A 118,256-nucleotide genomic window follows, 5' to 3' on the forward strand; every position below is an offset into this window, starting at 1 on the left:
TGGCAAAGTCCAGTCAGACATCTGTCTCTGCTTTCCACGGGCCTGATGGTCATGTGGATGGGCAACTCCCAAGGGTATTGCAAGCTCTAAGTTAGAAAGTGATAAGTAGGGATCCCTGGGTGGCGCAGCGGTTTGGCGCCTGCCTTTGGCCCAGGGCGTGATCCTGGAGACCCGGGATCGAATCCCACATCGGGCTCCCGGTGCATGGAGCCTGCTTCTCCCTCTGCCTGTGTCTCTGCCTCTCTCTCTCTCTCTCTCTGTGTGACTATCATAAATAAAAAAAAAAAAAAAAAAAAAGAAAGTGATAAGTACTCGGATTAGGAGTGGGTGAAAGGCTTGTCTCCACTGTGTTGTGATCTCTGGCTGGCTGCCGGCAATGCATCATGGCACTGCCATGGGTGATAGTGGAGGGCAGGAGGTCCTCCACCATCCTAAGCCCCAAAGTGCAGTGGGGTGTGGGTGCCTGCCCCATTCCTACCCATACCTGTACCCAGGTCCCTGCCAAGGGCTGGAGGTTGGAAACAAACAGTTGGGCTCCAAGCCCAATCTCCATTGTCTCAAAGATTTCACCTATAAAACAAAAATTCAAAGAAAACATTATTAAGAATTTGACGATGGTGACTGGAGAGCAGTAGACCCCAATTGTGATGCCCTCCTGTCCTGGACTTTGTGCAACTCCCATTGATCATATGTCTATGAGACCAGTGCTGCCCAGGAATACTATGAGCGAGTTAGTTGACCTGCAAGGGGGTAGGTGTTTTTATATAAAACATAGTTGTAAAATAAAATACTGAGAAAATAACCTTTTATTGTTTCTTCCCATGATTCATACATGAGAAATTTAAAATACTTACTTTAAGATAATTTCAGAAATATCTCACTCATGCAAATAAAAAAATCCCACAGGAATCTTGCCCACTCAAACCACATTCAGTCCTCTTGGTTAATAACAATAGTAATGGCTAAACATACCTATGAGCCAGACAGACATGGTGATAATTTTTTTTGACATTGTGCTAATTAAACACTGCATATAAATTTACTTTATATAAATTATTTCATCTAATCCCTATAATATGGGACAGATACCATTTTTAGCCCCACTTTGGAGATGAGGAACTTGATGTAGGGAAGTCAGTTTGTCTAAGACCAGGATATGAAAAGAATGGTCTGCCACAATCAGACTTTATTACATTAATGTAGAATAATTTAATATTTGGAAGCCTACAAAGCAGATATAGCGCATCTGGAGGTAAATTGGAAAAATGTCTAATCGTCAGTGGAAGCTGAAAAGGCATTTGAGATGATTCAGTTCTCATTCCTTTTTCCAGACTCTTTTAAATCCAGGAAATAAAGGATACAAGATAAAGTATTTATTTCAAATCAACAGGAAAATATTATCCTTCATTGAAAACATTAGAGATAACCTTATTACACAGGAAATCAAGATTTCTGCTATTGCTATTAGTATTTTCATTGCTCTGGGAACTATAATCAGTGAAATAATACTGGAAATAGAAATAAAAGCAATAATATAGAAATGAGAAAAGACACACTTGCATATAATAAAATACACCATTTGCATATAATGTGATTTGCCACCAGAAAACTCAAGAGAATCAATAGAGAAAAATGTTAAAACTGCTAAGAGTTTAGTTAAGTAGCTGAATAAATAGACTATTTTCTATATTCCAACAGTAATCAGATAGAAAAATCAATGGGAAAAATTCCATTAGAAGCAACAAGTATGTAGGATCTAGAAAAGACCTTATCAGAAGTAGTATGACCTAGATAATGAAAGCTGTACATTTTGAGGATAAATTACTGGGATAATTGTTCCTGGATGGGCTAAAAATATTATAAAGGTGTTGTGATGGTTAATTTTTTTAGGTCAACTTGACTGGGCCATGGAGTACTCAGATATTTGGTCAAATGTTACTCTGGGTGTTTCTGTGAGGGTGTTTTGGATCAGAGTAGCATTTAAACTGGGAGACTAAGTACCGCAGATTGTCCTCCCTAATGTGGTGGGTCTCATCCAGTCAGTCGAAGGCCTGACTAGAATAAAAGGATGTCTTCCTCAAGTAAGAGAATTCCTCCTGCCATATTGCCTTTGAACCGAAACACTGGCTCTCCAGCCTGCCAGCCTTAGGACTGGACCCAAATCATCAGCTCTCCTGAATTCTCAGGACTTCAGACTCAGATTGGAACTAGACCATCAGCTCTCCTGGGTCTCCAGCTTGCTGACTCACCCTGCAGATTTGAGACTTGTCAGTGTCCGTAATCTTGTGAGCCAATTCCTTCTCATAAATCTCTGTATACACGTACATCCTATTGGTTCTGTGTCTGTGGAGAACCTAATATGGTGTCATTTCTTCTGAAATTAATTTGTCATTTTACAGTGATTCCAATAATCACTTGGGAGGAGATATGGTAAGACAATTGTAAAGTTCGTCTGAAAGGATAAACAGGAATAGTTAAAATTTTTGAAAAGAAGAGAAATTTCACTGTGGCTATTGTAGGGGGAGGCAAGTTAGTCTTATGGAATATGAAAACATTATGAAGCTACAATAATTAAAACAATGTGCTTGCAAGGATAGTCAGGCCAGGAAAGAGAACAATATCTTAAAAGCAGATTCAGATATATAAAAATATTTAAAATACAATCTGCTTTACATTATATGGCAAAAGGGAAGAATTACTCTGTAAATAGTGTGGGATAAAAATTGGCTCAATATTTGTAGGGAAATCTAGTGTTAGTTCCTTATTTTATTTTACCATTTAACAAAATTAGTCCTAGGTGAATTTTTTTTTTAGTTAAATGCAAAGATAATGCAAACCATAAAATATATGACAGAGTGGTTATCATATTGGGAGAGGAATTTCTAAGCTTAAAGGCAATGGAGGCAGGGCTCCTGGGTGGCTCAGTCAATTAAGTGTCTGACTCTTGATTTTGGCTCAGGTCATGATATCAGGGTCCTGGGACTGAGCCCTGAATTGGACTCCATGCTGAGTAGGAGAGTACTTGACGATTCTCTCTCCCTCTGCCCATTGCCTCCCCCCAATTCTGGCTCTCTCTGTCATTCTAAAATAAAATTAATAAATCTTAAAAAAAAAAAGGCAAAAAGATGGGTGGTTGCTCTTCTAGGTGGAGTGATTGGTCCCAACTACTAAAGAAGAAACTGGGTTCTGCTACTCATTAGAGGCAAGAGGACTGCTTCTGTGACCCAGGATATTTTGTGGGTTTCTTTTTTTTTTTTTTTTTAGATTTTTTTAAAAAATTGATTTATTCATGAGGGATATAGACACAGGCAGAGGGAGAAGCAGGTTCCCTACAGGGAGCCTGATGTGGGACTCGATCCCAGGATCCTAAAATCATGCCCTAAGCCAAAGGCAGATGCTCAACTACTGAGCCACCCAGGTGCCCTTGTGGGTTTCTTAGGTCTCTATACCCCATAGGAAAGGTTCAGGGGAAACTGCTACAGCAGCAGCAGCAGCAGCAGCAGCAGCACAACAACAACAAAGGCAGGATGACTGGGACTTTTCAGGAATGAGGGTTTAGATTAGTCTACCAGGTAAAAAATGCTGATCGGCTGATTCTTCTGGCTCAAGTTTGGATAAAGAAAGAATAGTGGAAGAAGGAAGCCTCGGGTAACAATTAGGACCTTGTGACCAGTTACAGAAATGACTATAGTTGCTTTTCATATTTTCCTTTTGCTTCTTACAGATCTGTGCTTATGGGTGTGTATATGTCGACAATATCCATCTCTTCTCTTCCCTTTCCTTAAAAATATTTCTATACAGATTGTTAGAGGTTAATTCTACAGTTTTTTCATCATTAGGCAACAGAACATTTAGGAGATTTTGGAGAGGTGATTAATATAGCCACAGTGGTGTCTACAGTGATTTTTGGGTTCCGGTAGGCTTATTGCATTGTTGTAGGGCATTCTGGGGTGTGTACAGGTTATGCCGAAAGCTGAGTGGTCAAAGGGGTGGACCATGCTCTTTATCAACTTATTTCTTTTTGCCCCCAAATTCACCCTTTTTGCTCACTCTGTAATAATGAAGGTGGATTTTGTAAAGGTTTCTCCTTTGCCAGCCAGCCTGGTGTTAAACATCATCAGAGGAGGGTTCTGGGAGGACAGTGGAGGAGGAAGAGATCCTCAGTTCTAGAATCTGAGTCATCCTGTTGGTTTGCTGGACCCTTGTGGAAGGCTGCGTCTCCAGGTCCTGGTTCCAATGGCTCCCAGCCACCAGCAGCGGTCCCTGGTACCTAACAAGCTCCAAGGCTCACTGAGGACTCCGGGATGATTGAGGGCTCGAGGTCTATGTAGATGGTCTTCCCTGGTACCTTACAGACTTCCAGCAAGTCCCACATAGTAGGCACCACGGCATCTTACCACCTGGTGAGTCAAAGTGGCGCCCTCTCCATAGAGTCTTTTCCTTTAAACTCTTTATCATATTTATAAATGCTCTTATTAAAGTTTGTGTCTGCTAATTCAGACATCTGGGTCACCACTGGGTCTGTTTCCATGGTCCATTTTACCCCGGTTAAGGGTCATATTTTCCTGCTTGGTGTCTATAATACTTGTCTATAGTAGATATTGTAGATACTACATAATTAAAGATATAGATTTTGCCATCTTCCTTTGAAGAGTACTGAATTTTGTTACTACACTGGCGGATCAGCTTGTGCCTATTGTAGATTAATTTTAGGTTTTATTAGGATGGGTCTAGAATCACTCTTACTCTAGAGTAGCCTACTCTTAAGGCATTCCTTTAATTCTCAGGTTGTTCAATGAGACCTTTGCACCTTGGCTGATTTGACCTCTGATGTCTCCCAGGGCTGTGTGACCTCCAGTAGCTGCTTTCTGCCAGGCTTCATGGAGTCTTGCCCTGCTTATGTGCCCTTGGTATTCAAAGACTTAAGAGTTTCCCTCTGCAGATTTCTGGTGCACGTCCCCTGCACAGCTCCTCCTTCTCTGGTCCTCTGTCCCACACATTCCCACTACCTGAACTGGCCTGAACTCTGGTTTCATTTCTTCCATCCCATGAAAACTTATATATATATATTTAAGATTTATTAGAGAGAGAGAGAGAGAGAGAGAGAGAGCACAAAGTGGGGAGTAGCAGAGGGAGAGGGAGAAGCAGACTCCCCACTTAACAGGGGGCCTGATGTGGGACTCGATCCCGGGACCCTAGGATTAGGACCTGAGCCAAAGGCTTAACTGACTGAGCCACCCAGGAGCCCAAAACTTCTATATCCTATTGGGGCTTCACTTCCCTTTGCTGCAGTTTGGGAAGTGTTCCCAGGGAGAGAAACGGTGAATATAGAGGTCAGCACACTGGTGTCTTCCTCTCAAGGAACAAAGCCCTAACGTGTTTATTGTCCAGTGTTGTAGTTTATGATAGAAGAATATGTCTACTACTGATTTCAATCATGGTGGGACCCAAAACTCTTAATTGAGGTTTTGATTTCAGCAATTAAATATTTTATTTCTAGAAATTCTATCTGGTAAGTGTATCTGTTTAATCCCAGGGTTTTTTTTTTTTTTTTTTTTTTTTAAGTTTTTGTGATTTCATAGTTTGTTTCATACATGGCTCTTGTGCATTCTGTATTCAGTTCCAACATCTGATTCTTCGGGCTCTCATGCGCGGTCTCTGTTGATTCTCACTCACAGTGGCTGGCCTTATCCAGATTTGGTAGTCTTTAAGAGATTATGCTTGATTGTAGTCTATGAGAGTCTTGGTGGATGCTTTCTTCTGCTGCAGCCAGTGTGTTTCTCACCGTTTGTGTGTCTACTTGCCTCAGGACCTCCCTCAAGATTTTAGATCAGAGAGGGGGGCGGGTCTTGTATTCAGCTTCTCCTCCTGACCCTGCTTCAGGGTTCAATATGCTCACAGATTGTCAATAGAGAACTCTAGCCTCAGGGCTGTCCTGCCTCTTCACAATGCCTGCAGGCTCCGCATTATTCTAGTTTCAAGCCCTTGTGAACTCTGTTGCTCCAGCCTGGGATCTTTACCTATGTTGCTGGTTATTTCTAGCAAGTCCAATTCAGGCTGCCAGCTACCTAACCTAGTCTTCTCCCTGGCTACTTGAGGCTCAGCTCTTGGATTTTTAAAAATTTATTTTTCCCCCTTCCCTTACCTTTTTTTGAAGGGAGAAACTCCTGGAGACTGGAAATGCTTGTGTGTGTTGTATTTGGTGGTCTCGCTATTGTGGAAAGAAGTTTACCTTTGACCTTCTAAAATCTCAAGTATTGGGGAGCAAAAACACATGTATTCATTATATAATTAGGAAAATAACAAAGAAGTCAGCAAATATCTGTATCTGAATTACTAATGTGCATTATTTGTGTGGTAAATTATCACTGAGAAATTGAGTTATTGGTATATTCTATTTAGTATTTTCGTGATGTCTAATTTTTTCTCAAGTCCAAATACTAAAGGATACTTTCTGTAGACTGAATCTTTGTAAGTTTTAGAAAAACATATTTAAGTTGACAAATGAAGACTGACATTTGGCTATGCTTTAATAGGCTGAACACCAAGCAAATCTTTTTCCTTTATTTGTTCATTTTGCAATAAGTCTTGACATCACCTTCTCCTCTTTCTTAAATTTGCTTACTTAGCAGGGCACAATGCAGTTTTGATGTGCAATCTGATTTCAAAAGAATCTTTGAGACAGCTAATCTTCTGTACACTCACTGTAATAAAATATTACAGCACAAATGGTACATAAGATACTCACTTTCTTGAGAACCTCTTAGCACCAAAGAGCAATGACATAAAAAAGTATAGATTTTCAGAGTTTTTTTTTTTTTTTTGGTAGATTTTCCAGCTTGAATCTTTAACTCTTATAACACCTAGAGCTTGCAAAGAGTAAAGCATTATACGCCATAGACTGCAAATATGTTTATTCATTGTCTTTCATTACTAAACTCATTTTATTTCAGTTTAAAATCCACTGGCTTTACCCTTGAAAATATGTGAGAATGCCCTACTGAATTAGACTAATAATCAACTTCAGTTCTTTGTCTCTTATGGTAAAACATCACCAAAATATGTTTTGTGAGAGTATGGCTGCTATCTTCAACTTTTTTAATCTACTGATTTCCACCATCTTCCATTATCAATTAACCCCTTTCTTATCCCTGCCATCCAAACTGAAATCATGTGATATTCCATAAATTCATAATCATCACTATGCTTTAATTTTTCTTAAAACTGTCTCTTTGAGAAGTAACCTAACTCTGGATTTGGTGAATAAATCCACCCAACATGTGACCTTCATGATTTATTCTTTTTCTGAACTGAGATTCTAAGTTTTAAAAACATGCTTTTCTTGAAAAAATAAACACATGGTAAAAACGCAAAGTAGTCCAGTAACAGCTCATTAAGTCTATGAGCTTATGGTCCCCTTCCTTAAATAGATCTATGGCCCTGTCTCCACAGGTGACCAGTTCAGTTCTATATGGGTACTTCTAGATATATTCTAAGGTTGGAGGTTAAATACATTGTTTTAGACACAATTTTTTCCCACTCCCTCTTAAAGCCATACAAAATGACAGAAAAGTATAGCTTTCTTTCTCAGGGACAAGCGAAGATGGGCTCCAAATTTTCAAACTTCAGAAACAGATGGTAATTAACTTCTAGACCAAAGTGAACTAAAATGCCTGCAACAGAGAGACACTCTGAAAGAGGCAGATTGACCCTGCAGAGGTCCTGAAAGACTTAAGAGTGGAAGGACCCAAATACCTCTGAAGCTGGCACTGTAAACAGGATGGACTGAAATTCTGTTTGTAAAGCATTGAGACCTCAAGCTCCTTCCTGCACCAACACCACCCCACTCCCCCCCCCCCCACCAGCAGAAGACTCTTCAGAGGTCCAAGCACAGGGATTCCGTTTACAGATACTAGCACATTTGACTAGCACAGCTCTGAGTAAAATAGTGGCTAGGCTTTGAACCAACAGGCAGAAGAGATCTGACCAAAGAGAAAGGTTTATCAATACTGAAAAAAGTCCAGCTCTCTCGTACAAAATGACTAAGCCAGAACAGCAAAGAGACTCACCTGTCAAAAGCTAATTCCATGTGCTTGCAATTTAAGAGTACAAATGTATAGCGAAAGGTTACCAGATATTTGAGAAAAATCTGAGACACCCCAAAAACAAACAAAAAAGAAAAAGGAGGCAATGAAGAGGACAGAAGAAAATCTATAAGAAACTAAAATAACCAGAGGATAAAAGCTATTGAATAAACAAGAACAGGAGGTAAATTCAAAGAATGACTTTAAAAAGTGACAGAATAAACAAAAAGCTCAAGAGAATGGATAGACTGTAAGAAGGTTTTCAAAAAATCTCAAGTAATCTTTAAAAAATGACAATAAAAAGTGGCACCTGGGTGGCTCAGCTGGTTAAGCGCTGGACTCGGTTTTGGCGCAAGTCATGATCTCAGGGTCCTGGGCTTGAGTTCCACATTGGGCTCTGTGCTCAGCAGGGAGGCTGCTTGAGGTTTTTCCTCTCCCTCTGCCCCTCCTCCCATTCACATGAGTGTGCGCTCGCGCTCTCGGAAATAATCTTTTAAAAAATGACAATAAAAAGAGATTAACAGGGATCCCTGGGTGGCGCAGCGGTTTGGCGCCTGCCTTTGGCCCAGGGAGCGATCCTGGAGACCCGGGATCGAATCCCACGTCGGGCTCCCGGTGCATGGAGCCTGCTTCTCCCTCTGCCTGTGTCTCTGCCTCTCTCTCTCTGTGACTATCATAAATAAATAAATAAATAAATAAATAAATAAATAAATAAATAAATAAATAAATAAAAGAGATTAACAGTAAGAAAGAAAGAAAAATTACAGGTGATGTAGAAGCAATATCTGAATAGAAACTCCCAGTGGATGGGACAGAGAAAAGAAGGGAGGGAGCACTCAAAGAAATTTTTATTATGGTTTTGTTATATTTGCAGAAATAAATGACATTAAGTTTTTAGACTGAAGACTATGGAGTGCCCAGCACATCAATGAGAAACAGTCTTTACCAAGTTATATCAATGTGAAATTTTAGAACAGTAGTGACAAAAAGAAGATTCTATTGACTTTTAGAGAAAGAAAAGAAAACCAAACAGGTCAGGAATCAGAATGAAATGTATCTTGAGAACAATATTGTAAGCTGGAAGACAACAGGGCAATCCTTTCAAAGTTCTTAGTGAAGAGGTGTGCCATTTTCGATGCCTATCCCTGGACAACTTGTTACCTGAGCATGTGTTAGAATAAAAGCATTTTTAGGCCTATAGATCTCAAACATTTATTTCTAATGCAGCCTTTCCCAGGACACAATGGAGGATGGTGCTCCACTTCAAAATATGAAAAGATAAGAGGAAGACCAGGAATATGGAGAGGGTGAAATAGAATGATAGAGAAGGGAGATCCTGGAATGTCAGTTCAGCGTCAGGACTAGAAAACAACCATTGTAGATGGAACGAAAGCCCTAGGAGATATCTCTAAAATCATGAGTAAAAATTTACATATTTACCTGATGGGTTGGAATGCATTAACAATGTATGTTTAGTTCTGGAGATGAGTCTGGGGATGAATTAGTGATGGTAGGTAAATGAGAAGTATACAAAAAATTAAAGATAAAAAGTACCTCTAGGGAAAGTAAGATGTGTAAAAAAGGAAATAATTGATGATGCTGTAATAATTGATTTCACTAAAATTATGCTCTAACTATGCTGAAAGGATGGGGAAGGGGAAATGTCTGTCTTGGAGGGGGATTGTGTAAGACAGTCAAATTCCTATCTTCCTTTGGAGGAAGTCAACGATTAGTAATCTAAAAAAATTAAATCAATCAATCAATATCTGTATAATATATTATCCTGAAATAGGAAGGCAGATTCCAAGAGAAACTGCTACAAGATTGGAAAGTGGCATAGCCTCAGAGGAGCAGAAATGAGGGCTGATGGGAAGAGAGATGCTGGTTTTTATTTTAACCCTCTAGAGCTTTTTGACTTTTAGAAATATATACATAGAACTTTGATGAAGATACCTTAAAATATAAGTCTATGCAATGAAAGTGTGTTTTGAACAGACACAGCATATTGTAGATTCTTCTGTACTTTGCTGTGCTCCTATAAAAATGCCTTGCAGATCATCTCATATCATAAATGGACTTCATTCTTTTTCATAGTCACATGCAATGTCATTGTATAGTTATATTTGTTGGCACACAAATTTATCAATATATGTATTGGGATATTACAACCCAGAAGTAAAATTCTAGGTGAAAACTTTGGGCTATTTCTATATATTGCTCTCCAAAGATGTTGCACCCAAACATATGGCCTCACTGTTAATTGCCACACATACTTAACCAACACTGTACATTCCAAACTATTCCATCTCTTCAGTTTGACAAGAGAAGGGATATATTGTCATTAATAATTTAACTTGTATTTCTTTAAATTTGTTTTTTTAAGAACTGTCTATGCATTTCTTTAAATTTATTTTTCTAAAAACTGTCTGTTCAATCTCAATTTAAAAAATCTTTCCTCATTCAGATCCCTTCTCCAATTCTCTATTTACTTTCTCCATCCTGCTTCCCATAATTGTTTGTCCTTCTCTTCCTTTATAATACTGGACAAAATTTATCTTTTCCAGAAAACGTTAATAACAATGTTTTTATTTCCTCTAAGCATTGTATATTTATGTGCCTGTAGTCACAATTATAGGTACATTCTTCAGTTTTTAGTGTGCCAAAAATACTGATTGTGATCTACTGATTATAAAGATATAGAGAATTGTATCTTTGCATTGATTTTCCTCATACAGTATTTCACAGAATATAAGATGTGATTGATTGCAGGACAAAGTTATTTCATGAGCTACGAAAAAAATAAAAGTGCTGCCAATTAAAAGAAAAAAAACACACAATGTTTTCTTATCACTTAGAATTTTTATTTAATACTTAGTGAATATTACACAATTCATATTTTTACAGCCAATGGAAGTAAAAGCACTATGTTAAATGTTAATTTATGGCTATAAAAGAATAGGAGTTGTCTTAGTAAAATGAGGTCTACCACGTACCAACATTAGTAGTGTTGGTTTAATCACTTTAAGACATTTAAACACTCAGTTCTGTAAAGCAAAATTGATACTTCATTAAGTCACATGAAGCTTCCTGAGAAGCTTTCCAGTACCTATGACTATAATTCTACAATATATGAATTCCTATTATACACTTTGAGAAGCTTTATGGCTCTGTGATTTATTTATTTACACCTACTAAAATACTGGTGAGATTAATCTCATTGGCATGTATTGCCATACCAGAAGGTCTAAAATCAATGTCGGTTTGGTTATCAACAAAAATTTTCAAAGTTCAAAGCTGACATTTTTCAGAAAGACAGTAGTCCACAGATATACATAAAACAAAGTACTAATAAGTTTCTTAGTTCAAGGGCAGGTATATTTATTTTAAGATAATATAAGAATGTACAACACTTTGTTATTTTACAATTATATATTATAATAAAAACAATAAATTGGGACTTAAGTTAAATGAATTTCTAAATATGAAATGATCCTGAGAAATAGCAAAAACCTTTTGGGATGTAGATTTTCTGTAAAGTATGATACTAAAATTTATCTATAGCTTCATGTTTCCAAAGAATAATTTGTAGAAGGAAATACTGAGGATAACAGCATACATTTAGTCTGTTACTATTTTCAGAGCATTAACAGTTTTTTAATTGATGTAAACAAAAATCCAGGGAGATGTTTTTACCTCCCATTTTATAGATGATAGAGTTCAACAGTGATAATACAGAGGGACTGTAATTTACTACTTTTTTCATTTAATCAGAATATTTTATTTATTCCCATTTTAGTATTATGCTGCAGCCTTATAAGTAAAGGAAAATTCATTTACACTGAAAAGCAATAAAGACTGCATATGTAGGATACCTTGGGAGACTGACAGAATTATGAAGAATTTTAGTGAAATAATTCATTTTTAAATCTATATTTATAGAGCTGTTCTCAATAGCAATTTCTCCACGTAGGCAAGATAATATAGCTTATAGTCAAAGATAAAAGTAAATTGCATTTTAAAAATTATTCTGGATATCAAATAATTACTATCGAGAACATTCAGTGCAAGATAAAACAGGCCGTGGTCATGTTAAATGAGTGGATTGGCATTTTCATGTAGTTAGTCAATTGAATCAACCTTCAAAGCAGGTGAAATTAAACTATTATACTATATGGAATCTTCAAATCTATGAATCATATAATTGTATATCAATGTAATAAATAATACCAGATAAAGAATGTAAAAAGTTTAACAAATACATTAATGCTAATAGTAACTTTTTCTTGGAAATAATATTTTTATAAATAGGCTGATGTGGAACTATCAACTTCACATTAATAACTTATAAAAACAAAGTATTTCCTATTTTTATATGCAAAAGCAAGGTAATAGTTGGAGTGTGTGCAATTTACATTAAATACATCTTAAAAAAGAAGATAAATGAACTTATCTTCTACATATAATATATAAACATATTAACTTAAATTCAGTCTTATTTTTGCACCGTATCCTTTTATAAATTACACTTTTTAATTGAACAGACTTCCATTAAGTACTATCAAATTATTTTCTCCATGTGAAAGTCTGATTTTGTTTCTCACTAGAAAGTTTCTCTTTAAGTCATATTGTTTTGAAATAATGAATTATTCTTAAATTATTCATTATTACTGGCTGTCTGGCATCCCTTCTGCATGTGGTCCTTTTACAAGAAACAAAATATTCTATTAAATATATACATCACTCTTCTAAACCATTTTATTTTTGCATTTTATAGTACTCACAGACTAACAATATGCAGGAAGTTGCAAAGCTGCAAGAGACTATTTTGACTGGTGTCATGAACATATGCCATCTGCAGTGAGGAGCAGCAGCATGTTCAAGACCATAATTGCAAGGACAGGGATGCTGCCACAAATGCTACTGCTTCTACCATCAAGATGTGACTTTTTTTGAGAAAAAAAGAATCTACATTTTAAATTTCTTTACTGCATACATAAAAGAATACCAAACATTCTGATGATTTTGGTAAATGAACAAAAACTTTTTAAAAACTTTATATGATTCACACAATGTATAATGAGTACTTTTATAAGTAAAAGTATAATGTAAACCATCACAGTGTATTATATAGTGGCTTAATTTCTATTTGTTTTTCAAAACTATCTTAATGTAATTAAAAACTTGGAAATAATGGGGATTTATAAACAATTCTAAAGGCCCTAAAATAAATCTCAAGGAATATTCATTTTCTGAAAATAAGTTCACAGTTCAAAACCAAAGATAATATGTTGTTGCTGTTAATTTTTAAATGATCTAGATTCCAGGAGTCACATTGTATTTTAAAATGAGGCAATTTCTAATAAATAAAAAAATATTTAAAATACATTCTTATATAGTCATTGGAAGTATCTACATACTTCTGAAGGGAATGAAAAAGTACAAAGAATTCAGTAAATCAAGGTAAAAGCTCAACTTGATAACATGTAACATGTAAAGTTAATGAGAAGATGCATTTTATCTGTCTTTTGTTTAAGAGTTCAGTCAAGAAAAATTATAATTAGCATTTCATCTTTTCCTTCATTTCCACATGTTCTGATCTCAGACCTGCTTCCACTCTCTGAAATTTGTGCTTCTTCCATTGTCGTGTAGATAAGAATCGTTAAAACTCTGCTTTATAAGTACCTAATTAAAAAAAATACATATATGTATATATATGTAATATTATATGTATTACCTATAAGCAATATTTAGGACGAAATCAAGAGGTGATGACATTAACTAACTAGTATTATGATATTAATGTGAAACAGTAAGGCACATCATAAAAACACTCAACAGAAAATACAGGATTCAAAAACAACAAAACATTTCCTTTAGACTTAAATTTTAGTATTTTGTTTAGTAACTTGTCTAACCTTCGGAATTACAAAGGTTTAAAAGAAATGTTGTTTTTGTCTATGGTTCTATGTACTACTACATGGTTGAGAATACTACTTAAGTGAACAAATAGTATGGTCCTACTTTTTTCTAATGTTAGCGTAAGTTCTTATATGCAGATGAAGTTCTTTCAAATAGACGAAGAAGATCTGACTTCTTTTGTTCACTCAACAGTTACCACCTTAGATAGATAAATAAGCTTACTTGCTGCTAAACATTTTAGCCCCAAAATGAGTTTCCCAAATGTGTTCCATAAAACATTAGATCTGAAAGCTTTGCAAAATAGTGGATACTTGGGTTTTCTCTTAGAGAGACAAATAAATAGTGGCATATTAACATTTGATAAGTTCTAAGGTAGAAGAAACTTACCGAACCATGCTTATTATGGTATTTCTCAAACTTACTTGACTAAGCAGCTTTTTTGTGTTTTTTGAATGATACATATTGATAGCCTATGGAACTACTCTGGGAAACACTGCTATAGACAAATACAAATGTTTCAAGCTCGGAAGAAACAGCAGGGAATACACATATTTGCAAGCATGTATAAATGAACGAAACCTTCACTGTTTAGATCTACCTTAAGGAGAACCTACAATCCAACCAAAATTTTGTAACTACGATAGACTTCTACAAGAAAAAAGGAAAAGCAAACCTCTCATTCTGGAGATGAGCAGCAAATTTGAATTATTTCTTTGGACTGACACAAACTGAATGAATTTCCTGCATCTTCCTCAACTACTGCATTCTGTGGTGATAGTTTAGTGAACAATAAATAAGATAGCTTTGCCATCAGACAGAATGGGGCTCAAATCCTAGTGAGCCATTTACTAGCAAGTTATCTTGGGTAAATTACACAGTACATCTTTATTTTCCCTGCTTTTAAATGGGATATCCATCTGTGAGGATTAAATGAGACACTACATGTAGAACACCTCATATAGGGCCAGGAACCTAAATAACTAAAAAGTTACCTACTATTATTACAGCAGATGTTTGGACATGATCCTATAAAACAGTAACTAATATTCCTTAGATGCTAATGGTCCTAGATTATAAAAATCCTATTTGGATTCATTGTATTGTATCTTCTCAGATACAAAATTGTAGGTTTAACAGAAAATTTTTTATTCAAGACCCTCCAAGAGAATTCCAGTCAAATGATTATTCATTCTAGTTCATTTTTGGATCACAGCCTAATAGCAAACTAATGCTTTGGAGTGACTAATTCTTAAATTACTGGTCTAAAATGAAATCATTAGAAGATTAATTTGTAAACTGAATTAGTGACCTACAAGTAAAAAATAGTTATAATTCTGTTTCTTTCCTAAATGTCATAATAAAAATAAATAAATTATGATCCTTCGTTACTGAATGAACTTAGAGAGACTAACATACTTATCTGCTATGAAGTTCCTTCTTTAGACAGGATTTGAAAGTGGGATACTTCTGCACTGTTTTATAACCCTGTAGAACAAAGGATTAAAAGTATGCAAATGTAACTAAAACGTTACAGGGCATGCAATAAAAATATGGGGTATGCAATAAAAAGTAAAGCAAAAATAAAAACATTAAACATTTGAGAGATACATACAGTGTCACAGGTTTTATAGCATAGTTTGTATTTTACTTCCATCTTGCTGCTCTAAAGTTTTTGAGGAAAAGTAAGTTATTTTCAATGTATATTTATCCTTTCAGGTATTTGTGCTATCAGACTCAAATGTTAACAACTGACCAGTAGGTGGCAGTTAAGTACACAATATCTTGACCAACAGGGCTTGGATTTACAAAAATCATGAAAAATCTTTAAAAATATTAAGATGAATCTTGATTTTTTTCTTTTTTTTGGTATATATAACTTTTTATCTTTTTAGATGTATAGTACTTTGGGGTATTCTTACCAAAGAGAACATTCTAGCTGTTAATAGAATTTTTTTTCTTGTGGCACATCTACAAATATGATAAATGTATGAACTTTTGTTGACCTATACTACATTTCATTACTTAAAACACATTTCTGAGAAAAAAATCATTAATAATTTTCAATATAAGATGTAAACAGGAAAAAAAACAGTTCAACAAAGTTTTTTTAACCTTGTTTTCTATTTAAAGTTACTGAAGATGTAGTGACTTAATAGCCTCAAATTGCTGGTCGAACTCTGCATCATGCAAAATGGAAATCATGCTATTTGATTATCTAGTACCAAGTCTGAACTGCCTGTGTGCTGAATGAATTAATCAAAAAATATTTGGCAACATTTCTCCCCACAAACTGAGATGGAGACATTAAATTAATTGCATATGAAAAAAAGTTACTAAAATTCAAATTGATTTATATTTTTAAAAAGCATTAACTTTTAACACCTCAAAGTTTCTGAAAATAAGTACAATCATATGTTTTCTCTTGTCAAATATAACATTTCATGTTTATATCCTTAAAAATTAATAGAAATTGTTTTTGAAACAGATGGAGCTTTTTCCTTTTTTTGTTTTTAAAAAGAATATCAATAGGCTTCAAATTTATAGGTTTACCCGGAATCCTCTATGGAGTCTGTCTTTCATAATTCCAATAAATTCTTTATAACTTAATTGATCATCTTTGTCAACGTCAAAAATCTTGAAGACTGTATTCACTAAATGTGGTGAAAGTTTGAGGCCAGTAGCTACATAGACAGCGCGCTTAAATTCATCTAGACAAATGTTACAGAAAAGAAGTAAATAGTTAATAATGTTTTTATAATGTGTTAATTACTAGAAAGGTTATAAAAGAAGTTTTTCCAAATGGGGTCATGACCTTATGTAACACATGACTCTTCTGTTAATCATGCTATCTTTTAGGGAACAGAAAATTTCTGTGGTTTGAATTAAAAGGGCCAATAAGTAGCTGTATCCTAGGTTAATGATGTATTTATAGTCAGTGGATGTTTAATGAGCACCTACTATCTGCGATAGACACTTTAAAGATTAAGATGAGTAAGTTATCAAGACACTTAAGCCAGTTGGCTCTCCTGTAGGTAGATATACATCCCTCAAGGTTACCAGCGGTTATGAGGTTTCTTCCTCTTTGGATCTTTATAAGCATCATTAGTTCTTCCCCATAAGATGAAATGAAGGCCAGTAATAGACTCAATGGAAAAACTTAGCAAATTTCCCAAAAACTCTGCTTAGGGAAAATAGATTTCCCATCAAAGTATACACCATACTTTCAGGCAACTTGATGGCTAATATGAAATACTGCATTAAATTATTGTCAAAGTCCCTAGAAACAACATAGGATTATTTTTTGCTTTTAAGTTTTGAAAGATAATTACTTACCTTGTCCTATAGAACGACTTGCAAAATTATACATATTCAAGGCTATTGCAAAGTCTTCCAAGTTGTTCAAAAACTGGAAAAATGATCTGAATTCATCAAATGTGATACCCTATAGTGGGAGAATATATGTAAATATATTTAGTTTTGCCAAATTTATTATAATAAGTATACTTACTAGAAATAAATAGATTAAGCATCTGCGATGTATCTTGTAAATAAACATTTCCAGGGTAGATTCTGAAACCTCCTTTCTCCAAGCAGAATGTAAAATTCACTCAGATATATTTCCACTGCATAGGGTTGTGACCATTAGCAATAATAGGTGAAAATATTTTTAAAACACTGTCATATCGGGATGCCTGGGTGGCTCAGCAGTTAGGCATCTGCCTTCGGCTCGGGGCATGATCCTGGAGTCTCAGGATCGAGTCCTGCATTGGGCTCCCTGCATGGAGCCTGCTTCTCCCTCCCTGTGTCTCTCATAAATAAATAAATAAAATCTTTGAAAACTAAAACAAAAAAACCCCACTGTCATATCAGCACAAGTTTCAAAAAATGATACAACAAAAATGAATAAAAAAGTTTCAGTTGTGATAATTCTGTATTTCAGGCCTAAATTTTTTAAACCCTGTAAGTAAATATGATTAAGAAAAAAAAAGTAAGAGGAAAACAATCCCTAAAACACCTGTTTCTCCTATACATGTATTCCTTTAATACAGCTTAGTATTAGGTAATCAACATCTGTAATCATGACAGTGCAAAAATCAACATGTTGAATAAGCCAAAAACAGTGTACTTATTTCTGCCATGATAGCACTGTCAGGACAGCAGGAGGAAGTGCAATGAGTGTACACTCACAGGTCTGGGCACTACACACAGGGCTCAGTGAGGAACTGTGGAAAGGATTCTAGAATGTCACATAAATTGCAATTATTGCTACTGCTAGTAGTTCAAAGAAACAGGAACATTATTTGAAGCAAGCACAATGTATTTCAGATAATACAAATTTGGACATAAAGACCTACATTTAATTATTGTGTTCTCAGCAAAATTAATTGAGAAAGAAAACAGAAAAAGAGCAGAGGGCCAAGAGCTGAGGCTTAACAATTGAACACTTTAATATAGTCGAAAAAGGGAAAGGAAAACTAGCAAGGTAGCACTGGAGAGCCAGCAAAAGAACCAGAAGAGTCTAATATAAGCCAACTACTGATTAAATGATTATCAAAATAATATTCATTACCAATTTATAATCAAAATAATACTAATTTTTGGTATACATTATTTCCACTTCACTTGCAACCCTAATTTTTACTTGTGAGGAGAATTCTCACTGTCATTTCTTTTCACAATTTTCTCTTTGTCTTTCCTTATATCCATTTATGGCCACCCCAGCCCTGGATCCTGCTTTGTGACCTGATCCCACCTGCCGTATTTTCCAGGGAGAGTGTATGAATCAATTAGGGGGACTGAGCCAGAAGGGGTCTGTCTTGATGCGGAGCGCTCGTTGCTAGGGAAACTGGTCACTGTTTGGGTTCCGTGTCAGTTTATGCTGCGACCAGCTGCCACGGCAATTTTTAAGTGAGGTATAAACAAAAATGCCAATACTTGTAAGGAACATAAGACTAAGAAGCAAATCACAGAATGATGGAATAACAATGTTCACCATCTGAATCTTCAGATTTTTTCAAAATCGTGTTCTCATGTTGAGAAGCAAACTCAAATTCAAAACTATAGTAATTCTTCTATATAGGTTTAAACTCTTTGTGTTTGGAAATATGGAATCGTAAACTGAAAAACAGGGCATTCATCTTGAGGGAGATAATTTAAAGCAATCCATTCTAACAGCAGTGAGGGAAAGTGGGTCAGAGAGAGGGAGGATGGCCATTTCTTCTTCTTCTCCACCTTCACTACCAGAATCACTTTTGTAATGCATCATCTGGATTTGAATGAAATGTGTCCTAATTGTTAGAAGTGAAGTGAAAAGAAGTAACTTACATTTTAACAAAAACAAAGTGATGATAACTGAAAAATTTAAAGCATCAAGAAAGACATGAACTGAGAGTTCAGAAATAAACCCAAATACCTATGATAGACTGATTTTCAGTAAAAATGGCAAGGCCATTTACTGGAGAAACAATGTCTTTCTTTTTAACACCTTTTTAAACAAATAGTGCTAGGAACACTGTATATCCACATGTAAATGAAAGGAGTTGAATTCTTAATTCATTCTATATACAAAACTTAACTGAAAATGGATCAAAGACCTAAATTTAATAGCTAGAGTTGTAAAAATCCTACAAAACCAGAAACAAAAATTTCATGATCTTGGAATTGGACAACAGTTTCTTCCCTCTTTTTTTTTTCTTTTCTTTCTATGTTATTTATTTTCAAAGTGGAAGGGATGTTGTATCTCCTACTTGGTAGTGGTTTGTTAAATATGACATCCAAAGTATGAGCAACAAAACTAAAAATAGACAAATGAGACTTTGTCAAAAGAAAACACTTTTGTATATTAAAGGGAACTATCAAGGAAAGTAAAAAGACAATCCACAGGAGAAAATATTTGCAAACTATGAAGACATGGGCAAAAGACTTGAATAGATATTTCCCTAAAGAAAATATACAAATGGCCAAAAAGCATAGGAATAGATGCCCAGCATCATTATTCACTGGAGAAATGCAAATCAAAACCACAATGTCCCACTTCACATCCACTAAGATGACTAAAAATAAAAAGACAGACAATAATAAGTGTTATTGTGGAGAAAAGGTGAAGAAATTTGAAATTTCATACATTATTATTGGGATTAATATTGCTATTTTGAAAAGCAGCTTGGTAGTTCTTTAAAATGTTAAAAATTAAGGATGCAATGTGACCCAGCTATTTCCTCTGAAGTATATATCTAATTCTCTGACAATTCAAAACATATGTCCACATGAAAAAATTGTATATAAATGTTCATAACAGCATAATTTGAATAGTCAAACTGGAAACAACTCAAAAATAATTCACCAACTGACAAACAGAAGAAATGTGGTATATTTATATAATAAAGTATTATTTGGCAATAAAAAGGAATGAAGTGCTGATATTTGAACTTTGAAAAAGTTATGCTAAGCAAAAAATTACAATGAATACAAGAATTAGGAAAATATGGCCATTGACAGGGGAAAAGGTCAACAAACCATCCCTAAGAAGTTTAATCATTGGACTAAATAGACAGAGATTTTGAATCAACTGTCTTAGATACACTCAAAGAACTAAAGGAAACCATGGATAAAGAAATAAAGGAAATCAGGAAAACCATCTGTGAAAAAAAAAAAAAGAGAATATCAATAGATGGAGACTGTACAAAGAACCAAATAAAAATTATGGAGCTGAAAGGTACCATAACCGAAATGCAAACTTGAGTAGATGTTCAGCAGCAAGTTTGAGCAAGCTGAATAAAGAATCCATGAACTTGAAGATGTGACAATTAAAAGCATTCAGTTTGAGGAGTAGAAAGAAAAAAAACTTGAAGAAAAGTAACAGAACCTAAGGAACCTGCAGATACCATCGAGCATACCAAAATACATATTATGGGAAAAGAGAGAAAAAGAGAGAAAAGAGCAGAGAGAATATTTTTAAAAATAATAATTGAAAACATTTCTCTGAAATTTGATAAAAGATAAAGTCTACACATTCAAGAAGCTTTATGAACCTTAAGCAGAATAAATTGAAAAAGACTCATAACAAGACATATACTTAAACTGTCATAAGACAATAACATTCATAAAAAAAAAGACAATAACATTCATGAAGGCAGCAGGAGACAAGTTCTTCTTCATAAATAAGAGATCCTCAGTAAGACTAACAGCCGATTTTTCATCAGAAACCATGAGGCCAAAAGTGAGTAGAACAGTTCAGGTGCTAAAAGAAAAAAATCTGAAAACCAAGAATTCTATAAGTGGCAAAGTATTTCTTCAAAAATGATTAAAGTATTCTCAGATAAACAATATGTGGTAAAATTATCCTTCAAAAATGAAGTAAGACATTCTCAAATAAACAGCAGCCAAGGGAGTTCATTACTAGCAGATCTGTCCTATAAGAAATCCTAAAGGGAGTCATTAAGGCTAAAAAGAAAGGAAACCATATTCTAACTCAAAGCTATATGAAGAAATTAAGAATTCCATTTAAGATAAAGCTAATGGTAATTACACAGATTCCACTTCACATCCTAAAAAATCTATATATTCATCCATGGACAGGTGAATGGATAAACAAAAGTATACATACAGTAGAATATTACTCGGCCTTAACAAGGAATGAAACACTGATACAAGTTACAACATACATGAACCTCAAGAATATAATGAAAGAAGCCAAACATGTAAGGTTACATACTATATGATTCTATTTATATAAAATAGAATAAGTAAATCCACTGAATCAGAAAGCAGACAATAGATCCTAGAGGCTGGAGGAAAATGCTTAATAAGAATAGGGTTTACTTTAGATGTAATGAAAATGTTTTGGAAATAAAGATGGTATTCACACTGTGTCCACTGAATTGCTCAGTTTAAGATGGTTTACGTTACATGATGTTTACCACAACAAAATAAACAAAAGACTAGAATGAGAAAAAGATTAACTCGAAAAATCCAAATAAATCATTAGAACATTATCAGCCAAATAAAATAACCATTCAGAAAATATGGACTTACAAGGGCCTCAAGAGTAAATTACATTTGTTCTCAACACAAAATGCATGTTATGAATAATTTGAATAGGTAACTGATCTAACTGACAACTAGATAATAACTTTTAATATATAAACAACTTTAAACGGTTAAGGGAAATGGACCATTTTGGAATAAACAGAAAATTCAAACTTGAAAATTTACTGGTTGAATGACCTGAGACAGGTCACTTAAATCTTTCTGAACAAGTTTCCTCAAACTTAATAGTGAATTTTACTACTTTCTTATTAGTATTTACATTACATAGTTATTATGAGCAGCCCTCTCTCTTCTATAGTCTCTACCTACATTCTCTTCTAGATAAGTTAACCTGGTCTGAGGGCATTTACAATTTTTAAGTTATTTTATATGGCACTATACTCATCTTTTCAAAATTCAAAAGGGACAAAAGCATGTACAATGCAAAATTTCCCTCCCTCCCACCCTTCCTTAGCCATGCAGTTCCTTTCCTTGGAGGAACCACTGTCTCTAGTTATGTGGGTCCTTCCAGAATTAGCATAGGCTATCTTTTTAAACAAATGGTAGTATATTATACACATTGTTTGAGACTGTGCTCTTTTTCACTTGCTGTGTGTTGGAGATCATTCTATAGTAATATATAAAGAATCTTCTTCATCTTTTTTTCGGGAATACCTTTTCTATTCTATAGATACAACATAATTCATTTAACTACTGATTTACTAAAAGACATCTAGATAGTTTCCAATCTTTTGCTATTACAAACAACACTCTAATAAATAACCCTGTATATCTGCCATTTCACATGAATGAATATATCTGCTGGTAAAATTCACAAAAACAGAAAAGCTTTAAGTTCTACTTCTTTAAATACTGTCAATTCATTCAATAGGCATTCTAGGTACTGAGGATATATGAGTGAATAAAAAAGATGAAATACCAGTGCTACATTCTAGTCGGGGAGACAGACAACAAATAATAATAATAATAAAAAACAAGTTTTGTTGTTTACCTAGATAAATAATGAAAAATAAACAAAAACTAAGCCTATATTATATCACATACTATAATATAGTATGTTAGATGATGATAATGCTATGGAATAAAAAGATAAGGGAAGAAAGAATAGGGAATACGAAGGGAGGGGGCTATAGCTTATACAATAGATTATTACTTATATAATAATTATATATTATTTATATGATAGGTGATTATTTATACATTAGATTGGAAAGAGTAGGCCTCATTGAGAAATAACATAGGAAGCCATGTGGATATCTAAGAGAAGAGCATTCTGGGCAGATAAAGGACATATACAAAAGCCCTGAGATAGAAGACTGCCTGGTGTTGAAAAGCAATCAAGCTGTCAGTGTAACTGAAGCAGAGGAAGCAAGGCGGGGAATGGGAGGAAATGAGGTAGGAGGAAATGAGGGAACAGCTGGTGTGGGCTTTGTAGGCCACTGTAAGGATTTTAACTTTTACTTTGAGTAAAATGGGAAGTTAAAAATATCTGAATCATGTTATATGTCATTTCCTTAATTGCTAAATGGAGAACAAATTGTAGGGAGGCAAAGCTAGGAAGAAAATAGATGATTTAGGAGGCAACTGCAATAATTCAGGCAAGAGAGAATGCTGGCAAGGGTAGTTTAGCAGTGGAGATGACAAGAATGGTCAAATTCTGATGGAGGCAGTGTCGAGAGGATCTGTTGATGGATTGTATGTGGAATGTGAAAGTAAGGAGTCCAAAATTTTGGCTAGAACAACTGGGGGAAATGGAGATTTCATTAATGAAACAGGAAAGATGGTTTATGAAATTTTGGGGATGATCAGGAGTTTTGAGGTGTCTACTAGATACCCAAGTGGAGATATGAGTAGACAGTACAATGTAAAAGTCTGAAATCCAGGGAACATGTTTAAGCTGTTTGCAAGTCTATACACTAATGATTACCAAAAATAGTCCTGATTGCACCTTAAAATTTCAGAGTCACCATAACATATCCAACTGCCTAAGTTGTTTCTTCATTTAGATACCTTATAGCAATCTCAACTTAAGTTGTCCGAAATGAAATGATTTCCTAACCCCAAACTTGCAGTCTTACTTATTAGCTCAATGAATGGCACCACTTTTTGACAACGTGGTTCAGGCCCAAACCCTAGGAATTCTTGATTCCTTTTTCTTTTACACTGAAATCTAATCCAGCAGCAAGTGAGATTTTTGCAACTAAAAAATAGTATAAAGAGTTCCCATATACTTTTCACCCTGGAATTGAACTTTTTGAGTTACAGATTTCTATGTTGCCATTTGATAAAAGAAAAAGAAAGCCGACTCATTAAGGCCCTAAATAATATCCTAGCAGTAGTAGAACTTGTAATATTTATTTTTAGGGAAGTGTCTATGAATTGAAAAATTCAGTTTATCATGTAAAACAGATAAAAGTCCCCTAAGAGATTATGTAAACTAACAGCCCAATGCATCAAGTCTTTTCTTCTCATTCCTTAGGTAACTGAAGAATTGTTAGCACTGTCACAGTGTATCCATTTTAAACAAAGTCAAACTATTTGCAAGTTTCTCTTGGATAGATTAACTTGACCCTTCTATAAACACAAATAGAAGGCAATATATCCAAAACATCTCATGCTTGAAGGGGTACTTGTAACACCAGTTCTATTTAGTTGCAGTGATGCATTCAAATACCACTAGGTAATGCAACTGCTCAGAATTGCTGACAACACATTTGCTGCTAAACAAATAGACAATCAGTTGTCCCACGTTCTTAACCATTCATGCCATCCAAACTCTTTGAAAAACTTCACTTCACTTGCTGATAAGATCACTCACTCATCAATGGCTATCTTCAAATGACCTTTTATTAAGAATATTACAAAATAAAGTGTGACTGAAATGATGTCAATATAAACTTTTATATGAGGAGATGTTTATGTAGTAGTCAAAGCATATATCTCAGCAGAATTCTCTTCAAAAACGATATTCAAAATTTGAATAAAACAACTGCTAATAACCTTAAAGATTTTAAGCATATCTAAGATCTAATGAATCTCTACCCAGAATTTTACATTAATCAATTTTTAAAATTTAGCCAGACAACTTAGGACACTGAGGAAAAGAGAATGAAATATATCCAAAATATCTAATAATCCACAGAGGAGAAAAAGAACTAAGAAAGGATGATATATTCTATAGACGTATACAATTATAAGATAATATATGTAATAAAATAGATATGGGGAATTAGATACCTTTTCTTCAGGTATACTGTAACGCACATTTTCCAAAAATACTGATGTATTTTCCACATTTGTATATCGTAAAAGAATATGAGCAAAATCTTCTTCACTGATAGTGTTCATCCCATTAGAGTAGGAAAGGAATTCTATTTCTAGAACTTCTGTCTGAAGGTTATCCATAAATCTATGACAAGAACATAAAGAATGAATAAGATAAATGAAAGATGATGGCAACAGATGATTTATCAACAGATAAATGAAGAGTGATAGCCTCTCAGGGCTTTGGCTTCCTCATCTGTAAAATGAGGATAACAAAAAGACTTTGCAGGGTAGCAATGAGACTTAAGAGTTATTGTGTAGTGCCTGGGATTTACTACAGTAGACACTATATCCATGCTTATTACTATGGCTTGCTGAGACAAAGGAGTTGGTAATATACTTTCTTAGGAATATCAGGAAATGACCAATCCAGATATCCAGGCATTTCTTATCATTCAGTAACCTCCCATTATACTTATCAGTATAGTGACTGGTATACAGGTACTGATGGAAATGCTTATTTGTTAGAAAATCTTCAGTTAAGAAGATGAAATCAGCAAACAGGTGAGTGTTTCTGCATCAGATTATTCCTAAAGACCACTGACTTTAGCATTTTAACATTTTTCAAAACAAATACAAAATTAAGCTCACCTATAAAAATCTTCAAAGTTGAGCTCAGCTTTTCCTTTCTTTCCAAAAAAGTGTACAAGCAGTGTAGTATCTGTTACTAAACTTGTAATGTCATCAGCACGCTTAAAAAAAAAATCACAATTTAAAGGTTAGCTGCAATAAACAAACAGAATAGGGATACCCAATATCTCTCAAAGAATTTTATCAACATTTAAATGCCAAGAACATGAATGTATTAACATTAGAATGAAAAGCATAAGGCTGCACTAATAAATGCCATTGCAGTTAAAATGAAATGCAATATTTGAAAATAGAAATATGACTGATATTATCTTTATCCTCAAAAAAATTTAAAGATAGGACTATATTATTAGTTTTCTTTCTTTCTTTATTTTTATTTTTTTATATTTTCAGTTTTCAACCTCAAAGTGTGTATATAGGATATCTGTGTTTGGGATCCCTGGGTGGCTCAGCGGTTTAGTGCTGCCTTCAGCCCAGGGTGTGATTCTGGAGACCCGGGATCGAGGCCCATGTCGGGCTCCCTGCAGGGAGCCTGCTTCTCCCTCTGCCTGTGTCTCTGCCTCTCTCTCTCTGTGTCTCTCATGTATTAAAAAAAAAAAAAAAAAAAAGGATATCTGTGTTTTAAATTATCTAAAATAATTAAAATCTTTTAGTAATCATCTAAATGTTTTATCTTCATTTAAGTCATTTAGTTCAGATTTTCCTAATCAACCTAAAAAATCAATTTTTTTAAAGGATGTTCAAAAGAGGGAATTCTTCAGATGTATGGAATATACAGGGCTGACAAAAGAATGGTCTTAAGCTGCACAAAATAGTTTCCTTTGAGCATGATGCTTTTCTATTGTATTCCATATTTATGATACTTTAAACAGAAGATACTGTATTTTGAGAAACTCCTTAAAAGTCTTACATTATTTTTTGAATGGATAAGAGATTAATTCCAGAGGTTCCAACAAGTGTATTCTTAAAATCATTTAATTCTAGTCCTTATAAAGTTTAATGGCCTATGAAAGTAGTCCTTCTTTCCTTTAATGTGGCTTTATAGATTTTCCTTTCTTTTTCCTCCCTCCTCTTCCATTCCTTACTCTTTTTTCCTTCCTTCCTCACTTGGTCATTAACTCATATCTATCTTATAAACTCAGGTACAAAAATCATAAAATTCAAATGATTATAACTCTCCCCCATACATTATCCTGGGAAATATAAGAAAAATAAGAGGCTTAATAATAACTAGCATTTTCTGTATTAAAAAATTAGCTGTAAATGTCCATTCAAAGGTACATACCTGAAATGTTACTTCTTGGACAGTATTCTGTTTCACAGAAAACAGAAGTAAAAAGTATTTATTTCTCTACAAAGGGTAAGTTGTGTTCTATGATCTCTGACAAAAAGTCATCTTACCCATTTCACACTAACTCTTGGTAATCTTTTGATTTCTTATAGCTCTCTTCCCAATCTTTCATAAAGATAGCTATTCTGTCCTTCATTACATTTGTTGGATCTGTATTTCCTTCTCCCTAGACCAAATATTATTAACTTCTAATGACTAATTTGGCATCATAAAGACATCTTGTGATTGGGCTTTTTCCCTCCTACATGCCTTCTTTTAATCCTTGTTTTTCTTAAGTGGTCCCTTTGCTACTTTGATTACTTAGGCCTCTCTTAAAACCTCCAACATGTAGGGTATCTTCTACTTTAAATTATCTAAAATTGTTGAAGCTCTTTAGTAAATTGTGTAGTCTTATTTATGTTTGTTTAGCTTGGATTTTCCTAAGTAATCTCTAGCATATAACCTTCTTATAATTGGGTTGGAAGATTTCTATTTAGTTTAGTTTGCTGACAGGTCCCAAGTATTTTTCATATATATAAATGTGTTTGTATGTGTATACACTTCCTCCCCTGTAATATATCTAACTTCTTCAAAGATCTGATTGCCAGGGAGAAAGTAACACAACCTGGAAGCCAGGTGTCACATACTATCTTTTAAATATGCCTCCTAAACAAGCTTATAATGGATATTGAGGAATATTAGTGGTGCCAACCTTTCAGTATTCTATATATGACAACAGACTAGGATAATTTTGAGTAGTGCTCAAAAGACACTATTACTTTCACAATAGCTTTAGGTTGAGGAGACAGACTGCTATAAGAAGAGGATTTAAAATCAGAATGCCTGAGTTCATAATCCTTAGTTTCCTTATCAGTAAAATAGGCATAAAACTATCTATGATCATGGTTTTGAGGATAAAATTAGACTATGAGTTTAAATGAAGCATATAAATGTTAATATTGGCAGCATAAGATGCTTTGGAATAAAGCATTAAGACCTTTGGGAAAAAAGAGAGATCTATAAACAGTCTTTTGTGATTGTATATAATCAAGCCTAGTCCATTATTATCCATGGAACAAACTTAAGTAAGTTTGGGAAAAAAATATTTGAGAAGGCATGCCTAATGGAGCACAAGAGCTCTGGAGGTTCCATTGAATCAGAAATCAACATTAGGAACTGGGGTATCTATCTAGAAGCTGGAGGGGTGGAATGTGGGTGAGAGATAAGGTAAATCAGAAGAGAGGCCATGGTGTTTTAGAAAAGTTGCTTACTTCACAAATAAACACTGGTGTGGTGAGCATATTAAGATGATGAGCTCAAAGCCAGTCAAGGATTCTGCCTTTGAATCCTGACTTTTTTCCTTATTAATGAAGTGACCTCGGGGAAGTTAATCTCTCTGAGGATATTACTACCCTCAAGAATAACAACAGTACCTACCTTAAAGTGTTGTTGTGAGGATCTGGTAACACATCTAAATCATTTACCACTAACTGGCATATTGTACATGCTCATCAAATATTATTATTATTTTTGCCAAATCAATATATTTCAGTTGAAAAAGGACTTGACAAGACAGAAAAGATAATAATGTTGAAGCTTAGTGGAAAAAAGTTTTACATGGCACACTCTTACTTCTTTTTTGTTAACTGAAACTACACATGTGTTATATAGATCTGACAAAAAAATGCCTTCAAATAAGAGGTCACAGGAACACCCAAAATTAGTGAACTCAGGTAACAATTATGAAATATTTTCCTTTAGTGCAGTGATGTCCTTTACCTCAAAATCTAACACAGTGAAATGAGATGGCTTTGTTTTATACAGGTTTTCCATAATGACCTCATTCTTTCAGCTTTTCTCATGCCCACTGAGCAGAGCAGATCTTCGTTTACAGTCTTTCATCATCAAAATCTTATTAGACTTAGGTTGCACTTATCCAGATAATCCAGACCCACAGAGGCATAAGTAACAGTTTGACATTAGGAAAAAAAAAATTAGAAAATGGAAATGGTGAAAACTTTTCTCTCCCATTCAATGAAACAGAGCACTATTGGGAGTCATTGAAAACCATACCAGTGTCCTTAGTATCCTAACAGTGTTATATAACTTAAATCACAGGGGAGTTGGGACAAAAATAGAGACTTTATCCCTTTGATTCTTGTGTCCATTGTTAAAATAAAATGAATTCAGGTGTTTTCATAACAAAGCAAGAAAAATCCACAAAAAAATCCCATGGGCCATTTACATAAAACGCCCTTATCTTTGTTGTCAAATGATTTCATCAAAAATAAAATAGACAAATACATTTACATGGAATTAAAAAGTATGTAAAAATATTATAGATTTTTAAGATAATCTTTCAACCTATTTTTACTGATTACAATGGGATAATAATTTTATTGAACTCTATCTAAGGGCAAAGGGGAGGGAAATCAAATAGATTTCTAAGCTTTCCTTCTGAACAACCAATTTGAATCCTGAAATACTTCTACTATAAGCAATTCAATGTTATGGTGGCATTAGTAGTAACCTATAAGGAGTTTCAATGAGTTGTAACTCAACTACGGTTAATTTTCAATTATCCTTTCTAAAGTGGGAGGGTAGTAAGAGATAATCTCCAAATAATTATTTTACTTTAGAATACAACGTAAGTTTTGTTTTCTTCTTTCTTCTATCAGATTTACTTTCATGATGTTTGAATCAATTCATTAATTAATTTTGTAATTTATGATTATAGTGTGGATTGATTATAGCCCATGATATGCTAGTAAACTAGCTCTTTAGGAAACAAAACAAAACAAAAGCCTGATTTGTAGTGTTTGCCAATTTCTATGGTATTAATACTTCTATCATAGCCACTTTCAAGTACCAATAGGATATTACGGATGTTGAGTTGGAAGACATGTACAGAATTAACTCTAGGAGCCATAAAAGCCAGCTCCAGCATACCTCTGACAGAGTGATAAACATCTTTGAAAGGTCTTATGCCTACCTTATAATCTTTGAGTGTATGTAAGAACTGACTAGGCTTCTGATATTAAACCTCCCAAGACTTGAATTAAATTCAACATTGAATTAGTGGATTGTGTCTAATTGTGAGAATTTCAAGCAGAGTTAAATTAGATTACAGATAGGCTGGAGGCCAAGGTGAACAATCTAGGAGGGAGAGAGAGCAGTGATAGGCCTGTTAGTTTGAAGCTAGGACCCAGTTTGTTTCTAGGACTCTAGGGCCAATGTCCCTATTTGCTCTTATTTGTAGGCACTGACTAGTATGTGCCTGCATAAATGATTATAGAATTAAGTACTTCTGAAATATCTTACATGAAACATCTATTACCACTTTATGCCTAAAGAAACTGGTTCAAACCCAAAAGGTGATTTTAAAAGGTTAATTACTGATCATAATTACATCATATTGACATATCAGGGGTAAATTAGAGAAAGGGCAAAATGCTTTATTTATTTGTTTTGGGATTTTAAAAATTGAGCACAACTGACAACTTTAACATTTCCAAGTACCTGTGCCAGTCTAAAGATGCCAATTGGAGAAACACTACATACAGATAAGAGAAGTCACACCTGGTTCCAGTTTACTTCTCTAGATATTTTTAGGCATAATTTTTAAAAGTTAAACTTCAGAAAATGAAAGGAGAAGCCAGCTTTAAAGATGCAAAGAATGAAAAATATATCTTAGTATTTACTGAAAAGTTCTTTGTGGTAAGACTGATAGTCATTTCTAATAAATTCTTAATAGGATATATGAAATCATGTTTAATGTAGAAGACATATAGTCCATCTTTTAAAATGACAAATCCCTAAAAAAACAAATAAACCCAAAACAAAATGACAAATCCCTAGTAACAGTGGCATGATGAGTGAGTGGTGGAAGTAGTCCACCTGAGTGCAGCAATAAGGTGCATGCCTATGGAATTCCAAAATAATAATGAATAACAGTCAGTCTGTTTTTAATTTTCTATGCACTGGCAACCCAAAACAATGTCAAGTTAAAATAATCCTCCCTTCCTTGATTGACTGCTCCTACCATACCTCCCTTACTCACTCTTGGTAAGCTACACACAACTAATATTAGGAAATTAAATGTTTGAATCTACCATAACTCTAAAGCATTAGTTGTCTTTTACTAAGTTAAAAGTTTCAACACTTCATGAAACAATGCAAAATTATAAGGTTAAAAGATTCAGTGAAACTATAAAACAGTATTCTCAAATTTCCTAAAGTGATCCTTAAGTTAAAAATAACAATATTTATTTTTAATTAAGTTGGAAAGTCACATTTTCTACAACAAGCAAGTTGACTTAGCATAGACTATTATAGGTGATCTTGCAGCCCCTGCCCACACAGGTGACATATTCAAATACACCATTTACATATAGAAATGATTGCTTTACTGTAGAAAAAGGAAAATAGAAAATTATTTTTGGTTTCATCATTGTAACTCTAAAATGAAATGAAGACTAGTTTAACAAAATGGCAAATAGTACAGGGTCCTGGTTGAGGTTTAATTATACCTCTGCGAGGTCTGAAAAGAGTGCTTGGCTTGTATTACGTCTCAGTGTATCCCAATAGCTTCTGGAGACAAGTTCCTCAGCATCTGTTTTAAGTACCTGTAGAAGTTTTAAGAAGTACATCTGAAATCTAAAGAATAGTCACAAAGAATGATAATTTATACACTTTAAGTCTCTTCTAGCCAACCTTGAAAAGAAAACACATTAGCTTACCTGTTTTGTTTTTTGCTGCGCACAACAGTATTATATTACATTGCTGGTAAACCCAGGGTATTTTCAAAGGTGTAATGGTATATAAGCACTAGTTGGACATACAATGTGGCTTTGTCAAAAAGAATCACATTCCTCAGCCCTCCCCATGCTGTCTACTGAAACATGGGTAACTTCTAAGAAAGTGTGAAACAAAAACTTTATTCACACCTTATGTGAAGTAAATTCATTCTGAGAGTATTGTGGTAATCTTGTAGCAACCTATAAAAATTATGCTTAATTTAAAAATCAATTATTATTGCCTAGTATATATCATGTTGATGCATCAAAGAATAAAAATGACCACATTCACATGTAGAGAAACAAAATTCAAATCAATCTAAAACTTGTCAAAAAGAAATATGCCAGTTTAGGTTAAACTAGTCAAAGCTACTCAGGAATTTGGTAGGTTTGTCTACTGTGAGTAGATACGGTACTTTCTACTCTATCACAAGGACAGAACACTAGCTTCTGTCTCAGAACTGGCTAATCTGAAGAAGGTGAAATCATGATTAAGATGTGCAGTCTAATCTTCATATGAAAATGTAGAAGTACAAGCATAACTTGGGTCTCTGTAAAGATAATTAAATGCAGTTTCTGTCAGGATTTATCAGGGAAGATTTCACAGGGTCTCAGGCTTAGTATTCTGGTTCTTGTGAGAAGAAAATGCTGCATGATGTACATAGGAGTGAGTGTCTGACGATGAAGAGAACTTTTATTTTTGTGTGTTTATTTTAAGTCTGGTGCCACTAACAAAACTATAATGTGTTCAGGAGTTATTTCAAAAAACTATAAGCTTTAATTCATTATTATTAATTAGAAAAACACTGCCTACTGCCCATATTTTAATAAAATCTTAATAATAAAGTATTATTTTGCAGGAACCACTTAGATAAATGTAGACATATTTATTACAATCAGTGTAAATGCAGCAATATGTCAGAGAATCTACTCTTCACACCCTCTAGTAACAAAACAAATTTTAACTAAGAGTTATAAGCAAAGTAAAATTAGCTGAATTCAGAACAAAGTTCATCTCTTTATATAAATATATATGGTAGAACCTCAATAAATGTTAGCTAGATTGAATATTCTGAAAATATTATCTCAATATTTTTCAATGTGGATACATTTTTTATTGTAACTGAAAAGGTTAGTATATGATAAAGGGGTTGTTAAACCTATCAGACTACAAAAACCTATCTGACCACACTATTATTTGGAGGTTAACAGGAATAACTGATTCACTTTGTAAAGTAATGCCTCCTTCCTTCTTCCAACCCTGGTCACCATCACCACTCACACACACACTTCCATATGCACACACACCAACATGGATGACATCAGAAGGATGTTTACAAAATATTAAGGGGTAAAAGTAGTTTGACAAACTATATTGATATGGATCTCTATAGAAAAAAATATACTTTCTGAGCATAGAAAAGAAGTAAATATATTTGAACATAATGATTATCTCTGAATGGTGAGATTAAGATGTTTTCTGTTTTAAAATATTTTAAGAATGTTTATTTACTTTTTTCAATTAAAAAAATCTTATTTAGAACATAACAGCTTAATAGTCCCTTGTGTCGAAAGCTTTCACACTCAATATTTAGGTCCAAAGATTAAATTATAATAGAATATATAACTGAATTGCTGTAACTGCTGATATATGGTTTTTTATCCATACTCTTTTAGATGAGAGTTTCTGAGAAAAGGAATAATATTCTCACAGCAACTATTGTCATTTCTTGTATTAAGGGGAAAAAAGCTCATGTATCAGTGATTTTCTTGGCATAGTCATAGATTCCTATAAATGTGTCTGTTCAGGAGCCAGTATTTAATTTTTTAATGATTTAGCTGATGAGAGTAAATTTTCAGAACATGCAAAACTAGTGGAAAAGCTCAATATCAGAAAAATATAGTATTTAAAATAAGCTTAAAGTAGCAATGACAATCAGAATAGATTTTATAGCAAGAAATGCAAAGCAGATACAAAACCAAAGTATCTGCCTACAGACTAAGGAGAGACTGAGAGGGGAGATGCCCAAATATAACTAACTGAGCATTGTGATGGTTATGTAATAGACATTATGATGCTCTGATATGTAAATATGGGAAAATTTGCAAAGAGTTCCTTAAGTCTTCTTCTCAGGGTCTTTGATTACTACATGAACTTTAGGCTTCCTTACTAGAATGTTAAGTCAGTTGTAGACTTTTATTAAAAGAGGTAAAAGTAAAAGAAGACATAGATAGTTCAGAAGAACTTCAAAATGAATGGCACAGGCAAAATGATGTCCCAAATGTACTGTATTCTGTAAGTGTGACACATTTTTTGCCTAGGTTTAGAGTCTGTTATTAGTAGAGTTTTGGTCAAGAATTCTCTATTTCTTTTTGGCTGAGCTAAAGTAGGAATTCTACTGAAGACATTAATGATAGAAGGAAATTAATGATGACATTAATGATAGAAGGAAAGAAGGAGGTATGATCTGAAAAGTTCCTAGGTTGAAATCCTAAGCCCCAAGGTGATAGTATTAACAGGTGGAGCCTTTGGGAGGGGATTATCAGGTCAAGGTGGGGTGGGGCAGAGCCTTCATGAATGGGATTAGTGCCTATAGAAGCCCAAGGGAGTTCCCTTATCTTCTTCCACCACATAAGGACATAGGGAAAAAGTGCCAGTTATGAGCCAGGAAGTAGATCCTTATCACACACCACACTGCATCTGCCAGTTCCACGATCTTGGACTTCCCACCTTCCAAAACAATGAGAAATGTTTGTTCTTTAAGAACTATTTATTTTTATTTTTATTTATTTATGATAGTCGCAGAGAGAGAGAGAGAGAGAGAGAGAGAGAGAGAGAGGCAGAGACACAGGCAGAGGGAGAAGCAGGCTCCATGCACCGGGAGCCCGATGTGGGATTCGATCCCGGGTCTCCGGGATCACGCCCTGGGCCAAAGGCAGGCGCTAAACCGCTGCGCCACCCAGGGATCCCGAGAAATGTTTGTTCTTTATAAACCACTCAGTTTATGGTATTTTTATTATAAAAACATGAATTGACTAAAACAGAAGGAAAGAAGGAAGAAAGGAAATAAAAGAGAGACAGGAAAGACGGAAGAGAAAACAAAGTTAGGAAAAAAGAAGACTGATTTCAAGAAGGGAATATTATCACTGTGGTAAGCAGAATAATGGCTCCCTGAAGAGGTAAATACCCAATTTACAGTTAGTATCTGGGAAAGATTATACTCAGAGATTGGGCAGGCTTGGAAAACAAAAACAAAACAGAAGCCCAGAGAACCAGAGAGTAAACTGTCTTTACTATTAGTGATGCTCAAATAACACATACACAAAAATTAAAAACAAACAATAAAAAAATTTGTATAATCTGTGCCATTATGACACCTGTGGCCTGGAAAACTATAATCTGAGACTTGTAATTTCAAGTTACATAGAACTGCAATTTTCCACAGAAACACACACACACCACACACACACACACACACCACACACCCTTCCTGGAAAAAAACACACCCTTAACCCAGTCCGTAATGAGTCTCCACAGACACATTCCAACAAATACATGCTCAAAATACAAAATTACTAAACACAGAAGAGCATAAACCACCATAAGTGAGAACCAACAGAAACAAACAAAAATAGAAGACCTGCCAACTTCAGATACTGAAATTATTAGGTATAGAATATAAAATAAGTTTAATAAGCTTAAAGAATATGAAGCTGTATTTGAAAGGATTTTTTTAGTAAAAACAAACTACCAAAAATTAGTTGGCTGATCAGAAAAAGAACTAAATAAAGCCTCTGGACATTAAAGATGGAACCACTGAAGCTTAGTATTTTATTACATGTAGCTAGAGAGAAAATTAGTGAACACGAATGTAACATGAATAAGTTATACAAAAATGCAATGTGACGATAAAAATATGGCAAATTATTAAAGAAAAGTTAAGAGACATAGAAGACAACATGAATGTCTATGAAAGTTCCAGAAAGTAGTAACAGATAAAATGGTAAAAAAAAACTATATCCAGAGAGATATTGGCAATGAATTTCCAAGACTTAATGAAAGAAAACAATACCCATACTTGAGAAGCCTGATAAATTTCATGATAAATAAAAGCCAAAAGACAGATACACTGTAATAAAATTGTAGAATACCAAAGGAAACAGAATCTTAAAAGTAGGTAGAAAGAAAAACAAGATTAAGTACAAAATAATTAGATTCAGAGCTTACCTTTCAATTTCAATAACAGAAGCCAGAAGACTGGAATGATATAATTTGCTGAAAATAAATATCAAACTACAATATCTAGTAAAATTATCTTCCCAAATAAGGGCACAGATAAATAAAGATAAAAAATGAATTCACAGAAACAGAACAGATTGGTAGTTGCTAGAAGCAGGTTGAGGGGTAGAGGAGTGGATGAAGATGGTTAAAAGATACCAACTTCTAGTTATAAGTAAGTCCTGGAGATGTAAGGTACAGCCTGGTGACTACAGTTGATATTGTACTATGTATTGGAAGTTGCTATGAGAGTAGATCTTAAAAGTGTTCATCAGAAGAAAAACAATTTGTAACTATCTGAAGTGACAGAGATCAACTAAACTTACTGTTGTACTCATTCTCTAATATATATACATATCAAATTATGTTGTACACTTTAAACTGATATAGTATTATATGTCAATTATATCTCAATACAACTGGGAAAAAATAAGGGCGAAATAAAGTATTTCCAGAAAGAACATCACTTGAGGATATATGTTCTGAGATTAATATTGTAAAAATTAGGAGAGAATGAGATTAAAAAGGAGATTAAGAAATGGCAAATATGTAATTCTAAACTAACACTGATACTATATATTTAAGAAATCTAGTTTCTGAGATTTTAAAAAAAAATATTGTATAACCTCAAGTATCCCTGCCAGGAGAATGAAAGACATCAAAGCACTGTAAGACTATTTTTAAGGAAGAGGTGAAATAGAGTCTATTTAGTGAGAGACTTCATTATTTTAAGTATACTTAGTATTAAAATTTCAAGAATAACTATACAAGAAATAGAAATATAATGAGTGTCTTCTAAACTAATAGGAAAATGAAAAGAGTAAAAATAAATCTTAGTTAATTCAAAAGAAGGTAAGAAAGAAGAGTATACACAATGGCTAAAATAAATCCAAATAAATCAATAGTCACAATAATGTAAATTGACTGGATTTGTCAAATTAAAAAGTACAAATTATCATCCCATATAAAAAAGAACCAATAAAATACACAGATTATATGCTTTAAAGAAGACATATCTGGATATAAGGAGAGAGGCTGAAAAGATAGGTCAGACTTCTATTAATGAATGACAGGATAGTAAACAGCACTGACCTTCTCACTGACAATAACTGAAAAGGTTGGGCAAAATATAAAAGATATCTTTTTAGAAGTATCATAAAGACATTATTTGCCTCTGGTACTGTGTTGATTGCTGGTGTGGTGGGTGAAACTGCTGGTGCCTTAGTACAGTGACAGCAATGGCATCAAAGACAAATCATTACATTCTATGTAAATCATTACATTCTTCAGTTCCATATACTCACATCAAAGAAATACACTTAAGAATGTACTTGCTAAAGAATAAAACTTACAATTTTTAAAATTAACCTTTGAGCACACATATTTTTCATATTTATTGTGATAAAACTAGAAACATACATAAAGCACTTCTGTCTTCTGAAGTATGATGGTTGTCTTGAGAAAAAAACATTAGTGCAAAGGTTTGTTTTGCAGGATGAACTAGTCATTTATTTCATGAACTGTCATTTTTACTTGCAAGAACAACGGCTAGAGAAACTGTAGTTATTCAGACTTTGGTAGCTGACAGGCATTTTTGTGAAAATGAACCAAGTGAGCCTGTCACTTCAGGCCAACAATTGATAGTATTTGTTGCCAAAATAACAGGTTGCAACAGGCTGAATGCAGAAACATCTATGAGAAACAGCTCTCTTCTATTAAACCAGACATTATAGAGATTTGCAAAAAATGTGAAATACCATTTTCTTCACTACATTTTTAAACTTATTTTTCATAAAAAATATCTAGCTTGTGAATTTATTATTTCTAAACAGATTAATAAATACTTTTAAATTTCTCTTTTAATTTCTAATGTGATAAATATAGATGCAACCAACATAAAAACTCTTTTGGGTCCTCTATACTTTTCAAGAATGTAAAGGGATCCAGAGAACAGAATGCTTGAGAACTGTTGTTACAGTAAAAAAATTAAGTGAACTAGGATTTGATACAACAGTGCATATGAAACTGACAATCCTGATGGTTGTGTCAAAGAAGCAAGAACAGAAAAATTCATATAATATTATTCCATTTGTATGAAGCACAAAAATGGGTAAAACTAATATTGTGGAGGATGCATTAAGTAGGTGGTAAAACCCCAAAGCAAAGCAAAAAAGTGATTTATATAAAAGTAATGATTGTGGTTATCTTTTGGAGGAGAAGGAGGGATTATGACTAGAAAGACCTATGAAGGGGCATTTGGGGACATGCCAATGTTTTATTTATTGATATATATGAGGGTTTTTTATTATTCTTTAGTTTATATTTATATTTTGTTTGCAGTAAATTTCTTAACTAAAAAGTGTATTTTAAAAATAAGAGAAAGTTTCATCATTATTAGAGAAAAAATAAAATAGAAATTACAAAATATTAATAAAAATAAAGTTGATATATTTATTTTGACAACTATATTGATTTTTAGGCAAAAAAAACATTTCTAGAGATCTGTCTTCTTATATTAGGCAATAACAACACTTCAAAATATATAAAAAATTTAAAATAACAAAATTTTAAGTAGAAATTAACAAGTCTATCACTGTAATGTATACTTTAACATACTAATTAACAGATCAAGCTGACAAAAACATTAATGATACAGGTTTAAAACCTGTATTAACATGTTTGGTCTTAACAATATAACCCTATACCCCCAGTTGGAGAATACACATTCTTTTCAAACACAGACATTGTCTTAGTCCATAAAACATGTCTCAACACATGTTGAAAACTGTATAAAAATTGGCATGTTTTCTGATTACAACAGAATTACGGTAATTAGAATAATCTTTAAAAAACTTAAAGAAATCATATAGGGCATTTCAAAGTAAAATATACTTGACTCTGCACTATTTATTCTTTTGAATTTTTTATACTTATTTTCATTGCTGTGGCAAGATAATCAAAAGTTGAATATGAGAAATATGGGAAGAATCACGGTTGTTTGCAACAGAAAAGGCTATAAGGTAACTAACTATCTTCATAGATATGAAGGAGAATGTTCAACCTTACACTCTACCAAGAAATAATTTGACATAATACAGGCAGAAGCTCCTGTAAGAGTGATTAAATTTTCTAACAGGCTATTGCAAAGGCCACAGAACCTCTCTATAGTCAAAGTCAGGAGGGTCCCTACCTTTCCTGAATGAACTTCAGGAAAGAACTAGAAACTAGGAACTTCTTCCTAACAGTAGAATCTTAGGTTATATTCAGCTCTAGGATCTGTACTCGCATTGGATACTTTGACACTACAGTTGATCTACAATTTTGGAAACCAGCACATAACTACCAGTTAATATGTAACATTGTACTAATATATTTGTGCAATATGGATATCATGGTATTTCATATAAATTTTGGGGCCAACTGAATTTTTTTCTAATTTTAAACAAGTTTCCCTTGGTGCTTCCATTTTTAATTTTTTTTTTTTAATAATCATCTCCTTCTGAACAAAAAATCATTCTATTAGAGGAAAAAACAAGTCAGTATATATAACCAAGTAAACCCTAAGGGAGTTGAAAAGTCATGTAATCCATTTAATAATAAGATGGTGTCATTTAAAATGACATCAGGTTATATCTCCTTAAAATATGTGTTTTATATTCTTAGATGGAAAAATGATGTCTTCAGTTAAAAAATAAAAATAAACAAACATTACCACAATAAAATGTAAAATCATATATTTACTTTCCTATTAAATAAGCAAACAATATAATTGAAATAGGCAATTTAAATCTGCTTAATATTATTCTCTTACTGTCTGAGTGACTGCAATTTGTATATGTAAATTAAACTAGAGCTATGTTAGTACCTGTTTCCTTTTAACAATAATACTCTGGAATGTATATGTTTAATAACTGCATAATCATCTATATGAAAATTATTTGCATTTAAAGGAAAAATATAAAATGCCAGTTGGAAAAATGGGTCATGCAATGACACACGAAATTAGAAGATTAAGTAATAAACTCACAAGTATTATTAACATTTATTAAGTGTTAGAGGGCATATGGCATTATAATCAGATTTTCATTTTATACATTCTTACAAATTTTTGTAATGATTAATAGAGGAACATTAAAATCTTTAAGAAAATGGCAGACTTTATCTAATGGAAAACAGTAATGAATTCTGCTGTATAAGTTCAAAGTAATTGTAAGGTATCAATTATGTTTCAGTCATAAGGGTCTCATGGACTTGGCTTATTCTCCAACGTGTTCTAGGTCCATTCCTTGTGACTGAAGCAAGATAACTTGGGTTTATTTTTTGCTGAATCATTCTCCAATGTATGTTCAAATCTAGGACAGAGTTAATTTTATTGTTTGGAATTTTGATTAACTCTAACATAGGAGACAGCATACCTGCTTGTAGAGTTGGATACTATAACACTTTCGGCAGGACACTGAGTCAGTAAACCTGAATTCAAGGGCTTCTCTCAGAGGGAGTTTCTATAATTTGAAAGATCCTTCTAAGTGACTTAAGGATCCTGGGGAAATTAAATGAACTGTGCACATTTACATACAAAAGGGGCTATGGCCTATTCTCAGTTGTTTAGTAGCTGGGCTAACCAACAAGCTCTGACTTTCCAGGAAGAAGGAAAGAAGAAGAAACCTTAGCATAAGTATATCTGGAAGATCATTTGCAGGAACTCTCAACTTTTTCAAGAAAAGAAGAGTCTGAAAATCATAATCCTCTTTGCGAAATAACATGATACACTGATATATTAAACATATCAGGTATCATACCAGACTTCTGTATATACCACAGGCAGTATCCAGGAATCAAAAATTTTAGAAAAATTTTGCAGAAATACTGATGACTAAGAAAAGTCTATCTATTAATATTCTCTTTATTAGAATTGAGAAAAGACTATATCTGATGGAAAGATCTAGATCTTAAAATACCTGTGTTCTGCAGGAGCATAGCCTGAGAATCTGCTCCATAATTTGTACTTAACTCTTCAAAAACTGCTGAAAAATATAAAATTTTGATTATTTTACCAGAGCTTCTAGCTGTTGTTCACTCAGCTTTTCCTTATTTTAATCTAAAGTTAAAAATACACAATTGCTCTGTAAATCTTATTCTTCTCATAAGTCTAGGAAGGAAATAAAAATTTTGGCTTGGCTGCACCTTATCATATTCAATAAATTCCTAAACATTCTCAATAGCAGATATAGCTGTATATAAAGAAATAGCATTATAAGTATAACAGGTGAGGGCTATTTACATAAAGAACATTTAAAGTATTGTACATACACTATTAGTAGGAGAATGGTATCCATAAAGTTGAAGACGCTGACATAGAGCACAAAGGGCCAAATGAAGTGTCACATTTCAGAATGAACCCAAGTATAGCAAAAGAAAAAAGAAAAAGACGACAAAATAATCAATTAGGAAGGGCAAATCATTATGCTACATTCTATATAGAGCACACACACAAGTGGGATAAATGTTAAAGATGAGTAGCAAAGTTTTCAAATCTCATATAATTAAATATTAAATGAATTTGTGCTCATTTCAACCATTTTCATTTTAACTTTCTGATAGAACTATTGCTTTGAGTAAAACATTCCTCTGAAGTACACAGTTCCATTTAGACATGCTTCAGCAATTCTATACGGGTTAGGGGAAAAATCTAGATGTAGCAGCATGGCAGTGGAAATGGTATGAGAGATCTGCAGTGGAATCTTGTTCTATTTTTAGTGCTGTGATCTTAGGCAAGTTAATGAACTTCTCTAAGATGGCTTTCTCATCTGCAAAACAGGTATGATACTTACCTGGCAGAAATGTAATGAGGACTACATGGGAGTAACATTTATAATGGATATAGCACAGAGTGTCTCAGAAATGTTATGTTGCCTTCTTTCCTTCTGAAGCATATACTGGTAAGTGGCTACATGTTTTAGCTCATTTAATCCCTGTAACGATCACATGTGGTCATTACTACTATTATCCCCATTGCACAAATGAAGAAACTGAGGCACAGGCAGGTTAGGACCTGTTCAAGGTCACCCAGATAATGAATGACAGAGCTAACATTCAGACTTTGAAAATCTGGCTCCTGAGCCTGTGCTACACTGTCTCCCTAATGGAATCTATATATTTTCACTATAAGCCAAATATCAACTGTTTAAAAACTCAAAAATCTCATCAGTTCAGATTTGCATTATTTAAAATGTGGCAATAATCAACAATAAGTTACCTCTAATTATCAATGTTGTTAAACATAATAAAAATATTTGTAGAGAGTTGTACTGTCTTAGAATGTTGTTTGTTTAGTTCAGAGGCTGTACTAAAAATTATTTCTGAATTGTTTTAAGTAATTGTTTTAATAGCTAAATTATGTAAACAAATTTCAGGTGCACTAATTAAACTGTACGATAAACACTATGAGAACCTGTGCAGATCAATGTCTCTAGGAAGCATTTCTTTACATATAAGCAAATTATACAGTATATTACTTATAAATTATTTTTGTTTTTTAAAACAAGTCTCCTGGGGATCCCTGGGTGGCGCAGCGGTTTGGCGCCTGCCTTTGGCCCAGGGCGCGATCCTGGAGACCCGGGATCGAATCCCACATCGGGCTCCAGGTGCATGGAGCCTGCTTCTCCCTCTGCCTGTGTCTCTGCCTCTCTCTCTCTGTGACTATCATAAAAAAAAAAAAAAAAAAAAAAAGTCTCCTCCGTATATTTACTAGAGAATGCTTCACTGACCTATATACATATAAAATTATACAATTTAGGGTATGCTAATATAATTTAAATTTCATAATTCAGATAGACTTTCCCTAATTAATCCAAGTTAGCGAGGTTTTATTGTATCACTATTATGAACTATTTGCATTAAATCAGCATTAACTTTACCTAAAGCTCAGAGACCAGCTTTGTGCTGACACTGTAACTTTTCCCAACATGGGTTGTCTGCTATCATTTCTCCTTTTCCTCTCTCCCTTTGTTACTTGATTTATGTATATATTAGTAAATGTTAAAGATTAGAACAGTATTGTGTTTTTCCTGAAAGATCCATAACTCCTTTTTGGAAGTAGCATAAATAAACAAATAAATATTCTGAAACTAATGTAAAAATTGTGTTTCAATTATGCTTAAATTACAAAAATTAAATTTCTATCTACCACTGAAATATAATCTATTCTATCACTGAGGTATATCAAAAGATTAATTAACATAGTTCATGTTTTATTAACAACTTGTTTATCCAGTTAAGTATATTTAATCTATCAAAATTAAAATAATTGCTTACTCGTTCAGTATGTTATCTACAGAAAACAAAATTTCTGAAGGTATTTAATTCTCCATTGTTGTTTGCTAATACTCTAAAAAATGGCATTATGGGGTTAATTCCTTTGGGATTTATTGATTATAATTTGAAAACCATGAGACCTGAATTAGAGAACTTGAAATGCTCCTTTTAATCCTTGGCTAACATTATAAGCAGCTCTTTGATTTTTTGAGTGTCTTCTATAAGCTTTGTCAATTAGAATATTGGGGGTGGCTTAACAAATATTGATAACTATATCACAGACAAAAATCCTATGAAAAATAGGTATTTCACATCCTGATCATCTGATTTTATTAATATAAATATAAATACACACTTAATCTATTAGGATTGAATATGGCACCATTTGCTACAGATAATCCATGTTTTTAAAAAACTTATTACATATCCTTACAACAATGAAAATAATAAAAAATGTTGCAACTCTCTGAAGTTAATTATTTGAATTCCAAGTAGACCAACTAAACTGTACAGAGCCACTAGTTTGCAAAGGAAACAGTTATCATTTACATCTCAACAAAACTGTATTTCTGCTATCTAAGTAAGTACCAGATGAAAAATATGTTATAATGGGTAAAAGTACAGTTTGGGAATTGCCCAGGTTAGACTCCAATCTTGGCTTTTCCATAATTACAGATAATAACAGAATTTTTGGCAAGTTAAATGCATGCAAATCATCTACTACAGTCCCTGATAGTAAGATCTCAGTACCTGTTTGTTATTTTTATTATGTGAACCTAGGATACTATCAGGCTGAACTATATGGGACAAAGAGAAAACTGGTAGGAAAATGGTGGGAAATGTTGCTTAACTCTACCTTCAGAATAAGTTGAAAACATTACTCATCCGTGAAGAGCCTGTATTTCTAAGAATTCAAAGAAACACTATTTCCTTGTTTTTGCTTCGACATTCATATGGCTATAGTGCCACTAAATTCACTCACATACATAATTAAATCTTTGCAATTCACCTTTAAATTTTTTCATGCATAATGATCTGTATTAATCTATTATATGATATACCCTTCAAATCTCATGGTTAACAACAATATGGATGAAAATGATATAATGAGTGTGATTACAGACACAGATGTTTAATATCAATATTTGATATAATATTGATACAGATGCATATAAATCTGAAGCAATTTTTCTATGTAAGAACTTTAGGAAGTTTTCCTGAAAGGGACAGCACCAAAGTTACAGACTTTAAATATTCTTTCCCAACAAGAATAAAATAATTCTCAGCTAGAAAACCCACCTTAAACTACTATAAATTATTCTTACCAGCATTGCACGTTTTTCTTCATCTCCTTTTGTTTCTCTCTTCTCATTTTTTTTCCTGAATATCTCTTGAAGCTGAAAAAGAAAGTGATCACAAATAAAATATCCAGCGAGTTTCTTGGTACCTACTTACCTCTCTGCTATGTATATATTCTAAAAGAATTAGCTTCATCTACCAAGCACATTAAAACTACTATAGATACATTTTCTGATACCAATTTTTTTTCCTGAGAAAAAGAAAACACACCCTTTGCAACTGGCAGCCTATGGTTCAGTTAAATGTACACAATTATAGCTTTATCTCTAAGACATAAAGACAGGGAATCTGTAACACAAATAAGAGATGAAGACTACTGGGGTATAAAGAACACTGGAATAGAATTCAGGGACTCTAGGTTTGAGCCCATCTTCTGTCACATGCTAATTTTATGATGGTGGACAGGTCATTCATGCCTTACGAGGCTCCAATGTACTCATATATGAAATGAGGATGCCCTCTAAAGTCCCTTTCAGGTAACTGTACATTGTGGTGGAAGCATGCGCTCTGCGTATAACCCCCTAAGTAAGTTACTCTAATTATTCAAGGGATTGTTTTCCATTTTGGGAACATGGAGATAATTCCTTACTTCAGAAGAATATCTGTTTTCTTCATTATTACTGAGGCATAATCACAAATCTTGTAAGAATGTTGTGCAGAGTAAATATTACAGATAGTTACTCAGGCACATTGCCTGTCACATAGTAACCACTCAAGACATGTCAGCTATATTATCAATGGTATTATTTCCTCTTTAAAATCCTATTTTATGGGCAGCCTGGGTGGCTCAGGGGTTTAGCGCCGCCTTCAGCCCAGGGCATGATCCTGGAGACCCGGGATAGAGTCCCATGTCAGGCTCCCTGCATGGAGACTGCTTCTCCCTCTGCCTGTGTCTTTGCCTCTCTCTCTCTCTCTGTCTCTGTCTCTCATGAATAAATAAATAAAATCTTTAAAAAAAATCCTATTTTACATATGGAAGCCTAATCCTCTATCACAGCTTTCTGGTGAGGTTGCTGTTCTTGGCTGTGTAACTTGAATAGGTTTTTCTTTTTTTAATTTATTTATTTATGATAGTCACAGAGAGAGAGAGGCAGAGACACAGGCAGAGGGAGAAGCAGGCTCCATGCACCGGGAGCCCGATGTGGGATTCGATCCCGGGTCTCCAGGATCGCGCCCTGGGCCAAAGGCAGGCGCCAAACCGCTGCGCCACCCAGGGATCCCCTGAATAGGTATTTTTAACTCGTTTCATTTTGTATGGCAATACTTGAAAGTCAAATAAAATGTAATATCTCCCAAGACAGTAATGACACAAATACAGTACAAAATAAAAATTATTAACAAATATATTTATTTTCATACTTTTTCTTCGTGAAAAGAGTTTTTATAGCAAAGGTTATTAATAAACATTTTATAAATAGGCAAGAGAATCATAGATTTTAGACCTCTATGAGGAAGTAAGCTCAACTCTACCCCCTGCTTTCAAGGAATTCTTTGCTGTTTACAAATAAAACAAACAAACAAGCAAACAAAAAAATGACTTACAAAGGCAGCAGTATAGCCACTCCAAAGAGTACACTGCAGCTTTTTATAAGAGTATAAAGGGGAAACAGAAGTTCTCTATGAATGTTTTTACCTCCTATCTCCACAAACAGACAATATTCCAAATGGCGTCTATACAGGCATCTTTCAGCAGACTGAGTTCTAAAAGTTACTCTGTTAGTCGATGGGGTAGAACTTGGCAGTGTTGCCACAGAAAATTTATTAAAAATCATTTAGATTACTAGGCCCATTTTGAAAGACCTAAAGTTTTATGCTATTATAACAAAACTATATTAAGTTAAATCTGTGTATTTTAGCATGTTAGGAACATATGTCTATTTTGCAGTGAAACTGGAAACTCTCACCTCCCCACCATCCTGAAAAGCACTCAAATGAAGGGCCCTTCATGGCTCTATGTCTAATTGTGTGGCTTAGGTACTGTCCTCAGGCAAGGGCTACATGGGTATTAGAGCAAGCCATTTGAGAGATCCCAGTAATTAATCTGCTGGCTTCCTTTTGAATGGCTACTGATTAGCTATGACAAAGATTTTGATCTTTTTCCTTTCCTACCACAGAAAACCATGATTTCATAGTTTCTCTTCCACATTCCAGCCTCTGAGGAAAATAGTAAGCTGTTTAAGAGGTTTTTTTTGAGGGATTTTTTAATGGCTTGTTACAAAGGAAAATAATAAATAAAATGGCTATTTATTTACTATCTTTCCCTTTTCTCTTTATTAGGAAATACAGGTAAAAACAGAGTTGAACATAAATGCTAAGGGTAGGACTTGTTGCTGTAAGGATCTCTTCTTCGGAGAAAAAATAGAATAGGCATTTTGTCACACAAGCAGATGCTTGTTCCATGGGTAAAAGGAATAGAAAAATTCTGGAAGGGGGAGTGGCAAGATGAGTGAGCTGTGAGCAGTGAGATGATGTTGCCAAACAAGTACCAATGCTGAATCCATCAGGTAAGAAAGACTGAAGGTAGATAGGTAGATAGCTAAGAACCATCTTATTTCTCCTCACTTTAGATCACCCCTGTTCAAAGATAAGAGAAGGGAATAGCAAAATGGTGACAAGACTGGAATGTAAGGCAGTCATGAGTGGAAGAGAAAAGCAGAAAGAAAAATCACAAATCCTATTATGAGGAAGAAAGGAAGTTCTGTGGCAGAGCTGTGGCTGGGGGCTGATACGATGGGGTTTGAGTCTAACTGAGCATATACCACCTCTCTGAATGGCCTGTATCCACCCAATGGAAAGTATCTGACTCATTTCAAATGTTCAGAAAACATGTAAACAAGTATAATCATCTTTATATAATGGGTACAATTTATATTTTTATAATATAAAATTATTTAAAGTACACAATACTATACTTCTTTAAGGTGAAAGCATAAATTTTTCACTCTTCCTTCTACAACATTATTCCAAATGATGCAAAAACATAAGAATATAAATAAGCAATATTTAACTATTGATGAAATGCAGCATTTAATATACATACCACCAAAAACTCCTTTTTATCCACCATCTCATTGCCATCAGTGTCAAACATGTTGAAAGCTATTCTAAAACCTGCATGTGGCTCTGCCAGAAAGAATAGAAAAGTACTTGTGAAATGGAAATTTTTTTTAAGATTTTATTTATTTATTCATGAGAGACACAGAGAGAGAGAGGCAGAGACATAGGCAGAGAGAGAAGCAGGCTCCATGCAGGGAGGCCGATGTGGGACTCGATCCCAGATCCTGGGATCATGCTCTGAGCCAAAGGCAGATGCTCAACCGCTGAGCCATCCAGGCGTCCCTGGAAAAATGTTTTTAAAGTACAGTTGTAGGGATCCCTGGGTGGTGCAGTGGTTTAGCGCCTGCCTTTGGCCTAGGGCGCGATCCTGGAGACCCAGGATCAAAACCCACGTCGGGCTCCCGGTGCATGGAGCCTGCTTCTCCCTCTGCCTATGTCTCTGCCTCTCTCTCTCTCTCTCTGTGTGACTATCATAAATAAATAAAAAAATTTAAAGTACAATTGTAAAGAGTTAATTGTACAAAAATACTTTCTTTAACCAAGAGATTAAAAGCAGTAGGTTACTAATAGTTAAATATAATAAAAGCACTCTCTCTCGCGCGCTGCTCTCTCTCTCTCTCTCTCTCTCTATATATATATATATATATATACACATATATATATATTTCTGCTTCATTTATTAGCATACTTAGTAACAAAATTGATAATACACTTTGAAAGCATTCGTGTGATACCTGCTGCAGAGCACAGACAGTAATATTTAACTACCTTACTTCTAAAAATAAATACTTCTTTTTGTTACCCAAGTTTGTCAGTTTAAAAGGGAAATATCAAATCATCACTTATGTTCAACACTTAGAACAAAAGAATAAAAATATGACACAATGGTCCAGTCCTGATTCTTAGGAAAATCAGAATGGAAATGACCTATGAAAATAAATGTCAAGCATAAGAGATTACATATTTGAGTTTAAACTTCTAGAAGCTTCAGAAACAGAAACATAAAAAAGGCTTGAATAATTCTCAATTCCCCCAAAATACAAGGAACAATTGCTTTTCTGAGAAAGACATACTTTTACACACTAAGGACTGCTTTAATTTTATGAACCTTATAATGAGGGTCAATCCCTTTATCCCTTCTAAAGCATAAAGAAGAAAATCTGAACAGAAGAAACTTTGAACATGTCCTTCAAAGAAGAGCTCAGTGCACATGCCTTTGAGAAACATCTGACCCTTGTTTTTCTTAAAGAATTCATCCATTCATTTATTTTAGAAAGAGGTAGATAGTGCATACACACACACACACACACACACACATACACCCATGTGCATATGCATGCATGAGGTGGGGAGGGGCACAGGAGGGGGGGGAGAGAGAATTTCAAGCAGAATCTGTGCTGAGGCAGAGCCTGATGCAGGGGTCAATCTCAAGACCCAGAGATTATGACCTGAGCCAAAAACCAAGAGTCAGTAGCTTAAGGGGGACTGATCCACCTAAGTGCCCTTCTGACCCTTTCTTTGGAGATGACTGGCAAAAAGTTTTTAAAAGGGGCGTCCCACAGATACATTTGGTATTACCTGTCATAAAATCTTGAAGCTAGCAAAAGAGAAGCATGTAATCCTACTTTCTTAACCGGTAATAACTGTCTCTGAAAATAATGGAAACAGAAGCCAGTCTTATATGCAAGCTCATTTCTTGTATATAGTTTAGTAACTGAACTTTTTTTCATTAGCATTCAGTTAAGAAAGAAAACATTTCATCACCTCTGATAACCCAGTTTTAAGCTTTAAAATGGTCTTTAAAATATACAATGAAAAGAAGTCCTTACAAGCACTGTTTGGAAGGGAAAATGAAGTTAAAACAATAAAAAGCAAAGAAGAAAGAACCATAGACAGGTAAGGTGGATTCTCTAGCCCACTCCCTACCCGCTCTGTTTTCACATTTCTGTTGGTTCTACTCTAAAAGACATTACAATTTTTTGGTTCAAATTCCCAGAAGTTTCTCAAATGGGTCCTGAACTCCAAAGGAAGATTCACTGCATTCAAAGATCCCAACCTTTACATATAAGCAAAACCGTCATGTATTTTTTCCAGCACTCTTAACCAGACCCTGTAGCATCTCAACAAATGGTTTTCCTAACCAGTTCTGTTATATTCTTGCCAGTCACTCTGCTGCTTTAGGTATTTCAAACTTAGAGTTTTATAAACCAAAGTTGTTCTATAGCTAATAACATTAATTTTTTAACAAGTCTCTGAGACACTCCCTGGCACTCTTCTAATTTTCAAGGCATATTCCTCATTGACTATCCTTGAATCATAGTGTCTTCTAGTCTGGAACAACCTCAGATAGTGCTATTACCACCTGCACCAATGCTTCTTGTTCTTCAGCACCAACATTTTAATTTCATTTTGAGTCCAGGAGAAAAAAAAATACAAGAAAAAAATAAAGGATGATAATTTTTGAAATACATATGCACAATGTACATTCCCCAAACTTCCCATAATAGAACTCCAACATAACAATTATTACTAAATTCAGAATAACACAATGGCTCTTAATTTACTAATCCTAGAAGTACAAGGAATTTTAGGACTTGTTTCTAATGACAGAGTTTCACTGATAATTTGTATTTTCATACATCTCCACAAATCCCCACAAACAGAAATCCCTCTAGTGATATTCTTCCATTTATTCTTTTTTTCACTCATTTACCAACTGGTTTTTGAGAGGCTACCATGTGCTAGACACTGTTATTGATACAGAGATGGACAAAAAGGAGACAATCTTTGCCATCATGGACTTTGCATTCAAGTATGGGGAGATAGACAAGAACATGAAAACCAAAAAAACAAATATTTTCAAATAGTTTTAAATGCTATGAGGAAAATTAAGCAGGGTAAAGGGATAAAAAAGGGAGAGGTAAGAGAGGGAGCCATTTTAGGGAGGACTGTCAAAATAGGTCCCTATTTCACATTCAAAGGAAACCTGAATAATGTTTATTATCATGAGGCTCTTGAGGAAAAAGCACTGATGGCAGGGGGAGCAGAAAGGACAAATTCCTGAGGTGAGAATTCAAGGAAAAGAAAAGCCAGGTGGCTGCCTCACAGTCAACAGTAGCAAGTAAGTTCCTGCATTAAATGCAATGAAATTTAACTGAAAACATTAGTAAGCCCTTCATATATTTCATAAAAATTGCTGCGTACAAAAGGCAGAGAATTACAAAGCTGTTTTAGGATGTAAGATGGGTATTCTGATACACTCGCTAGTTAGAAGACTCATTCTTTCACGCTAGTCTTAAGAAATATGTGATTTCAATGAGTGTACTAGGAAATTTACAAATCCCTATATGACTTTCATGTAGATTAAACCACAAGAACTGATATATGATATAAAGCTTATAATTTATGAGCATAAATACACCATAAAAACATTTATGTTTTCGACTCTTAATAGTGTTATGATTAACATTTGCTGCTAACATTTACACATGAGTTTTGCAAAATAAACATGGATAAACCCAAGGTGATTTTCAATAGTAAGAGAATCTAAGATTTATTTTGCAAGATTCTCATTTAAAAAGAAAACTATCCAAAAGTAGATTTAATGAGTACACTTACTTGTTAAAATACATAAAAGAAAAAGATATTCTGTGTAAGAAATCACACCTAGAAGAAAAACAATATTAGTAATGCTATATTTCAAATATTACTTTATATTTATCAAGTAAAATATTATTCTTATAACAATAAGCAATATTAATAAGGAACTTATTTAAAGAAATGCTAAGTATTGTTTTAAATAAGACTAAATTATTATAAAATCACAGCAAAAGAAGCAACACAATTAACTTTGATTTGTTTCACAATGCCTCCGTAGAAACCCATGCAAAATTCCCATTAATGCTGCTAGATATATTGGCAAAGAAAGGAAAATTATACTATTTACTAACTTTAAACTTATGTCAATGGATGAATCTAACATAAAAAGGTTGAAAATGGTTAAAGTGTTTAAAGTGCTTAATTACTTCTTAGTAACTCTTGAAAAAAACATTTAGATATTCTTGCTTACAAATCAGATTTCTGTATTGCATTAAAAAAATGAAACTGTATTTATCACTTTTCTGCTTTCAAGTTACCATTTATTATTCTTGACAAACTTAATGCTTCTATCAAATGTACTCTAAGATATATTTGTTTTAATTAAATGGCTTACATTTTCTGAATATTGCATCCTGAATTCCCTGTAATCCCAGAATTACAAAGCTTAAAAGGCATTTGTTTGTAGTAAATACAAATATATAATCTGTTACTCAGAATCTTGCTTTTGGATGTAACACCCAAAACTAGAATAATGCTTAGCTGAGTTTCCAGGTGGACCTTGAGAAAATTAAAATCAGGAATAAGTCAACAACACTTCTCCAGATATCAGATAATTTTAATGTTCAGTAAAAAGGTATACAAAAATCCTTAAGTAATCAGATCATAAACCTTGAAACTCCATTTTACCTGATGTTCTTTTAGGCTACCCCCTCTTTGTTACAGAACAAAGAAAGGAGTCACTGTCAGGCAGTTTGTCAGAAGACTTGAAGGGAACTGGCTAGAGGCTCTGAAAGCATTCCCTTCTTTTGTTTATACTACAATATTGTGACCTATGGACAGATAGTTCTGGTTGACTGCCATGAATGTTATGGGAGAAAGATTCTGGAATGGTCAATGTATATAAAGATACAATACCTAGGTTCCATAGGATCCCTCAAGAAGGAAGGAAGGAAGGAAAGGAAGGAAAGGAAGGAAAGGAAGGAAGTAAGGAAGGAAGGAGAGAGAGGGAGGAAGGGAGGAAGGAAGGAAACAAGAAAACAAGAAAGGAGGAAAAAAGGAGAGAAGGAAAACAGGATTAGAAAAAGGGCTCTATGTCACTACAATCCATCTCACTGACTGTTGTTCTAACTAACCTGATGGAATACAAAAGAGATGCTGGTTGGTATAAAGAAGTTTAATAACCACTATGTATCTTTTATTTGTTAATTGACTCAAGATTTCCCTCAGTGAATAATTATTTAACAGTTAGAGTACTAATCATAGTTATCATGGCAGGTACTTGTCTGTAGGACCAAATAGTCTCTGGGGTAGTATAATCCACAGACAAGGAAAACAAAGTTAAACTCAGGATATAATTTAATAAAAATGATCAAGGAAAAGAGAAAATATTACTAGACATGAACTGTCTAGATTCTTAATGCTCTCCAATTACAAAAATGGAAAACTATTAGACTGACCTTCCAATTTAAGGCCACTCAAGATCAAAATAAAATAAAAATACATATGCTAAGCATATAGTAATGTTGTGATCTTTAGAGAAAGAGGGTAAGAAAGATGTCAACTAGGTTTCTTTTAAAAATGCAATAAAAAATGTTCTAAGGGAAGTTCCTTAAAAACATATTTAGTTCCTATATCATGATACATTACAGTTGGCTGTTATAACTATGTTTATGTAATATATGTCTTCAAAAATGTTGCATATCAATTACTTTTTTGTAAAGCTGCATAACATTTTCTTGCTGGGTAATATTTTAAGCAGATAAAATTCATTTGTAAATTAATTTTCAATAGCTCATTGGTCACATGTGGCTATCTAAATTTAAAACAAGTAAAATTAAATATGATAAAAAATTCAGTTCCTAAGTTACAGTAGCCACATTTCAGATGCTTAAAAGCCCACATCTGGCTAGTGGCTACTATGGGAGACAATACAGAAATAGAACATTTTCATCACTACAGGTAATTCTGTGGGATAGCACTGAATAGATCATTTCCCCCAAAAAACTTGCAAATATGCATGTAACACAAAGATTAGGGCAAGCCTAAACCTAGGGTTGCCATATTTAACCCTTTCTTTGAATACAAAGAACCACACATTTATTTTTCTCAGATTATACTTGATCCAATTTGTATTTTCCCATGAGAGGTGTTAACTAAATATTTTTAAATTTGCTAACTTATCTTTCTGAGCTTTGAATTTTCCTGATCCTATCATCCCACTCTAAGACTTGAATGACAATCTTTAAAGACAACTTCCAGGAAAAAACTTCTAAGAGCTTTAAAGATTCCATGGCCCTGATTTCACAAAGATTTTAAAAACCTACTTATAAAAAGCCTACAGTAAAAGGTAAGGTGTTTACTCCTTTCAGACTCCATGTGAAAAAGGTAGAAGCAATCTGAATTTCTAATTCTACTCAGATAAAATACATGGATTATAACTACTCCTTTAAAATATTTGTTTTCATGCTAGAGTATATATAATTATATTTAAACCAATATCCATTAAAATCGATGAAAATGAAAAAGCTAACTATATAATTTCTTTTATACATTTTATTTCGTATACTCATAGTTGAGAATATTAAAAAGTTTATTTACAAGAAAAATTCCTTTTTAAGATTAAAGAGATTTTATTAATTAGTCTTTTCTATAAATATGTACGAAAAATAGAGTGTAAAAGAAAACTGCAATAAAGCTATATAATCTCATTGCAAGGAAATGTATGAATTAAGACTGAGCTTAGAAACATAAATATGGATCATACAGTAGGTCGAAAAAGTGGATTTTGCAGTGCATGTTATTTTGAAAAGAAACATATTCAAATTGGGTGACCAAAAGACGCATCCAACATGCAGAGGCAGACTCCCCGCTGAGTAGGAAGCCTGATGTGGGTGGGGCTCAATCCTAGGACAAGAGCCAGATGCTTAACCAACTGAGCCACTCAAGTGCCCTGAAAAATGCTTTCTGTAAGTAAATATATCCTATACTGCTCAATGATTGAAAAATAATTTTTTGTAGCTATAACAGTTCATTTAAAAAGTAAAAGTTCATTTTCTTCTAAAATATTTGAAAGACATGAATATATATATAAAAATAAGAACCACCTTTAATCCTGCTACCCAGAAACAATCATTAATATTTTGGTATTTTTCTTGTCAGTTTTTTCTCTATGCACACACACATATATACACATATGTAACTGTAAAACAATTTTAAATATAAGGAAAATATATATAAAGAGTATAAATAATATAACGTCCATTTCAAAATGTATAACTACTAAAGTTAACTTGCCTTTTTCTTTAAGATTACGAAAAAGCTTTGATGATCCTTTCCAAACTGGTGGTGTTTCTGAGAGCATTTGATTTAATTCCTATAACATAAGGTATCATAACATTGATTAACAGGTAAACTACTTACTTATAAAAGAGATAAAAAAATTTTTAATGCCTTATACAAAAAATTCTCCACTTAAAAGACCTGAGATATGGTTATATTTATTCTATTCTATATGTGTGGTTCGTTTAACCACAAAACCCAGTATTTGCCCATAGTCCAAACATAAATTATAAAGAAGCAACATTGAATTCAATTAGAGCTACCAAAAATTTCAGATAAATTTAGCAACTGGAGGAATACATATAAAATGATAAAATTAAGATAAAACAGTAAGTTTAAGTTCAGAAACCAGTTAGAAAAGGATAGTTTCATGAAAGTGTTAAGTAATGTTGGATTTCCTTATCAAGGTCAGAGATGATGACCTAGCTTCACATGCTGTCTCTTTTCTGTAGCCCTCTTGGGTTTAGGGAGTTTTGTAGAGGAAGTAAATGAACAGAAGATCAAATTGAGAAAGAATAAAGAATATTTTGGTGGTGACTCAAAGAATGCTGACATCAGATGAAGTACAAGTGCAAGGGTATTGAGTGATTGTGATAACTATTTCCTTTTTTTTTTAATTTTAACTTAAATATTCAATAAAGAATACAGACTTCAATTGCTTAGTCAGTCTTTTTTGTTTTAAATCAAAATTTACCACAGCAGTTTGGGAAACTATTTTGGAAAAATTAAACATTTGAATCATTGCTCAGATACGAAAGGAATTTTGAATTTATTGTGCACACTAAGTACAAAATAATTATCTGAAAATTATATTTTGGCTAATTGTGAAGAAAAATTCATAAGGATTTGATGAGATAAATTGAAATAAGTTGAAATAAGAAAGGTAGTTTGCTAAGTAACCACTGAAAAACACTAGAAACCATTTCTATTTCCAGAACTGATTCTTATTACTCAATGTGAGGTTCCCCAATAACCCAGGCATAACCTGAGAACTTGTTAGAAAAGCAGAATTTCAGTTCCTATCTCAGATCTACTGAACCAGAATATGTATTTTTAACAAGAACTCTGGGGGATTTTTTTTTGCACATTCCAGTTTGAGAAGCACTTTAGACAAACCCTTCCTGATGTGGTTGTATCTAAAAATGTTCTGTGACATTATAAACCATTTTTTTTCTTTCCTTTTTTTTTTTATTACAAAGTTGTCTGACAGGCAAATAAGGAAATCCTGTAATGCCAAAAGCAGGAGAGGTATTTTTAGGGAGTTTATGGATTCCCTGAAGCCCATCTGTGAACTGTGCTTTCATTTCCTTCATAATGCTATCTATCTCTGCACTCCAAGTAACAGATGCTATCAATCAGTAGTGTCTGATTAGAGTAGCAATAGTACAGAGGTAAGAATTCAGGTATGAATAATGATGAGAAACTAGATTATTTACTGCTTAAACAATAATAAACTCAAATATTTTTGTTAGAGCAGATTAAAAAGAACATTCTGCATATATTTTATATACTTTAACATATACCATATCTATTATATAAATCTTAACTTCTTTCTCCACTTTAACTATTTCTATGTATTCAACTTCATCTCTTCTATCTTGAACTCGACTACAGTTTACAACCAAAAGAATCATAGCTACCCTATGACTGAGTGCCCTCTATGTGTTTAACAATGGGCTAATACAATCTCTCATTTAGTTTTAAAAAACAATCCTCATTATGCATATTTTATTGAGATTTAAAGAGGATAAGAACTCACCCAGGGTTACACAACTACTATTCGCCAGATCCTTACTGACTAAGCAGTTTATTTTAGTAATAATTTGGCTTCTTCTGGTCTGGATTATCTAATTAACACACACTGATCTTTGTCTTCTGTTCGCTTTAAGAAGTTTTAAAATGTATTAAAATCTGTATTTCCACTCAGACTGGGAATTTCTTTCCCCATTCCCAGCCCGTCATATGTCTCTTACATGTGGTGGTGGTGTAATAATAAATAATTTGACTGGCCTTTGCCCCTGGTTCCTGGAAGACTCTATATCCCTGAATCACACTTAGGTTATGGAATGCCCCAGGACAGGTTACCGATCACCAGAAAGAACAACCATGGGATTAGAGGATTGGGGCTCTGAACTCTCCCTACCTCTGGGGAGGGGTAGGGAAAGAGACTGGAGATTGAGTTCAATTATATATATATAGTGAAACCCTCAATAACAACTCAATACCCAAGCTCAGTGGAGATTTCAAGTTGGTAAGTATACTGACATGCCAGGAAGGGTGACACACCTCTCCATGGGGAGAGGGCATGGAAGGTCTGTGTTTGGAATCTTCCTATACCTGTCCTCAGAGTCTCTTTATGTGGCTAGTCCTGTTTGTGTCCCTTAAAATAATTACAAATTGTTAATTATAAATATAAACGTGCCTGAATTTTTAATCAGTCTAGCAAAGTACTGAATTTAAAGGGGAATTATGGGAGCCTCTTGGATTTGTAGCTAGTTGGTCAGAAACATGGGTGGCCTGAGGACCCTTGAACTTGTAGCTGGCATCTGAAATAAGGGCAGTGTTGGTATGGACTGTGCCTGTACATCTGTGGAGTCTGACACTAACTCTGGGTGGTTAGCATCAAAGTTAACTTGTAGTATTGCAAGTTGGTGCTAAATAAATATTTGCTGGGTCAAACTCATTTTCCTAGAATTATAGTTGCCTTGTAAAAGATTTATAGAATTGTCTTAAATAAATACAATTTTGTCTTATATAGTTAATATATATACATTATAGGAAAATTAGCAAGTACTGAAAATAAAAGCTAATTATAATCCAGGTATGAACCATAATTGAAAGTTTTACTTAAATCCTTTTAGTCTGATTCTTCCTCTAGGCATAATTACACAGCATTTTTGTTGTTGCTGCAAATATTATTTTCTACATATTGTTTTATAACATACTCTTTACACTTAATACTTCATGGGCATATTTTCCTGCCAAATATTCATTTCATTTTAATGGCTACACAGCCATTAAAATATTAGCAGTTCTGAAATGTAACTCTTTATACTTTTGAAAATTATTATGGAACCCAAGGAGATACTGTTTATGTGGGTTATGAGTGTTTAATGCATGTGAAAGTAGATATGATAATTTTTTAAGACCTATTTATTTTAAAGAGAGAGACAGAAAGAGAAAGCGAGCAAGACTGAACATGGGGAGGGGCAGAGGGAGAGGGCGAGAATCCTTAAGCAGACACTCCATGAGCAGGATGTCCTATGCGAGGCTTGATCTCAGGACCCTAAATCAGTCCTGAGTTGAAATTAAGAGCTGGCTGCTCAAACAACTAGCCACCCAGGCACCCTGAAATGAAAAATCTTTAAAACGTAGAAGTGTATAAACATATATTCTATTAGGTGTCAGTGATGATACCATCACTCAACACGTAGTGCCTAGACAACTACACTGTACACTTGTGAGAGAATGAAAGTAATGAGACAAGTATCTTCTCAGTGTTATTATAAAAATATTTTTTACTTCATGGACTCCTGAAAAGGTGTTTGCACTTTAAGAAGAGCCAGTCTGCAACTTGCTGTGTTACTCAATCTTCAGTCTTCTAGGTTCATTCATGTTGATTCCTATAGCTCAAATGTATTTATTCACTGTGGTTTTGTATTCCTGTAATTTGCCTTTGATATGCCTATTTCACAATTCTTTTATTCATTTCTCCACTGACTGACATTTATGTTCTTTTTTTTATTCTGGCTATTATTTGATGCTGCAGAAAATGTGTACAGTACTACTGGTATATTTCTCTAGTATACTTCTCTAGAAGTAGACTTTTTGATATACACTTTCAAATTTATTAGATATTGCTAAATTTCTCTGAAAAGTGAATATGCAAATTTACACCCTCACCTGGTTCTTCTTCTTCCTTGCTAATTATTGGTAGTATTAGATTTCTGGAAGCTGATAATCTGATGGGTGTGAAATAGTATATTATTGGCTTAGTTTGCATATCCCTAATCACTAGTAAGGTTGAGATTCTTTTTTTTTTTTTTTTGAGATTCTTTATATATACTTACCAGCCATTCTACATTTACCTTTTTTTTTTCATATTGAGCTGATCATCCTTTTTTTTTTTTATCAATTTACAGGAATTTTATACGAATACAGTACATTTAATGTTTTCTGTTAATATAGTGCAAGCATATTCTCCCATTTGTCACATCTCTTTTAATATTGCTGGCACTCTTTTTATGCCAAAGTTTTTGATATTTACTTTAATAAAATTTTCCAAAACTTCCTTTGAGTTTTGCTATATGTGTCTTGTCTAATGAAACCTCTTGCATCCTTTATTTTACTTCTATTATTTCAGAATTTTTGCTTGTCAAAGTAAGAACTTAATCCATCTGAAATTTACTTTTGTATATGGTGGTCAGTTTGATATTTAATTTTATTTAGCTCCATGTTAGAAAGACTACTGTTCCAATACCTAAAGGTCAATCTTTCCTCCAGTGATTTATAGATCTTCCCATACATGCCTGGGTCTGTTTCTGGATTCTATATTCTATTATTTTCATCTAATTAAAAAATTCTTGCAATAATATAATGCTATTTTAATTATAGCTCTATTATTAATCTTAATATGAGACAGGCCCAATGGTTCCCATCCTAATGTTCATCTGTTTGCTTCCCTTCCATCCTTTTCAGAATTGTTCTGAAAATTCTGGGCCCTTACGGTTCCAAATGAATCATCAGTGAACATGATATATTTCTGTATACTTATATTATTTAAAAAATATAATAATATCTTGCACATCTTCTGTTAGGTATACTAAGATCTAAGAGTTTTTGTTGCAATTGTGGGAAGTGTCATACTTGATAGCACAGTTTCTAACTGCTGTTGTTGATGCAGAAACACCAGCAGTGACCTTACTAAGTTTAGTAAAACTAAATTTGAATAAATTTGAAATCTATGCATTTTTATATTTTTCTCTCATAGTTATTGTCCCAATCCTTAGAACCTCTTTCTTTTGTCTTATCATACTACACGTTAGAGCCTGAGTTAAGTCTACCTCAAGTTTACATTTGCATAATTCTCAGTACCCCTGAGCATGACTATATTTAGAGACAGGGCCTTTACAAAGATTAATTAAGTTTATTAAATGGGGTTATTATGGTGGGTCCCAATCTAATATGACTGATGTCCTTATAAGAAGACATCAAGACAGAGACACGCACAGAATAATGATGTGTGAAGATGACACGGGGAAGAAATGACCATCCTCAAGCTGAGAGAGGCCTCAGAAGAAACCCATCCTGCCAGTAACTTGATCTTGAACTTCCAGTCTCTATATCTGTGAGAAAATAAGTTTCTGTGATTTAAGCCACCTAAACTTTGGTATTTGTTATAGCAGCCCCAGCAATTTACTATACTACTTTAGCCTAGATTTATAGTAAAACAGTGAGTAATAGCTGTGATAGCAGACATTATTTGTATTCTATCTAATTTTAAAGAGGATTTCTAAAGTTTCACATGAAAACATCATGTTTGACACTTGATGATCAGATGAGCACTGGGTGTTACACTATATGTTGGCAAATTGAATTTAAATTTAAAAATTAAAAAAAAAAAACCCAAAACAGAAACATCAGCGGCTATAGATTATAGGCTTTTGGAAGAATTTTTTTTTTTAAGATTTTATTTATTTATTCATGAGAGAAACAGAGAAGGCAGAGACATAGGCAGAGGGAGAAGCAAGCTCGCTGCAGGAAGCCTGATGTGGGACTTCATCCTGGAACTCCACGATCAAGCCCCAAGCCAGAGGCAGAGGCTCAACCACTGAGCCACCCAGGGGTCCCAGGAAGATTCTCTTTAACTGGTTAAGGAAGTACTGTAGAATGCCATACTATTTTTTTTTTATGATATACTAATGTTTTTTATCTTTTTTATATTGAAGGTTATACATTTAAAAAGTGCAAAAGGAATACACACACACACACACACACACACACACACACACATATATATAATTTAAAGTCAGAAATTGTTAAAAAATAGAAAATACCAGTACTTTGGAAGCCTCTTTGCACTTCTGATATATCCTTCCATCTCCCCAGAGGTAAATATTGTCTTGAATTTAATATTCATTGTTCCTTAGTTTTCCCACCTATGAATCCATCCTTAAATGGTTTCTTTTTCCTAGTTTTAGACTTTATATAATGGAACTATAATTTATGTTTTTGTGAATTTGCTTGTTATTATGTTTCCCAGATTCATCTAGCTTAAGCACCAGTATAATTCATTTGTTTTTACTTGGTATAGTATTCACTGTATGAATATATAAAAACTTATTTACCTTATTGATATTATATTATAGTCTTTCTGGCCAATTATGAATAACTTAATAACATTCCCGTGAACCTTTCATGCATGTACAAGTTTCTCTAGGTATATAGACTAGTGTAAAATTACTGGATCATAGGGCATATTCAAGTTAAACTTTACTAGGTATATGTATATGCACTGTTGCAAAAGTGAGATCCAAGAGAACTGCTAGGTACAGGGTATGTCTATCTTTAATTTTAGTAGATAATGCTAAACTATTTTCCAAAATGGGTACGCATATATATAATGTGCATGCATATGTACACCAAGAGCTTTAACCTACCTGTTTGGTAAGTGACTTCCATGTTTTCACAACTGTAATAAACAAATATAAAAGAATTAGATAATAAATACTTTATGTAATGTATATCTAAATTCAGTAACCATCTAACCAAGCTTATATATCTTAAAGACAACGTATTTTTTAACTTTGAGATGTGGATCTAAGGTATGGTTTTATTTGTGTTATGTATTTGTTTCATGTACTACAAACTAGTTACAACAAATGATATCAGTGGAATAGGACACATATTTTCCATAATCATTATCTTACTTCAGGGATTTCTGGATTTATAAAGTTAACTTACTCCATGTTAATCATCCTTTGGGCTTAAAAACACAAATACTGATATTTATTAAATATTCATACTAGGATATAAAATATCAACAGAGAAAAATTATGTTTTAATTATAATGTTACCCATGACCTCTACGATGTTAGTATCTCTGGTTATAATTCAAATCCAGGTCTCTCTAGGGTGAAGGGGAAGGGTGGGGGCAATGAGAAAATGAGATGAAAGAGAGCAGGTAATGGCAATAGGGAGCTAGCTCCTCATCCTGTTTTCCATTCTTTCCCTGTATTTAAGAATAATTTCTGGAACAAGAGTGTTATCACTGGATAAATTACCTGAGATCACTTTCTTTTTGTGATTCCTCCTCACACCCTTGAAGATCTCAAACACTATAAGTCTTATAATACTGGAATAAGTGCACAATCAACACTGCTGTATCCTTTACTCAGATTTGAAAACTCTGAATATCTGATGTCTGCCCAATAAATTATCTCCAGGTTTATATGTGATTAAGTCCTATAACACAGCTGCATTAGGAACTAGTAAATATTATTTCAGCTACATTACAATAATGACAACCAATAATTTTTCTATATAGTAATGTGGCTATTTCTTTATAATTAATGATAGTTATAGTAAACAGTATATCAAAGTCAAGACTAGAACAAAGGCAGTTTTTGCCATTTAACATTCTTAGTTTTTAAGCAATATAAGTCACTTTTAAGATTGAAAGGATAGAAGTTCGTTCTAAAACTCAGCAAACTGATTTTTATGGAGATCGATTTGTTCTCTATGTAGCAACAACATCCTTTCTTTACCTAAGACAGTTTGTACAAATGTGTAATCAAGTGATTAAAATCACAGGTTTATAAAGAAGAATTCAGCAGTTAGCCTTAATTCCAATACATTTATTTAATAGAGACATCCACCTTTCCATAATGAACAGAAGATTGTAAATAATATTTATTACCCTCCTTATTTGAAATGTTGCAGTATGATCAGAAGAAAAATAAATGGCACAAAAGTACATGCACATGCTCTTAGGCAATGTTCAGAAGCAATTTATCAGAAGAGGAAGTTAGACACACTCTTGAGTTTTGTAGGGTTTATGAGATTTCCAGGGTAAATTATTCACAAAAGACATATTCATTCTGCCGGATATGTCACTATGTTCAGTATTATTAGCTTTTTTTTTATAAAGACTAAAGAGCCATTAAGATTGTTCTTCAAAGGATTTTCTGATTTTCTAAATTCCTTATTTAATATGAAGTTACTACATATATAAATATAACTCTGGTGAAGAGGGACTTCAATGCTATAGGATGTATTTTATTTTTTCAGTTATAAGTTGATATTCATTATATTTTTAATACTTTCATGTACATCTGAAAATTTTTAACAATATATTTTTAAAACTAAAAATAATACTTGTAGCTATATGCAAGTAATCAATTACTTATTTTAGTTCTAGAAGGGAAACTTGTCTTTTGGGTTCTATTTAAGTAGGTAAAATAAGAAATTTACTAGATTTCAAACACAAACCTATAATCAATCAATAAATGCATATCTCGATTAACATTTATTTGAAATATATTAAGCGAATGTTTACAGAGTATACCACTTTTTTCCTGTTAAAGACTTTTTAAAAAATGATGATTATGAATTCAAATGATGATGATGGTGACATGACAAGGACAGCTACCTACATTTATTAAGTGCTTACTGTGTGTCTGGTATGATACTAAATACAAACAATATCACTCAATCCTCAAAAGTCTAATGAAGTTGCTATTATTTTTATTTTTTATAAATGAGGCGACAAAAGATTAAATAACAAAGTTCTCAAAGCTAGTAAATGAATGCTAAGGTTTAAATATGTCTGTCTAGGGGATCCCTGGGTGGCCCAGCGGTTTGGTGCCTGCCTTTGGCCCAGGGCTCGATCCTGGGGACCCGGGATCGAATCCCATGTCGGGCTCCCGGTGCATGGGGCCTGCTTCTCCCTCTGCCTATGTCTCTGCTTCTCTTTCTCTCTCTGTGTGTGACTATCATAAATAAATAAATAAATAAAACTTTTAAATATGCCACATTGATAAACATATATGATTTAATTATTCAGTCTATGAAACACATTTTCTCTTCTGAGGTAAATACTTCTTTTTATAATCCTACACTTCAAAAAAAGTTTTTACAAATATCTTGATATTTGTGATCGTTCTTAACTATGTTTTAAAAGTTTCAGTTTGAAATTAACTAATGTTTGTGGTTGTTAAATGCCCTGTGCAGATTTTTTATAATAGAATGTTTTCCTACAAATGATGGTTCTATAATACCTTGAAAAGAATCACCATAAAATTTATTTCCAAAAAATAAAAAGCCACCAGCAGGCTTCCAGTGAGTATATTATGATGAAGAAAAAATTAAGAAAATAATGAATTGAAAAATTTTCAAACTACGAAATTCTAAATTAAGCATTACTTAATGAATGACTTCTCAAATATAAGTTTGACAAATTATAGCATTTGATGCAAAAATACCATTTGATATTCTAAAAAATACATAGTTATATCAAATCTGTGCTAACTTAATAATAAATATAAAAGGTCCACATTGTATGAAATCAATTAAACGTATGGAATGCATATCTGTTTTTGTATAAGTCTTTTCTACATAGTCTCTATACTTATGAAGCTTAAAATATTTAAAGAGGATAAAAAGTATCAAATAACCAATTCTAAGGCTAAATATGGTTATTTGGCACATGGTAAGTACTCAATAAATATTTCTAGAAGGGAAGGAGGAAAGGGAAGGTAAAGGAGCAGAGATATAATCCTTACCATAGCCCTCAAATTCTTCCAAAAGAGTCCTACTTCATTTGTAGCCTTTTCTATTACTACTATCTTACATACTCCCAAAGTGGACTACTTTGAATATACCATTTACTCTCCTGATCCCATGTGTTTGTTCACGTAGTTCCCTTTCCATCAGTTACTAACTTCAGAGTCTTCTGACAAAATATAGCATGATAAAGTTTCTCCTTCAACTACTATATTTCATTTCCTTTCTATTTTACAGCCAAACATCTTCAAAGAGTCCTTTACTCACTGTCTTCATTTTTTCATCTTCTGCTATTGCAATCTGGTCTTTGCTCTAATGACTACACTGAAACATCATTTTAAAAATCATCAATAGCCTTCAAATTACTAAATCTAGTAGACATTTTTCTGTTCTCATCTAACTTGACATCTTATTTGACCATTCTGTTCATTTTTCTTGGCTTCTATGACTCTATTCTCCTGATTTTATTCCCATGTTTCCAGATACTCCTATTTTTCCTTTTGAGGCTCATCTTTCAAGCCTTTGCACCTTCATCATTTAAAGTCTAGGAATTCCTCAAGGATTGGTTCTTGGTCAGCTATATTCTCATACTATACTGCCTTATAGGCAGTATTATCCATACTTACTGTATTAATTACCAACCACATAGATGAATCCTAAATATACACTCTACCCAACCCTCTCCCCTCATCTCCAATGGAAATAATCTAAAATGTCAAAAATTAATTGATTAAAAATTACTTTGCAAAGTAGCCAATTTGCCAAATTATTTAGATTTTTTTTTAACTTTTAGACGTTTGTTTTCATCTCACATAGTTACTTTTTTGGTTACTGCTAAGAATGCTTAAGAACTTATCATGGCACCTTGATACTTTTTCTTCTGCTGAAATGCTCTACTTTCAACTTCCTATTAGCCTACTTAACTCTTACATGCAATTCATATTTCATGTGGATATTTATTTTCCCAGGGAAGATTTCCCTGAGCTACCTAACTTACCTCTCAAAAATATGCTCTCACAGCTTCAAGTTTCTTTCATGGCACTTATCACAGATGTAATTTACTATTTATTTGTATACTTCATTGATCAGCATGGGTTTTATCCACCAGACTGTAAGCATCATGAGGGTGGAGAGTCTATTTTTGTTTGTTTGCTTCCCTCACCACTTTATTTCCAGAGCCTAGTAGGTGTCTTTGATTACATGTCACAATTTGCTATGAGAAGAAATGGGAAGTGTGCATAAAGTACTCTGTTGCATTCCAAAGTACTATGGCTGTCTTGAGGAAAAAGTACTGTGATTCTTTGAGTTGTGAACTGAACCCTTTTTCATGGAACACAATTTTTACTTGAAAGAACTGACAAATTATGATTATTTGGAGTTGGGTATTTGGCAAGCATTTTCTTAAAAATGAACAAAGCTATTGCTTCAAGAAAACAACTGACAATATTTGTTGCCAGTGATAACATTTGAGCTTTCAAGTAAAAATTAGAATTTGGGAGAACTTGTATACACCACCATGAGTTTGACAGCTTTCCAATAAGACTTTCATGGTAATATTATGACAATATCACTGAATTATTTTTTTAAATAAATCGCCTAAAAATATGTCAATATTTGGAAGATCTGCATAACTAAATCAACCAGTATCTTCCATTTGATGTTACAAGATTATATAAGGGTAAAAGATCCATTCCAAGTGCAGTGGGGACCAATGGATTTTATCATAACAGATTACAAAGTTTCAAATTCCACATTACAACTAAACTTTAAGGAACTACCACTAGCCTTTGAAGTATCAAAGAAGAATATCTACAATAATCTGAAAGGGCTATTAAAGTACTCTTCCTTTTCCTTACTTCTTTACCTGTGAGGCAGATTTGCTTAATATACTTCATGAAAAACAACACACTGCAACTACTGAATAAAAAAAGCAGATGAGAATACAGCCATCTTTTATTAATCAGATGCTGAAGAAATTGCAAGACTGTACATAATGACAAAGAGTTTGAGAACCACTGCTCTAACACATGAAAGAAGAGTAGTAGTCTATATTTGCACTGTAGGGGCCATGACAAATACAGAAAAGATACAGGTAGAATTCTTGCCCCAGGTCTAGCTTCAAAGCCAGTCCTCTGAATTACTCTGTTCATGCTGGATATAAGAATTGAATAAGCAGAATATGAACCTATTATAAAGAATATCAAGAGTGACGTGGTTTTTAAGTTTGATGAACTAAGAAAGAGTAAATAAATGCAAGTTTGTGAAAAGAGATATCAGTAAGAGTTTATGAGAAATATTAATTTAGTAAGGTTATATAGCATAACGTCTTTTGAAATACCACATTACTTGGTTAGTTGTTCTAAAAACTTACCCTGCTCCACACTTTAACTGGAAATAAGAAAAAAATCTTATAAAATCATTAAGAGAATTAAAAAATATATACTTACATTTGGGCTCATCTGTTGTAACAGCCAAAATAAAATCATATGGAGTCATGAATAACTGCCCTTCACATTCTATAGAAGCAAACAAACGAAATCTCCTTTCCCGAGATGTTGCATAGAGGTCTAAGTCTTCAATGTCTGATCTGTTGATAGCAACCTAAAGTTAAGCAAGCAAATAAATATGGACTGTGTGAAATAACATCTCCTTCAGAAGCTAAATGCTTTTAATTATGCTAAAGGTGAATTAATAAGAGTAAATGACAAAGTGTGAAAATGATGTCTTCTGGAGAATTTAATCATTTTATAAATAAGTTACCCAGATGAATAAAATGAATTCATGTTTAAAAGATCTTACAATAAATATCATTACGGGCCGGAAAATTCTAAACTGGCACTTGAAGGACCTGTGAGTTATTTCTGAAGTTTCAGTTTCAGAAAACATCAAATTTCTGAGCTAACAGTTTCTTTAGAAGGAACATTAACTCTTGCTGAATGGTTACTATGTGCTTTCTATATAGCCTTACTGATCTAATTAGAAATCTACTCATAATCTATGGATTTTCTAAAAGAGGAATTCTGATATGCTATTCAGGGCTACCACTAAGAAAACCACTTAGTGGAAGTGCTTATGTTACAACTGAAGTTGCTAACTCTAGATCCCTAGATTAGAGTTGCCACCAATGGTTATTCTGAATTCTACCTAAGGTGAAGATTAACAGAATTAGAAGAAATGTTTATATATGGGGGTGGCGGGATAGAGGAAGGAAGTGTCTTTTGTTTTCCTTAATTTCAAGACCTTTCTTTGTGGATAATTTTTCATTGCTATTTATTTTCTCTGAACTACAGCAAATTTGTTAATAGGATTTTTTTTTTTTTGCTGATTACAAAAGTGATGCATAGTAATTGGATATAATTTAGATAACAAAATTTTTAAAGTTTATAGATACAATTTTTTTTTTTGGCAAAAATGGAATTACACTGCACTGTTCAGTAATCTAATATTTTTCAGTTATTAATATATCAGGGCTATTTTCTCACTAAATACTCTAGTAGATCATTTTTTTAGTAGCCGTATATTTCATATCAAGTGTTTACGCCATAGCACAATTTATGAATTGCTCATGGCTAAATATTTACTTAGGTGATTCACAGTATTTTACTATTGTAAAACAATGTTAAAATGACCAGCATAGAATATATTTACATATATGTACAGAGTTCCTTGAGATAAATTCCAAGGAGTGGATATGATTGGTCAAACAAAACCTTTTCATATATATTTTCACTCTGCCTCTAGGGAATTAATAGCAATTTACATTGCTATCAATAATGGAAAAATTCTATTTTATACATTTCATAAAAATTATTTTATAGTAGAAAAAATTATTATTTAGGATGGCAAGCTTATTCTTTTTATTGTCTCTTCCATGTCTATGATGTCATAATGCAGATTATGTATAAACTATTAAAATTATTTAAATATCAATATCTTGAGAAGCTGTCTCAAAATAATCCATAAGAACTTTCAATAAGGAGATTACATCTTGCATTTCTAAGTTACACTTTATTAAATGAAGAGCCAGGCAAATGACTAATATTTTCCTCACTATTCTGAAGATTAAGACTTTTAAAAAGTAGTCAAATAAAATACAAGTACTCAAATAAAAACAAAAAAAAAGGGATCACTCCCTACTTTTTAATGGCATGTATAAGAGACAGAATATATATGTCGGTGCCTTTAAGAAAAAATACAATCTATATGGAGGGACAAAATACTAGTTGGAGAGACAAAAGTTGCAAACATGGAAGAAAAGAATGAGTCAAGTTAGAATAAATCAAAATAAAGCACTATAGAAGTTGAGGTTAATAGCAAGGTTTCATAGGGCACCGGGGTGGCCCACTTGGTTAAGTGTCTGCCTTCAGCTCAGGTCATGATCCCAAGGTCCTGAGACTGGGACCCTGAGTTCGGGGGGATGGTCCCTGCTCAGTTAGTAACCTGCTTCTGTCTCTCTCCTTCGGTTGCTCCCCAGCTTGTGCTCTCTTTCTCTCTCTCTCAAATAAATAAATAAAATCTTAAAAAAAAAAATAAGGTTTCAAGAAGAAAAAATAGGAGTTTTAACATTAGGAAGAGATATGAACATCCTAGGTTTACATAGCATATTTGAAAAGATGGTAATAATCTTCCCAGAGCAGAAGATTTACATTCATGGAAAAGGGTAAGTAAACTGATAACGATTTCTGAATGCCAAAGCACTGGAATTTAATCAGATAGAAAACATGGCTTTAGGAGATTCTTACGTAGAGCAATGACACAAAGGAAATGATGCTTTAGAAAGATAAAACAGCTCCATACCAGAGACAACTTAGTTCAGTAGTATGTTAATAACAATTACTCAGGTAATCCATAAGTATTGGGAAATTGTTTTGGCTCTGTCATGATGAGAAGTGAAACACTGAACAACTTAATGTCAATAATGGGCAATAATTTCCCTGAAGAGTCTAACATCTTAGGTCCCTTTCTATACATAAATCCCATGGGGTTCTTCTTCCTCCTAGGATAGGGAGATCAATCTTGTCTGTGACCACAGTTTACTTTCTTGCTTATTTCCTGCTAGGCCATTTCCTTGGACCTAATTGGCGCCAATCAACCAAGACTCATTTCCAGGGAACTTTGGGAAGGATCACTCTGTGTGGAGCTCTCATGGTTTCTACACCACTATCTGAAGCCATGCCTTAGTCTAACATCCTGAACCACCACAATTTTTGCATCTAACATCTTTATTTGTCATGATCTAATATGGACTTGATCTGTGATTTCTGCCCCTGCCTGCTGCTGCCATTACTACTCATGATGTATTTGTGTTTTCTCATCAAACTTTTCTTTCTAAGTGTCTGTCATTGGTCCCAGCAGGTCAAACCTGCTTGACCACTGCAGCTGGGAATTTGATCCACCTTCCATGAGCTAATGCTGACAACTCTTCCTTCTCCTTAACTTCTACTAACAATCAATCCACAAAACCTGTTACTCTCCCTCTCATTTCTCACATCTGCCACAGTCATCACTTTTGTGTAGGCACCCAGTACTTCCCTAAAACTTTACAGTAATGGCCTGTGATTTTTGCCTCTAATTCATCCTACACTGAGAGAAAACAGGCAGAACTACAGAACAGTGTGAAATCTTTTAACCACCTGAGTAAAGGTATCAGAAAAAAATCTGACCAAGTGGAGTTTAAGGTTTTCATTAAAACTCTACTGTATGAAAGAAATTCAAGATTTCAAGTAATATTACAAATTACAATATTATAATATTATTACAAAGCTGTAATGATCAAGACAGTATGGTACTGGCACAAAAACAGACACTAGATCAATGCAACAGAACAGAAAATCCAGGAATGGACCCACAACTATATGATCAACTAATCTTCAACAAACCAGGAAAGAATACCCAATGGCAAAAGGACAGTTTCTTCAACAAATCGTGTTGGGAAAACTGGGCAATAGATGCAACAGAAATAGATGCAATAGAAATAGAAAACATGCAAGAGAATGAAACTGGACCACTTTCTTATACCATATACAAAATTAATTCAAAAATGGATGAAAGACCTAAATGTGACACAGGAAAACATCAAAATACAAGAAGTGAACACAGGCAGTAACTTCTTTGACATCAGCCTTAGCAACTTCTACTAGGTACCTGGAGGCAAGGGAAACAAAAGCAAAAGTGAATTACTGGGGCTTCAAAACAAAAACCCTCTGTGAAGGAATCAACCAACAGAACTAAAACACAATCTTCAGAATGGAAGAACATGTTTGCAAATGACATACCTGACAAAGGATTAGTATCCAAAATCTATAAAGAACTTATCAAATTCAACAGCCAAAAACCAAATCATCCAATTGAGAAATGGGCAGAGGAAATGAATAGACATCTTTCTGAAGAATACATACAGATGCCTAACAGACACATGAAAAGATGCTCAACATCATTCATCATCAGGAAAATACAAATCAAAACTACAATGAAATATCACTTTAAATATGTCAGAAAGGCTAAAATTAACAACACAGGAAACAACAAATGTTGGCAAGGATGTGGAGAAAGGGGAACCCATGTATGCTGTTGATAGGAATGCAAACTGGTGCAGCCACTCTGGAAAACAGTATAAAGGTTCCCCAAAAAGTTAAAGATAGAACTTCCCTATGATCCGGCAATTGCACTACTGGGTATTTATTCAAAGGATATAAACATACTAATTCAAAGGGATGTAAACACTCCGATACTTAATAACAGCATTATCAAAAATAGTCAAATTATGTAAAGAGCCCAAATGTCCACTGACTGATTATTGGATAAAGGAGTTGTGGTATGTGTGCCTATGTGTATCTGTGTTTGTGTGTGCATGTCTATACACACACGTAAAATGTAAATTAATCAGCCATGAAAAAGAAATGAAATCTTGCCATCTGCAAAAATATGGATGGAACGAGAATGTATTGCTAAGTGAAATAAGTCAGACAAAGACAAATACAAATATGATCTCACTTATATGTGGAATTTAAGAAACAAAACAGGGCAGCCTGGGTGGCTCAGCGGTTTAGTGCCTGCCTTCGGCCCAGGGCGTGAGCTTGGGGTCCCAGGATCAAGTCCCACATCAGGCTCCCTGCATGGAGCCTGCTTCTCCCTCTGCCTGTGTCTCTGCCCCTCTCCCTTTCTCTGTCTCTCTCTCTCTCTCTCTCTCATGAATAAATAAAATCTTAAAAAAAAAGAAAAGAAACAAAACAGACGGGGGGGGGGGCGGAGAGAGAGAGGCAAACCGTAAAACAGATTCTTAACTATAGAGAACAGCTGGAGGAGAGGTGAGGGAGGATGGGTTAAATGAGTAATGAGGATTAAGGAGGGCACTTGTGATGAGCAGTCGGTGTTATATGCAAGTGATGAATCACTAAATACTACTCCTGAAACTAATATTGCATTTTATATTAAGTCACTGCATTTTAAATAAAAGCTTGAAACAGTAACAAAACTCCACTTAATGAATTCTACCCCTTTTTATCTTAGCAATAGTATCCATCATTTTTTATACTGGCATTAGGTGATGCCTACAGGTCTATAGATTTAGCAACACCTTAAAAAGAAGGGCTGGGAAGGAGTTTGAGAATGGTTTGTGGCCCAGACAAAAAAGTGTATTCTAAAAGGGAAGAATCTGATTTATGTATAAAATAGAAAACCAGAGCCTGGTGCTTAAAAGGGTTTCTTTCTATTGCAGACTTGTTGCTTCTTTCACTGCCTCTTCTCAATTTAGTGTGATAAATCATGTAGTGCAATAATATACATTGGCACTGCTCAAGTGCAACATAAACTGGTAAAAAGTAAAAACCAATTTTCCCACGTTAACCCAGTATCCTGTCCCGATCCTAGACTATTATCACTGAGTAGGAGGAATGGGTTCATGTGGGTGGAGAATGGGATGAAGTAAAGAGCAGAACAAGAAATCAGTACTTTGGTTGGCTTTATATTTTCTATTCTCTCCCACTGACTTATTTATCTCTTCCTACTCAGATGCCATACTGTTTTAATTACTAATAGCTTGTGGTTATGTTTTGATATTCGGTAAGGCAAAATTTCATCTTATTATCAATCTTTTAAAAATATTCATGGTGATTCATACTCAATTTTCTCTTCTAAGTGAACTTTGAAATTAATGCATCAAATTCTATTTAAACAAAACTACTACCATTTTGTTGGGGATGACATTCAATTTTGGTGTAAAAGACTTGATATTTTTTCCCCATCTGGGAACATGGATATCTATTTATTCAGTTCTTCAACTATGTCTCTCAGTAAAATTTTGCAGTTTTCTTCATATAAGTTTTAAATATTTTTGGTACATTTTATACTTTCTATGTAATTATGAATTGTGAATGGAACCTTTTATTCCTATTACATTTTCAACTGATTATTTCTGATGAATGGGAAAGCTACTGACTTTGATATATTTGCTTTGTATCTAATTACCTTTTTAATTCATTCATTTTAATAATTTTTCCTTTGATTTTCTAATAATTATAAATTCTTTCACAATAATGACATTTGTAGCTTTTCCTTTTTAGTATTTATGCTTTCATTGCCTTAATTATGAGAGGTCTATGTCTCTAAATATGTTGAATAGGTATCAATAGAAAGCTTTTTTATCTTTTTCCATGTTTTGAAAAGAATGGTTCTAATGAATTGCCATTAAATGCAATGTCTGCTGTTGGTTTTGATCATTATCTTATACCTTAAATCAGGAATGGGTATCTGTTTTCCTTTGTTCAGTGCAAATAAATGTGTTTAGAGTTAGACTGGTCCTCAGATACCTTAGAGATCATCTGGTCCTCTTGTTTCTTTACCTTTTTTACCAAAATAGAAGCATAAATATGAGTCCCCAAACAAAAATTTTAAATGCGTTGGGCAAGTACAAGCATAGTAGAAATCCTCAAACAAAAATTCAAAAGGTATTGAAAAAAACTCTATTAGTTATATTAGCTCTTTAACAATTTTTAGTTTCCAAGATGAATATTTAAAATCAATTAATCAGCTAATGTAAATTCATTCATTCATCCAACAGATACTTGTTGTGTGCCTGCTTACAAATGAATTAATTATAAAATAATCAATTGGAAGCTTACTTAATCTAAAACTGTGTTAGAAACAAATGTGAGTAAGCTTGGTTTAATCATGGTCTACCTATATATGCCCACTTACAAACCTTCCAACTGTCCACGTGCTTCTTTCTCTGTAGTTTATAAACAGACTATTTTCTTAATGAATGATCTAACAGCACAGAGGAAGAATTTAGGTTTTTTTTTTTTTTTTTTTTTTTACTGTGCTATAGTTCTAACCATGTTAAACTTTACAGTGTTTAGGAGGTCGATAAGGAGCAGTGGTCCATGAAGTTCAACTAAGGATACTGATTTGATTCACTAGAAGCTCTGAGTAAAGGGACAGCTTCAGCCTAGTAAATTCCCAAAATATTAGAAGGAACTCTCAGACCTTTAAAGGATTCAGCTTTACTTTTGAACTTTCCAAAGTTTAAAAAATCTAAACCTTCTGAAGTTCTAACATCACTATTATGAACATTGAAAAACAAGAACCAATAAATAAAGGTGAAAAATGATATTCAAACCAGTTTACTAATCCTCTTGGCAGTCTTGCTTGCTTACAAATGACAATGATCTTGTATCATGTTAATGTTCTGAGCATTTTAAAATACAGCCATTTCCCTGTAGCACACTGGTGTGAACCTATGGGTATAATCCTTATATTACAAGGAACAGGTGAAATATACCAGTATTCACTGGCTGATCTACTTTAATACCTTTCTGCTTACCTACAACCAATATATTTTTCTAAAGTTAATTTCCAAAGCTTAAAATTAACCTAAACATTTTCCATTAATATGTATTGTTTCAGTAAATAATATCTTTTGCATCACAAATTCCCAACATAGAAAAACTTATCAATAAGTACAATATACTTAAGATGAATGGAAAAACTGACCTGTAAGCCAAAAAACCTGAATTATATACTGTTAGTTGTTAAAGCATTATTAAACTGAAAACCTCCATTATCAATCCTATTAATATTACATACTTAAAAAGTAAGCCTTTCAAAAGTAGTTATACAATATAACTAGTCCATTTGTGGACAGCTGGGAAAATACTGACAGGAGTTAATAGAAGTCATGGTCATTTAAGAAAAATTCTTAATTTCCATAGGTTGACAGTCAAACTTAAGAACATCTATTTGGGAAACTGAGGAAGTGACAGCCTTTAAATTGTTATGAAATATTAAAGAGAAAACCCTCAAGTTTAGAGTGGTTACAAAGGGAAATAGCCTCTGTAAGAAGCTGGAGGAAACTAGAAGCATAGATGGAGCTGAAGACTGGTTAAGCTTCTAAGAAATAATTTCTCCAAAGTAGACACAACACAAAGTTTCCACAATCCATCTTTCCTGGAGATGCTTCTTTTAAATGACTTATTATAAGGTGAAATCTTTTCTTTCTATATACTCCTGCTTTTGGAAGTTATTTGTTGTTATCAGCAGACCCACTGAAAAGGCTCATGAAACCAAGCTAACACTGACCAACATCTAGTCCTAACTTGTTCATAGAAACAAGAATGAGTCTAGTTTCACTCTGCCTGAGATTAGCTCTGGGAACTATAATAGTCTATGAGCTATAGTCAGTTCCAGGAATATTTTAGATCAACTCAACCCTTCATTTCTCTGGAAGTGAGAAACTTTTGCAGCTATTTCCAACAAGATGAATCTTTGCTCCATATCAAATAGTCTAGTGATTCTTCCACTCAGACTCTCAGAAAGAATAACTTCTGCAGCCATGCCCTCTCTACTGTATAAGATATTGCTCCAAATCAATCCTAATTTATCACATCCTTGTAATAACATACCTGAAACTTTAACAGTGAGAGTGTTGAGAGTTCCCTGAGAGTAAACACTGTACCTTAAATAAATCCTAGTTATTTTCTTTATACATCTCTATTATGTCACTTGTACTCCTTTCCCTCATTCTTATTGGGTTGCAATTATCTGTTTACATATCTGTCTCTGCCATTTAACCAGGAATTCCTTGAAAGGAGTAGTTGTTATGTTTATAAGAACTTAACCAGTGATTAACAAAATGCCTGGCTCATCTAAGGGGCTTGGTAAATGATTATTGTGTGAACAAATAAATGCCTGTAGATGAAAACAAAATTAGCTACTAATAAAGAGCCAAAGGGCTCCTGAGTCTGGGTCAGGCAGGAGACGAGGACAAACAAAAGAGAAACTTCTGATTCCAAACTAGGAATTCAGAGTAAGATAATAAAAGATAATCTAAAGTTTTAGTGAGAAATATATGGCATATTTATGGTATCTTTTTTAAAAGTCGTTCAAACACATCTTTAAAACCAACATTAGTAAATGCTTAAGTTTAGCTATTGCAATAAGAAGGCATATGAGATTGGGACACCTGGGTGGTTCAGTGGTTGAGGGTCTGCCTTTGGCTCAGGTCATGATCCTGGGGTCCTGGGAATGAGTCACACATCTGGCTCCCACAGAGAACCTGCTTCTCCCTTTGCCTATGTCTCTGCCTCTCTCTGGGTCTCTCATGAATAAATTTTAAAAAAAGAAGGCATATGAGATGTATTTTTTATTTTATTATTTTAATATAGTAAAAATTCTAGTTAAATGAATCTCTTCTTAGGTAGGGATGCAGACAAAAGTAATTTGTGGAACACTCAATTCTCAGGCACCCCTCCCAAGTGACTGCAATATATAAAAATTACATATGTATATTTTTTTCATATTTAGATTTTAAAAGGGTTCTATGTACTTAAAATTTTAAAGTTCAATTGACCCTTGAAAAACATAGGTTTGAACTGCACATGCCCACTTACACATTTTTTTCAATAAATACAGTACAGTTCTGCAAATGTACATTCTCTTATGATTTTCTTAACATTTTCTTTCCTCTAGCTTACTTTATTGCAAGAATACAAAATACATATAACACACAAAATATGTGTTAATCCACTGCTTATGTTATTAGTAAGGCTTTCCAATCAAGTAGGCTATTAGTAGTTAAGTTTTTGGAGGAGTCAAAAGTTACACAGGGATTTTTCAATTGGAGGGGTGGTGGTGCCCCTAACCTCTGCATTATTCAAGGATCAATTATAATTATGATGTTACTAGCTACATATTACTTCACTTAGCTTCCTTCGGTTACACATTATCAATTCTTTTCTACAATAAAGAATAATTTTTACTTCTATTATAATATTGCTTCAAAAAGGGTAATGAAATTCACAAATTTTTCTAACTTTTGATTATAGGAATAAGAACAAATGGATAGTGCATTTGGTGAGAATTTTATCAGTATATAGATTAGGGAGGGCCAGAAGAAGGAGAATACACCTTTTCAAATTTGAATGAATAGTGGTAGTTACAACATATTCTTGGGGAAAGTCATTTCTAAAACAAACCACATCTGTAGGATTGGAAGCCTCAAGGGAAGTAACACTTCCAAATACCTTTATCAATTCTTCAGGAAATACCAAACTGCTATGATTCACTTAGGTTGACAAGTCGACACATTTTATCTTCCACCTTCTGTATCTGTTTCTAAAGTCTTAGACACAGCCACTATTGACCTCAAGTTTAATGTTTGCATTTGCACTCTCCCTAGCTGTTTTTCCAAATTTAGCAAAATGCTTCTGTATCTCTGACCTTTTCACAAAACATTGCCCTGAGATTAAGAAAACGCTGGATCTGGCCCACCATCCTTAAATGTTGAGAGATGTCCAGTGTAAACAGATGTTTTGTGCTCCACAGACCTACGCACATTAGCTATGGGAGGCTGAACAGTAATTACTGTCCTGAAGCTTAATTTATAAAATCTGAATTGAACCACCTACAGGGAAAAGATAACAGTCTTCAAATTTTTGTTCTACAATTCTAAAATTGAGTTATTCCTCAACTAAATTTGATGACAGATTGCTATACTCAAAATATTAAAGGAAAAAAATATAAAACCTCTAAATCTAAAATCTAAGTAACAGAAAAAAACAAAATTACCAAAAATTCATATATATATATACACTTGTTTTATTGTTTTTCAACTTAAGTTTTAAATTCTAACAACTTTGTTTCTTTCATTAATATAGTAAAATTCACTCTGAAAATAAAGTATCATCACACTTCAAAATAATGAAACTACAGCATGTGTGACTGACAAATATTAACTATTAAATGTAAACAGTTATGATTTCTTGGCTTCATATGGGCATATTCTAAATCGAGATGTTAAAAATTTTATAGGGCTATTTTTCACAGATTAGGAAAATAGGGACATTTAAGAGAAGGTATCATTGCAAAATTTTTAGAAGTGGCAAATTTTGTGAAAGAAATGGAATTTTTCATTTCAAAAAGATCTTGCACAACTGCTAATGAAAACTATCCAAGCACAGACCTCAGAGTTGGCACATAAATTATCTTTTATTTTAAGTACAAGGCTGCACAGCAGAAAAATGAAACCAAGAAATCTAGAGGTAAAAGAGAATTAAATTTGCCTTTTCATTTTATTCCTCCTAGGAAATTACATTTTATGCCTTCTAGGAAATTATTTTATGGGAATTACTTAACATTCTTTTCAAGTTTGCTAAAAATGTTTAGGGAATTTTCTTTCCAGCTCTAGAAAGCTCTACCTTTTTCTTTTTCACTGAAAAATTGTGAGCTACATTTTAACCTCAGTTTTCCTATTTATAAAAAGGAAGCATTGGGATGTCTGGGTGGCTCAGGGATTGAACTCTGCCTTTGGGCTCAGGGTGTGATCCTGGGGTCTGGGGATGAAGTCTCACATTAGGCTCCCTGCAAAGAGCCTGCTTCTCCCTCTGTCTCTGCCTCCCTCTGTGTGTATCCTATGAATAAATAAAATAAAAAATCTTTTAAAAATGGAGCATTAACATGGAAATAAAAATTTCAAACATCTGTAAAACAAAATGCATAATTTACTCATAAAAATAAGTAATGATCATTTTCAGGTAACTTCGTGGAACTTCTAAGTCATGCTGACATGAGCAAGATGAGTGCTGGGAGAAATGATAAAAGCTATATTCTTTTAATTACCTCATCTTTCCAAAAGAAATAAAAATATTGTGTCAGTGCAATTATCTTCTTTGGAATTTCCAAACTCAGACCTTTGCAACTAGTACTTAGATGTTACTTCTTAAGGTAGTGAAACAAGGGCCTTCAGGCAACAGAGTACATCATTATCCTTCCAATGAATAACAGAAAGCGAGGGTTCACTGCCAAGGCACAGTCTCATGTTACTTCAGGTCAGCAATTCGAAAATTTACTCTGTGGTAAGGTCTGATTTTCCCAGGGAGGCAAGATTAAATGCCAGATAAAGGATTCACTACTTGACAATTAGAGAAACTGATGCCTACAAGCTGATAATACCCTAAAGAGGTAACTTGAAACAATTATATCAATTATCTAAACACTGTATAATGTATTATCTTTTAGCAGCTGAGAAATAGGGCCATGAAAATGAAAAATGGAAGAGGGAAAAATGAAAACCATTTGTATTAACCAAAATTATTTTGATTACTTATCCTTATTTTTTCTTTAAAAATTCTTTGATATCAAATCACATCAATACTAATTTTTAAAAATAAAGAATGACTAAACATTTATCTGATTTCATGTAGGAAGCTGAGCATTTGTTATTAGGTCCTACCTGATACTGGCGACAGTACTAACATTTTTATGAAACACTGAAGGGCAAACATCTTTTAAACTTGGATTTTTATTTTGTATTTTCTGGATAAGAACCTTATGAAATTCTATTCATATCCATTTTTATTCTAGCTAAAAAAGATGTTCACAGAAGTATTATACTTGGCTTTCTCAAATGGCTTCAGGCTCATTTAAAAGCTTCTAAGAAGATAAAAGGGGTAACATTTTCTTTGCTTGTTGGGTGGTCGAAAGGTTAAATATCAAATTCCAGTGTGGGAAAATCCCAAGTACTCTAGGTGAAATGTTTTGATGCTACTAGGCAAATGTGTCCATGTGGAAATACACAGTCTGAAGACCAGCCAATAGTATTTCCCTGGCTAAGATCAAACAGAAAAAAAAGTCGTAAAATTAAAAAAAAAAAAAAGTAACTGACCACTTACTCTAAAATCTCCACTTGTATTGCTATAGTAGCTTACATTATAAGGTTCTTTACAAGTTTACAGAGTACTTTCACAAATATCATCTCAATATTCACAGGAGGATAAAGTAAGTAAAAGTTATCTAAAGAAGCAGTATGCATAGTGGTTTAGCATGTGCATCTCATCTCTCCCAGCCTTTGCTCCAGCAATACCTCCCTTACCCTGATTACCTACCACCCCACTATTTTTCTCTCTTATACTGAAAACTTCCCTTCAGCATACACATGCTGGCATTCCTCTGGTCCTAGAAGGCTTCCTGTCCTATATCCTGTCCCACTTCATTTAGCTACTCTTCCCTTCCTCCCCACCTTGTCTCCTGCATTCATTTCCTGTCTCTGAATTCCTCTACTTCAATTGGTTCTCCCCTCTACCACTCCACTAAAACTGCTTATGAAGGTCATCGATGACCTCTTTGTTGCTAAATTCAATGGTTAATTCTCAGTTTTCATCTTATAGCGTCTGACACAGTCTGTAACTTTTTTTTTCCTTGAAATAATTTTCTCAGTCCCCAAGACATCACTTTCCTGATTTTCTTTTTACTCCTCTGGCAGTTCCTTCTTGGTACTTTTTCAGGTACTTCTTTGCTAGTCCTTAGACCTTGTCTCTTTTTAAAATCTATAATTACTTATTTGATGATCTCATCTGGCCTTTACATATTATAAATACACTGACAAATACAAAATTTATACATCTAGCTTTCTGAAATAATATAAGAATCTGTTTAACAAAACAAATAAGATGCTTATTTGTTTTTAAGAAACAAAATATGTAAACTGACCATATGTAAGTATTTACAAAAATATCAAGATAAAAATATGGAAGTTATAAAGGTTTAATGAATACTCACAGAGTTTATACAGTAGTGAAAATAAATTTACCAGGAGTACCTTTATCAATATAGATAAATTTCTTAAATATAATATTAAATAAAAGTATGACTTATAAAAGAATACTATAAAATAAGTATATATTACTCAGAAGTATACTCATTTGTAACAGAATTATGAAAACACGCAGGGGAATTATAAAAATTAAGTTTATAACAGTGGTTATCTCTTTGGGGAAGAGAGAATTATGATAGAGGTATATGTATGTTGATGGTTTGTTTTTTTAAGCTGTCACTGCATATATAGCTATGTATTATATTATTATCTATTCATTGTATTTTTGAAAGTTAGATATATATTATTTCTAAGAAAGAAATCATTCAGGTCTTATTCCTTGCCTTATGTGGAAAAATGCTAAAATTTATCAAACAAACATAAAAAAGACCACTTTGGAAAATTTAAGATAAACTACTATACAATTACACAATTCTTGGGTTAAAGAAGAAATGAAAACTGAAATTACAAAGTTTCTTAAAATAAATTATACTTAGGGACTCACAAAAAGCAGTCTGTAATTTGGTCAAAGCCATTACTGACACGTGAAAATTAATACCCTTAAATATATTTTTAAAATAAGAATTTAAAGTAAATAAATTATACAAAGTAAATAAACTCAAGAAGTCAACAAAGGAATAAGATAAATTTGAGGAAAACAGAAGAGAATAATCAATAAGATAAAAGCAGAAGTAAACAAAACAGTAAGACAGTAAATGAATTTAATTTTAAAAAGTAGTATTTGAAAAGACCAGTGAAGCAGACAAACCCCTATCAAATCTGATTTAAAAAAGAACTGAAAATGAAATACACAACATTGAACATAAACTATAGTATATCCAGAGTTTGGAAAAGTACTCAAATATAAGAATCAGAAATCTATAATATATTGATACAGTAAGATTTTAATATAATAATCAGTTAAAAAATAATCAGTTTAAAAGGCAAAAATAATACAGATAGTATGGTCACATCTGTGTTACAAAGAAAATGATATATGTGTTGTTTAAGTTTATAGGTTTGTAAATATATTTTAAAGGCCTCACATGAAAGAAAACATTTATGACCTATAAAGTGGAACAGGATTTAATTTTTACATATCCTAGAAATCAATAAATTAAAAAAAATTGGCAGAAAATATTAAAAGGCAATTTCTAGGAAACTACAAACAAAAAAATTCCCCACCTCACCAATAATCACTAGAAATGGAATATAAATCATTTTTTCACACTCAAATTGGAAATAGTTAAATTTGGGATCCCTGGGTGGCGCAGCGGTTTGGCGCCTGCCTTTGGCCCAGGGCGCGATCCTGGAGACCCGGGATCGAATCCCACATCGGCTCCCGGTGCATGGAGTCTGCTTCTCCCTCTGCCTGTGTCTCTGCCTCTCTCTCTCTCTCTCTGTGTGTGTGTGACTATCATAAATAATAAATAAAAAAAATTAAAAAAAAGGAAATAGTTAAATTTGATAATATTTCATAAATAGGACAGGAGTCCATTACAATTGATGACAGAAGTGTATTTTGATTTAACCATTTTGAAGAACAATTCAATAGTTGCTATTAAAATCCAGTTGCTGTGAAAAAAAAAATCCAGTTGCTGTGGACCTAGTGATGTAACGTGTGCATCTCCACAGAAACCTGAATATTCACTGCAGCACTGTTTCTAATAGTGAAAAAGAGAAACAAAATTCCGATCAGTGAGATAATAGTTAAATAAATTATGGCACATTGGAGTACTACAATGGAGTAGGAGTATACAGTATAGTAAAGGATGTGGTAGATGAAGAGGTGGTACTAGCGTAAGATTCATAGGACACATAGCTGGGTGAAAAAAACAAGTTATGAAAGAATGGGTAAAAAAAAAAAGACAGAAACCAAAGTCATGCTTTAAAGAAACACACACACACACACACACACACACACACACAGACTTTAGAAATAAAGTTGTGGAATGCTGTATTCGTTTTTTGTTTTGTTTTGTTTATTTATGATAGTCACAGAGAGAGAGAGAGAGAGAGAGAGAGAGAGAGAGAGAGAGGCAGAGACATAGGCAGAGGGAGAAGCAGGCTTCATGCACCGGGAGCCCGATGTGGGATTCGATCCCGGGTCTCCAGGATCGCGTCCTGGGCCAAAGGCAGGTGCCAAACCACTGCGCCACCCAGGGATCCCCGCTGCATTCGTTTTTAAAAAGCAAACAGCACATGCATCATTATCATTAGCCTGGTTTCATAAAAAGGTTACTAGCCTAGTCTAGAGAAGCCTTCATCAGGGTCAGACAGACAGCAACTGAGTCTAGGACCAAATCCAGTGTTCTTCCACATTACATCACTCGGGATATTGGAATAAAAGTGTACTGGTTTTGTAATCCTCCTTCAGGCCTATGTTCAAATGTCAACTTTACCACTTCCTAGTTAGGTAACCTTGGGAAAAATATTCTCTCTGGACTTTAGCATTTTCAACTGTAAAAAATGGGCAAATAAATAGAATAAATAGTAACTCTACAAACTGTAAAGATGAAAACTAAATGGGAACACTTCCTTCTGCCTAGGCCAATAACATCAGCTCATCAAGAGTGTCTCCTCTATTGATTAACAGGGTCCAGAAATAGCCTTTGGCAGCTCAGCTCCATATATAAAGTTTGAGGGATCAAATGCCTCTGTGGTGCTATAAGTTGTAAGTTCTCTAAATATGTCCATGATGATAAAACTATTCCAAAGGCCTGGCATTTCTTTGAGGGTCCCATCAGCCTCATGGTCTACCACCTTTCTCTCAGCCTTCCTAACTCAGTTCCAAACATCTAGATTACACTGCATATAGTATTCTATTTATTTCTTCAGACTGATGGCTGACCCTTCTTGACAAAATCTTTATGCACTGAGCCACTGTCTTCTAGGCCTCATTCCATGACTCCCAAGACAGTTTTTCTAGACTGCAACTGAAAGAAATGAACATAACACACCATTAAGTTTGGACTATTTTACCCTAAATGAATCACCTTGAATTTAGCCAACTATATTAGTTAGGTTGGGCTCCCATAAAAAAATACCTCAGACCAGATGGCTTAAACAATAGAAATTCATTTTCTCATAGTTCTAGAAGCTACACGTCCAAGATCAAAGGGCCAGCATATTCAGTTTCTGGTGAGAGCTCTCTTTCTGGCTTGCAGATGGCACGGTCTTTCTATTTCCTCACATGGGCATATTAAGAAAGTGTGAGTGAGCTCCCCAATGTCATTTCTTATAAGGACATTAATCCTATCTGATCAGGAGCTTACTTTTGTGACCTCATTTGACCTATGACTTCCTTAGTGACCTCATTCCCAAATACTGCCACTCTAGGGGTAGAGCTTCAACATACAAATTTTAGGGGGACACATTCAGTCCATAACACCAACTATCGAGTGACTCATGTGCCCTTTCTTTCTATTCACATACAGAGGTCTCAAAAATGTTGGCAGGTCATCTCCCTCAAGCTGGCATTTTACCGTCTGGAAGAATTTGAATATTTGGAGATATTATTATGTACCCCCTCTTTTGGATCCTTTAAAAACAAACAAACAAACAAACAAAGTAAGATAGATCCTAGCATCTTTGGCCTACTTGTACCCCAATGGAGGGGTTTCCTGCCCACAACCAGCCTTGCCCTACTTGTATCACAGTTGCATCCCCTGCATGCCAGTTCTAACCCAGGTTCCTTGCCTGCCAGCACTGCCCCAATGCACACAGCTTCCAGGTTGCCAGTCCTACGTTTCCTGTTTGCCAACCTCAGCCCAGCAACTGTGGGACAAAGCTCTAGCTGTGAATCCACCTTTTCTAACAAGGCCTAAATCCCAACCTAGGGAGGCAGCTGCCCTTCCAAGTTTGTTCTCTCCTTAGGTTCTCTCCCTCAGCCCTAGAATATTCTTCTGAAATTTGATTCCTTCTCAGTAGCTAACCTCCTATAAATAGTGAAGAATTCTTCATATTGAACCTTATCTATTCAAATTACTGGGTAGTTTTCATCTTCTGACTGGCCCTTGGCACAGAATAGCTTGAGGTGAGTGTTACTGGGTGTTTCACAGTGCTGCCCTAAGTACAAGCAGAACAGAGACACACCAGAGGCAGAGAAAGAAGTCTCTGCTGCCTACAGTGTCCCGTGCTGCAAATTCTAATGGCAAAAAAAGCAATGTTTGCAAGTTCCAATACCAGCATTATAAGCAGGGTATTGAAGGGCACATTTGAAGCTGAGGCAGTAACTTGACACCTAGCATTGTAACCTTGCTGTTATCCATACACAGTCCCTATTTAACTGCATTTTTTTTTAAAAAAGGTAACATATATCAAGACCTACCTATGCGCCTGACTATTGTAAGCTCTCTGAATAATCCTGTAATATAGGGACTATTACTATTCCTACTTTACAGAGGAGGGAAATGAGACAAGTAAATTTAATTAGCATTGGCAAGGTACTTGAGTGAAAAAGCTGAGACTCAAATCTAGGTGTTCTGACTACAAAGACCACACTCTCAATCACAACACTATGTTAACTTCTGTTTCTATTGCTAAGACAAAAACAAGCTTTAAAATGTGAAGCGATTTGTTCCTTTTCTGGAGGCCACTTCCCCCACTGGTCCTGACACATCATTAGCACGGCACTGTTTCCTCTCATGCGCTTGGGTGCTGCTCTGAGCATCATCACCATTTAGACCAGAAAGCTGGTGGGCACAATGAGAAAGAAACAAAATAAGATGACAGTGGAGGAGATGCTATAAGAGGAGGAGGAAGGATATGTGGTTTAAAAATTTCCCAAACATTGAGTGGAAAAGACAAAGTGGAGTACCTCCTAAAGTGGAAGGGATCCTCAGATGAGGACAACACACAGGATCCAGAAGAGAACCCGGACTGCCCTGACATCATTGCTGAGTTTCTACAGTCATAGAAAATGGCATGTGGGACAGAAAAAATACAGGAAAATTGACTCTGATTCTGAAAATAAGGGAGAGAACAAATCAAAGAAGAAAGAAGAGTCAGACGAGCCATGAGGTTTTGCCCAGGGTTTGGAGCTGGAACAGATTATTGGAGCTATGGACTCCAATGCAGAGCTTGTGTTCTTGATGAAATGGAAAAAATCTAATGAGGATGACCTGGTCCTTGCCAAGGAAGCCAATGTCAAGTGCCCACAGGGGATCAATATTTCTATGATGAAAGGCTAACATGCCATTCCTACCTCCCAGAGGATGGTGACAAAAAAGATGGCAATAATTAACTTCTGAGTACCAGCCCCTGTCACATCTGACCATGGTTTTCAAGTGGGGAAGGAAGGAGTTTTACTTGTCTTGACACCATAGAGGTGGCCTGAGTAGATGTCCTTTGAAGAATCAGTACAGCTTTTGTGCCTTAGAGCAAGTGCTTTAAAGCCTTTCCAGCTATGTAGTTTGCACACTCATCCCAGTGCGGGGAAGGAAGAGAAAGAAATGCTGCAAGGGCAGCTCATTCTGTATGTGGCTAAGAAAAGGAGAAAGCCTTCCATAAAGGAAAAAACTTGCAGAATGAGTGTATGAGTGTAACAAACGATACTCTATATCTTCAAAGAGCATCTCCACAACACAAAGCCTGCTTTTCAAAAGTATTAGCTCTGCATTTTTATAGTGCAGTGTGTATTTAGTTTCAGCAATTTTTGGTATATTATTTGGTGGTAGGGCGGATGGAGTAGGAAGGAAGAGAAACAGGTAGGATCATTCTTGTTAAAATTTGGGGCCTGACTGGGAAAATGGTGAAACAATGGAAAGAACAACCTAATGATGATTTGGTTCTATGTCCAGAATATTTAATCTTTAAAAAAAAAATGTCACTGGTGACCTCCGTGAGGACTGTGAGAAACTGTTTAAAAGCTGTGAATACCTGAAACTTACAAGTCAAGGTATTCCCTGCCTGTGCTTAATGCTGTTCCCAACAAAGGACTATACCAGTCAATTAGTCACCAGGTGCCATTTGTGGAATGGAAACTGGTTGAGGAGGGCAAGTTTTATTGAAGCATATACCAGCCCACCATCCTGTCTTAGAGGTGCTAATTCTTGACATTGACTAGACTCTTTCTTTTTCAATTATAAAGCTATAAATATCAGCCTGTTCATCCAAGCAACTGGCTGAGGTATTTGGGGAGGGAAAGAGGGTGGTATAGAAGGTAGAACAGCAGGGGAAGAAAGGCCCATGCTCTTAGAATGGAAAACTTTTGGAGCCTGCTTTTTGAACTTGGAACTCTGAAACTACTGACAGCACAACTTCACACAATCACATTGAGAGGTGAATGATTTCAAAAGCCCTGATCTCAGAAGATTAAACTTTCATACCGGGGCAGTGGTTCACTTTAAAACACAAAACAAAGCAAAATTTTTTCTAATCCTAAGAATTACCTAATACCCAAAATGCTGTCTTGAATCATGAGATCCATCAGTTCTTGACATTGTCTAGACCTGTACCTAAAAATGTATTGTAAAATCTTTTTAGGCATGTGTTAGGTTTCTATGAAAACTTTAAATATAAACTTTGTACCACATTGTCAGTTTTTGTCTTAAAACTATAGATTTAAAAAAAAAGGTGAGGAGAAACTCTATTAGAGGCAAATGTTCTTCAATATTGCTATTAAAAAAGACAGCACACTTAGTATTTATGTCTGAAAGGAAACTAAAAACAAATATGTCAAAATGTTAACAAGTATTAATTCTGAGTGCTGGAATAACAGTTCACCCTTGAACACAGGTTTGAATCACATAGGTCCAGTGCTATAAATGTATTTTCTCTTCCTTATGACCTTCTTAACATTTTCTTTTCTGTAGCTTACATTGTTGTAAGAATAAAATAAGGTGTATGTATATGATAATAATATGCATATAATACATATCACATACAAAATATGTATTAACCAACTCTTTATATTAGAAGTAAGGCTTCTGGTAAACAGTAGGCTATTAATTGTTCAGATGGGGAGAATCAAAAGTTATAAAAATTTTTGACTTTACAGGGGGTTGATACCCATAGCCCTGCATTGTTCAAGGGCCAACTGCATATATTTATATACCTTTTAAATTTGGCAAAAACAACTTTAAAAAGAGAATGTAAGAAAAAAGCACTAATAAAAGGTATACAATCTTAAAAATAATTCAAATTTTCACTTGTAGAAATTATTATTGTAAAGGGTAAACAGGTTTTAAAAATCATATAATATTACTTAGTTTTGACAGTTTATTCCCATTATGTTGACATTTTATTTTCTGAGAGAACTTAAATGTCCCTGAATTTAACAAGAATGAAAGCCAAAATGGCATCACCTGGGACAAAGTTTATAAAACTAATGTTTTAATTTACAAAACAGATTTAAAATATATATACAATGGAATATTACTCAGCCATAACAAAGAATGAAATCTTGCTATTTACAATAACATGAATGGAACTAGAGGTATAATACTAAGTGAAATAAGTCAGAGAAAGACAGATAGCATGTGGCTTCACTCGTATATGGAATTTAAGAAACAAAACAAATAAGCAAAGGGGGGGAAAAGAGAGAGAGAGAGACAAATCAAGAAACAAAAAAAACAAATCAAGAAACAGACTCTTCACTATAGAGAAAAAACTGATGATTACCAAAGGGGAAGCGGGTGGGGAGATGGGTGAAATCAGTGATGAGGATTAAGGAGTGCACTTGTACTGATGAGCACTGGGTGATGTATGGAGTTGGTGAATCACTATACATCTGAAACTAATGTAACACTACATGTTAATTAACTGGAATTAAAATAAAAACTTAAAAAAATTTAAGTTTAGAGAGGATTAAAAGATGGGAAGATCAAAAAAAACAAGTTATAATCAAATAAATTGTTAGAAAAAATAGTGATTTTAAGATTAAAGAACTAGTATAGCTGAAATGGACCTCACAAATTCAAATATATCATCCCTAAGACATTTCATAGAATGATAACCCTGAAAGGTTAAATGACTGAGTTAGTGTTACAAAGGCAGACAGTGGTAAAGTATTAAAACTGAACCTCTTTACACACCATATCTCATTTGAGATATAAACGTTTTTAAAGGCCTAATTAATATGTACTCTCTAACTTCATTCTCAAGATTTTATACTTAAGAGAATTTTATGTGGGGATTCAGTTTCATTATCTAATAAACTGAAACATTCCCATCTAGAAAGTTCTCTAGGAAGGAAGACAAAGAAGGCTGATGCTCAAAGAAATAGATTAAGTTCTTCTCTATGTTCAAATACAGAATTATGCAGTGTTTATCTGCAGGAACCATAGCAGGTCCATAAATTTCTATCAGATTATAGAGTATACATCTGGAAAGTGGCTCTAGATCAGGTTCAAAGAGGTAGTGGTTGTACAGATTAGGCCAATGAATTTCTCCTACCACAAGGAAACATGTAAGGCTTGGGGTAGTAAAGCAGGTTCTCCTTCAGGTTTCATCAATGCAGTAAGATTATTTTTGCAGACTAAAATTTACTTAGATTGCCTGAGGACAATATAAAATCTACACCTTTATATATCATGTACATATTTTCAATTAAAATTCCTATTTAAACTTGAGGCATTATTAGTTCTTATGAGAATTAAAAAGTTATGGTTATCATGTTTGAAGTAGTTGGTGGTACAAAAATATATTAATTATATTAATGAAATCATTAACTCTTCTTTCCAGGCATACAGTTACAGTTCATTCCCCACTATCTCCAGCACTTAGATGTGGCTATATGACTCAGTTTATAAAATGTAATATGAATGGCAGTGATGTGTGTCACTTCCAGACCAGGCCCAAAAAACCTTCCCACAAGAATTCCTCTGTCCTCCACCACCCCTTTTTGGCTAGCTGGTATGTTGACATGCTAAGTAACTTTGGAAGCCACTTATTAAAGATGGCAGAGTCACTATCAGTTTAGATGCCTGAATGAAACTAGAAGGAAAGCCACATGCAGGAGTCTTCCTTTCAACCCATACACAACCCTAGGATTATTACATAATCAATAAGTCAGCTTTTATCAGGTCAACTCACTGAGACCTGAAGGTCTACTTATTAGTACAAACTAGCCTAATAAAGGCCTATTTGAATCCAATTCTGCATCTTAAATGGATCCTGAATCTTGGAGATGATGTGAATGTCTTGACAAGAAGCAGAATATGAAAACTTATAGTTAGACAATCTGGTGTTTCTTTAAAAAAAATGTATTCATTTATTTATTTGAGAAAGAGAGAGAGAGTGTGTGAGCACATGAGTAGGGGGTGGGGAAGAAAGAGAGAGGGAGAATTTCAAGCAGACTCCACTCTGAACACAGAGCCCAACATGGCATTTGATCTCATGATCCTGAGATCATGACCTGGGCTGAAATCAAGGGTCAGATGTTTAACCAACTGAACCACCCAGGCACCCCAACAATCTGATATTTCTTTCTGGAGAAGAGTAAGTACATTGTAGGACTGTGATAGATCCTAAAACTTAAGAAGCTACCCAAGGATTTTATGTGACTGAGGGTGGAATGTTTACTTTTTCAATAATCTTCCTTCATCCATAAAAACTGGTCTTAAACATACTCCCTAGTTTAACAGTTTTGTGAAACTAACTGATTCTGGTCACCTGTCTTTTATCAATCAATTTTATTTATTTTGTAATTCATTTTTATATTTTTGTCATTGAGATGATGAAGATACTCTGCTCTTCTCTGCCACAAACTTCACTTGAGTCACTGATGCTGTTAGAGGCAGATATGCCCTAGTTATATAACTTTGCCAATGGCAACTTGTAGGCATTCCTACTCACTTTTAAAGAGGACTCTGAACATAACTCATGGTTTTCCTCATCACCACAAATCATGTCAGAGAGAACGTCAACATTCAATGTTGGCCCATCTGATAACTTAGCCTCACAGTTCTCTCGCTTCCCCACTTCAAAATTCAAGGGCAAAATTCTATCACCACACTACATTATCACCTAGAACTGCTGCATTTCTTAGGCTACTGGGCACTGCTAGAAAAAAATCAAGGACTCTAAACTCTAAACTCCTTTCTCTAGTTTTGCAAGATGATATCTTCATTCCTATGGAACGAGAAGTGAGGGAGAGATAAAGGTAAATTTTGTTATGAAGAAGTAATAAACTGAGCAAATTTACTTCTGATCATTTTCTCTGTGAAAATGGAGGTCATCTGCTTGAGACAGACAGAGAGGTATGCAGCAGGTAGAGTGAAAGACAACATTTTGAAGTAGCTGTTGTAGGATTAGAAATATAAGTATTAGAGACATCTAAAAAGATTGTTAAACATAGCTCCTCATTATAGGTTTCCGTTTCTCAAAAGTTTATACCTAGATAGAATTTCTGAATTATTAGGCATGTGCATCTTCAACGTCAACTTATTTTCCAAAGATTTTGTACTCCTACTGAGTATGAGAATTTTTGTTGCAAAAGTTATTGTCAATTTTTTTTTTAATTTTACCAATCTGATTGGTAAGAAATGATACTTTGTTATGGCTATAATTATATTTCACTATGGTTATAATTATATTTTCCTATTATTAATGATGTTGATCATTTTTTCATTTGTTTAGTCTTCTGAGTAACTTTCTCTTGAATGGCCTGTTGAGACTCCCTGTCCATTTTTTTATGATGTTGTCTTTTTTAAAAAATGATTTGCAGATCATTGCTTTTTGGATACATATGCTTTGCAAATGCCATGTATTACATATGTTATAAGTATCTTCTGTCATTCCAAGACTTTTATTTTATAGATACTTTTGCTTTAATGAAGTGAAGTATAACAGTATTTTCCATTCTAGATTGTGTTTTGTTTTAAAATCCTCCCACCACCGTATGCCAAAATTTTGTCTTCACATATATATCCCTCTACGTAGCTTTAAGTTTTGTGGGTTTTTTTAATCACATTTAAGATTCCAATCCACCTGTATTATTATGGCATGAGGTAGACATCTAATTTTATTTTTGTTTCCCACATAGAACACTTTACCTTCAATCAAGCCTTACTGTCTTACATATCATTGTTCAATATTTGAGGTCCACCTTGTTTTAACTCCTTTCAACATAGTAATAATTACCATTTTAGTTGTAGTATATAGTCAATGTTTAAGAATTCATTTTTTTATCAATTTTTAAATTCACCATTGCTTCTTGAATTTCACCCTTCATTTTATGTTCCTGTTTTCCTCATATGATGATCTGAAAGTGGTAAACTGTCCCAATCTTTCAAAAATGAATTTATTTTACCCTCCTTCCTTAATGACAATTTACCTAGGTATAGAAATCTAAGATGACAGTTATTTTTCTCTCAGCATTTTGAAGACAATATTATACTGTCTTCTGGCTCCTATCCACCACACAAGTTAGTCTTCAATCAGGCCAACTAATATACCTTTGTACACATCTGTCCTTCTTCCCTTTATCTTTAATCTTACAGTTTTACTGCAATCTGACTAAATACATATTTATTATTTATCCCAACCAGGACTGTTTATGCTTCCTAAATCTGGGGATTAACATCTTTGTTCCTTTTGAGGACTGTTCAACCACTCCTCTTAGAATGTTGTCTCTCTCATTCTCTCAGTCTATATGCCCTGGTAGACAAATTTTAGACCCAGGCTATTTTTCATGTCTATTGAATTCTCGTTAATATTTACCACTTCTTTAAAAGTGTGTTACATTCTGTGTAGTTCCTTCAAAATTATCTTCTGGATTCCTAAATGCCTCTTCAGTTACGTTTTATATGCTGCCTTAACTATCGAGTCTTCATGAACTATTTTTACATGGAAATTCTTTATTGATTCTTTTTCATACCAATTTTTCATTATCTTTAATCATTTTGCATACTACTTAACTTACAGATTCAACCAAATTATCCTAATATTTAATTGTTAGGAATCCACTCAGTTTATTAACACTTTTGAAATAAAACTTCATATATTTTTGTACTTTTGGATTACGAGCTTACCCTATTCCAGACCTTCTCTGTAAGAATTACAAATGGTCAGTGTTCAAAGGTATTTTCCTCCGAAAAAGTTTTGTATTTCTTTCTGGCAATGATATCAGCTCTTTCTCTGAGTAACATAAGTTCTAACTCTGAACTTATATGAGGTGGTAAGAAGCCATGTTTATACATTCTCAGATTTTTTTTTTTTCGACTTGGAATCCAGGCAGACATCGTCAGGTTTCCCTCCATCACACTAGGAGAATGATTTTTTCTAGTCCATTTTTTAAAAGAGGGCTCTGAGTGTTTCAGTTTCAACTTCCCAAGGTCTTGTTTCTATCCCCAAACAGGCATTAAAATCCAAGTCCCTACAGTTCTATGAATAATAACTCACTGCTTACCCAAGTAAGCCACAGCTCACACTGTTCTAGTTACTAGTTTCCTCTTTATTTCTGCCCCTGGCAATTTCCCTTAATTTCTTATGAGTACAGTATGGCATTTATAAGGAAGTTTAAAATATTTTTGTGACAGTTTATATAGTATGCTATATTATTAGAACCAGAAGTCTAAATCATTTTATTAAATGGACATTCCATAATTTATTTATGAGCATTTTAATTTAATTTAAAAGCCATTTAAAAAAAAGACAATTTTCCTAATAAAGTATACTTCACACCTGAGACTGATAAGTATCTATTACTTATTCTCCAGTTTTTCCTTAGAAAGAGAACTCTGATTTTCAGCTAGGCACAATAGCACACAGAATAAAGATTACATTCATCGGGCTTTGTTGTAGTTATATAAGCTAAGTAAAAATGACAATTTAGACTAAATTCTGGCCAGTAAAATGTAAATGAAAGTGCTTGTTGAGACTTCCTGAAAGGCCAATTAAAAGGCGCTGACTTGGGCAGCTCAAGTGGCTCAGCAGTTTAGTGCCACCTTCCGCCCAGGGTGTGATCCTGAGACCCGGGATCGAGTCCCGCATTGGGCTTCCTGTATGGAGTCTGTTTCTCCCTCTGCCTGTGTCTCTGCCTCTCTCTCTCTCTCTTTCTCTCTCTCTCTCTCTGTGCCTCTCATGAATAAATAAATAAAATCTTAAAAAAAAAAAAAGGCGCTGACTTTGCTATACAGGGCCCAGATAGATTTCAAGCTATCTGCTCTTGATGGCACCTTGCTTTCACTTATTTCAACCAATGTTATTTCCATAATCTCTAATCCCTGAGTTTAAAGCTGCTGTAGAAGGCATTCATAAGTAGAAATGGGCACACTGATCATTGTAGAGGGAGGAAGTAAGGGATAGGAGAGGGAGGAATCTCTATATTTTCCCAAGCTAAACAATTACATGAAGATCACAGTCACTTTTGCATTAGGATGTAGTGCTGTGAGTGAATCAGCAGGATACCAAGATGCCTTCAGAGATTTTTCTAGGTTAGGTACCTCTGACTCCTCTGTCTGTGAATACCTTGATCCTAGTATTAGTACCAAAAGAATTAAACTAACTCCCTAGGGAACCACTCTGCTATTCTACAACTAAGAAAGCACAACTACATATAACTTGAATTTTACAATATATTTAAGAATGCCACTTTCTCAAAAAGAAAAGAAAAGAAAAGAAAAATGGCACTTTCTCTGTAGAATCTAAGAAACCCTCCTTAATAAGACACATCATCAAAATATGAAAGAGACATGTTTCTAGAACTTCCCTACCAGCCTATAATCAAATACACTCTCGGGTACCTGACTAACTTATGTTCTTGTTTATCTGACATCCAGATAATCCCTCTATGGTTCACTTCTCCATATCCTTCCAATTTCACCATTCTTTTGAAGATCAATGTGCAACCCAATCTCCAGCTTTAGCCATGTTCTGTATTCTGTTGGGCAAAAGATGTGGGTAAAACACCAAAGACACAGAGTGCTACTCTCCTATAATTTGCAAGTTTGCCTGCTCCCCTGCAGTTTTACAAAAATTTCAAAATAACTACCATAGTAATTCAAGATAAGTTCTAGATTTTAGTGATACATATGAAATATTTTTGATAATTAAATATTTAGTTCACAATAGCACCCAGTATTTGTACTTCTAACAAAATTTAGAATACTAGGTCAAAGTACCAATTACAAATTTTAATATTACTCCCCAAATAGGTTGTATTCACTTTGATTAAGTCTGTGTTAAAAACCACTTGAATCAAAATTCTTATCTTTCATGATGATCAAGTAATCACCAGGGCTGGCAGATCAGAAGAGAACATGACAGGCTTATGTGACAGTTCATGTACATAGTCCTGGACCAAAAGGTTACTAAGTCTGTATTCTTTACTAGAAGGACATAAAATCCTAATATGATCCATTTATTTGGAGAGCAATCAGTATGGAGAAAGCCAGATGACAACAAAAGTTCAAGTTACACTCATCTCCTTTCACCACAAATCCTAGTCTAAAAGCTGCCTATGATTGATTGCCCATAGGACTCTATTATTACGTTTGATGGTAGTAACAGCTTCAAACCTTTCTTAATTTTCTGGGGATGATAAATGAGTGTGCTTGTATATATATATGGAGAATTACAAGTCACATTTTATCTTCAGAATAGTAAGAATAAAATTAAAGTACATTTGACCCTTGAACAATGCGGGGGCTAGGGGCACCAAATTCTGTGTAGTTGAAAATCTATATATAATTTTTAATTACCCCTAAACTTAACTACCAATAGCCTCCTGTTAACAAAAAGTCCTACCAATAACCTGAAAGTCAATTAACAATTATTTTCTATGTTATATGTATACATACTGTATTCTTACATCAAGTAAGCTAAAGAAAAGACAATATATTAACAAAATCATAAGGAAGGAAAAATACATTTACAGTACTGTATTTATGGGGGGAAAAATCTGCCTATAAGTGGACCTGCACAGTGCAAAAAACTCCTGTTGTTCAAGGGTCAACTGCAGTTGGAAGAAGTTTAGATGATCCTATTCCACTATAACTAATTTTAACAGGTTGAAGCTACCTTAAACTGCATGTAACCAGGATGCCTGGGTGGCTCAGTGGTTGAAGGTCTGCCTTCCAGCTGGGGCATGATCCTGGAGTCCCACATCAGTCTCCCCGCAGGGAGCCTGCTTCTCTCTCTGCCTGTGTCTCTGGCTCTCCCTCTCCGTATCTCTCATGAATATATAAATTAAAAAAAAAAAAGAAAAAAAGACATTTAAACTGGATGTAACCTATGGGAGCCTTTCTGACCTCATGTGAAGCTGGTTAGAAAAAATCTATTTTGGGGATCCCTGGGTGGCGTCGCGGTTTGGCGCCTGCCTTTGGCCCAGGGCGCGATCCTGGAGACCCGGGATCGAATCCCACATCGGGCTCCCGGTGCATGGAGCCTGCTTCTCCCTCTGCCTGTGTCTCTGCCTCTCTCTCTCTCTCTCTGTGACTATCATAAATAAATAAAAAATTTAAAAAAAAAAAAAAGAAAAAATCTATTTTGAATTGTTCCCAAGCAGTCTGAATAATCTATTAGATCCTTCCAGAGAAAGGGATAATCCAAATATCTCATTTAGTCCATATATATATATATCAATATTAATATATTGATATATATATATATCAATCAGATAGATACCATTCTTATCAGAAAGCAGAAAAATTGAATTATTTAAAATTCTCTTATATATACTTTCTATATTCTACATTCTGGAGCTGGAGTGTTAAATGAGTAAAAGGTAACTTAGTGAATGGGGAAAAAGCAGAAAACTTGGATTCTACTCTCCAATTTAGAAAAATAACTTTTCAATGAACAAAAACTATGCTAATCAATTAAATGATACAGCACTAAATTTTCACATTTTACTTTGCTTATATAATCAATATGTCAAAGCATAAAGGAGTAAGGGGTTACTTAAAAAGAAAGATGAAAAACATATCTAGAGAATCCTGTTGAGTACACAAATGACTAGGCATTTTCTTTAATGCTAGATAGATGCTGTAAATAAAACTTGTTTAATTTTTTTAAACACATTTTTCTTCATCACAAGTATTTACACTATTAAACAAAATAAAGTTACTTAAATTCTTAGTGTTTGGTACAACAATCACAGGAGATCAGTGAAAACTAAGTCTCTAGTTTAAACTCGCCCATCAAGTTTAAATAATAAAATAAAATCTCTAGTGCATTATAAGTTTGGCCTATTTCCTACATAAGTTAAATATTACATCATGGGTAAAAAAGTACTAATCAGATCATATTACTAAGGCTTATACATCCTAAGAAGTGGAGTAACATAAACAAGACTTAAAATAGCAAAAGCTGTGACCATGTAGAAATATCCATTGAAAAACTTCTACATTTCCTGAGCAAGTTAAAAACTCATTTTATCATTTAAAAATTCATATTCAACCTTGCAAATACAAAACATGAGCAAATTAAAAGATTTCATGGTCTTTTACTCTGTTTAACAAACAAAATAGTTGTTTGTTTTTTTAATGGCTATTTCCATTCACCATTCTTTTCCAAAATCTCTATCTATAATGGTTAACCTACAAATTTCTATTATCTTGCTCTCAGAAGATGACATCACCTTCTATTTCACAGTGAAAATAGAAACCATCAGGCAGGAACTCTTTCAACCATTTGCCGCTAAGAATGTGTAATCTTTGTGTCCTCCCATCCCTTCTTCCTATTACACTGGAAATGGCATTGTTCCTACTATCTAAGATTAAATTCTTCCCTTGTGCTTTAATATTTATTTCCCATCTATACCTTGGTTCTTGGTAATTTATCCCCTCTCCTTCCTTTGGTTTAGTGTTCCTCTTCTTTCGTTCAACATTTAAACACATTTAAAGGTCTTTCATCTTAAAAAAAAAAAATCAATTCTATGTCCCTATGTTCTATGTTCTACGTTATTCTCCCCCTTCTCCCCTTCATGGCCAAATTTATAAAAGCATCTCAACACTTACCTCATCTTGCCCACATCACCTTTTCTTTACCTTTACTCCAGAATTTAATTTTCACCTACCAGATCTCACCAAGATCATCCCGGACCTCCTTATTGGTAAATCCAGTGAACACTTCCTATTGCTCATTTAAGATGAACTCCTCTGGTAGCACCCACTGAAACTGACTACAGTACTTCTTATCAGTACTTCTATAGTACTTTGTTGGCTTCCATGACTCTCCTGGCTATGCCAGTCTAGACATTACTTCTCAGCTTTCTGCAGGGTTCCATTTTCCTGACAGTTTTTTACATCACTGATGCTCACCAGGACTCTTTCCCTAGGTGCTTTACTCTTCATGTTCTACGTATTCTGAACAATGTCATCCATTCATAGAACTTCCAACACTTGGTGATTTCCCAATCAATTGCTATCACACAGATTTCCCTCCTGAGCTTCTGACCTGGGTATCCAACTGGAAACTTCCCTACGGCTATCCAGAAGATACCTTGATCCACTGTACAAGTTAATAACATCATTGATGTCCACTGCCCCCAACTTTTTTTTCTCCTGAGGGTCTAGTCTCAGTGAACACTCACAGCCTAGCCAGTGCCCAAGACAAAAACTTGAGTACCCATCTCAAACTCATACCTCTCTCATTCTAAAATCCAGTCAACTACCAATTCTGTTGATCTGATGAGCTCTTGAATCTCTCTCCAATGCAGCAACTTCTCATTGCTTCACTGCTGTTTCCCTAGTAAAGTCATAATCATTTCTTGTCTAAAGAAATAGTATGAGTAAAAACTGTTTGACATGCATTTTTTAAATTACAGAATATAGAGAATGATATCCTCTCACATTCTCATCTAAGAAGTAAGAGCATTTTACCTGGTCTCCTCCTTTCCAGCACTGTATCCCTCCCTCTACTTCCCTGTCCAGTCAAAGAATATTCCTAAAATGTAGATTTGATTATATCATCCTCATGCCTAAAAATTTGTCAATGCTTCCCTATTGCTCTTAAGGTAGAGTTCAAACTCCTTGATAAGCATTAGCAGATCTTGTACTGTCTACCTCCTGGTTACATTTCTGGCCTAAAGTCGGTCTGATCACTCCTGCCTCAAATTCTCTGCTATACAGACACACTGATCTTTCCATTCTGGAAACACACCATGCTCATTCCCACACACGTTATTTCCTCCTGGAACACATTTCTTCACCCGCTTTGCCTCCCTGTTTCCCCAACAATTCCTACCCATCCTTTAAATCTCAACTTAGATATATCTTCCCCTTGGAAGCCACACTTCACATTGCAAGCCTGGTTATAGTCCCTCCTGCGTGATCCCCCCTATTTTTCCCATCGCATCACTTTACCATACTGCATTACAATTATTCTATATCTTCACTAGACTGTATGCTACAAAAGGACAGGAGTTTAATTTCATCCACCACTAAATCTCCAATACTATATTTCAATAAACATTCCTTGAGTGAAGTATTTGAATGAATAAATGGATCAGTGGGAAAGATAGATAAATTGTTTCTAAATTGGACATGAGATGGAAATTTTGATTTTTATGATGTGAAATTGAAAATAACTGCTTAATACATGAATCTTAAAAAAATTAATCATTTGGATAGACTCATATACTCATATACATATACTTCCCTAATACTTTTCCAGGACCAGGAAAGGTACTACTCTTTACACATTAAGGGCCATTAACATAATATATACTATTTAAAAGAGAAAGAAGTGGAGGGGGAAGAGATTAAAGGAGCCATTTGGTGACAGAACTGCTACACTGACAACAATTAAGAAATTTAGAAAACTGGTATGGGAATCTGGTGGTCAACAGTTTATATATATAATTTCACACAAGCAACCACCTCATAAAAAAACATTAAAGTATTTAAGACTAAGGACTCTAAAGAGAATGAATCTGTTGTCTTCTCATATGCTTAGAGAAAGAAGAAAACAAAAATGTATGCGGTATGCATCTATTATCTAATGAAATTGAAATTAGTTACTAAATTTACATCTACTACTAATGCTATGACTCAGTGTCTAATCATTAATCCTCACAGATAACACAAAGAGGTAATACACCCATTATTTTATCTGGCATTAATTTTCTAATCTTTAAAGTCATGTGCATATTTGTATGGATAAGGTGATTCTGTGAAAGCAAGCTTGCTAAAGAACTGTAATAATAAAATACTGTAATTTATTTCAAGATTTAGAATTCATTCATTGAATTATTAAAATCATTTGAGCTACAAAGCTTATGTGCTTTATGGAGGATGAATGAAGCCTCCCTCAGAGAAGCTTCAAAAATTTAGGGCTTGGGAATCGCTGGGTGGCCCAGCAGTTTAGCACCTGCCTTTGGCCAGGGGCGTGATCCTGGTCCCAGGATCGAGTCCCATGTCGGGCTCCCTGCATGGAGCCTGTTTCTCCCTCTGCCTGTGTCCCTGCCTCCCTCTCTCTGTGTCTCTCATGAATAAATAAATAAAATCTTTAAAATATACACACACACACACACACACAAAAACCCTTAGGGGTAATATAATTGTTTTAATAATCTCAAATGTCCGTTTTAATCTATAGGTAGAAAATGACATCCATTTCTCAAAAATTATTAAGGATAAATTATACATTCAACCAATAAGAAGGAAGCTACATTTTACTTTACTTGGGATTCATAAACAGTCCAGCCCCAAATTATATAAACAGAATTGCATGTGAGATGTGAGAATCAACTAAGAAGTCACATTAAACCCAAATACTATTTACCTGAATTCCAATTCAAAATACAATTCAATGTTTTTATCATTTTTTAATGTGATTATATAGACCAAAGAAAAAAACCTGTATATACCTTCATTCAAACTGATTGTTGTGGATTATTTGACAATTTCCAAGTCTTAGAAAAGAACTACAGATGAGAATTTTTTAAAAAAGTTAAGTTCAAAGTCATGACATTTCATTTCCTGATTCCCAATGTGGATCTGAATAAAAAACATTCATAAAATGTTGTAACTATCTTTCACTGCAACCAAGACAAAAGGTGTATGCACTTTTATATAACTAACTCCTAGCTTGGTATAACCAGAAATAGGACTTTTTTTCCCAAAAATTCATCCAAATTTTATTCTGTGATTTACTTAGAAAAAAAAACCTACACTCAAGTCATTGTGTGTGAATCTATAACATGGTCAGGCCACTAGAAGAAATGTAGGTTAGAATCTGGTCCATTTGCCATGGAGTGATTCAGAAAGCAAAGAGAAGGGATCGCCCACCTAGTTTAGCTATTCTACACAAAAGTAACCTATCCTCAGTTTTACATCTATGTGGCTTTCCTCAGTCTATAAAAAGTTAGGAATCTTCTCCATTTACACATCTGGCAAATTCTTCAATATTCTGGGAAAAAATAAACATAACTTTGTCTCAATATGTGCTGCCTTAAAAAGAGGTTGGGAAAAATATACAGTGAAAGAAATAAAAAAAATTCATGATTATTAACAATTATAGAACTATACCAAAGAGATACAAATACTGTTCTTGAAAGCAAAACTATGTGTAAGTCATAAAATAGATGTGTTCTGTACAGTAAGTAAAATATGGATTAAAGTGTATTAAGCAACCAAACTTTTTTATTTTGGACCTAAAACTAAAACGCAGTTATAGAACAAAAATTTCCCACTACTAAAAATAATGTTTTAAGGCTAAAATTGTAAAGTTCCAAACAGAATCTTGTCACCATCTCTTTATAGTATTAATAAAGTTCAAGGCCATGTCTACTGAAAAATTTTGGCAAGCCAAACTTCACAATTAAAATAAATATAGTGTCACGTGACTGGTCTTCCAAAGCCTGGAATTTTGACCTTGACTGAAGTCTTCCGAATTCTAATGCTATAAATAACCAGCATTTAGCTGAACAAAATATTAAACTATTAATTTTCACAGAATGTGGTTGTGGCTTTTCTTTTTTTTTTTTATTTATTTATGAGAGAGAGAGAGAGAGAGAGAGAGAGAGAGAGGCAGAGACATAGGCAGAGGGAGAAGCAGTCTCCATGCCCCTGGAGCCCGACGTGGGACTCGATCCCGGGTCTCCAGGATCGTGCCCTGTGCCAAAGGCAGGCGCTAAACCGCTGCGCCACCCAGGGATCCCCCAGTTGTGGCTTTTCAATGCATATGTCCCATGCAAATGTTTAGCATGGGCTTATACACTTGACAAATATTTATTGTGTGTCTACCAGGGCTAGGCCCCTTATCAAGCAATGAAGATATAAAGGAGACCAGGACCAATACAATGTCTCTCCTTACAGGGCTAAAAAAGCAGAGAAGACAACAAATAATTGCAAAAAGTCATCACCTAGGAGGAGAGGATAAGCAGAGGCATTTCAATAACTATAAAGTAAGGGAAAGCCTCCTGGAGGACGTTGAGAGGCAATGTCTTAAAAACAAAAATCTTCTGTTGGGATATATATATATATATATATATATATATATATACACATACACACAATGGAATATTACTCAGACATCAGAAAGGACAGATACTTATTGTTTACATCAACATGGATGGAACTGAAGGTATGCTGAGCGAAATAAGTCAATCCGAGAAAGACAATGGTTTCACTCATATGTGGAATATAAAGAAACAGCAGTGAGGATCATAGGGGAAGGGACAGAAAACTGAATGGGAAGTCACCAGAGAGGGAGAAAAACCATGAAAGACTCTTAACTATAGGAAACAAACTGAGGGTTGCTGGAGGGGAGTTGGGTGGAAGGATGGGTAATTGAATGATGGGCATTAAAGAGGGCAAGATGTGATGAGCACTGGGTGTTAGATGCAACTGATAAATTATTGAACACTACATCTGAAACTATGTATCATATGTTGGCTAACTGAATTTAAATTTTAAAAAAAAATCCTCAAGGCTATATTAACAGAACTGTATATCTGTAAGTTACTGCTATTCACGCCTATCAGTTAAATTCTGTATTCTCATACATGTACAGGTTAATTTATTGCTAGGCTTATGCTCAGCATAACATGCTGCTTAAAAGAGGTTTTATAAATCAAAGGTTCTTATAGCTTTAAAGCACAAAAGGAATCATTTCTACCACTTCAGGAAAATCAAATGAGCAAAATGAGTAAAGTGGCAATTAAATACTTCTGAAAAAATGGCAGACCTCATGAGTTTCTTTCAACCTCTTCCTCTCTTAACCATATGAAAATTACAATAAAGGTAATCTTTTAAAAAAAAAGATAGAGACATAAAAGAACTAAGAAAGAGAAAAGGAGACTAAAACATTCAAGAGAATTCATCAAATTTTTATAAAATGGAAGAGATGGAGGAATGATAATTGATGTAGGGGGGGCAGAGGCAATACCTGAGTACTGTGGAGAAGGAAACCAAAGGGAAATAAGCTGACTCAAGATACAAACCCTAGGAAGGATAAGGCCTTGGGGATACAAGGAGTTGTGAAGTCAGAGTAGGTGTTGGGGCTGAAAACAGAGCATTAGATAATAATACATAAGAACATCAATAGATTATCCTCCCTTTCCCCCCACAGGCTCTCACATACAGGCACATATGCATCTGCATCTAGATTACAGCTCCTCCACCCTTTCCTATTCTTTGGAGAAACTCAATGACACCAAAGAAAAGGACTTATAAAACACTTATAAAACATTATAAAACACTTATAAAACATTTTGGGGCACCTGGGTGGCTCAGTTGGTTAAGCATCCGACTCAAGATTTTAGCTCACATCATGGTCTCAGGGTTGTGAGATAAAGCCTGGCAACCAATAGAGTTTCCAAAAAAAGATCACGCCCAGTGTAGTGTATGCTTAAGATTCTCTGTCTCACCCGTCCATCCCCTCTCCCTCTCTAAAATAAAACAAAAACCAAAGAACACTGACATTTAGATGCTACTCTATTAAAAAGGCCAGATCACCAAATGAAAAGCCATTCTCACGTATAACTAGCTTCTGAGTAGCTCTCAAATATAGAGATGCAACAACCACGGATATGTGAGGAAAACCCTAAAAATGAAAGTGAGGGCTTAGAAAATCAAACAGGAATAAAAACGAACCTGGAAGAAACAACACAATGCTTGAAGTGGAAGACAATTAAAAAACAAAACAAAACTATGATTAATATCCTTATACTAGAAAGAGAAATTTAGCAGCCATAAAATAAAATAGAAGGCTATACCACAGGAACATTAGAGAACAAAAAATAGTTTAGAATTAAATTAGGATAGCAGAAACAAAACTTTCAATAGGACAGATGAAAGACAGAATCAAAGACATCACCCATTAAAGCAAATAAGCAAGATTAAAAAATTAGAAGATCAGAATTAGTTTAGGATCTGTCAGCAAGTTTAACTTCAGACTAATAGAGGTTCCAGAAAAAGAAAAAAAGAGAAAATGAAGGGAAACTGTCAAAGAAGTAATACAAGAAAAGCATATACTTTCAAACATGAATTTCTATATTGAAAGCAGTCTCAAGTTCCTAGCACAATAAATGAAAACACGCCCACAAAAAGCTCTTTATTGTGAAAGTTTCAATACCAGGGGTAAAAAGAGATCATAAACGTTTTCAAAGGGGAGGAAAGACTGATTGCAAAATGAATAACAATCAGAATTGTATGATTAGAGACTTGGGAAGAGTCAGAGGCCTCTGGTATTATTTGTAGAGGAATTTTTATAAACCCTAAGCAATTACACCATGTAAGTATAAATAAGTAATTAAAGGAATAAAATTACAAAAACAAATTTATTGAATGCTTACATGATAGATGTACAATTCTAACTATCCTTCAATTCTATTTAAAATGTATTAATTCGGGGATCCCTGGGTGGCTCAGCGGTTTGGCGCCTGCCTTTGGCCCAGGGCGCGATCCTGGAGTCCTGGGATTGAGGCTCCACGTCCCGGCATGGAGCCTGCTTCTCCCTCCTCCTGTGCCTCTCTCTCTCTCCATGTCTATCATAAAATAAATAAATAAATCTTAAAAAAAATAAAAATAAAATGTATTAATTCATTTAATTTTCATAACTATGAGGAAAACACCAGGAAGTGTGGTCTCTTAAAAACTACGTGATACTATGTCTCAACTTTAAAAGTAAAATTAATTTTAAAAAGAATACTGGTTTTTTTAAGGTAATATTGTTTTAATGCTCTCTACCTTCTTTTTTTTTTAAGATTTTATTTATTTATTCATGAGAGACACACACCACGAGAGAGAGAGAGAGGCAGAGACCCAGGCAGAGGGAGAAGCAGGCTCCATGCAGGGAGCCCCATGTGGGACTCGATCCTGGGTCTCTAGGATCCCATCCTGGGCCAAAGGCAGGTGCTAAACCGCCGAGTCACCCAGGGACCCCCTGGTTTGGGGTTTTGATGGATAGGTGATACCTGGCAGCAACCTCTGAGGTCCCGATGCATCATGACAGCATCATCTCGGTCTTCCCAACAGCTGCGTGAACCCCCCCCCCCGCCCCGACCGCCTGGCCTACGCCTGGTGTCACTCACTGGAGGTGCCGATCGGGGGCCGCGCGCCTCACACTGCGACAACCTGCAGTGCCCGCTGTCACGGCGGCCCACAGCCCCAAGCGCACCGGCACGACCGTCGCGCCTTCCCTCCCTCCCGGCGCTCAGGTGCACCTGGCAGCCCTTCCCTCGGGCGTCACCTGCGCCCCCCCCCCCGCCCGCGCACGCGCTCACGCACCTACCGTTTCCTTGGCAGCCGCGACCGGGATGGGCAGCAGCCCCCGGGCGCGGGGCGGGTCCTCCGGGTCCGCGGCCGCGCTGTCCGAGGCGCGCCCCGGGGCGGGCGCCCACGCGGAGTCGGCCCTCGGGTCCCCGTACAGCTGGTAGCACACAAGGCCGACCAGACCCCCGCCGGCCGCCGCCGCGATGCTCAGCTCTCCCCAGCGCCTCCGCCGCCTCCACGCCGCCTCCGCCACAGCCCCCTCTTCCTCCTCCCGGCAGGAGAAGGGCCGGCCAGGCTGGCCCGGGGCCGTCCCCGCAGGCCGCCCCCACAGCCCGGGAAGGGGGTGGTGGGGGGAGGGCGGAGGCGGCAGCCGCGGCGGCGGCCACAGGAGCCTCCGCAGCGCAGCCATTGCGGGAGCTGCCCGCACCGGCGCTGGGAGGGGGCGGGAGCGGAGGGGGCGACGAAACCTCGCGAGAAGTGGGTGTGCGGAGGCGCGAGGCTGTGCGAGAGCGACCCCTGCGACCGTGCGGCCCGGGCCCCTGCCGCCCGCCTGCCGCTGGGCGCGACCCGGGGTCTCGGGCGGCGGGTCCCGGGGAGGGGGCGGGGCGGGCCCACCGTCCCCCCGGCGCCCCGGAGCCCGAGTGCGCCCGCCCCGGGGCAGCACCTGACTGCGCGAGAAGCCGACACCGCAGCGCACGGCCGGGTCAGCAGACGGAAAGAGCCGTCGGTGCGGGGTCTGCGGGGCGGGAGACCGCCCCGGCCCTCGAGGGCGTCCAGAGCGTCCTGATCTTCAAGGTCGCGAAAGTTTTCGTGATTGCACCTTCAGGTGTCAGGTGTTAGCGTGGCCCAGGTCAGAGGCTGTTGTGACTGCACAGTGACAGCAGTCCAGGGGGGAAGGCTAACATTTTTGGGTTACAGTTAATTTTTGTTTAAGATTTTATTTATTTATTCATGAGAGACAGAGAGAGAGAGAGAGAGAGAAACAGAGGGAGAAGCAGGCTCCATGCAGCGAGCCCAACGCGGGACTCGATTCCGGGTCTCCAAGGTCACGCCCTGGGCCCAAGGCAGATGCTCAACCGCTGAGCCACCCGGGGATCCCCTACACTTAATTAATGTTTTTTGAAGAAAACGTTACCATGCGTAGGGTCACCAATTCAGCAAATTAAGTGCATGGGACGCTATTGGTATCAATATGAAAAATAAGTGTGACCGTGTCAGCTTTATTGTTGCGACTCCTGTTTGCTACCCTGTCAGTGTCACTTCCATGAGAAAGTATATGTGGCATTCTTCCCGGTTTCCTACCCCTGAGCCCAGTTTTGGTTAAGTGAGTAATGCTAGCTTTGGTCTCTGCTCTGGAATGGTGCTGGGAGCTCCTAAAATATTGTGGGTCTAGGGGTGGGAACTACAGAATCCAGTTGTCTCAATTGAGCTGCAGTCACAAGGGAATATGACTAAGGGCAAACAAAATGAGGTTTTCTGACCTAGATCCTGCCAGCCCCTTGCCTATAGGTAATTCATAAGATAACACCTCAGTTACATCTCGTTTTAATATAGGTTATTGGAATTTTCACTGAAAATGGTAAACAGAAAAAACCCTATGAACAAAAATGTGCTTATTTTAGGATGCCATCTTTCTGTTTCTTTTACTTTTATCCTGTTTATATATAATCGATGCCATGAGGAAGACCCACTAGTTCCTTGTGTTCTCACTAAAGATTCCTCACATTTCTGTCTTCCCTGAATTTTGGAAAGTTTTAGTATTCCCAAAGAAACATTTATTCTCTGGATATAATATATATATATATATATATATATATATATATATATATATATATATAACACAGTCCTTCTTCTGGCATTGTTTACTTTGAACTCAACACAATTTCCAGATTTACTCATAAATTTCCAACATGGCCTAATGACAAAATTCTTGGACAGACTGATGAATTTTTATTACTTGCATATTAAAAGCTGAGTAGCTCTAAGGAGAATTGAGGAGGTAACACAAAAGCATTGTATTACAGATCAGGAAAATGACAGAAATTCTCCATCTGAGATGGCTTTCAAATAAATATGTATTTTCTTTCTAGTTTAAATAGATTGAATGCTCTCCTGCAAGTCATTTCTCTGGCTAGAAACCAAGGTCTGCTGTGAGAGTTGCTGGATAAAGGTTTGTCAAATACAGAGCTTTGGATAAAGCTCTCTCTGTATGCAAAAGTTGATCTAATTATAACTTTCCATAGTACTTTTCCTCTAAAAGCAAAATTTCCTTAAGAACATTGCTTTCTTCTCATATTTGATGCTCTGTGACTACATAAAAATAACCATATTCCTTTAGTACCTGTGTATTTTAGAAAGTTTACTTCTCGGGAAAAATTATAGGAGAACGATAGTAGGAGTTTTGGACTTTTTGCAGATTAAAGATAATATTAGATCAATGTAGGTTTAGTCCAATTTCCTTCAACTTTTATGTCAATTCCCTTGCACATTAATAACATCCAAGAAGTGTCCCTATTCCACAGTGAGAGTCAACAATTCACTTTTGTTCACTATGGTCTAAGTAAAAATAAATGCTCTGGAGCATTTTAAAATGTTACAACAGCAAGAATAAAGCCAAAGAAGTTTTTACAAGAAAGCATATTTATCAACATAGAGTGATAAACTAGGCAGCAAAAGATTTGGACTCTTGGTTTTGCTATATAATTTTGCTACATCCTTGCATAAACTTACAATGTTTTAGAAGTCACAATTTACTATGAAATAATGAAATTGAATAGGTGGTCACTTTCTGAACCCATGGTCCTTATACACCAAAATGCTCCAAGCTTACCAGTAAAGCAAATATAAATACTTTAGGATATTTTTCACATATAATTTCTCTTTTAAAAATCTATAAATGCCTTGCAATTGCTTTAATTCTTTCCTATTAAAATTCCATACTATGACCTAATTATTTTATCTTTTCACTACTTTTTTTTTTAAGATTTTATTTATTTATTCATGAGACACACGGGGTAGCGGGGAGGGGGTGGCGGCAGAGACCGAAGCAGGCTCCATGCAGGGAGCCGGATGCGGGACTCAATCCCAGGACTCCAGGATCACGCCCCGGACACCCAAGGCGGCGCTAAACCACTGAGCCACCGGGCTGCCCATCTTTTCACTACTTTTTAAATTGCAAATAAACAAGTAACTGTTATATTTTGAAAATGTGAAATCTAAATGTAATATGTGTCATGCCTAGGCAGAAATATCTTGTTTAACAAAATTCTTTTTTTTTAAAGGGTATTTTTTTTGAATTATTTATTTATTCATGAGAGACACAGAGAAAGAGGCAGACACAGGCAGAGGGAGAAGCAGGCTCCTTGCAGGGAGCCCAATGTGGGACTCGATCCCGGGACTCCAGGATCACACCCTGGGCCAAAGGCAGGCGCTAAACCGCTGAGCCACCCAGGGATCCCTAACAAAATTCCTATTAAAATATTCTGCTTATATTAACCTGAGCACTGGAACCTTGACTAGCTAAAAAACGGAGCAGAGCACTTGGGTGGCTCAGTTGGTTAAGCATTTGCCTTGGGCTCAGGTCATGACCCTGGGGGAGCACCAAATCAGGCTCCCTGCTCAGCAAGGAGTCTGCTTCTACCTCTCCCTCTGTCCCTCCCCTACTTGTGCTTGCTCTCTCACTTGCTCTCTCTCAAATAAATAAAATCTTAAAAAAAAAAAAAGGAGCAATTATATCTAAGGCCCTACATCAGAGCACATGAGTCCCCTACCAACAGGTGCACTCAATTCTGATGAGGGGAAGTTACCAGCCAAAGAGCAAGGCTGCAGCAAGCCCCCTCTCTTGGGAAAGTTGTCATAAATATTGTCCTCATCTTCAGCACTGCCTTCCTCAGGGTACAACTGGCAAATTCAAAGGAGAAAGTAGTGGGGAAGAAGTGTTATCTGGAGTCACAGCTTTTTCTAGGTCTTTTGTCTTTATAGGGCTAGCCACTAGAAGTCTGGAACTCAATTCTTTAGTATCCAGGGTTATGAAAGTTACCCAAGGCACTGAGGGTCTGGTGTTTTTTTGTTTTTGTTTGTTTTTGTTTTTACTATCTTCCATCCCTAAAGACAAATTGACAGTGGCTTGTCTCCTGCCCTTCTCTCTTAGTGAAAACTAAGCTGTATCTAAGCTCCATTAAGCCAGAACATGTATTTAGCCCTGTGCAGGCACATAGCAGGACCCCAGGAAATGTTTATTAAATGGAGAAGGGAAATTTTTACTGTTGTAAGGGGAAGAGGCCAAGATGGGAAGACAATTCAAGGACAAGGAAATAAAGTAGTATATCAAAGGCTAAAGGAGCTGATAAACCAAGTGGCACATTTGGAAATGTAATTAATGCAAACAGAAGGCCAAAAGGAGAATGCAAAGGGTTGGCAAGGAAGGATCAGAGATAGAGTATAGTTGTGGAGAAGGGTTGATTTGGAAACAAATTCTGTGATTTTTTTTTTATTTGAAGCCATCCTTGTACATATCATATTCTGGTACAATCCTGCTGGACTTAGAGCCTTAAAGCAACAGGGGTTCCATCAGGTTCTTTTGATCCTCTGAGGAATCCCAACATAATCCATGGCTGAAGGTCAGTGAGTAGAGCTTGACATTTGCCTTCTTGTTACTACATGTCTCACTGGTGACAACAACCAAGCTGCCAGTTGTATACATTTAAGTTTCTAGTTTCAAGACAAGTGATAAACCTACTTTGACCATTACATCTGTCCAGTCTGATTTATATGATTTCTGACTTTATGTGATTTTCAGAGTCTTTGCTGACACTGTATCACTGCTCAATTCTTGCCATTTGTCCCTCATTTGGTGGCCAGAACTTGTCTTTTTATGTATTTGGGAAACACGGAGAAACAAGCATACCTCCTATTAGCAAAGCCTCATTTTTTTTAAATTTATTATTGGAGTTCAATTTGCCAACATATAGCATAAGACCCAGTGCTCATCCCGTCAAGTGCCCCCCCAGTGCCATCATCCAGTCACCCCAATCCCCTGCCCACCTCCCCTTCCACTATCCCTTGTTCGTTTCCCAGAGTTAGGAGTCTCTCCTGTTCTGTCTCCCTCTCTGATATTTTCACTCATTTTCTCTCCTTTCCCCTTTATTCCCTTTCACTATTTTTTATATTCCCCAAATGAATGAGACCATATAATGTTTGTCCTTCTCCAATTGACTTACTTCACTCAGCATAATACCCTCCAGGTCCATCCACGTTGAAGCAAATGGTGGGTATTTGTCGTTTCTAATGGCTGAGGAATATTCCATTGTATACATAGACCACATCTTCTTTATCCATTCGTCTGTCGATGGACACCGAGGCTCCTTCCACAGTTTGGCTATTGTGGACATTGCTGCTATAAACATTGGGGTGCAGGTGTCCTGCCATTTCACTGCATCTGTATTTTTAGGGTAAATCCCCAGCAGTGCAATCTCTGCATTGTAGGGCAGTTCTACTTTTAACTCTTTGAGGAACCTCCACACAGTTTTCCAGAGTGGCTGCACCAGCTCACATTCCCACCAACAGTGCAAGAGGGTTCCCCTTTCTCCACATCCTCTCCAACATTTGTTGTTTCCTGTCTTGTTAATTTTTCCCCATTCTCACTGGTGTGAGGTGGTATCTCATTGTGGTTTTGATTTGTATTTCCCTGATGGCAAGTGATGCGGAGCATTTTCTCATGCGCTTGTTGGCCATGTCTATGTCTTCCTCTGTGAGATTTCTGTTCATGTCTTTTGCCTATTTCATGATTGGATTGTTTGTTTCTTTGCTGTTGAGTTTGGTAAGTTCTTTATAAATCTTGGATACTAGCCCTTTATCTGATATGTCATTTGCAAATATCTTCTCCCATTCTGTAGATTGTCTTTTAGTTTTGTTGACTGTTTCTTTTGCTGTGCAGAAACTTTTTATCTTGATTAAGTCCCAATAATTCATTTTTGCTTTTGTTTCCCTTACCTTCATAGATGTACCTTGCAAGAAGTTGCTGTGACAAAGCCTCCTTCTGTGTGAAAACAGGTGAGCTTTCTCAGTTGTCATATCCTGTTTTCATGCCTGATAGTGATTAAAACTTCTATGCCCATTATAAGCTGTCTTCTGGAAAAGAATAACCTCAGAATAATATAATGATCATCCATTATACAAGATGACAAATAATACAATCTTTCTAAAACTGTTGGCAATAATAACTAGAGTTGAACATGCATATACCCAATGACCCATCAATTTCCTTTCTAAGGTGAAATACTCAATAGCAATGAGTATTTATGTGCAGCAAAAGACACACAGAGGGATAGTAGTAAGAGGCCCAAAACTAAAAAGTATCCATATGTTCATAAACAGTGGCCTGGATTTATTTTTTATTTTTAATATTATTATCATTATTATTTATTATTTGGGTTTGTTTTTTTAAAGTGTGGTATATTCACACAATTGCATGCTATATAGCAATGAAAATTACTGAGCTGCAACTATATGCATTCACATGGTTAAATTTCACAGAAAGTTGAGTCAAAGAAGGCAAAGGCAAGAGAACAAACTATACTATTTCATTCATAATGTTCAAAGACAACAACAAATATATACATATGTATATATGTATACACACATATCTATACTTACATACACACATACACAAACACACAGTTTAGTAAATCATGATAGTGGTTTCCTTTGGTACAGGGTAGTAACTAGAAGGGGGCTGGGGGCAAAGGACGATTCTAGAATTCTGTTCATATTTTATTTCTTGATCTGCATGCTGAGTAGACAGTGTATTCACCCTGAAAATTCATAAAGCTGTCTACCTACAATTTGTAAGTGGACAACCTTTTAATGTATGTTATAGTTTACTAAAAAGTTTATATAAAATAAAAAGTAGATTTTCTTCCTAATGCTCTTATATGAATGTGTTATTTACTAGAGGACTTGATCAGTTATGAACCGTATGACTGAGAAAGAATGTACAAAGTTTGCGAAGAGTTAAGAGCAAACATTGATTGAAAAGTTGGAAATTAATGGAAAAGGTAATCTTAATATAGCCTAAACTAAGATGCTTAGTAGATATTTTTCTCATTCACTAAGAAAATACCAAAAAGAACTTGTTTTTTTAAGCAACAACTTAGTGTTTTATCTTCTTCGACCTGTAACATTTTCTCCTGTAAAATGTCCATATGGACAGACCTAGTATATCTGGTGGTACAACCAATATACACCCTTGTTGCTGGCTCTAACCCCAGACTGTCAGGTGTTAGATGGGAAATTGCTTTAAGGGCAGATAACTAGGGATGTCTGGGTGGCTCAGCGGTTGAGCATCTGCCTTTGGCTTAGGTCGTGATCCCGGGGTCCGGGGATGAAGTCCCACATTGGGCTACCTGTGAGGAGACTGCTTCTCCCTCTGCCTATGTCTCTGCCTCTGTGTGTGTGTATGTCTCTCATGAATAAATCAATAAATAATTTTTTTTAAAAAAGGGCAGATAACTAGACAGAAAGGCAGCCTTCAGAACAGATGGCAAGATTAGCACCAAGAGGGAACCATTAGAGAAATCAAACATAGCATAAGGTTAAGTTCACGTACTTCCCTGAAGAAGCTTATAAGGATGGCAAACCAGTTTCATTTCTTACCAATGCCAGTTGATTGGTACTGGCTATCCAGAACACTGTGCTGAGCAAAGTTTTCAGATCAGGTCAAGAATTCACAGGAAAGGGATCCCTGGGTGGCGCAGCGGTTTGGCGCCTGCCTTTGGCCCAGGGCGCGATCCTGGAGACCCGGGATCGAATCCCACATCGGGCTCCCGGTGCATGGAGCCTGCTTCTCCCTCTGCCTATGTCTCTGCCTCTCTCTCTTTCTCTCTCTGTGACTATCATAAATAAATAAAAATTAAAAAAAAGAATTCACAGGAAAAAGTACATTGATAGATGGGTATGTCTGCAAAAAGTAGGCTATCAGATTGGTCTGAGCTGTGTTATGGGACCACCTTGGTTTCCTTGCAACTCTCCAATCAGAGAAGACAGTGTAAATAGTAGAACAGAAAAACTGGAAAATGTTTAAATGTTTCCATAACACACATGTGAACATTTTATATTTGCCCCTGAAAAATTTAGCAGATGGAAAAGAATTTAGAGATAAATTAATCTGGAAAATTTGTAAACTTTTTAAAGTTTTTAGGGATAGTGTGGGGAGTCCTTAGTGGAACTGTCAAAAGAAATCTGATACAGAAGCCCCCAAATACATAGTAAATAACGGAAGAATGTTTCTAGCTGAACACAGGAGGGTGTTTGGATCCTTTTCCCTTAAAGCCTCCCTTTAAACTCCCAAGGCTAGTCCTGAAGCATTTCTGTAGAATCTAAGGGCCTAAAAACCACTAACATGTATGCAGTTTTATTTTTTTTTTCTGATGAGAAAATTGAGAGGCTGTCAGGTTAACAAATTCTCTCTGGGTCTCACATTCAGGACTTGTGTTTCAGTATTCTGTCCTACTGCGTAATTCCTATTTTGGAATCAGAAATAGAACTTGAAACAGTTGTGTGTGTGTGTGTGTTTTAAGGCACATTAGCTTGCAAAAAAATGGTATTAGCTCAAATAAAAGATATTTTTAGGATAAAATCATATCGAGCCAGGGAAGAGTGGTACTGATCTTAGGAAGTCTGATATGCAGGTCAGCTCTAGAGATCTACACGGTAAGAGTTCAAGGACATTTATTCTACCATACTGCTGTGAACATGACTTGACTACTAATTCCATCATTCTCTGTGAATCTTAGTTTAGGTTCTAAAGAGAAAACATTGACTTGGTGTGGCTATGGTGTGTTTTCTACCTTTGTTAGTTTCTCAGCTGTGCCTGGAAAGAAAAGGGTTGAGTCACAGAGGAGCATTTTCTAGCTTTTCTGTTCTATTATTTCTGGGAAATAGGGAGAAGAGCTTCTCTTAGAAGGTCCCATGGGCTTCAATGGTGTGCTAGTGAAAGTTTAACAATGAATTCTGGGGTAGAAGAGGAGAAGAGTTGTGATTTGCAGCATTTATAGATTTCCATGCTATGAATACTCTGACCATGGCTGATGCCAAGCTACCTACGTGACAAAGATGCAGTAGCACATCATCATATAGAATCTCCACTAAACACGCAGAAAGATAGAATAGGTATAGGAAAATAATTGGGAAGTGATAAGTTCTTAGAACTCATTATCTTTGATTTTAAGACAATTTATCTGATTGTAAGTTTACATATTTTAATTTTTTTTTCCAAGAGCTGAACTTTATTGCAAGCACCCTTGGGCGAGGTTCCATGACTCAGAGAGAGAGAGAGAGTCGGGCAAGTCACAGTGAGTTGGGGAAGTCGCCATATTTTAATTTTTAATAATGTCTCTATCAGCTGGCTCACTAAATTCCTGAAAATTTAGTAATCAGTTCTATTGAACTAGCTGGCTCCAGGACACTACTAGCAGGTACTTAACAATTATCATATCCATTAGAGAATTTGGGAGCTCTTGAAGACCAGTGTTTGAGACAAGAAACAAACAGTATGAGTAGGACATAAGAGTAAGCCAAAAAAAGATCTGAATGAAAAATTTACCTCTAGCTACGAATAGCTAATTAATTTACCCATCCTTTAGTCAATGTGGGTTAACAACCTTCCTTCCCTTCTAGGGGTTGTTAATTAGTTTCAGTCAACCTATATAGAGATGTTACTGTACTCTTTCCAATTAATTATATTTGCTATTCCAAATACTTGAAGTTAAAGAATTATGTCAGGTCTGGATGGGAAAAAGGACAATCCAGAACCAAGTGGAGACTACTTTTTTTTTTTTAATGTTCTCCTTTTCATTTTTAAAAAATTTGAAGTCTAGTGGACATACAATGTTACATTTGTTTCAGTATACAACAGTGATTGGACTTGTCTGTGCATTACGCTGTGCTCATCACAAGTGTAGCTACATATGTTACATACAACCTCTCATCCCCATGACTTAATTATTCCATAACTGGAAACCTGTTTTTTTTTCTCCCACTCCCCTTTACCCATTTCACCCCCCCCCCCCCCCCCCCCCCCCGGCAACCATCAGATTATTCAGGAGGAAACTATTCTTTTTTTTTGGTGGTGGGGGAGAGACTAGTGTTGAGCTGAGTCTGCAGCTCCCAGCTAGAAAGCTGTGCTTTTAACAACTGATACCCAATAGGAATCAGCTCTGATCTCACCAGGTCATTAGGTCTTGCCTATGCTAATGTTAATCCTTAGCTTTGATTAAAATATTTCAGCAGGATGGTCCTTAACCTCCACGTGTTTGAGGTCCTTTTACAATACAACAATATAATGCATCTAGATAATATTTAAATTTATTACACCTAAAATTTCTATATTGTCCACAGGAAGATAGTCATTCTGAAGCCAAAGTAATCAACAAGTGATTTAGGTCACTATGCATCTTTTTCTGTTAAATCAGTTTGCCTCAAACACTGGAGACTGATCTGAAAACAAAAAAGTCTGAAAATATAGGTGTTCATAAATCCCCTGGCGACTGAAGCATATCAAAACTCCTGCACTTTGGAAAAGATTCCAAGTTTTTCAGGAATGTTGCACATCTTATGTTCAGGAACCTGTAAACCTCAGACCACCACATCAAGGGAAATGAAGTGAACCTTTCACTTGGAAATAAGACTTTATAGAAAAACCACTAAATGAGCTACTCTAACATCATCATGCAGGTGCATGGGGCTCCTTAAACAAATTATTCCAGATTAAGTAGGCCTGTTCCTCCATCCTCCCAGTGTTATACAAGGAAACCATGTTTGATTAGAATTTTATTGTGTGTGGTATTTGTTTCAGGGCACATGCTTTGATCAAAATCTATGTAATGGAGGCCTGTGTTCTCTGATATTTAAAATTAATCATTGAACTCTTGGCTATGACTAAATATAATAATTACACTGACCTATTAAATATCTATGTGCCTATAAAGAATTTGTCCCTAAAGTGAATTTTAAATAAAGAGAAACATCAAACAATGATGAAAACAATATGTGAAACTCAAGATCATTATCCAAACCAGGTGCTTTTTCAAACTTAAAATGAACCAAATGAGGAAGAAGGATGAGCTAAAATAGGGGTAATAGAGTAATTCATCATTAAGTCTTTTAAAAGTGGAAACAAATGAGAAATGAATCTCAGAACATTGTGTGAATGCTCTTTGTTCTTCTTTCCAAGTTGCTAAAATAAAATTAAAATTTCTCCAATAATTATGAAGGACTCATATGATATCTAGCTAGAAGAGGTCATTAGGCAGTTAAAAATTTGGAACTAGAGCTTTGGGAGTGATGTCTTAAAGGTGGTGACTGACCATTACACAGCTTTACACTGAAATTTAGTTGGGCTTTAAATGTGATATTAGTAAAAAATATCATACTTTGAAAGCTTACAAATACTATAAGTGGATTATGTTAGAGTAAAAAAATTGTAAGTTATATAGCATTTACATAATGGGAATTTGCAGATACATCTATGAAAATATTATGTTTAAGAGAACTTCAGAAGTTAGAATCTCATGTATATAGATAAATATCATGATCTACATATTTATTTTGATAAGATAACAATATTTGAGTTTCATAATTAGAACCTTCCTTATCTTCTTTAAAACTCTAATTTTAAGAAAAGGAGAATTTAACTGATTTGAAGAGAGAGGTTTTTCTCTAAAGGTTTGTCTATAATTAGTCTATAAGGCAAAGCTACTAAATTTTATTTTCCAATTAAATTTAACCTTGAAATTTGGATAGCAGTCATAAAATTTTAGATTGAATGGGACCATAGAGGCAATTTAGTCTGAGGTCTGTGTTTAGATAGGAGTAAACTAAATGGAACGTGTCTTACCAGGAGATGTTTTCTGATCTGGCTTTTGTTGGCTACCCCTCCTTTCTTTGGCATTTTCCTAACAGGATTCTGCTTAGATAGAACTTCTTCTGAATGCTTCCCAGTTCCAAGGCCAGTTTATCTGCTTCCAACAAAGTACTTCAAACTTGCCCATCATAGCACCACCAGTATAATGTTATTTAATTATTTATATCAGCCAGCTAGGCCATAAGCAGCAGGAAGATAGGGATGGTTTTTGCCTTGTAACTAACACAGATAGTACCTGTTATGTAGTAAGAACTTCTATATCTTTTGAATGAAAGACAGATATTTGTTTTTATAAAATTACCAAAAATCCATGTAAATTTACTATGAATAGAATTCTTTCTTCAAGACAATAAAGAATATAGATATGAATTAAATTATTGGTCAACATTAAGAAAACCAAGTCAATAATCTACTAGGTTCTAATTAGAACAATACTAATTATTGTTCTATTGTAATACTAACAATACTAATTATTGTCCTAAAAAATAAATTTCAATGGATGTAGCTCATTAAAAATACTTAAAATTCATTACACTGATAACTTTTAGGAAATAATAGTGGATCAGAGTTTACTGAAGTCAATCATAAAAGGCTATTGTCTGAA

At 34.8% G+C, this 118,256-nt stretch overlaps 1 protein-coding gene, 1 long non-coding RNA gene and 1 pseudogene across 3 annotated transcripts; 2 read left to right on the forward strand and 1 right to left on the reverse strand.

The window, feature by feature from the left end:
• Window positions 1-10,941: 10,941 nt before the first annotated feature.
• MICU3 (mitochondrial calcium uptake family member 3) lies at window positions 10,942-106,158 on the reverse strand. Of its 2 annotated transcripts, XM_055335398.1 has the most exons (15): window positions 105,752-106,158; window positions 67,491-67,644; window positions 61,920-61,951; window positions 55,216-55,294; window positions 51,721-51,768; window positions 48,086-48,168; window positions 45,012-45,083; window positions 41,683-41,721; window positions 31,827-31,922; window positions 25,968-26,068; window positions 25,290-25,461; window positions 17,337-17,445; window positions 16,554-16,711; window positions 15,420-15,488; window positions 10,942-13,766 (listed from the first exon to the last, which is right to left on the reverse strand). In XM_055335398.1, exons 1-14 carry the CDS (start codon window positions 106,139-106,141, stop codon window positions 15,420-15,422), a joined length of 1,602 nt encoding a protein of 533 aa, XP_055191373.1. In that variant the 5' UTR covers window positions 106,142-106,158; the 3' UTR covers window positions 10,942-13,766. The 2 variants fall into 2 exon arrangements, with proteins under 2 accessions (XP_055191373.1, XP_055191374.1); XM_055335399.1 differs by lacking the exon at window positions 41,683-41,721.
• Window positions 85,834-86,372, forward strand: LOC129516064 (chromobox protein homolog 1-like; annotated as a pseudogene).
• Window positions 106,159-106,392: 234 nt separating the features above from the next.
• LOC129516065 (uncharacterized) lies at window positions 106,393-115,325 on the forward strand. Its single transcript, XR_008665695.1, has 4 exons — window positions 106,393-106,582; window positions 107,823-107,902; window positions 111,732-111,783; window positions 115,008-115,325. It is a non-coding gene; the product is annotated as an uncharacterized LOC129516065 (long non-coding RNA).
• The last annotated feature ends 2,931 nt before the right edge of the window (window positions 115,326-118,256 follow it).

Source organism: Nyctereutes procyonoides, unplaced genomic scaffold (assembly GCF_905146905.1).
Source record: "Nyctereutes procyonoides isolate TBG_1078 unplaced genomic scaffold, NYPRO_anot_genome, whole genome shotgun sequence".
Classification (NCBI taxonomy): Eukaryota; Metazoa; Chordata; class Mammalia; order Carnivora; family Canidae; genus Nyctereutes; species Nyctereutes procyonoides.

Coding starts and splice junctions, on each gene's coding strand:
- MICU3 (XM_055335398.1), bottom strand. CDS start 106,141: ATGGCTGCGCTGCGGAGGCTCCTGTGGCCGCCGCCGCGGCTGCCGCCT. Junction 48,169..51,720: donor TCTTTTATGTATTTTAACAA/GTAAGTGTACTC, acceptor TCTTTCTGGCAG/AGCCACATGCAGGTTTTAGA. Junction 41,722..45,011: donor AAGAAAAACGTGCAATGCTG/GTAAGAATAATT, acceptor GCTCTATGTCAG/CGTCTTCAACTTTATGGATA.